This window comes from Alligator mississippiensis, chromosome 8, assembly GCF_030867095.1.
Source record: "Alligator mississippiensis isolate rAllMis1 chromosome 8, rAllMis1, whole genome shotgun sequence".
In the NCBI taxonomy this organism is placed as follows: Eukaryota; Metazoa; Chordata; order Crocodylia; family Alligatoridae; genus Alligator; species Alligator mississippiensis.
In genome coordinates, this window is record NC_081831.1 from 6,174,385 (window position 1) to 6,308,590 (window position 134,206).

A 134,206-nucleotide genomic window follows, 5' to 3' on the forward strand; every position below is an offset into this window, starting at 1 on the left:
GAATCCTGACTACAAGACTTTGCTGCTTCAGCTATGGTGATTTATGTCTCCAGAGCCTCCTACTTCAGTTACATCCCTGCCACATGCACAAATGAAAGCTGGATAGAAACCAGCTACAGAGTTGCTAAACATTTTCCAGCAGGACATTTTCAGCTGGTGGTCTCTTTTTATAGCTCAACAATCCAAGGCCGGACACAGCCATGGGCAAACCGGGCGGCCGCCCAGGGCCCAGACAGAAATGGGGCCCCAAAATGGTAATTTTATAATTATTATTACCATAATCTCTGGCGAAGAGGGGCCCGATACGAAAAGTTCTCCTGGGGCCACCAGGGGTCTAGGTACGGTGCTGCAACAGTCATTTTGATAGTGTGATCATTGCTTTGCACACATGGCCAGTCTACATTTATTGCGTGATTCACCCATTTCTTGTGTAAGAATCACTTTGCACACGCGGCTGGTCTACATTTATTATGCAATTCACTTGTTTCTTGCATGAGAATCACCTTGCAGGCGTGTCCAGTCTACATTTATCGCACAATTCCCCTGTTTCTTGAGTGAGGATCACCTTGCAGGCGTGGCCGGTCTACATTTATTGCACAATCCCCCCATTTCTTGTGTGAGGATCACTTTGCAGGTGTGGCCGGTCTACATTTATTCCACGATCCCCCCATTTCTTGCGTGAGGATCACTTTGCAGGCATGGCCAGTCTACACTTATCACACGATTCCCCCCATTTCTTGCGTGAGGATCACTTTGCAGGCGTGGCCGGTCTACATGTATCACGCAATTTCCCCGTTTCTTGCGTGAGGATCACTTTGCAGGCGTGTCTGGTCTACATTTATCACGCGATTCCTCCATTTCTTGTGTGAGGATCACTTTGCAGGCATGGCCGGTCTACATTTATTGCGTGATTCCCCCGTTTCTTGCGCGAGGATCACTTTGCCGGCATGGCCGGTTTACATTTATTGCGCTATTCAACCATGAATCACAGAATATAGGTAACGTGTAGCCGGCAACCCCAGAGACAGCCCTGCCACAACCAGGATGCTGGTGGCTGCCACCTTGACCCCATCTCCTCAGCAGACGAAGCCATTTTTCAGTGGGGGGGATTCAAGCCGCCCTCCGGCCTGAAGGGGGATCCTGGGATCACCACAGGATCCTGTGGGGCGGCGCACTGCCCTCGCCTCATTGACGTGCCCCTCCCACCCACAGGGGGCGCTGCCCCCGCCAACGCCTGGCGCGCCTCTCACCACTGCGCGTGCGCGGGGCCTTCCCCTCTGGGCCAGGACGGCGGCTGGGCTGCACGTGACGGCCCAACTCTCGCGAGAGGCGGCGGGTGTCCAACATGGCTGCGCTGTGTGAGGCGTTCACGCTCTGCGGCCTGGTGGCCGGGCCTGGGCAGGGAGTCCTGGGGCTGGAGCCCGCGCCGGGGGCCGACCAGGTGCTGCTCACGGACCGCGGCAGGACGGCCACGCTCTACAAGGTAGCGGCCCGGCGGCGTGTGCCACGGGGGAGGCCCCGTCCCCGCCGCCCCGTGCGTGTGTGCGGCCTCGTGTGTGCCGTGAAGGGTCGCTGCGGGCCTCCTTGCGTGTGCAAGCCGCGGGAGCAAGGAGCTGTGACCCGCCCCGCGGTCTGCCCTTCTGTGCGAGGCGTCGCACACGAGCCCCTGACTTTAACCGCTTTCAAACGTTAAGTTGGGGGGGGGCAAAAAGTCTGAATTTTACCTGAGCAGACAAGATGCTTTGGGGTCAGCCCGATATCTTTTATGAAACCACCTCAGATTTTCTCAACCAATCTGCCCGTGTCCATAGGCCCACACAGCGACACCCTCCATATCCCTGAATTCATATCCTTGGGACTCTTTATTTTTCAAATATAAAAACACTTAATTTCATCTTGACCGGAGGATCGTGGAAAAGTTCAACAAGCAGTCCTGTCCTCCCGCTCTGTTTCGCTCGTCGGGGCGTGGGCTGCCTCCTCCTCAGTACGACGGGCCTGGCTCTCCCGTGGGATCGTCTGGTTGCTGCGGTTGTGGGTGGCCCCCGCTGTAAGAGTCTGTGTTGACTAGGACGGTTTGTGCCGCAAGTCCCCAGATCGGAGAAGCATACGGATGTACGACGCCGCATCATTTAAACCAGGAGTGGACAGCTATTTCGGGCGGAGGGCCGCTGACTGAGTTTTGGCCAGCCATGACAGGCAGCCCAGGGGCAGATAAATTATTAATTTCCTAATTATTTTGGGGGCCCCGTGGGCCGGATAGAGTGGCCTGGCAGGCCACATTTTGCCCACCCCGATTTAAACAGTAACAAAATCTAAATCTGGATGACTATTTGAACATCGCAGGCCAACTGGTCAAATACCATAAAAAAGCTGAGGGAAAACATCTCAGAAATGTTAGTAATAGTTTCTTGCATAGCTGATGGCTGTTTTGGGCGAGATATGTCCTAATTGAGTGGTTCCCAACCTTTTTAGATGGCGAGCTGCGGACCAGCAGACTGCAGACTGGAAGTGACCGGTGTACTGCGGACCGGCAGCCAACCCTGTTTTATACTCGCAACCCTGTTTTATATTCGGGATGCGAAAGAGTTGGCTTCCGGTCCATGGTATGCCAGTCACGTCTGGATTCCTGGTCCGGCAGCCAAACCTTCGTGGCCCAGGGGTAGGGAATCTCTACCCTAATTCAAGGAGTGATGGCAGCCAAACTGCAGAGTAATAATGACCATAATACAAATAAATTAAACGTCTATGGGGGTAGATAAGGGACAGAAACTAATACTGCAACACCCAACTTCAAAAAGGGAGACTTCATTAAATAAGGTTAATTAAAAATGCTCTTGGGTTATAATGGACATTACTAAAACACACAAAAAATAACCTTCAAATTTATGGAGTCTCTTACTGTGTGTGGACTGCCAAGAAGGGAACTTGCAGCTATGCAAGTAATACAAAAAGTAAACCACTGTGGCTAACTAGTAACATTGGGAAGCTGATTTGAGCCCCAGAAAGTCCTTTAAAATCTGGAAAGATCTGATCCTAGATCATATCCTGTCTGATTGGACACTTAAATTATCAAAAACCTCCAGACTTCTTATAGTCATGACAGAATTTGTAAAAGATGTTAAAGGTCATGTGCCAAGGCCTGTGGTTCTTTCCTTCATGTTCAGGACCAGTATAACTGTTAACAAAGAGGGAAGATTAATCCATGCCTGTCAGCTGCAATGTTTTTAACACCTTCTGAAACACCTTGTACAGGTCATTGTCTAACACCATGCACTAGCTTTGATCCAGTATGTCAGTTCCTATGTTATCACTTGAATAGGGAGTTAATGCTATTTTGATTAACTTATGTAATATTTTCCCTTCTTTGAAGGTATATTTGTATCATATGTGAAAGCTGAAAAGTTACTTTTAGCATAGCTAAAATAATTATTTTGACTCTTCTAGGTTTCAGATCAAAAAGCACTTGGTTGCTGGTCAGTCAAACAAGGTCAAATGATCACATGTCCAGTTGTCTGTAACTTTGAAACTGGGGAATTTGTTGCTGTTCAAGACGATAAGGTGAGATTTATATTTCTTAGTGTTTAATGCTATAAAGTCTTCTGAATGAATTGCAAATAAGAAGGAAATTAGTCTTTAGTTGTGATTTATCTGTTAATTTGCACAGCTGGAAATGCCTCTTATTCTTTAACATCAATGCAGCTTCTCATGTCAAAGGGGCCATCCAAATCCTGGAACATGTCCAGGATTCCTCTAGGATTTGGATCACCTCCCCTCATTGTATCATTGCACCTACAGTGGATAAGAGGGTTCATGTAGTCTTGGGATTGGACATGACTTTTAGCTCATACATTTTGGTTGGAAGAATCAATAAAATAATAAATGTTGACATTTGGAAATGTCCTGATTTACATTAATATACCATGTAAATGATTGGAATAATTCCTAACTTCACATATCCTGTTTTCAGCCCTCTTTTTCTGTTCTTTCATGTTTTAAAATTTTTACTGAGAAAATATCTGGTACCATATATACTTCTAGTCAAGGATTCTGTCTTTTGAACACTTCCTCGTGCCAGTGTAGTACATTTAATAACTGGAGTGTCTCCTGTCTTTTTCTTTCTGTCAACGTTCTCCTTGACCCCATCCCCTCCCACATCCTGTCATTACTATTTTTTTTCTGTTTCCTCCCTTTCAGTCTGTATTTATCTGACTACTGCTATCCATCTGGAATGCTAATAAGCCTTCTATTCTCAAAAATCTTCCCCTCCTTCCTTTCAAACTCAAGCTTACTGAGGCTGTTCTTTATTCCTGACACCTGAACTCTTTTTTGTCTGGATCTTCTCGGTTCCCCACCTATACAAACCCTGTAAAAGTGAACTCTTAGATCACTCTTTATGAATTCTGGAATACTTGATTGATTTCTAACTAATTAGTATTTCAGCGGCCTGGGTGGTCTATATGGAATGAGATATTGTTTATTTGTGCTTTTTAAGGTTTTACGAATATGGAAGGATGAAGATGTTAACTTGGATAAAGCATTTAAAGCAACAGTAAGTTTTTTTTTAATTGATTAATATTCATTTTAAAATTAGAATTTTGCATTTTGGGTGAAGAAGATGTTAGCTTTCTTTGTTTGCAGTCTTAATTTGTTTTAAAAGTTTAAGAAATTTCTCTTGAAAGTATCTTTATGTCTAGATGTAAAGATTTTTCTTGCAAATTCTAAAGATTTCAGCAAATGTTTAGACTTAAAATGATTAGCATGATTAATAATGATCTTTTGAAACAAAATTGAATTTATAGATACAGCATTTTTAAGTCACTTGGTGAATTAAACTTAAGTATATGTTTTGACACTGCTGCTGTGAATAAGTAGTAGGCAACTCACCTGATAGGATTTCTCTTTAGAAAAAAACTTTTTGCAGTTGGGGATATTGCTGTAGCGAGGTCTGGTTGGCTGTGCTGCTGAGTACAACTGCTTGTTCTAAATCGTAACTTATCTGATGTGATTTAGAAGTATGATAGTGAATCATCGGGGATCCTGGCTTTCTCTGTTTAAAAATTGCAAATTCTCTGATAAAGAGTCTTCAATTCTCTTGATTAAAAGCCACAAAATCCATGTTTTTCCATGATTAACATGAAACACCACCATATATATATTTTATTGATATATTTAGAGTTTTAAAACAGCTTGGAAGCCTATCAGTGCCTCAATCATTTATAATAAAATAAATTCTAAATACCTGTATATTTTGATGTTTGATTTTGTTTTTTTTAATCATGGAAAATCAGAGCTCCTCCTGCCCCCTTCACTCACCAGGATGCGGGTCCAGCTGTGGCTGTCCCCAGTGCTTTGTGGTACTGAGCAACCCTGATATGCCAGTGCCCTGCCCCTGCTGTTGTCCCTCACTCACAAGCCACAGCACCGCCCCCCCCCCCCCCCCCCCCCCCCCGGGGCCTGCTGGTGCTTCTCACTTTCAACCTGCAGCCCCCTGTTCCCCTAGCCCTGCTGGAGGGGGCCCCCAGCTGCCACCATCCTGACTGGGCTGAAGCATGGTGGCTCCAATTTGTGTGGGCAGCAGCAGGGTAAGTCCAGCCCCAGTGTGGACTGGAGGGAGGAGGAGTCCCAGGGCTTCTGTACTGCACCAGTCAGCCTGGCCAGGCCCCCTCTCCCTGCAGTGTCTCCCAGTTGCCCCACCCCTGTGAGTATGGGCACCGGCCCTGATACTGCCAGCCCAGGCATGCAGCTCCCCACTGCCCCCGAAGTGCCCCCCCCCCTTCCACCACTGGAGGGGCACCTTCCCCCTTGCCCTCCATGTCCTGCTGTAGCCCCAGCACCTAAAAATACCTTCTGCCAGTGCCAGCTGGCACTCCCCCAACACTCAGCCCCCTCCATACCCCCCTGCCACACAGGTTCAGATGTGCTGCGCTGCCCCCCCCCCTCCTCCCCTGACAGTCCCCAAGCCCTGGCCATCCAACCCCTGCGTCCCATAGACTTATCTGCATGCAGCTGCTGGGGCTGCTCCCACTATGCTGCTTGGCTGTATTTTGGCCTCATGCATGTGTGTGCGCACACGCATATGGTGCCCTCTGCCTCCAGTTACTCTCCCGCCACTCCCCTCAGGCCCAAGCAACTACTTGTAGGCTGGAAGACTGCCAGCCTGCAAGGGGAAACATGCAGTTTCCTGTGGTTTTCACCTTTAAAGAGGAAAATCTGTGTTTTTTTCCTTTAAAGGAGAAAACCCACCTTTTTCTGCAGCAAGCAGAAAACCCGGATCCCTGATGATGATCAAGTGGAACAGAGGCTTTTCTAGCATTTGACTCAGCAGTGAGAGCCGTGAAGGGACAGGAAAGTAACTTACAGTACTCTTCAGTGTTTCAGAAAACTGGCACTTACTGGGACTCTGCAATAAGGAATCTTGTAGTTTTCTTATTTTTCGCTTTACTGGGTAGTGTAGAGCTGTAAGAGAGGATATAAATTAATTTAATGCAGGACATTTGGTGGGGCACTGAATTGGAGGGCACAGAATAAACACATAAAAGGAATGCTTTTCTTCTTTAGCTGTCAGCTGATGTATATAGAATACATTCACTTCCCCATGTGGAGCCATTGGTGCTGTTCAGAGGTGGCGCTGTTCGAACCTTAGATGCGCTTTTAGCAGCACCGCAACAGGGAATTGAAAACATTATTTCGGATGAAGTCATTAGGTAAGTGACACAAATTTGGAGGGCTACCTGCACAATCCGATAAATTGATCATACAGTAGAACCCAGGTAATTTGTATCTGGGTAATATGCAGCCCACTTAGTTCGCAGGAGTTTGCTAAACTAAGGAGAAGCTGCTTAGCTCTTTTCTGTGGCTTTTATCACAAATTTTTCACTTAACTGGAGTGCCTCAGCAGATCTCACACAGTTCTTTGCTGTGGCTGTGTACATCTCAGGCTAGATTATAAATCCTCATATTCTCAGAGACATCAGGAACAAAACCCTGAAAAGAATTCGGGTCCTACTAGATTTGAAATGAGTTGTCTGTTTTTTCTTTGTCCTAGAGTGTCTTATGCAGTAATATTCCTCATAAGGCTGTATCATTAAAGACAAGGATATGTATAAAAAGATTCTAGCAAAATTAGGTAACAGCTTAGGTTGAAGATAGTGTATTAGAGGCTTTGTATCTACTGGTAGTACATCCAAAGAGTTAGTGTTACCTTAACTGTTTTAAGTTGTTTGTCTACTGAGGAATATTTGTTCTATTTGGAGCAAAAGATAATTGTACGGCTTTCTCTTTTTAGGTGGAGTGAAGCATTTGTGGATGCTCAACAGCCTGTCTTAATTTTTACTACTGAGAAAGTGAGTTTTATGTTAAACTTGTTACAGCAGCAAATCCTGTGAAATAGTCATGGAGTTTAAATCAGAACTTAAACTCTTTCTTCACCTCTCTTGCTTTATTTCCTAAATAACTACTTTTATTTTAAATACGATAGTATCTCTGTCATAGCTATTTCGTTGAGCTTCTGAGTGGTCCTCTGGTAATAATGGAGGTTTAATTGAAGAATCTGTAAAACATAATACGAACAGTAATTCTAACAGCTTCTTAAACTTTGTGTACACCGCCGCAATTTTAAAACTCTTGTTTTCTTGTTGATTTTTTTTTCTAAGTTACTTCAGCTCAGTCTTTACTCCATTTGCCAAAATGAGAATTTATTTTTTTCCTCCTCCAGGATAGGGATTATTTTGTATATGTGCAGAAGTTTAACCCAAATACCCTACACAAGTATAAGATTGAACAAGAAGAATCGTTCTGTCCGTTGAGTTTTACAGCATGCCTAAAAAACAATCTTGTCACTCTTCTTTGTTTGTGTAAGTCTTATTTTATAATGGGATATAAAAGTATAATAGCTTAATCAGTTGAAGCATGCACATTGACACATTTGTGTTGTTTATGAATTGCTGTTTAATATTGTAGCTCTTGTATTAAACTCCAGAATGTAGAGGCATTAATTCAAGCTACCATGAGTTCTCATGCTTTGAGGGCTGGGATGATTTAATCCTGATCATAGTATGTGTTGCACCATAAAATGTCCTTAACACAGGGGTGTCAAACTCACCTGAGCCAGATTCCGACTGTGGGGCTTTTTCTGGGAAACATCCGCAGCAGCAGGTCCAATGGCAGAGGTGGGAGACCTGGAAGGCATAGCCCTCGCTTGCCCTCCTGCTACCAGTTGCCATGCTTGGAGTCCCTGAATTCTGTGGGAGGCTCTACCCCCCAGTTCTGGTAGCCTGGTGGGCTGGTTGGGAGGGTTCCACGGGCTGAATGCATTCCATAGGCCACGTCTTTGATGCCCTTACATAAGGAATGCATTTCATTTGAAATGTCAGAAGTCAATTTAGCTTTTTATTTGTAGATTTTGATTATGTTGTTTAGCTACAGTTTTGGAAAAACTCAAGGGCACTGTTTGGGCACAATTGTTAACTTAATGTAGTGTTACTCTTCTCTTCCAACAGATTCCAATGGGTGTGTGTATAAAGTTTTGATGTCTCTGCAACAAAATGTCCCAGAGAGAGAGCAAGTTCTGTCCAAGTCTCTCCTACTCAAACTTGTAGTATCAGGCAGTGTTCTAAAAGGAACTTCATTTACTATTCTTGATAAAGATCATGTTGCAGTCCTAGGATGTTTGGATTCACCGCCTAATGTTGCTAAAGGTGATTTGAAATTAAATTGTTTTATTAAGATCTGAGGGAGAACTCATGTTAAGCATATTGATCAGTGGGTGTAATCTCCATCCTTGGATGTTTTTTAAGAGAAGGTTAGACAAACACTTGACTAAGATGGCTGTCTTGAGCAGGGGGCTAGACTAGATGACCTCTTGAGGTTGATTCAGTCCTGTTTTTGTATAATTATAAGCAGGAAAACGTTGGTTTGGGGTTGTAGTTTGTAACAAGTCAGGAATGCTTCAGCTTTTGTCAACATCTTGATTATATGGTGAGTTCTATGCATGTTGTATATCAGGCGAAACAGTAGTGCTGTGTTGGTTACTGCTGTAAGTATTGTGGAACTACACAAATTAGTGCCTTGTAGTCCAGGGGCCAACCCTTCAGGATGTGTAACAAATGGACAGACAAACAAGAATGAAGTTTACTCTTGCTATTGAATTTCATTTTTAAAACTATACTGGTAGATGCCCTCCACATTCCATAATGCAGAGAACAAAGGTGGAAAAGTTGCAGTTGTACTGCAGACAGACCTGGGTGAAATATTTGGTTCCTCTCACCTTAAAAATTAATGTCTGAAATTTGTTTTCCATTCCAAGTTGGTATGAAAAGTCAAACTTGATCTCTTCCATGGGACTGAAATTTTGAAACACTTAAAAACACTGAAACGCAAGGAATTGGGAACACTTTTGCCATTTCAGAAACAAATCATTCTAAGCTGGTGAGCAAGGAAGACAGAGTGGTTTATCCTGGGTTAGGTGGCTTGCCAAATGGCCAGCTAATAGGCAACCTGCCTGTTTTCCATCTCGTCAGTCCAGTTAAGGTTCCACCAAAAAGTACTATTTCTAGCAGCTCTTAAGTTAAGGTTTTGTTAAGAAAACAACCTTCTTTTCATCTGTCAACATGTTTTCTGTTATTTATAAAGATTGGCTGCATTTATCTAACTTGTTTATACACATTCTGGAATGCAGCATTTTGTTTCCAGAAGCTTGTTTGTAAGTAAAAACAGCAAAGCAAAAATTCATATTTCTGCCATTTTGAACTAACCATGTCTCTCCACCCTCTCTCCTCTCTCTTTTTGTAGAATGGTTAACTATATGGAATACAAAGTTTCAGACATTGCAGACTTCAAAAGAACTGCCAGAGGGGACCACTGGACAAGTAAGCACTAACTTGTTTGATGCATGGAGCTATAGGTTTCAATCTAAGAAATTGGCTTTTTCATGTATGCTGGAAAAAATGTATGTGGACAACAGCTGGGCTTTTGTGCAGTGAAGCTTCTGAAGGGCTGGCTAACAGAAGTGGGTGGCAGATCTTTTAAATAATACATTGATTTAAAAAAAAAACATAAGTTGTGAAAGTCCGTGGTGGGAAGTGCAGTCTATCAAAAATTATAACTCAATTGAATTGCCTGCTAAATGCTATGGAAACTAGTTGAAGTTATAGTAGAGGGCAATGGCTGATGAAAAATGGAACTCCATATCAGTTTTTAAAATCCATTTATAAGATTGATTTGTTGGTGCAGAAATCAAAATGGGCTTCTATGTCTACGAGCAGATAAAGCAGTGTGCTTAATATTTTGTAGCTGTGGTGTTACGGGGAGAAATTTTTTTTAACACATGGAAAGGTGCTAGCTGTAGTAGTATACAAGTGTGAAACTTCGTCACTGGCAGCTGCTGTTGGAAAGCTCAAGGATATTCAAACCACAGGTAAGTTTCATTATAAATATTGGTTTAGCATATGCTTTCAGTTAGTACATAAGTCTTGTCTACATTTATGCTGAAAATGACACACAGAGTTCTCTAGCTTAAAAATAAGCAAGTAAATAATTGGGACCATCCAATAATTGGTTTTGAAATGGTTTGAAAAGTAGCATAACTCTCTCCTGTTCCTTTGTAAAAATGTTCCTGAGTATATACTTCCTTCATGTCATGGGCAGAAAATGTAGTATTGGTGCACTGAAACTAGTATCTTTATAGGCCTAGGTATTGGGTGTGTTCTGTCTGAAACTTTGCTTATCGGTTTTCTTTTTTAGGCTTGACAATTTTCGGTATAGAGAGTTCTCAGTATAGCTTCCTCTGGAAAATAGGGCATTGTGGAGGCAACTTGTTTTCATTGCTATTTTCTACATTTGGCAAATGCTGTTGAAAGTAACGTAGGATTAATTAAGTACGTGAAAGTCTAGAAAGACTAGAGCAACTTGTGTGCCTTTGTCCTTCACCTTTGTCTAATGCAGCCTTTGTAGTGAGCAAACTCTGGGAAGAAAATATTTAATGATCTTAAATAGACTTTTATTGTAATGGTGAAATAAGTGCGATTGGAATTAAATTTTTATTCTAAGAAATTACTCAGTATTAAAGAACTATTAGAAAAAATCTAACAGAAATAGGACTGATAGGATTATTGTTAGTTTCTATTTTTGAGGGCTCTTTTTTGTAACTTACAGAAGCTTAATTTTGCATTTGCGTAGATAGGAGAACCATGTCTTCATTTGTAAATTGGAACATGCTCCAAGAAGAAGAGCTGGCTTCTCTACAACCACAGCAGTCTGTACCTGCTAAAACTGAAACCAGGAGGACTGTAAGTTTGTCTTAGAGTTATTTTTCTCTCAGTGTTGGTGCTTTAATGTTATGGATGAGAAGTGAATATGACTTCAGGATTGGCTGTGATGGCTAATAAGTGTTTCCAAATCTGGTATCTGAGATTTTTTTGAATCTCAGAGGGTGAATTTAATGCCTGAAAGAAATAAATAATACATTCATGCCATCCTAGTCACCTTGATGAAAATTTAAAATATTTTGTCTGCTTTGGCCCTGGGGAGAGCAACTTTTGTTTTTTCCTTTAATTTCAGTTAAGATCAAGGAGGAGTGCTGCTACTAAAGTTCAGTTAGGCACCCTAACAGCTGAACAGCTTTTATTGGATATAAAGGTAGGCATATTTTAAATATCCTTCCTTGGTGAATATTTTATCTTATTAGAATCTGTCAAAATGTAACCCAAATGGCAAATCCAGTTTTGTCATCTTATGTTCTCTTATCCCTCATCTTTTTTATATACAAATAAAGTAGAACTAGGCTTGTTGGAGAATTAAACTATTTACTGTATAAACAGTGGTGCTCAACCTTTTGGCCCTTTGGGCCAAGTGAGTGGTATGGGGCTGGTCTGTGAGCCGGATGAGGTCCGTGCCCCCAGATCCAGACCACAGTGCCTTCTCCCTGACCCTTTGTGCCACAATTGGGATCCTGTGAGCCTGTGCTGCCTCCACCCAGTTCTAGTTACTGGGATCAGGGCCCCACAACTCCACACCACCCAGACCTGTGGAGAGCCTCATGGGCTGGATGGTGAGGTGCCAGGGTCTGAATCTGACCTACAAGCTGGGGGGTTGAACACTTCCTGTTATATAATTATACAAGGATCATTCAATGCTAAATGTGCATAATACTACTTTTATTTAACATTCCCACTACCAGGTATGTATTCTCACCACTAGGCTGCAGTGTGTGACACCATATGCATATGACTTCTAAGAGTGCAATTTTTTCAGTAGTAGTTTGTTGTTTTCATTGTTGTAACCAGGCTAGAAGTAAGGTGGTGGTGGTGATCTTATTAGTTCGAATTCTGAAATACCACATCTCTCATTCTAACGAGTAACAACATGGTAGTCGTCAACCTTCTAGCTCTGTCACTTCTGAACTGGGTAGTATTGCTCCTTTCCAGGACTCTTCCGAAAATGTTATTGAAGAGGAATTGAGGCACTTCTTGACAAATGCACAAATGGCAGATTTCCAGGCTATGATTGGGCACATAATAACAAATCTTCTGAATAGATGTAAAACCGAGCCTACGTTTTACCCTCAGAATTGCCTGGTACAGCTGATCCAGACACAAGGGCTCTCGTACAGGTGATACACTTCTCTTTTTAAACATGCATCAAACATGGGTTTAACTGTTCAAAAATTCATTTTCAAAAATGGGAGTGTAAACTCCCAAACCATTTAGGTGTTTTAGAAAATTTTACCTTTGAATCTTGAATCTCTGGATTCATTTTATCAAAGAAAGCGATGGCAATTAAAAAAAAACAAAACAATTTTCCCCCAGAAGAACTGGCAGGATTTTCATAATATCTCAGTAATTTATGTATGTCCTAATATGGGCATTAACTTTTTATTGTCTTGCAGCTTATGTCCAGACTTGATGGCAGTAGCTTTGGAGAAAACAGATGTGCATTTATTGCAACTTTGTCTGCAGCAATTCCCTGACATTCCCGAATCAGTTACTTGTGCCTGTTTGAAGGCATTTTTAAGGTAAGTAGGAAGCAGACTATTGTTTTCTTTCTGGTTAACAAAGTGCTTGGGTATGAAGAGTGCATTTCTAAGATGCACTTCAGAGTCCTGAAGGTATGTTCTGTTGGGTCAGAAGTCAGACACTATTTCAAGAACCTCCAGAAACTAGAGATTGACTGATTCCATAGTTCTTTTAGAATGTCCTTTATCAGAAGACTACACTGAAGACCTGAATTATCATCATACGCGTAGTTTGTTTGATTGTCTGCCAAAGGGGGAGTGTCACAATCGGGATTACTATTGGTACTATTAAAGGGGACCTCTCTGATAGGTTTTAGGATGAGACTTGATCAGTTTTGCCTATAAACAGAGTTCTGTGTATCACACCACTATCTGTCACCTTTACAAAAAGTGTTGAACTAGTGAATTTCTGTCTTTAACATTACATTTCATAGATAACATTGTTAGAGCAGGCAAGAATGACTAGTGGAAGTCTATGCTGTATAATATGCACCGCATAATGCAAGGATCCATACGAGCTCATTTAAAACTAGAGTGAGCATCAGAAGCAGTCTAGCCACAGTGGTGTGGAGCTCTACTTGTGCTAATTTTACTCTTTGTTATGTTAGCTACCGTATCTCTACGCTATATCACATTCTGCAGTATATACGTACCTTCAGTAGCAGTTCTAAAAGTTGCCCAACTACCTCAGCATCCATCTTCAGTTGGGTTTTTCCAGATTGCTTTAAATAATTTATTCTCCATAAAGCATTTAGTTGTCTTAGGTTCTCCACATGGTAAAACCACTGTAAGAGGAACAAACCTGGAAATATATTTTTCTGAAGCATGACCCATACTGTCTTGCTAACGAGGGTAAAGAGAGGACTTTCCTGTCCCTGGACTCTTTAATGGCTTGTTGTATAAATTTTACTAGGGATATATACCTGTCTTGTATAGCTTCAGCTTGCTCTGGTGAGTTTATAGGACAAACTAAGCATATTTTAAGTTGATTTATTTTAGTGTCCAAAATATTGCTCCAGTTTTAACTGAGTTGGTCTGAATTAACAACTTAAATGGATTCAAGTGAAAACTAGCCCTTAGTAACTTCTTAACTACTATTTATTAAAAGATGTAGTCCTAGAAGGTGAAATGTTAAGTCTAACTGTGCAATAAGTCTGTTTATTACAGGAATTCTACAAATGGTTTAGATTACCAAAACTTACTGCATGGAGAATCTCATCTAAAATGAACTAACTCCATGTAAAATATTCAAAAATATTGGTAATATTAGCAGCTAGTTGTTTAGAAAATTTGGAATATACTAAATTTTGGAAAAATTATACCTGTTTTTACAAATAAACTATTGTAGAATCAGATAAACTGGTGGTACTCCTGAATGTAAAAAATATACAAATATTAAGCATTTAATATTTTGTCTGAAATTCTTTCCTCCCTGTAGCATTAGTGATGACAGCCTTGAAGGAACAAATGTGAATTTAGATTCTGTAATCTGTTACATCGATATTGCTGACAATGATAAAGTGGAAAAACAAACAGGAACTGTGCAGAATGGTTTCAATTCTGAAATGCTGGAAGATGACATCTCTGATATTCAGTTAACACAGAAACCCCATATGATAGATTCCAATGATTCATGCCCTGTTGGACCACAAAAAGCAGCACTCCTGTATCCTTTGTAAATATGCATTTTTAATATTAAATGAATTGGTATTTGCTATGGGCATTGCTCCAGAGTCTGTTTCACCTGTTGTAACCATTAAAACTTTCTTGGTTGAAATACATTGGACTTAACTACTTTGGGTGCCTGTACACAAGTGCGGAGGCTGCTCCAACACACTGTAATTACAGCAGGTCGGAGCAGACGCAATTAATCAAGTCTGCTGGAGAGTGGTAATTGCCATGCTCCAGCAGCTTCCCACCTCTCGTGTATCAGCATCCACTTGCTTCAAAATGGCGGCAAGGGTGCTTTATCTGAAGCTCAATCGAATAACCTTTAGGTAAAGTGCCCCTGCTGCCATTTTGAAGCGTAGGGATGCTGATACATGAGATGCTCTAGGGTGCTTTAATTAGAGTGGCTCTCAGAGGCACTCTAAAGTGCCCCCCCCAGCTGTAGAGCACACGTATAGATGCCCTTTATGACCAGTTAGTAAATAGATACGCTTCATATTCATGCTGAAATAATATTTAGAAAAAAATAAGCCACTTTTCTTTGAATGTGTTGTACTAGTAAAAAATTGGTCTGAATGTTAGTTTTACTGCTAGAGTATTTAACATTTTTTTTGGCTAGCAAAGGGTTACATAACTACTTCCATGGTAGAAAAGAATTCAGAGTAAACCACAGAACTTGGTCCCTGAGACATAAGTGTATATATCATGATGAAAGTGCAAGTACCAGAAAGAAGACCATTTGGAAACCAAAACAAGTACTTCTCTGTAAAATCCAAGAAAACTACTTCATGGTTTTTTTAAAGCTGTATTAACTATGGTACAAGTAAGTGGTCCTTTTCTCTGAAGTTGTTTCCTTAATAATCTTACGCAGAAATGCCATTCTTCGTTCAGCATACAGCGAAACATTTCTGTTGCCTCATCTGAAAGATCTTTCAGCTCAGCAAGTTATGGTAAGCATGTTATACTTGTTAGAACTAATTAGTGTAGGACTTTTGCTAAGAATCAAAAAATCTACCATATTCTTTGATATTTTACAGTTAGGGTGGCCAAAATCTGGAACCAACTTCCCAGGAAAGTGGTCCTCGCCCCTACCTTGGGCAAATTCAAGAGGAGTTTGGACGATCACCTGGCTGGGGTCTTGTGAACCCAGCATTCATCCCTGCCTGTGGCAGGGGGTCAGGCTAGATGATCTGTTCAGGTCTGTCCTGACAGTAGCTACTATGAAACTATGGATTCTAAGTCATATGGACTTTGTTTTGAATAATTGGTTTAAGAGGTCCAGTAAAACTTAATGCTACATAGGGTATGGGAACTTTAAAGTTTAAGTGAATTTTCACAGAAAGCAGGTGCTTTTGTTTTTCTTGAATATAATTCCTAGAGTAACTCGCTTCATAATCTATCTTCAGAACTTGTAGCTATTGCTTAAGATAAAACCTATTATCTGTACTGTAATGTAGAGTGATCATATGTCCCCTTTTAGCTGGGACAGTCCTGGATTTCAGAGGCTGGTCCCGACTGTCTTTTGGGAATTATAATGGGCATCCCGGAAACACAGGGGTGCAGGACACAGTCCGGCCAGGAGTCAGAGCGGCACAGATCGCCTTGCAGGCACAGACAGGCACCGTTGCCTGCCCAGCATGCAGCCCCACCCCCTACCAGCTTGTGGGAACGTGGGGGGCAGTATCCAGATTTCCATATGAGCAGACTATTTTAATAGCAGTGTCTCTAAATCACTATTTTGCCCCCTTTCCTGAGTTTCTTTCTCGCAATAATAAGGGACAAATTTTAAATAATTGTGAAATCATTCATTGGTTGAAGGTAGTTAATGGCATGCCTATTACCAGAAGCAGTTAACTTTATGTGGAATTTATTTATTAGAATAAACAAATACTTTCACTTATCCTGTGTACTTGTGTATGTTCTGATGCCCAGATTCTTAAATTGGACCAGTTCCTTTACACTGGTTTTCCTTTTCTTTTGATGGGGGTGGGAGCAGGGATAGAATCCTATGGACAGAATACTCTTGGTCTGATTCTGGTTGTCCCTGAAATTAATGTGTTTGTCATTGACATCAGTAGTAGCAATAGTGGGCCCTGTTTTGAAATTTAAGATGGATTTGGGTATTCCTTAAATGACAGGAATGTGGATCCATCAGTGCAGTGCTTGGTGCTAAATCTCTTAGAATGTGCTTGAAATGCATGATTTCATGGACAGTTGAAAACATTCTAATACCTAAAACGAATTAATTGTTCAGAAAATAATAGCTATAAATCTGTTTAAACTGCTTAAAAATTAGACATTTAACTGTTTTTCTTTTTTTAGCTCTTTCTCCAGTATCTGCGGTACTTGTATGAGAAATGTAGTGAAAAAGTTAGTATGGATCTTCCTGGTGTTCTTTGTCCAACCATAAACCAGGTGAGATATTAGCATTAAGGATTACTCTAAATATAACTCAGCTATTATAAAATTATGACATTTATCAGCTAGAAACTGATCTGTACTTCCCACAATGCTGTACAGACTTGATTACATGTTAATGGAAGGATGTCTTTGCAAAGTTGCATGAAAGACATTTTTCATGATATGCAAGCAAAAGGGCTTTTCTACAGACTGAATCTCAGTATATGTGTTTCACTTGAATCTTTCAGTGTAATGTGTTAAGCTGAAGTCCTTGTGCCTGATTTACGTACTTTAAAATACATGTGTGAAGATGCTGACTTGTCGCATTTGTTTTTCAGATAATGGACTGGATGTGCCTATTACTAGATGCCCATTTTACAGTTGTGGTGATGCTGCCAGAGGCAAAAGGATTGCTTTCTAACCTCCATAAGTTTGTTAGGGCCCAAGTAAGTTATACTTACGTTAATAGGGATTTAGTACCATAGAATTGGATTGTAAATATAAATAATAATAAACATTGTAAAATAATGATCATAAAACATTACTTTGAAAGCAAAATATTATTACCTAAAATCAAAAGACTACTGTCTTCCATTCTCTACAGCCACAGGAATAACTGTCTTGTAGTGGTCCTGTGTTTAGTTAAAATCATTCAGACTGAAGGTGCACCCAACCATTGTGAATTGCTGGCATTATTTTCATGTATGAAAAGAATTATTGTGTAAGCTTTATCACATAAATATTTTCAATTTCCTTTTTAGGTACGATTTTACTCCGAACTCAACAAGATTGAAGGAAGTTTGCAAGAGCTACAAAGAATAAAGCACCAAAAAGACATTGACTTGTATTCTATAGAAGTGCTAGAACTTGTTTGAACTTTATACACATTACTCATAAACTTATATTTTATGAATCTCCCTGTTCTTATAAGGATTTATTTTCTCCATATTGGGGAGGGATGTGAGAAGCTGAGCCTTTCTGTGAATGGTGCTCTAGCTACACGTGGTGATGGATGCAAGTTTGAAGCCTGTGTTTTAAAGAAATCATCTTTCCACTAGAAATTATGTTGGAGAGTTACTAACCTAAGCCACAACAACCATATGAGGAAAATATGTTCACAGTAATATTCACAAATGTGGTTTTTAGCAAACATATGTTGGTAAAATTACTTCATAAATATGGTCTTGGTGGACAGTTCAGTATATGAGAAATGACAATATTAAACCATACAAGAATTCATCAGCTATATTTATAAAGTGGGGAATGTTTAGATTAGTGTATAAACTTTTTTTAACACCTTATGCTTTGTTTCCCAATCTGGATCTTGCTGGCAATCTGACTGTACAGGTTGCAAAACATGATACATATGGAGTAAAGAACCGATTTCTCATCACTCTTAGATTCTGTTCTTTTTTCCAAAAGACAAACATGAGGTTATTAAGTGTCATCAGGTTCTTAGCAATCAGGACTCGTGGTAGAGGTGATAGACCAACTAGACCACTCTAGACCAAGTAGATTTTTGCAAAAAAAATTCTTTAATTGCAAGCTTTCAGGCACAAACACCCTTCATTAGGCATAGGAGAAAAGATTGTAAAAGTTATCCGGGTAGAAATCGGGTTTTTACTCTTTTATGAGGTTGGATCCTGAAAAGAGTGCTTTTCTTTCCCGATAGATGAGAATAGTGCGGTCATGCCGAACAAAGACTTTATTATGCTGCTTTCTTCATTTTTTAAAATACATTTTAGTGTCTGATTTTTTTTTTTTTAGGAGGTTTTCATAGCTCCACCATTTTCTCCAAATAAAATAGGGAGGAATCTTATTTCCCTTTTCCTTGTCCTAGAGCAAATCTTAAAATTACTGAGATAACTAACTCTGTCCTACTACCAGCAGAGGCAAGGATTACACTGTAAGTTCAGGGTCATCTTGGTTCTCTGTACATGTAATAAGAGCTAAAGCCTTTGATCAGATATTTCATCAACTCCTCTTTCCCACTCAGCTGGGAATTGTGGACATACCAAGCTTATTGCAATCTGCATTGTTCCCCCCTCCCCCCTTCCTATTTTTTTTAAATTGTGCTTTCTTTGCTTTGGAGCCTGCAAACCTACCTCTGAGAAGGCAGTGTGAGGCAGGATGGTCCAAAGGAGAATAGGCCATTGAACTGTTGACTCATTGACCTAGGTGCTGTTTTATCTGCCCTGACATAAGTTTTGATTCCTTTCTTGTACCACGTCAAGTGCATGTATAGCAAGAGGGCATATTCAAGAAAATCTTAGGAGAAGCCAGTTGAGAGTCCAGGGAGAAAGGTAGATGGAAACTGCTCTTAAAACTTGGCCATTTAGGAGGTATGCCATAAGTAGCCTTGGAGAGAGGCTTCAGCTGTTTGACTGATAACCAAATGTGAGAGAGTTTCTTTTACCAAGGGGTTCCTTAGTACCTGTAGGGTTAGACTTGCAACCAAATGAACAATGATGCATATCTTACTCTAAACAGGTCTCCACCCTCTTAGGTAAAGCTAGAACCTAGACAGTCTTCTGACTTGGGGATCTTAAGTATTTACTTAGATCTTAAGAAAAGAATAACCACTTAACCACAGCCCAGTAGTCTACAGTCTAGTGTACATATATTTGTCGCTGAAATGTCAAAGGGCTAGATTATAAACATGCTGGACTTTGCTGGTACAGTTTTGAATCCTTTTTAGGATTAACCATATGTGATTGTGATCTCTCTCTCATGATCATGAGAATATTTTCATAAAAGGCTCTATAGTATGATATAACTTAATGAATCTTTTTGTGGTACTGAATATGATTTATTCTCAAAGGGTCAGCATAATTGCACATGACCAGCCTTCCTTGTTCCTGGAAAATCATACAAAGAAAATTTCTCTCTCTGTTTTTACATCAATGCTTTGGGTTTTGTATAGTTAGAGTGGCATTTGGTATATATGGGACACTTTCTACACTATACCCTTGCTTTAAATTTTAACTCTGATGGTTCACTGTCTAAAATAAAGAATGTCTGGTCACCCTTTCTGTTAAGGATAAATTTATAAATGGTCAATACATGATAAAGTGCTATTTTATATATAAATACACATACTTAAGTGGAAGGTGTTCAGATTTTCATACAAACTTCTATTGAATTTTAACAGTTGCTGAAGAAAACACTTCTAGATTAAGACTTCTAGTATAACAGGACTAAAAATCTTCACTTTAGCAAAAGCTGACATGAGCTAGTTGAAAATGGAACAAGGAAATTCCTCTGTTCTCTCTTGAGGTCCAATGCAAACCTGTAGTGAAGCTGGATGGGAAAAGTCTTATTATTTCAGACATCATTCTATTCCACATTGCAACTGGACACACGTTAGGACAGAGCTTTGAAACTGCAAAAAAACAGATTTGCTTTCTTCACTAGCCAATAGGGCAAGCATTTCTCCTCCATCTCCTAGGAAGATGTCCTGGGATCAAGGCCTGTTCTTGATTCAGAGTAGGAATTTGAACCTCTGTTTCCTACAGGGTTAGGGCACTCACCTGCTACTTGGCTAGTTTAGGGCTGAAAAGCCAAACCATAATGCATTACCTTGAAGCTTCAGAGTTGGAATCTTTCAGAAAATAGTGCAACAGTTAACTCCTTCCTTTTCAAAAAGAAATGTGGTCAATATTTCCATAATTCTAAAAAATGTACCTTAATCTCCTATGGGAGGTGTCCACCTTTGTAAAGCAATGCTATTGCTGAAATAGATTGTGTAATTAATAATGCTTGTAATAATGGAAAAAATATCCTTTCAGTCTAGGTCAAAATTGAATGGTAATTCTATTAAGAATTGGTCCCAAGAGAAAAGTGTAAATTTGTATAGTTTTATTTGTAGATATGTTTATTCCTATTTAAACTGTTCTTATATTGGACCTTTTTTAACAGCAAATTTTAAGTTGTCTGTCCTTGTTAGGGGCTTAAAGTATCCCTTGACTATGTCCATGCTCTGCTGAAATGTCTGATCTCTTTCACTTTTTTTTAATGCACTGTGAGCAGTGTTCCATTGTTAGAGCGGCTTAAAGCAATAAATCTTATGAAGCAGTACGTATTACACTTGTTTTCTTTATCTTAATGTTGTCCAAAATATTAGCCAAGATGTTAGTATTTATATCGATAATAAAATCTCAGTTAAAGTTCCATGGGTCTCACACTTTGTCTACTGCATCCAAAGTAAAAGCATACTTGAGTATGCTTGTTTAAATATGTGCAACAGAAACGATATTTAAATGACATTTGCATACATAAGTTAAAAGCCAACATATGCATGAAAGTTATGATATAATTTGGAAAGAAGCTTTGGCAGGACAACAAGGAAATGCGTAATTTAAGTATACTAGGAACTCCCTTCTCCAGTGGGCGTACAGCTTAGTCCAAGACTTGTTTTCCCACTACATTTTAAACCAGGGCCCCTAAAAATGTAGAAAATTAATATTTATTTGCCCCGGGTGCCTGTCATGCGGTCCTCGATGGCTTGCCAAAACTCAGTAAGCAGCTCTCCGCCCGAAATAATTGCCCGACCCCGGTTTAAACAAATTGCCAGGTAAGATTATCACCCCAGGAGGAGAAAATTCAGAAGAATCTGATGTTGGCTGAATAATAGGTCTTGATGTTAACAATTGTTAAAGTGAAGGGGGAAGTTAGGAGCAGCTAAGTGTTGATAATAGCTGGAATTGTTTGTAGACACTTGCATAACATTTTTGAGCTTTTCTTCATAACCATAAGAGAATTTTCTGATGCCATAGATTATGATGTAATCCATGCAATTCCAGCAGCAAGGGTTCCCAATATAGCCCTCGGGTGGTTGCTTTAATATAGCCCCAGTATAAGCCTATCCTATTCACTACTCTCTCTCCCTTTCTGCTTTTATCAAACCAGAAAGGAAAAATGAACATCCAGCCCAACAAACTTGTTTTGCATTAAATAATTTTCATGCTTGGTACAACAGAATTCTTTTACTAAGCAAAACAAATGTTCTTCAGCAAATCTCTGTGCTGAGAGGAAGGCCATATAACTTTGAATATGTTCTGTTTGCTAGGTGAGAATACCGCTCATCCTGGTATCTATATTTTCTTTGATAATTAGTTATTTCTAGCAAGATGCTCCAAAGTGAGGAAGTTAGGTGTAATGTGCCATAATCTCTCTGCAGTTCTAGCACGAGCAACAGAACAGAAAATAGTTTGTATCAAAGGTTCAGGCACACTTGCTTTTCTGACTTCAGTTCACCCAGTTTTTATGCCCCCTCATTTTGCTTTGCATTTCAGGTTTGACCTGGGAACAAATTTAAGACAAATCAGCTGGTTTTAGCCTCAAAACCGTAAAGGGCCCTGTTTATACTAAATGTTTGCAAGCCTAATACTGACTTTGGAGGCTATTGTTAAACACAAAGTGGATAAGTTTTGGTTCCAGGGTCTTTAATAAATAACCACTGTATTATTTTATCAAACACTAATTCTATTTGAGCAAAAGTCTAGGGTTTTTTTCCTACCTCTTAAGAAAGAACATGGAGAAAGATCAGTGGCATATGCAAGATTGAAACTCATGTCTTGGCTCCTAGTTGTATGCACACACCTCTGAAGTAGACTACATGCTTTTCTCATAGTTGAGTGCACATGCAGGCGCACACAGGACAAAAGCAGATGAGTTTGGAAGGAGTTCTAGAAGATACAGATTGCAAATGGGATGTAACATTTTGCTTGCTGCTATGGCGGTAGCTGAGTTGTACTGTGCTTAACATGGCTCTGCATGCACCCCTGGGTGCCTGCAAAGAGTACAAATTAATCTAAAAGATGAAAGAAGAAAAAAAATGGATATGGGAGTCTTTCATTTCTACACAGGACAACTTTTACAATCTTTTCTCCAATGCCGATGAAGGGTGTTTGTGCCTGAAAGCCTGCAAGTAAATAATTTTTTTGCAAAAATCTTATTGGTTTAATAAAAGATCATCTCTACTACCAGTCCTCATTGGATACAGGAGTGCGACTTGAGTGCCCTCATTGAAGAGCTGCTGCATGCTTGGTGCTGTGCAGATTTCTCTCCCTAACTACTCTCGGATTTAGCAACATTAAAAAGGCACATTTTAAAAAGAGATTAAAAGACGAGCAAAAATAAGAATGGGAGGCTAGCTAAGCACTGCTGATATATCTGTAACAACTGTGGAGCAAGGATAGATGCCCAGGCTGTGCAGTAACTGCATGGAGGTGTTCAGCCTGTCCAGAAGGAGAGTGGCCTAGCTTTGATGCTACAACTGGATGTTGGACTTTAATAAATTGTTCAGCCCCCCCCAGAAGGAGAGTGACCTAGGTCTGCTTGATGCTACATCTGGCTGTTGCACTTTAATGAAGTGTTGTTCACTCTGTCCAGAAGGAGAGAGTGGCCTAGGTCTGCTTGATGCTGCAGCTGGATGTTGCACTTTAATGAATTGCTGTTCAACCTGTTCAAAAGAGGAGAGTGACCTAGGTCTGATGCTGCAGCTGGACACTGCACTGTAATGGGGAGGTGTTCAGCCTGTCACAAGGAGAGTGACCGAGGTCCGATGCTACAGCTGGATGTTGGACTTTAATAAATTGTTCAGCTTGTCCAAAAGTAGAGAGTGACCTAGGTCTGATACTACAGCTGGATGTTGCACTTTAATAAAGTGTTTAGCCTGTCCAAAAGGAGTGGCCTAGGTCCGTCTGATGCTGCAGCTGGATCTTCCACTTAAAAGTGCTGTTCAACCTGTCCAAAAGGAGAGTGACCTGGGTCTGATGCAACAGCTGGATGTTGCATTTTAATAAAGTGCTGCTCAGCCTGTCCAAAAGGAGAGTGATCTAGGTCTGACACTGCCACTGGATGTTGCACTTAAAATGCTGTTCAACCTGTCCAAAAGGAGAGTGGCCTAGGTCTGATGCTGCAGCTGGATGTTGGAGTTTAATAAATTGAGTGACCTGGGTCTGATGCTACAGCTGGATGTTGCATTTTAATAAAGCGGTGCTCAGCCTGTCCAGAGGGAAAGTGGCCTAGGTCTGTCTGATGCTACAGCTGGATGTTGCATTTTAATAAAGCAGTGCTCAGCCTATCCAGAGGGAAAGTGGCCTAGGTCTGTCTGATGCTACAGCTGGATGTTGCATTTTAATAAAGCGGTGCTCAGCCTGTCCAGAGGGAAAGTGGCCTAGGTCTGTCTGATGCTACAGCTGGATGTTGCACTTTAATGAATTGCTGTTCAACCTGTTCAAAAGAGGAGAGTGACCTAGGTCTGATGCTGCAGCTGGACACTGCACTGTAATGGGGAGGTGTTCAGCCTGTCCAGGAGAGTGGCCCAGTCTGATGCTGCAGCTGGATGTTGGAGTTTAATAAATGGAGTGACCTGGGTCTGATGCAACAGCTGGATGTTGCATTTTAATAAAGTGCTGCTCAGCCTGTCCAAAGGGAGCGTGGCCTAGGTCTGTGTGATGCTACAGCTGGATAAAGTGCTGTTCAACCTTTCCAAAAGGAGCGTGGCCTAGGTCTGATGCTGCAGCTGGATGTTGCATTTTAATAAAGTGGTGCTCGCCCGTCCAGAAGGAGCGTGGCCTAGGTCTGTGTGACGCTACAGCTGGATGTTGCACTTGAAGGAAGTGCTGTTCAACCTGTTCAAAAGGGGAGAGCGGCCTAGGTCTGCTGCTGTAGCTGGACAGTGCCCTGCAATGGGGAGGTGTGCAGCGTGCCCAGAAGGGGAGAGTGGCCCGGTCTGATGCTGCAGCTGGATGTTGCACTTTAATAAAGTGTCCAGAAGGAGAGAGTGGCCCAGGTCTGCCGGATGCTGCAGCTGGATGTCGCCCTTCAATGACCCGGCGCCGCTCGCAGCAGCAGCAGAGACCCCCTCGCCCCCCCGCGCGCGCGGGGCAGCCGCCCCTTCCCCGCTGCCCCAGGGCCCAGGTGAGCGCGGGGGGCGGCGCTGTGTCCGGGCCCGCGCGGCGGCGGCGCCCCCTGGCGGCGCGGGGCGGGGCGGGCGGGCGGCGGCGGTCACGTGGGGCGCTCGGGGCCTGCTGCCGCCCAGTCAGAGCGGAGCGAGCCGAGGCAGAGACGAAGGAACAAGATGGCGGCCGGCGGCGATCCGGAGCGGGGCGCCGGCGATTCGGATTGAGCCCGTGCGGCCCGCGCCGCCCGGCGGCCGCCGCTCTCCCCGGCCCGCAGCCCTCGCGGGGGTGGGGGCCACTGCCCCGCGCCCGCCCGCCGGGGCGCCCGCCGCCCCGCCCCGCCCTTGCCTCGCCTTCCCTTCCCCCCTCGGCCAGCGCCCAGCGATGCGGGGCCGGCGCGGCAGGCCGCCCAAGCAGCAGCAGGCTCAGGCGAGCTCCCCGGCTCCGGCCGGCCCCATCGGCGGGCTGCGCTCGCGGCAGCGCGGCAGCAGCCGGGGCCGGTGGGCGGCCGCGGCCCAGGCGGAGGCGGCGGCGGCGGCGCCCAGGCCGAGGGGGGCGGCCCAGGCCTCTCCGTGCCCCCGCGGGGGCAGCAAGAGGAAGGCGGGCGGCGGCGCAGGCGGCGGCGGCCCCCCGAGCCGGGGCAGGGGCAGGGCGGCGGCGCAGGCGGCGGCGGGAGGAGGAGGAGGAGGCGGCGGCGGAGGAGGCCGGGCTGCCTCGTCCCGCAGGAGCGCCAGCAAAGTGGTGTACGATGACCACGAGAGCGAGGAGGAGGAGGAGGAGAGCGCGGGGTCCGAGGAGGACGAGGAGGAGGGCGACCCCGAGGAGCACCCGGGGTCCGAGGACGACGGCGACGAGGAGGAGATCATGGAGGAGGACGAGGACGAGGACGACGACGACTCCGACTACCCTGAGGAGATGGAGGACGAGGACGATGCCAGCTACTGCACCGAGAGCAGCTTCAGGAGCCACAGCACCTACAGCAGCACCCCAGGTAGCGGGGACGGGGACGAGGGAGGGTCCCGCTCCTCGCCGCCCGCCGGGGGGGGGGAGACATGCAAATCGCGGGGGCTGGAGGCAGGGCACAGGTGCGGGCGGAGCATCCTCTCCCGGCTCCGGCCCCTTCGCTCCCCTCCATCCCCTGCCCAAGTATTGTCCAAGATGGAGGTTGCCTCGCCGCACTTTGGGGAGGGGGCCCCTGCGCGAAACTCGCCCCCTAACTTCCCCAGGTGAGGCCGCCGCAAAGCCGGGACCAGGCTTGTAAAAGCGCGGCGTGTTTGTGGGAGCCTCTTCCACTACTTGGACATGACAATGCTTTCATTAAAAAAATTAGGGTTTTTTTTTTTTTATAACCCTCAGAGCTTTTTTTGGGTGCTTGGAGTTGCTACTGCTTTCATTTAAAACATGAGGGTTTTGTTTTGTTTTTTTACCCCTGCTGCGGACCTCGATAAGACCCTCGCGTGCTTGAAACTTGAACTCTCGCTCGATTGGGTTTTGTCAGTTGAGGGGGTTTCGGTTCGCAGCTCTAGCTCGCAGCACTTGGGTTCAGCGCCGATCCAGCTGTGCGTTTTAGTGAGCCGGTTGGGACACGGGCAGCAGAAACGGGTACGGTAGCATTCGACCAATTTGCCAGCGAGGTGTAGTGGGGAGATTGGCCGCTTCTGTGAATGTATGACACCGTATACGCTTTGTGGAGCGTTTGGGGAAGGAGGCACAGGTTACTAAAACGCACTGTTTGTTTTAATTCCTGGTGGGTTTAGTGGGTGCAGGCAACAGATGCCATCACGTGGCTTCACTAAACTTATAAAAAAAAAAAACACCACCAATCAATTTTTATTTTTAATTCTGTGTAGTTTTGTACGAATTATGGTTTTGCTTTTTGGTGTGTTTTTTTTTTATTGTGAATTGGGTAAAAAATGTGATCACAAAGGGTTTATAGTCTGTTGCAGGAAGCATTGTAGTTCACCTGTTGCAGGAATAGTACTGTGATCAGTTTGATTTCCTTCCCGTAGTTCTTGCTTTAAAGAGGAACTGGCGTCAAGTTAGATGCCACTACCGCTGTAAGCTGCTCTTTTCTTTAGTTATGGTAGGTAATAGGGAGAAACCAATCTCTTCTCTTTGGTCTAGGGAAGTATTTTTGCCCTGACTTCACTGGCTAGGGTTAGGGGAAAAAACCGCATGGACCTAAGAAAATATGAAGTTTAGGGATTGGGATGGGGAGAAGTGCTTGAGTTAGGTGGGTTAGGTGTTTTGACAAAGGACAAGTATTTATTCAAGTTACGTTGGTGGCATTTAAGTGCCTATGTTAAATTAGTATGTTTGATAAAAACTCCTATAAATATGTTTTTATTTAATCATGTTAAAATTTCAGTTACCATGTTAACCTTTAGTAATCTGAAATTTTTACAGCCTGAGCAGCCCTTTATAACAGAGTGGCCAAGCAGTGGCAAGAACTTCTGTCTGTCTTGTAACTTGTCTGCTATTAGTTCAGCTGCATGCTGGAAGGCTTTTTGTTAAGTTACTTTAACAGTTGTTTCTTTCTTTTTTCTTTAAAAAAAAAAAAATTAAAAAAAAAATCGTTACCTTCAGAAAAGAGGCAAGTGAAGAAAATGTCTTTTGCAAATGACACTACAAATTTTCAGCTTGGTTAGCTACAAGTGTGTCCAGTTCCTGCTAAACAGATACCTACCTGTGTCACAAGCAGTACTGCTTCGAGATGGCAGATTGGTTTTATCCAAATCCTGAAAATAATTTTGGTGTGGCATGTGAGCCATCTCCACCTTGTAGGTTGGGTTTCCTATTTGCAGTTGAAGCACTTTGCCAGAATAGTGGTGAGAAAAATGAGTGTTGCTAACCTGTGCCTTGCAGACCAAGTGTGTAGAACAAACCCTTCTCACTAGCCAAATCTGGATACTTAAAATCACATCCCACTTATGTGGCTGTTAGAACACTTGCTACGCAAATTATTGTCTCTGTAGGAAATTAAAAAAACCCCCAATAACTCAGAAATATCAATTTAGTTTTGATGTAAAGCTTGACAATTAGTAGATTCATTTACTGTAGGAACAACTGCTATGGTGTTATTTGCTCCTAAGCAACTATCCATCTTCTGCTGAGGGGCCTGCATATGAATCGGATGATAGAGGGTCTTCCTGTAGTTCAGCATATCTGCTCCAGTTCTTACACGTTCCTTATCCAAGTATGCTTTTATTGTGACTCTGACCTCCTGTCTTTTGGCAATCAGAATTAGAGGTACACATCCAGGTGTTCCGTATCACACACACAACATTGTTGTGCCACCTCTCCACTGTAATTTTTTGCTTGAGATGTAAATGTACATATTAAATTATTTAAATACATCATATAATGTTAAACTATGCTCTTAAACAGGCCCTCTGGAAAAATCAGTTTTGTCATTCCCTCCATCTCTTACTGGGGTAACTCCTCCTCCTCTGCAAGGAACTCCCTCCCTTCCCCCCCCCCCCCTTTTCCCCTTCTCCACCCAACCCAACCCTGGGAAAATATTTGCTGCTTGAAGGTCTTCAGATCTGGGTTTTGGCTACCTATATGAAAAGAGATGTCAGTATGGCTCACAAATGTTTGCATAGCAGTGGAGTTGCATAGTCAAAGGACTTGCGTGTATACACATTTTTATTAAGTTTCTGACTAAGGTTCAGCCATTGTGAAAATACATGTAACTATAGGCCATTATCTGCTTCTGAAACCAGTCCAGTTACCAGAGACTTTTTAGCAGCAGAGTAAATTGAGTCTACTGGAGAGGCATTGCATCTTACTGTTTTTACTATCTAATGTACTTTTATATAGCCAGAAAATTAATTAAAGCAAAGCATTTAGGTGTGATTTTTAAGGTGTATAAACTACATGTGGTGTTTAGTGACATCCTAACTGGTCCCATACTTATGGGTAAGGCTTCCTGGAAATTTTGAGGGAATGTTTTTCATTGGCAGGAAAATTCTTGGTTGAAGTGGAACGTTTCTGAGAAATGTGCCAATTTCAGTGATGTTTCAAAATGGAAAGAAAACTCCCCAAACTCTACTTCTAAAATATAAACAAGATGCGTTTCTTTGACAGAGCTTAGTCGTACTTGCAAAAGGTAAAATGCCTCCTAGGAAAGGAAAGGCCAGGGAGGGCAGCTGTCTCTAAGGAGCTCCTAGGCTTCCAGAGCAGCGTGTAATTAAACTGGGAGTGAACCCTTATGTTGAGGGTGTTTGTGTACAGGCCCTAGATGTGGAAGAAAATCCAAATCCAGTTTTATTTTGGTACGTTGATTAACCCGACTGATGTATATAAGAGTTGTATGAAATATATTGTGAGATCTGCAGCCCAGTACAAGCACTCTCTTCCTATTAGATCTTAACAGAAAACCTCTTTACTTCTGAAGTCTGAGGTCCAGGTTTTGCTGCAGCAGTTCAGTGTATTTCAGGGTTCGCTTCAGTATCTGAAACAGGCCAGGGAACATCCATGTTTTTCCCTGTACTCTATCAGGTACTTCCTCCACCTTGCTAAAAGTGATCGCACGCAACTCTGAACAGTCTAGGCAAATAAGTGACAAAGGATTAGAATCCAGCCGGGCTAGCAAATGTATGAAATGATTGTTCTTATTTGCAATGAAAAATAAGGTGGCCGAGAGAAACCAGAATGAATTGTGAGCTTTTTGTTGCTGAAAGTGTCTTGCCTTGTCTCACGATCACATTTGGTGTGACACTACAGATGCAGTTCTCTCTCTTTAAAAACGAAGGGAACAGCTGGGTTCCTCCATGCAAGTTCCCCAGCAGGGCTTTGCATCTTCCTTCCCACCTGGCCACCATCATCTAGATGTGTTAATTTTCCAGACCTCCTGCAAAGGTGATTTGTTTTCCAGTATGTCTGTAGTAACAGAATATGGAATATAAGTTAAAAGGACAGTTTTGACTGTCAGGTAATTAATATAAAGATGTCAGTAGTTCTTATGTCATGGTTATCATTTTATAGTGAATTATTATGTATCCAGTTAAGTATTTTACTAAAGAGGGGCTGGATCTCATTTGTGGAGTTTGGTATTTTTGCTAATGAGTAGGATGCCCTGGCTTTTATAAATGCCACACCATTTTACTGCTTAAGATATATTTATTTATATTCTCATTTTTTAAATATTATTTTAGAAAATCACAAATGACATTTTATCATCTTGATGTCTGACTTTTCTTGTGATTTGTCAAGCTGGTTTTGAGGGAAATTGGGATTAAATTAAAAATCCACAAAACATCATTTTTAATTATCGACTACTTGTGGTAGATATCTCTGGAAAAAGTAAATTTATAAAAATGATTTGCTTTTTAATAAAGGTGGTATTAGTTTGTAAATTCAACTTGTGTATTGCTGTTCAGCTGTTCCTCTAGGGTTTTAAAATTGGTAGTTCTCGGTCTCCAACACTTCACTTTTATTGGAAGAGGAAAACAAGCTTTTTTGTTTTTCAACTCTGAAAAAGCTTGTCATTGAATTGAAATGGCTGGAAAAATTAAATGAAGAAATTATTTTCTTTGTGACTGCAGAAGTGGGGTTTGTTGTGATGTATTAAGCTGGCTTAATACATCCACAAAATCTGGTTTTAGGTGCTTATTCAGAGACTTCCACTAGCTCAGTGGGCTGACTTCCTTTAAAGAATCATCAGCCAATATGTGTTCCCCGAATGCTCCTTTCTAATGTAATTATTTTAGTAGATATAGGCCTTGGCACAGATTATTGAAATCTTCATAAAAGCTTTTTTAATAGCCTTATTGAAATAACTATCATATTAAAAACAATTATTTATTTTTTAATCCACTTTAGTAAGCTCTAACATCCAAGGCTTTAGAACAAATTTTGAAGAAAAGAATTTAAAAAACATTGAAGAAAATGAAAGTGGGATAAAATGAAATGTGAATTTAGCAAAGGTAGATCAGATTAACCCAGTATCTTTGGTGAAATACCTTTTTTTTTTAAAAAAAAAAATAAGGTAGATCTCATGTATGTAGTGTTCAGTAAAAGATTTGATACGGTGTCACGTGGGATATTTAGTTAAGCTAAAGGAAGTGGTAATCGGCTAAAAATATGTAAGGGAGGTAAGGAGCTGGCTATGGGGTAGATGACAGTAGCTAGTGGTGAAAGGGGAGGTATCAGGCTGGTAGTAGGGTTCCCAGGATCATTCTGTGGAGGAACGTTAAAAGTGTCACTGACCTTATCCCAAAAGGTAGATGCATGCTTATGAAGCTGGCGGAGGATACACAGTTAGGATGTACTGTTGGAGAACCAGGATATGGAACAGCGAAACTGGCATAACAGAAATGGAGTACAGTTAAATAGTGTGAAGTAGAAAGTCGTGCGTTTTAGAAGCTAATAAGAGTTTTTGCTAAAACTGGGAATTCATCCATTGGAAACAGCAGAAGTGGAGAAGAAACCTGGGTATGTAATGATTGGAGACAGGTAATTTAACTGTATTAGTCTGAAGGAAGGGTAGATATGCACCTTATAGACCAGGGGCAGGCAAAATCCAGGCCACAAGCCGAATCCAGGCCACCAGACACTTTCATCTGGCCCGCGGCACCCACCAACGAATTGTACCCCCCCAGCCCTTCCGCACATGAGGGTGGGAGCAAGGCACCCAGGCATGCATACCCTGTTGCACCTCGCTCCCATCATCATGACTGGGGGCAGATCTGCAGCCGGGCAGGAGTGGAGAGCATGGGGCAGGGGCTGGTGGCAGCGTGGAGTTTGGGTGGGCGGCATACGGGTGGGAGGAAGGGCAGGGACTCCCCCACACTCCCCCCATGGCACACAGCCTTCACTGGGCTGCCAGCGGGCCCCATACTCACACAGCACAGGAGGGATGCCCCATGCTGGAGCTGGCTGCCACCTCAGCTGACTCCAGTGTGTTGCGCTTCCCTCCTGTGCCCCGCAAGTGTGGGGGCCCGCCGGCGAGAGGCAGTCTGGGGGGGCTCTGCTCCTTGTCACGGTGTGCAGCGCTGCCCCGCCAAGCACCAGTGCCTCCATCTGCTGCTGCCCCATGTGGGGGTCCACATACCTCCCTACCCTCCCTCACCTCACAAGCACCACACACCCAGACCCTGTCCCCATAACCCCCCAACATGCCCTATGCCCCCCATACACAGCCACACCTTCACAAACCACACACATACACCCCTGTACCCCACCACACACACACTATACAAGACTAAGAATTTATGTTTGAGTTATCATGCAGTCACCTCTATATACACTGCAAACACAAATCGTGACATATTTTTTGTAATAAAATTAAAATACGTTACAGTAGTTGTTTGACTATAGTGTATGATTTGGTTTTCTTCTGGCTTTAAGATGACAGCCCCCTCCCCCAAAAGGAGTATTTGGGGGGGGGGGGGGGGGGGAGAAGGACACCGGGAGAGGGACTTCTGGTGGCAAAGGGTGGGGGAAGGGGACTTCTGCTCCCAAGATGGCAATCAGGGTGGGGCAACTATCAAGGGGCAGGGCTACCCATGTGGCCCTCAACAGCTCACCAAACCTCATTAAGTGGCTCTCCACCTGAAATAATTGCCTGCCCCTGTTATAAATCAACTAAATAAGATAGAGAGCACAAGGGGAGGGGGGAGAGGGGCAAATTGCTGAACAAGAAAATATCCACAAACTGGATTGTGTTAAGTAGAGTTTAAACTGGGACCACAGATTCTTATCCCGTTACTTGGACTGGTTTTTGTGACCCTTTCTTCCTATGGATTATTAGCTTGTGTGCTTCTCCAATCACTGTCTCCCTTCCCACAGTCTCCTTCCTCTGCCTCTTCTTTTCCCACCTCTTGCACTCGGATCACTCAGTCCAGTGTATACACTGTTCTAGGCTATCCTTTCACAGCATCTGATAAAGTGAACTCGAGTTGTGAAAGCTTGTGCTCTATCTTAGTTTATAAGGTACATATCTACCCTGCCTTCTATATTATGAATGATCACAGGGTCATGATGATGTAGCTATGAAAAAGGTGTGATTGTAGGATTGTATCAATCAAGATATTACTAGTAGGAACAGAGGAGGATTAATGCCTTTGTACAAGGCAGAGGAGAGAGTTCATTTGGGAATTTATCTAATTCCAGTTCCCCATTTTTAAGAAATATGAATTCCAGCTGGAGCAGGTGCAAGGGAATAACTAGTAGAATGATCAGCAGAATGAAGAGCCTGTTTTGGAGACGCTAAAGAGTTTGGCTTGCTTAGTCTAGCAGAACAAAGGCTGTGGGCTATAATGTGTTGCTTTCTGCAAATATGTTGGGAGAAGAACACTGGGGAGGGAAAAGAATTTTTTAAGCTAAAGAGCCATGGTGGTGCAAGTACAAATGGTTATGAAGTGATCATAAAGAAATAGAGGATGGAAATCGAGAGGTTTCTAACCATCTGAGGAGCGAAGTTCTTAAAACAGCTTCCTAGTAAGAAAAAAACAAACTGCTTTTAAAATGGAGTTTGAGAATTTCATAGTGGGAACAACATGACGTGGTGGTTTGTAGTAGCAGGGAACTGTGCACAGGAAGCCAGAGTTCCACTCCACTCTAGCCCTCGGTTTCTGAGTTTGATCTCTATTCTAGTCATGTTGGACAAGCATCTACATTAGAAAATTTATAGTCAGACTTGGTAGTAATGGACAGTCTTGATGGTGATCTCACACAAATGCTGAAGATTAGATGATGATGGTTGCAGCTTTTTTCTTAGTGCCTATTTTGAAGGGTTGCATGCAGCATTCCCTCTAAGCTCTGTGGCTGCACAGGTGCACCTGGAAGCGCGGCATGAACGCACCTGCGTGGCCACACAGCTTAGAGGGAATGCTGGTTGCATGTATTTTAACTATATATTCAAAAAAGAAGGGGTATAAACCATGTAGGCAAGCTTTCAGTGGTGGGCTTTAGATGCACAAAAGTGGGCGTTACATGCCCCTTGAGATATGAGGAGTTTGGGTTTGGAATTTGGTTTTGGGTCCATCTCTGCTATCACTCTTTAATAGTCTTCCTCTTTTCATAGGAAGAGATGGCACATGAAGATTCATTTATTGTCATTTGAAATGAAGCTCCTCCCCCCTGCAACCAGCTAAATTACTAGAATTTTATCCTCACAAAACATTTGGTTCCAGCTTTAAGTAGACTTCTGCAACTTATTTATGAGTCGTAATAATAATGCAAAACAATTCTTTATTCTCGAGTCCGCCTGTAGGTGTAGTCTTATATACTTGTGCTTTTTTTTTTCTTTACCGTTGGTCTTTATGGTTCTCTTTAATTATTCCCTCTACGAGGAGATGTGCAGACCTTCTGTGCTAAGGAAACAGAGTAGGACTAGGAAGTAGCAGCTTTGATAAGTTCTTGTTAGTGTTCTTAACTGTTATACCAGACAAGCAGTCCTTCAGGAAATGAAGCTCTCATATAATTGGGGAAAGGAATAATTGTGAATTTCTCTTGAGGTCTCATTTTTAAAGGGAAAATGATAATGGTCAACTTAGGTTATTCTTACATACACCTATTTTTCACATTTCCTTTCACTAGGGAAAACATCTGCATCTTTTAGCTGCTTAAAGGTAGTTTGTAAGGAAGTGCTTGTCACTTTCTAATCTAAAATTGAGTGACACAAAACAGCTGAACAGTGCTGAGTTTTGCAGAGCTCAGACCTTTCAAATTGGAAAAAACTGCAGTTTAGTAGGTTCATATGATACTTCTGTAATTGTTACTATTTAAATCCTGGGTACAATGGAAACTGCACAGTTTAATTGACTGCTATTGCCATAATCTCTCTTAACCAGAGAACGGAAAAGGATGAGGAGTGAATAGAAAAGGCTACTTTATCAGGTAACCTTTCTGGTATATTAGCAGGTTGCTATTTAAGCATAGTGTCCCCAAGGGGTAATCTGTACGGTATACTCAGGGTAGAGATACCTGAGCTTTGAGAATGAGCTAGCTTTAGTAATGGAATCAGTCTGGTTGCAGCAGCATGGAGGTAAGCATGTGATGACTTAGGTTCCTTCTTCCAGCACCACTGAAGCTCTGAAATGTTTCGGCTTTTTCCTCATTTTTCTCTTCAGCTGCCCAAGATACTAACTCTGCTGTTGAAAAAATATCATGATCTAATTATTCCAGGTTAAAAACTGTGAAGACAGTGAACTTGACTTTAATATCAAAATAGGGGCTATAACTCCTTGGCTAATTTCATGTGTAATTAAAAGCATACACTCTTAATTTAAATTAAGCTGTCACTTAACTTTGAGCACTGCAGACTTTAGGAAGGTTTTACCAAGAAGTGCATGCATCCTTTTCTAGAGTGTAGATTATAAATTACTTCTGGGAAGTTTGTCGTTCTTTTTCCTGACTGACTTCTTGAGATCTCAGTTCTGTGCTAAATGCACCAGCCAGACTAGTTGTCATCTCAGTCTCATGCGCATGCATGCTGTGGCAGAGGGTGCAGTACCGACTATATGTTGGTACAGGTACTCCTCACTTAGAGTCGTCCTGGTTAACGTTGTTTTGTTATTATGCCACTGATCTATTAGAGCAGTGGTTTGCAAATTTTTTTTTTCACAGACCTCTTGAAAATTGCCGAGGATCTCGGAAGACCCCTTAATCTCTGTCATCAGAAAAAATAAATCGAGTGCAGGGCCAAGTACAGATATTCTCAATTGTTCTGCAACCTTTCAGCAGACCACCTGAATGGAGCTCGCGGACCACAGTTTGAGTCTGAGCACCTCTGTATTAGAGAATATACTTGTTTAAAGTTGCTCAGTGCTCGGTTATACCGTTGTTTGGCTGCTGCCTGCTAGTAGGTAACTATTGTGATGTAATTGGATTTGCTTAGCATTGTTTCGCTTAGTTGCATTTTTCAAGAACTTGTGACGTTAAGTGAGGAGTAGCTGTAATTGGCAAATGAGTCTGAAAGCATACTTAAATACCATGCAGCTAAGGTGTTCATGTAAGGCATGGGTGTTGCCTGTCCTGAAATGTTCTGTACCAGTGGTGCTCAACCTTTTGACCCCATGGCCTAGAGGAGTGTCAGGCCCTGTAGCCTGGCACTAACCCCTCCCTGTCCCATGTGCCGGGGTCGGGCCTGAAGAGTCTGAGGCCTGGCACTACCCTGGTCCAGGACCTGCACACACTGAAATCTGTTGTGCAGGGGCTGGGGCTTTCCATGGGTCCAGAAATTTGGCAGTGGAGGAGTGGTACCACCAGACCCTTGGGGAGCCCTGTAGACCAGATGACATGGTGCCATGGGGTGGGCAGGCGGGCTGAGGGTTGAGCACCCCTATTTTATACCATTGGATGCTTTTCTTGTCTGGTTTTGGAAGCTACCCTACATCAGTATGGTTAAGTTGAGATGATGCTGATGTCTTTAGGAATATCAGTACAATGTGAGATTTACATTGGTATGAGTTGAAGTGGAACTCATAGTAGTGTTAGGGGAGCTTGGTATATGTGGCTGTAAACAGATCAATTATAAAATGAAGTGTTACGATACAGGAAGTTCAGTCAGAGCAGCAGAACAGTATATGTCTAACATTACCTAATGCAACAGATTTTTGCTCAGTGTTGAGCTCCCTAGATTTACTGCTTTTTGGTTCTTCCTGTTTTTTGCCAAAGCAAACTAGAGACAGACCAACAGATATCAGCAGATACCTGACTGCTATTGGCCAATTAATTGAAAACTGTCCTGGATTTGTCAGTAGTACATTTACTTTGGACAGTTGTTTCAGATATTATCAGGAAAGACACTTTAACTTCTGAAGATCATTGGAGACCATAGGGTCATTAAGTAAATGAAGCATTTCAGTAGATGATAGGTGATGGAAATGTAGGAATGTAACTTTAAGGGTTGTATCATTTAATACACTGACATGGAGTATTTACTTATGGTACATGTGGTGCAAGGTTTGAAGTCTTAGCATGCCATTTGCCTTGGCCCAACAACTGTAACAGCATTCTTCTCAAGAGGAAGTATTAAGGACATTTTGAATCCCCTCTTCTTTTTCTGGAAGTACTGGAGAAGGAAAAGGTGAGGGCTGTTCCATTTTTAAGAGTCTTTTGATTGGTGTGAGCTGGATATCCCATTTTGTCTCTTGGGCAGTTGATGCAGAACAGTAGAGAAGGTATGTACGCCTTCCGTTTCTCCTGCTAGAACAGTAGTAGTTACCTTGGTTTCTGTGGCAAGTCTGAAGCTTCCAAGGCAGCAAATGCTAAAGTATGGGAGGAGGTAGGTGATCCCTTCACTACTCTTCAGTCCATCCATTCATGTCCTTTGTTTGTTCACCCCTGAACTGGCTGAAACAGAATAGAGACTTCATGTTTTGAGATTCTGATGATTCTTGATAAAGATGGAAGGTGATCTAGATCTCTCTCTCTCATAAAGCTTCTTACTCATCTCCTACAGCACACTTTTATGGTAGAACAAGGAAGTAATTTTGCTCAGGATTCTGAGAATAAAAGGTATGCTTATTTGTAGATCTTAGTTTGTGGTGGAAGGGCCCCTTGAAAAATATCAGTCACTGCAAACCATGCACATCTAGTAGGGCTGTTTATCAGGCTGTTCTGATTGTAAGGAATTATAGTGAAGCTTCAGGACAATAAGATAGATTGAAAAGATGCATGCTTTTGCCATTGCTTAAGTTTTTGTATTAAAATGACATTCAAGTTCAAGCATAAGCAATTCTGAATCCCAGCACTAGAATTGAGGGGTGTATTATTATTTTTTTTGTTGTACTAGCACTTTGTCTGTGACTGTAAAATTTGTGTGTTCTGGTGCATGCACCATGATTATACATTTTTCCACTGACTTACGCAGCTGTTTCCTGAAAGAATGCTACTGTGCCCTTTCATTTACTACAGGGTTACATCTCTAGCATAACTTAACTTGGAAATTTATGTTTATACACTGCTTAATCTCAATCCATTACCTCTGTAATGGAAACATCTGGTGTTTCATTTTTTTTTATAGCATTTGAGTGTCTAATTCAAAAATTCTTGTGTAAGATTTTCACTTTAACAAATGTTAATACATTTACTTCATTATAATCTCATTTCATTTCATTGCTACTTTAAAACTGAGAGCAGCATACCTTCTATAACAGTGAATTTTTGTCTAATTTCCTCTTTACAAACTGATGTGATACTTGATTTTACTTTTCCTGTAATAGAACCGTCTTGCATATACATCTTTTGCAGATCAAGAAACACCTTAGAAATAGGTTTTCTTTCCTTAGTTTTACTTTTTCTTTTAGTATCACATTAAAGTTTAGGTGGCTCTTTCTAACTCATCAGATCAGGCCTTGTGGCTTTTCAGTTACGTCTGCATTAAACTCCAGTGTTGATAGCTGCTTGCTTTAATAAGGAAAGTGCATTCAAATACAGTGGCCATCATTTGGCCTTGTGAAACTGAACAGGTATCACTCAGGATGTAAACTGACTTGCCAGATCTTGTTGGTGCTAACACATAAGAAAAGAGCCCATCTTGACTTTCAGATGTTGAAGTTAGTCTTTGCAGAGTTGATAAGAGAAAGAAGTGTCTTGTAAGCTGAGTGTATATTTCATCTGGGATTCGGTAACAGAAACGCTGAATCTCCATAATGACACTTTTACTCACTTTTAAGGGTAGAATTATGTTGTGTGAGAGCTGTTGTATAAACTCTAGCTTTTCCCATGAGGTTTACAATGATAAAACTTTATGTTCACAGTTTTATATGGCCCTGTATTTTAGGGTCAGCAAATGTCATTTGGAAAAGGCATCAAATCTATAGATAGATGCATTTGAAATTATTCTTACGCGTAATTTCACTTCCTAATTTTCTGTTTGATTTTCTCTGTAAAAAGAAAACAAACCAAAAAAACCCTTTTCTTACAAACTTCAGCTCCACAAAATGTTGACATGTGTTAGTTTAGTTATTGACCAAAATGTTGGCATGACTGAGATCGGTGGTAAGGAAAAGAGATTTCTGAAATAAGTTTTCATTTTGATCTTTGGTTTTAAATTAAGGCTCAGTTTTAATAACATTTTTAATTCAGTAAAAAATAGACAGTTAACAGTTCTGGTGAGTGCGTTTGAGTGTTCAGACTAATTTAAAACAATTGCATATAGCTGGATTCTTTTTAGTTAAGCTAGCTTGTGTTTAACACAAGGTTCTTAAAAAAAAAAAAATAGGCTTTTTATTTTCATATAAAGCATCATAAAACTTCCCTTAAAGCCTTCTCTGTATGACAACTCAAGCAGTGGAGATATGGAAAAAACCTTACAAAAGTTGAACTGATTATGCCCTGTGTTCTCCTAAATATTTAATGTGACCTTTTTGGGGCAGATGCGTGAAAGAAGATCTACAATGTGTGTCTAGAGGAGAACTCTAATTAGAAAGCTAGTTATTCCATAATTCCCACCTCTTGTGGGGAGTACTCTAACTTGCCTTTTATTGAAATTTTGTTTTTCTGTAAATTTTGAAAGCTCAGCCCCTTCTGAAAGCACAAGGGAGAGAGCACCTCTTCCTTTCTCTGCTCCAGAGTTTTCTGAAATGTAGGTGGGTTTTTGTGAATTTGTGCTTTGCTTGGCTTGTCACTTTGTGGAAACCTTCTAGATAGTAACTTTCAGCTGTGGCTCTGCTGCTGCTGTATTTTACAAGCAGCCACAGAATGAAATGGAAACCTTGGTCAGTTCTGCTGTTGGCTTATATCTCTGTTGCTACTGAAAATTTAAATGAAAATCCTGTTAACTTCATTCTTGAGTGATTCTAGAAATAACAATTGTTACTATAGGTCCAGACTCAGGAGGGTCATATCAGTGCATATTTGCAATAATTTCTTTATCATCATAAGGACTGGAAACTTTTTTTTTTTTTTAAAAAGGAAGAAAGAAAGAGAGAAAAAAAAAACCCTAAGTACTTGAGAAATAATGGCAAATGTATGAATCGGGCCACGGACTTTCCTACGCACCAGGGGTCTGCAATTTATTTGCAGTGTGGGGCTGCTTTAACATAGCTAAGATTAAGAATTAAGCTTCACGTGTGAAATTTTAAATACAGCTTTGGAAAAGAATACATTAGGCTGAATAAAAATGAAAGATTGCGTGGGTGTTTTGGCTAAGGATGGCATTATATCTCTGTATTCATGTTCTGTAGTTGTTGTTTTTTGGGGGGGAGAGGTTCTGAGTTGCTTGTATTGAATTATTTGAGCTTGAATTCTTCAAATCTAAGTTCTACATATTTTAAAAAGTAGACATCAAAGTTACTTTGCACATGATAATTTCTAAATGTAATTTTTATTTGTATTTAGACTTTGAATTAATCTTGTGACCTAGAGTCTAGATGTTACCATTTTATTTAATGTTTTTAAAATTCTAGGTAGGATTAATATCCTGCAATACTTGAAGATGCACTGTATTTAGTTGAATATAGCTCCGGATAAAACATGAAATTTTAATTTTTAGTTGTTCTGGGGGAAGGTTTTTGACATGTGAAGCAAGTTGGTAGTAGGCATGCTATAGTATACTGGCTGTGACGAGGAAAACTTACTGTTGCTTTTACTTACAGGCAGAAGACGACAGAGAGTGCATCGTCCTCGTTCTCCAATATTGGAAGAAAAAGATGTTCCATCTCTCGAGTTTCCTAAATCCTCAGAGGACTTAATGGTGCCTAATGAACATATAATGAATGTTATTGCCATCTATGAGGTACTACGGAACTTTGGCACTGTTTTACGACTGTCTCCTTTTCGTTTTGAGGACTTCTGTGCTGCTCTGGTAAGTCAAGAGCAATGCACACTTATGGCAGAGATGCATATAGTGCTTTTAAAAGCAGTTTTACGTGAAGAAGACACTTCAAATACTACCTTTGGACCTGCTGACCTCAAAGATAGCGTTAATTCCACTTTGTATTTCATAGATGGAATGACGTGGCCAGAGGTTCTGCGGGTATATTGTGAGAGTGACAAGGAATACCATCATGTTCTTCCTTATCAAGAGACAGAGGACTATCCTTATGGACCAGTAGAGAATAAAATCAAAGTTCTGCAGTTCTTAGTGGATCAGTTTCTTACAACAAACATTGCACGTGAGGAGCTAATGTCAGAAGGAGTTATCCAGTATGATGATCATTGTAGGGTTTGTCACAAACTGGGGGACTTGCTTTGCTGTGAAACTTGCTCAGCTGTGTACCATTTAGAGTGTGTGAAACCACCTCTTGAGGAGGTACCAGAGGACGAATGGCAGTGTGAGGTCTGTGTAGCACATAAGGTGCCTGGAGTAACTGACTGTGTTGCTGAAATCCAAAAAAATAAACCATACATTCGACATGAACCCATTGGATATGACAGACACCGACGAAAATACTGGTTCCTGAACCGAAGAATTATTATGTAAGTAAATCCAATCTTTCAGCATGTTCTAAATAACAGTAGGTTCACATGTAGCTTAAAATGTATTTTCCTGCCAGTATTGTTGCCATCATACAGGTAATTCTTTCATTAATACAAGACCTACAATTGCTGTCAACTTCTGTAAGTAGGTTTCTAAAATCTGTAATCCATCTGTATAGTTTCTCTAGAATAATTATTTCAAGACTACTATTTAAAAAGGAAAAAATGCAGTACCTGCAGCTGAGTCCTAATGTGCAGCACAAAGCTACCATGAAAGGACACAAGTTCAGGGAAGGGAATGGCATTTCCATATAGGAAAATACTCTGTCTTTGAGCTTCTGTAAAGTTGATTAGAAATAATAAGAGACGACTTGAAAAACCTATGAAAAATAACATGACAGCATCTTTCTTAAACATTTGGAACTTCCTGATAATTTATCTTGGTCTAGTCTAGTTGCTTTATAACAGCATAGCAACCTAGATTTAGGAACATTCCCTAATGCAGGGGTAGGCAACTCTGGGCACAGATGCCAGAGTGTGGCAGTCAAAGGCATTTTGTTTGGTGCACATGCGTGGGGCAGATGACGGGGAAGGGGCCAGGGCTGCACTGCCACAACAAGGATTGGGCACCTCGTGGCTCCCCCACCATTTGGTCCTGGCATGCCAACATTTTACAGGTTGAGGTTGCAGGTGTTTTTGGCACTCTCCCCAAAAATGTTGCTGATCCCTGCCCTAATAGATGGTTTAGCTTGTGTCTATTGTTACTATGTTGGTAGGTTGCAGAGTTAAAAGAGACTGCTAGTAGAAACCTGTGAAGATCACTCGCCGTTTCTCTTGGCCGAGAGTGCAGTGATGAAGATCATGTAATTATGGAAAATAATCTCGAGGGGTTTAAAGGGGAAATGAATGAAAACACATGCATTTAAGCAGTCTACCTATTTAATAGGATGTCCTGCACAATGCCTTAGTGTTGGTTGGTTTGGAGACCCTAATATAGTAAAGATGGTTAATGACAATCTTCTACCTTGCATCCTGGGAGCCCAGAGTACCCTGTTTTCTTTTCTTTTCCTATCTGAAAACTTAAGTTTGGAATTGTAAGCAAGTATTTCTCTACTAATAGAAAGTAAGTAGTAGGATCCTGGGACCTGTTGGAGTTCTAATGTAGTAGTTGTGATAATGGAAGAAAAACACAAATGTGTTAAAGAAAGTTTAGAGAAATTATGAAATATTGGAAAAATAAAACAGCAGTGAGTTGTATTACCTTCTCAAACCATACTTTTCAGCATTTTATCACATAGAAAATTATTCATGAAAGGATACATTAACCAATCTGTTTTACAAAACTGATAAAAATGCATATTAAACTATTAGTCAGACCCTCCAGGAGAGAGATTCGCACAGGGATCACCCCTATGGCTGACTTGCAGGGTACAAGCCGCCAAATGTCCAGGGAACTCATTTGTAGCCTTCAGAATACAGTCTTTTTTCCTGAGTCCTTAATACATAATAATTCTTGACGTATCGACTGTTCTTGAGATTAAATCTACCAACGTTATCATTTTACATTTTAAAAATGTATTACTTTGCTCCTTAACAATTGTGAAATAATAGTTATGTTTCAGTTGTTGCTATAAATTTTTCTACATCATAATTGTGGCAATAGCTGCAGTTGGTCTCCTGCATCTTTCAAAAGATGAACTGCAGCCTTTAATGCCTTGTTAAAATTTCTCAACATAATGGGACACTCAGCCTGATCTTGTCAACATCTTTGTTATGTGTGTAACCCTGATCAGCTGGGGCTGCCTTCTGTTTCTAACAAGGTGCATTGCTTGATTTGTCAGGCTTTGAGCCAAAGCTGTTCCCTTGGCTCTTGAATATGGGAATTTTCCACTAGTAATGGATTATTTTCTAAACTCTGCTCTTGGGGTTAAAAAGGTAGAAGGGACTGTCATACAAAGAACAGTATTACATTTATTCATTTAAATGGACAAAATTCTTAAATCCGGATTTGCTAGTGACGAAAGGTATCTATGTTTTTTAAGGATTTCTTAACGTTTTCCCTTTTTCTCAAAATTTGACATCACAATTCCTATGGAAGCATGAAATCATAAATTCAGGAACCTTAATTTTACTACAGGATTAAAGAAACTGGTGGAGTTTCTACTTTCCGTCTTGCACTTCTGTAGTTCAGCATAATTCATACCCCTGGATCAGAGTTCCTAGATGCCATATTCCAATAATGTCAACTCTTCTACTTAACCCAGATTAAATTTAGTCTTTTCCTCAAGGGCAAAGTACCTAATCTTTTTTTCCCGGTGGTAAAGTTATCTGTTTTCAATAAAGCAAGCCTGCATATTGGGGGAAAAAAAGACGTGCGCTTTTGTTGTCTGAAATTCGGGAGTTGGTCCATCTGTTTTTTCTCCACTTTTCAGACTTCTTCCTTCCCTTGGAGAAAGGGGTTGAGGTGGAAGAATCTGTGACAAATGTTAAAAAGAACTTGTATCCAAAGTAACTTTTCCAGTGAATGTGAGTTTTTTGTTCACCTTTCTGTCCAAGTTTATGCTGTATTAGCATAAACTTTTATACATTGAACTCATTTAAATACTTCTGTATGCATTTATTTCTAAATCTCATACAAGAAGTTCTCCCAGTTTTTCTGAATGCACAGCTATATAATTAAAGTTAGTATTTTGATATACTAAGTAAAAACTGTTGTTGAAATAGCCAAGTTTCAATCTGAACATGTGCAAGGAAGAGATTCTCTAGTTTTCATTGCAAGAGTTCATTGGTGCACACTGTCTTGATGTACTGGATCTGCTGATCCAAGAGCAAGCTTAAGCTTTCTTGGATAATTAAAAAATAAGTTAAAGTGTACTCATTAAGAGTATCAAAAGTGCTATTTAGCATAAAGCATGAAGGAAATTGTCTTACAGGAGAGATAATGAGTCTTACAGCTCTTTGCCTGCCTGCTGGAAGGGATACTGTTAGCAGTTAAAGAGGCAACAAGAGCAGTAGATTTAGAAATGAAGAATTTAAAAGGCTAGAGAGAGATAAGGAGGCAACTCTTAAACTTTGAAAATAAGAATCACGAGAACTAACTGACATTCACTTATCAACTGAGAGGATAAGCTGTTCTGCCAGTCTTTGGAGGGGAATTGAAAAAATAAAATGGGTTACAGTTGTCTTAGTTAATCCCCTTTTATTTTTTTTCTTTGAGTAAATACACTTTTTTTCCAGTTGCATAATTATTTTCCTGCAACGTTTTTGTAGTAATGTCTTACTGTGGAGGCGCCTTGACAGCGTTAGATTACTTTCCCCATCAACAAATAGAGGCCAGTGTGTAAGATATGAACTACCATGGGAGGATGGCAGCCAAACATTAAACGTGTTTACCTCACTGCACACAACACAGATTGGTGATGTAGACATTCCTTGTATTACTTAAATGTTCTCTGTAGAGCAAAGACATTTTGCTTCAGTAATATTAAAGTATTTGTCCTGGCAGGAGGTGGGGGTCTGACCCATGGCTGGCTGGGCTGACCAGGCACAATTTGCACCTGGCAGTCACTATCTACAAGTATGTTTGATCACACTTAATGACTCCACCCTAAGATAGTGGTGTAACTGACAGTTAATTAAAATTGAGTTGATTTACTATGCCCTAGTATCGGTGCACATGTAGACGGTTATGCTTTTCTGCAGAGCTAATTAGTCAGCTCAGTAAAGTGCACATGTAGATGCACCCAGTTTGCATGAATGTGACATTTTCCAAAGTACCTTGACAAGCATTAGTCTCTGTTGATTTTTAAAAACCAAAGTATAATGTCAAAAAGGATGACTCCATCATTTTTAATACAGTAACTCTATCAACTGTATTTGTGCTAACGCACACTTGTAGCTTTCCTTACTACATTTTACTTGGCTGTAGTTTAGGTCTTGGAATTTTCCGTTGGAGAAGCTGCTTAACCAGAGTCTCCGAAAAAGAAGAAGAAATGAGAGACAAAATTGTTAGGATTCACTGAGAACTGCAAGTCTAGTTCCAGATAATTTTGCAGCCTCTAAATCCCTCTGTCAAACATAGTTATTATCATTAAACATTAGAGGGATACTGTTTTTTCTTTTAATAAACACAGATTGGAACATTGATGACATGAGCCAGGAAATGTCATGCATGGAAGTCAAACCCCCCCCGAACTGTCAGTCACTCTATAATTCAGCTTCATTCACTTATAAAATAGACCAGGAGCAGCAGAAATATACATATTTAGTGAAGTACAACTTCTTAAAATGAAAGCACAAGACTAGTATGGAGTAGAAACACCACGTGGTTTCTGGACAGCCGTGTGGTTGCAGCCAGCATAAATGAGGGGGAATTCTTGATCTGCATAGCTGAAAGTAAAATAGTACAGCTCTTTCATCAATGGTTATTTTATGAACAGACTGACATTGAAGAAATCCTCAACAAGCCCCACTTGTGTTTTTTTTAAACTGGCACTTGCTATTGCTTTCTTTCATTGTGCCATTGTGTTTTCCTAATTGGGCATGCACTGTTCTTTTATCTCATTTGTGGGGTTTCGGACGTTCCATACTTGAAAAGAATCAAAAATATGTGATTCCTCCTGTGACTTTCCCTATTTAGCCAGTTGTCAGTGGACTGGTGGCATGTTTTTGGTACCCCAGCCACGTTTGAAACAGGCAGAAGTTCCTCTGGACTGTTTTTGTAAATCTAGACTCAAACTTCCAGGCAGGAGCTTGACATCCTCTTGCATTCCTACGACGTGGACAAACATGAATTTGGACCATGCCGGTGTCATGCAGATATGTACCCCTGTCCCAAGCACTTCAAAATGGCTATAAGAACATGTTGCAGTGGTGCTCTGTAGCCAAGGGACTGGAGAACATTAATTCCTTGCCTCTCAGCCTCTCATTTCTGGAGGTTTCCAGGGACAGCCACATTCATAGGACATTGCTTGTTGATTGTCCTTCCTGCTCCCCTTTTCTCCTCCTCTCCCCCACCTTTGGTGGGTGGGGAACAGAGCCCTGGGTTGCTGGAGGACTGAGCAAGCTCCTGTTGTGCTGTGCTAGAGGGTACAGACTTAAGGAAGTTCTGCTTCGCACACAAATATCTGCACCGTGGCCCTGCACTCCACCACCAGTTCTGATAGAGGCAGCCTTAGGGCGGGAAATTAAGGAATCCAGGAAGATTCCTCTTGACTTGGTACGTTCTGCTTCAGTTGCTGGTAGTGTTGAGGTTCCAACAGATCGGAGGCCTCAGCTCCATATATTTGTAAACCCTCCCCCCCCCAACACACACACACACACACACACACGCTACCAGCAGATCATTTGGAAAATGTTGGAGCGATTTGTTTGCTAAAGCAGTTTCAGGCTTAACAGCAACCCACATTCATCTTCTCTTGCTAGCTTTACTGTGCAAGGTTCCTCTTGGCTTCAAGACACAGTGACCAGGTCAGAGTTGAAAAAAAGATACCTACATGTTTTCACTCATTGCTAGAGCAGGCTACTTTTGCCCCAGATGTACCTGAAATAGGCAGCAGTTTTAGACCCGATTCCTGTGTCAGTTTGAGTTTATCCCTTTATACCCGTCCCATACCCGTCCTGGTCACACTGGACAGTAGTGACTTACCAAGTGCATTCATCTGGGTTTAAACAATTTGTATGACTGATAAAGATCTCTCCCCCTCTGTTAACAGAAAGTCCAGACCTCTGTCTGTCTTGCATGGGAACAGGTTTCCAGAAAACCTGGATGGAGGTGGACTGTTCTCAGTGGTGGCAAATGACAGAACCAAGGAGCAGCAGTCTCAAGTTACAGCAAGGGAAGTTTAGGTTAAATATTAGGAAGAATTTTCTCACTAGGAGGGTAGTAAAACACTGGAACAGGTTACCCAGAGATGTGGTGGACTCTCCATCCTTGGAGGTTTTCAAGACCTTGCTAGACAAAGCTTCGGCTGAGATGATCTAGTTGGGCTGGTCCTGCTTTGAGCAGGGGGTTGGATTAGCTGTGACCTCCTGAGGTCCCTTCCCACCATAACTTTCTATGATTAAAACCCAGTTAATGAGGCAGGGGGATTCAAAACCCTTATTCTTTGCACCTTAAGGTCTCGTAGCCTTCAGGATTGCAACAAATAGCTGACAGTATCATATAAATTGGCAAAATTTATCTTCTCAGAAGTCATTGTTCAAACAGCCAAGAAGTTCTTCAGCTTCAATTTCATGATAGAAAAAATTAACAGGAAGATTTTTACCAAGTGTTGCATCTGTGTAAGCTGAATCTGGTTATGGTTATGATACAGGAGGGCACCACAGTGTAATCCGTACTTCATCCATCTTGAGGAGGGTGTTCTTCATATTTCAGATGACTTGAGCCACAAATTCTGCCTGCACTTCTGAGTCAGAACGGATCACTACTGATCTGATCTCTCTTTTGTAGCTAGTGTTTACGTAATGAAGGCCTTTCCTATAGTCAGAGAATGTGCCACATCCAGATTTCCTATTACCATCTGTTCAAACCTGTCATACTGAGCAGCTGCTGTTCATATCTGTAGAATTATCCAGGTGTTGGTAGTCAAGTATCAGAAGAGCTGCGTAATTAAATATCAAGCTTGTTTTCCTGCAATCTCCTTTTTTTGGACAAATGCCAATTTCATCTTGTATCCGAAGGGGAATTCCTTTGATCAAAGGATGGATTTGTGGTCATTTTTTTTGTGTTGTAGACCAGTAGGGGATGGCTGGTGCTGTTAACTGGAGCTATGGGGCAGGAGAGCTTTGTCTGCTCCTTCACCAGGTATCTCAATGTTCAGATTTGGGACAAAGGAAGCCCAACACAAAGGCAGGGGTCTGTTTTGCTTCCTTCAGTGTCAAACCATGCATGAGTTCAATGGGGTGCTGAGGAGCAACCCTAGAATTGAAGGGGAAATGAACACTTGTTTGTTCACAATAGAGTAGCAGGTAAGATTAGGAATAAGCTGCCTCTTCCTGGTGAGGCTTAGTTATAGGCTGTTATTTGACATCAGCTCCTTAGATGCAGCCCACTTCCTGTAAACTATCCTACTGAGCAGTTCCAACATAAATTGGATCTTAGCCATCTTAGCACCAGTGGCCTGTTAGAATCATTGAATCATAGGAAATTAGGGTGCCTGTTCATGAGCAGGTAATTATCACGCTCCAACAGCCTCTAGCACCTCGTGCATCAGCATCCCCACACTTCAAAATGGTGTTAGAGGTGCTTTAGATAAAACCTGTTCTTTGAGCTTTAGAGAAAGCGGCGGCCCCAACACCATTTTGAAGTATGGGCATGCTGATACACGAGGTGCTTTAATTAGAGGCACGTCAGAAGATCATCTAGTCCAGCCCCCTGCTCGAAGCAGGACCATCCCCAGCTAGATCATCCCAGCCAAAGCTTTGTCAAGCAGGGTCCTCAACCTCCAAGAATGGAGAGTCCGCCACCTCTCTGGGTAACTGTTCCAGTGCTTTACTACCCTTCTAGCGAGAGAGTGTTTCCTCATATCGAACTTAACTTCCCTTGCTGCAGCTGGAGCCCGTTGCTCCTTGTTGTGTCCCCTGCCACCACTGAGACCAGTTCAGCTCCACTGTTCTTTGACTAACCAGTGATTAAGTGACCCACCCTAACAAACCAGGTCCACAAAGATAAATGCAGAATTGAATCATTAACATACTAAAGTTCCAGCAGTCCATACTTCTTTGAAAACCTTAATATTCTCTGGGAGAGTTTGGACCAGGCCAAACCCCTTGGGAAAAGGGAGACTGCCAAATGTTATGCTCTGGAAATGTGTGAAACTCTTGAGAATAGCTCTTATTCAACTCATCTATGTCATCTTATGGGCAGCCAGATCAAAAACAACTGACAGATCTAAATAAAATTTGCACAAATATCTGGTAATAACCAGCTCTGTATCCAGGGAAGCAGAAAGCTAAAAACCCTCTAGTGTACCCAGTATCACCTTTTGGTTCCAGAAGTATAATCCATACCTTGCTTCGAATGCTTTAGTACTTCTTTTTTTAATCAGTGTTGGAAATGTTGCTATCATCCATCATCATGCTTTTAAGCTAGTGGTGCTCAGCTGTTTGGTGCAGCAGGCCAGATGAGTGGTGTGGGGCCAGTCAGTTAGTCAGATTGGGCCCCATCCTACCTCCCTCAACCCCATGCCATCAGATCGGGGCCATACGCTGCCTCTGCATTGATCTAGGATATTGTCCAGCCCATAGGGCTCTCCACCAGCCTGGCAGTAAGGAAATGACAGTTGCCACCACTGCTACCTTCCTGCCAAAGTTTTGGACCCTTGGCAAACCCTGTAGGCTGAATGACACAGCTCTACAGGCTGGGGGTTGAGCATGTGTACTCTAACCCATTTGTTTTAGGGGATATTTTAGCATCTTTTTTTGCTCTACCAACTGGAATAGGCCTTATTGTCATATTAGTGTCTGAGGAAAACCTGCTCTTGTGAAACCCACTTCTGTCTGACTTTTGCTTCTCTTTCTTTTCCACCCTTTTGCTGTTTCACAAAGATAGGGAAAGTAGGCTTTCTCTTATCCTTGTTACTTCCTGCCTTGTGCAAATCTTAATTCCATCAGATTAATAGTGGAGAGGGAAATCAGTCCCCCCAGTCATTGTTTCAGGCTGTTTGCTGATTTGGGTAGACATTGCTACATCAGGTTACATTTGATAGATTTTCTCTGCAAACCATGAAAGCAGGAAACCTAGTGAAAGCTAAGGGTTTACACAAGATGCATCCTGTAGGCAGCACCTGGTCTCTGGGGTGCATGTTGTAGGTGTATCGAAGCTTACAGACTTCAGAGCTCTCCCTGTACAAGTCAGGAGTCCTCCTGTAGTTGTACTGCTTGTTTGCAGGAGGCCTTTGCCTGTTAGAGTTGTTTCTTCCACAATTCATCTCTCTCAATTCTTCCAAATGGGATTTATGCTTTTCTCACCCATAGATGGTATTTTTCAGTGTGTTGATACCACAAAAACTAACTCCATGTGATTTTAGTGAATAAATACAGAACTGAAAGCCAAATTGAGAACAAACTGTGCATATTTTACCCCATAAATCGATGTCAAGGTTTTGCTTATTAAAAGCTCTTTGAGTCAGAAGAATTGGCTACCTCATTTACCAGGGCCTTCATCCAAAAGGACAGGGGCATGCCAGATTGTTGGATGCTCGTTGGATACACGAATTCTTTTGGGGAAAGAATGTCATTTGACAAATCAGAAAATTTGAGATAGTCTTACAGATCCACAGGGCTAGGTACTGGGCTAGTAAAGTTGTGTTAATTTTGGCTCGTGTTTTATTACAATGATCAAAACAAAAGCTGGTCTGGCTGAGACTATCCAGCTCTCGTGGTTTTCAAAGGAAGTTATTCCAACTTCTTTTTCTTTGCTCTTTTCTTTTGTTCTTTTCAGACATGAGGGTAATGTATCTAAAATGATTTGTTTTCTCCCGCTGCTTAAATAAACTGCTCTTATTTTTCATGTCTAAGTAGAAAGCTTGCTAAACCTGCAGTCTCTGCTTGTATAGGTGTGCATTTCTAGACATTGTTATGCTTCATAGATTCATAGCTGTAGGGTCAGAAGGGACCTGAGCAGATCATCAAGTCCAACCCCCTGCCCTGGGCAGGAATGAATACTGGGCTTATATGACCCCTGGTAAGTTTAAGCTCGTATGACCCCAAATAGGTAGCTGTCAAGCCTCCTTTTAAAGACCCTTAAGGTAGGAGCCAGCACTACTTCCCTTGGAAGTTGGTTCCAGATCCTAGCTGCCCTGACTGGGAAGTAGTGCTTCCTGATGTCTAGCCTGAACCTACTCTCGATCAACTTGTGGCAGTTATTCCTTGTTGCTCTGGGAGGTGCTCGGGGGAACGGGGTCTCACCCATTCCCCTCTGGTCCCCCCTAGTAAGTTTATAGACAGCCACTAGATCCCCTCTCAGCCTTCTCTTGTGAAAGCTGAACAGGTTCAGGTCCCATAGCCTCTCTTCGTAGGGTCTGCCCTGCTGCCCCCTGATCACGCAAGTGGCCCTCCTCTGGACCCTCTCCATGCTGCCTCATCCCTCCTGAAGTGCGGTGTCCAGAACTGGATGCAGTACTCCCAACTGCAGCCTGACCAGTGTCGCATAGAGGGGGAGGATCACCTCCTAGGACCTGCTCATGATGCATCTGTGGATACCTGACAAGGTGCGGTTAGCCTTGCTGACTGGGTCCTCACATTGGTGGCTCATGTTCATTTTAGAATCGATACTGACTCCAAGATCTCTTTCTGCTACTGTGCTTTCAAGAAGGGAGTTCCCCAGCCTGTGGGTCTGCTGCTGGTTCTTACTGCCCAAGTGCAGCACCCTGCACCTTGTCAGTATTGAATCCCATCCTATTCACATTCACCCACCCCTGTAACCTGTCCAGGTCCAGTTGAATCCTGTCCCTCCCTTCTAGCACACCCACCTCACCCCAAATCTTGGTGTCATAAGCGAATGTGAACAAGGTGCTTTTCATCCCCTCATCCAAGTCGCTAGTAAAGAAATTGAATAGTATGGCCTGAGGACCGAGCCCTGGGGAACTCCACTGCGCACATCCCTCCAGGTGGAATAATCTTCAGTAATACTGTACTGAAAATTAGTAGCCGTGCTGTGTCTGTTTTCTCAAATTCTATCACTTTTGGAAATCTAATCTTTAAAATCTACCAGTAGATCCTCTGAGTCATTCCTGTCAGTTCAGGAGGCTGAAGGAGGTAGCAGATATTCCTGCTCTTCTAACTAGTTTCTGGCACATGGGCCTCCCTTATGGCTATAAGCAGGGTCCTCCTGGCATTGCCAGCCTGTTGATTGCCAGGACCTCTCAATCGGCCGTAGTTTTCAAAGTAATTCTTAACCTCACTAATGGCAGACAAGGTTCTTTGGGTAAATGCGATATCATTTCTTAGACCAAGTTGGTCTAAGAAATGATATCGCATTTACCCAAAGAACTTTGTCTGCTTATGTCCTTAGACCAACGTGGCTACAACCTGCACCCCTGCAACACTTCTCGTCATGAACCCTTTCTCCAAAGGAAATGCTACGTATGCCTGTAGAATCTCTGTAAAGGTAGTGGGTGGCATGCAGGGGGACAAAACGCACAGATATTCCAGCCCTGTTATTTTGTTATTTCACATACATGATCCGAACAGCGGAGGGGTTAGAACAGTGGCTTTCAACCTTTTGAGGCACCTTTCCGTAACTTTCTAAATTAAGCAGCACCGTCTGTGGATGCCGGTAGCTGCTCCTTTTCCCTGTGCAAGGGAGATGTACCTTCAGAGGAGCACACTTCGGAGTCCCATTGCTCCCCAATTGAAAAGCACTTGCTTAGAGTTTGAGTGCATCTAAAAAGTGACTCCTAGGCCACCCCCATCAACTCTTACCCCTTTGTGATTTAGCACCTTTTTATTTTCATATGGTTCCTGGTTTTGTTGAGGTCTTAGTCCATAACACAGCAGACTTCTTAGATTGATATTGAGCACCTTAGATGGATATTCGTTCCTGGAATGGAAAGAAAAAATTAGCATTTAAGCTGTTATTTCATACCTTGGTGTGACATTTTTAAAGGAACCTTGCTACAGCATGGTGGGAAGAAGTGAGATGGGGAGGAGGGAAGGAAGCCAGCCTTTGAAGGCATTTATATTAAATAAGTACATGGTCCACACAGCAGCAGATGACTAGCTGGGTGGCATTGTGGGTCAGGTAGATAAAGAGAAATCTGCTAGATGAAGGTTCCTGTGTGCTTTATAGCTAAAGCAGGAGCTCAGCATGGCAAACAAACCTGCCTGTTGATAAATAGTTATGCCATTAAAAGATGGTCTTATCAACAATTATACACTTAACAAATGATGTTAGTAAGCAATAACCTGACTGTCTAGACCCTACACCAGCTCTGCCATCCCTTCCCACTCTTATCATTGCAGCAGGCTGTCTGCCAAGGAAATCCAACAAAAGAGCAATAAAGAAATACAATGCAGCAAGCATGTGTTCATTTCCCCTTCCTCTTATTCTTCTGCCAGTCTTTTCTTTCCATTCTGTACCCCATTCTAACTTTCTCTTTCCTTGCTATGTAAATACTGTATCTTCCCCCATGTACTTTTTTTTTTCCATTTCCACTCCTCTGTGCTCCCAGTCTCTTTATTTTAACTACTTCAGATCCTATCATGAGCAGATCCATTTTCTTGGTTTAGATGAAATATGGCTTAAACTAGAAAAACACAGTTGAGGCTAAGCATTGGATTACTCCACAGAGATGACCAAAAGCAAAGGGCTGACAACATAAACACTTTTTTTTTGAATGAGTACCTCTGACATGTGGTACATGTGAACAGCCTGCAATTTTTTCTTAAATAAGCAACTTCTTGGAAACCTCTCAAAATAAACTAAAATATGTTAAGCTATTACTCTCAAATGATAGAAGAAAGATAAGAGGAGTAAATTGGTTAACCAGACTCTCAGTTGTTTTTTGCAAGTCCTTTCTAATGGCAAGTTTGCAAAATGCCAGGTTTTTTGTCAAGATCAAAAACACATTTTGAAATAACATTTAGAAAAGCATTAGTTTAATAGTAAAGTAATATTGAAGCAACTTCCAGTCCCCTCATAATTATACAGCTTAAACGAAATTTGGATTTCTGTTCCAAATATATTTGAATTTGCTGACCATCTGGCTCACTTTTATATTCCCAATATAGAATGTGCCCTTGAATATAGATGATCATCAATCACTGCAAGGATTCTGTATTCCTGAATTAATGAAGCTGGGTTACCCGCTTTCTTGTGAAAAGCCCACAGGGAGGGGGAGTTGGTGAGAAAAATCCAGCAAGTTTACCATTATGGATTTGGTTTGGTTGAAAGTTTGCTGGGCAGCCTTAGGTGGAGAGGAGAAAACCGTTGGACTGCCACAGCCTCCAGATCCTCGAGAGCTAAGTGGAGCTTGCTTCTCCATTATTCTTGCGCTCTTGTGTACAAGTGTACACTATACGTATGGTAATACAGAATGTCTTGTGGTTATGGTGTCCCCCATCCTCACATTTCCTGACGCTGGTATATCAAATTATATTGAACAAAATAATGCATCCTGTCTAGGAGAGCTGGATGGAGCAGGGCATTTAACATTGTGATAATTTGCGAATAAATTGAACAAATCCTGTATCCAACCTAAATGAATCAAATATGAGGAAATTATTTCTGGGAAAGTGGTCGTGGCAGTGCAGCTTTTTGAGGAGGGGGGGACACACAAGGTTGAGAGGAAACGGACATTTGGAGGTGAAAAGAGTCACTTGTGTGCTGAACTTGGGTAGCCCAAAGTAAACTACAAGTGTTAACAATTCCTCCTTATTTAGGTTTTCTTACTTAATATTTTCTTCAAAAAGTGTGGGATGGGATAAGTGGTCTCTTTTTTTCTGCATGTATCTAAAATCTTTTTTTAAAATTGTTATTGCAGAGAGGAAGATTCGGACAATGAGAAGGACAAGAGAATCTGGTACTATAGCACAAAGGTCCAGCTAGCAGAGTTAATTGAATGCCTAGATAAAGATTACTGGGAAGCTGACCTTTGCAAAACTCTGGAAGACATGCGTGAGGAAGTTCATCGGCATATGGATATTACAGAAGACCTTACTAACAAAGCACGGGGTAACAACAAATCTTTCCTGGCTGCAGCAAATGGTAAGAATATCCCCTCTGCCCTCAGCGAGAATGAATGTTAAAAGTTGTCATATGATTTGACTTTAAAATAGTGATCTGTTTCCGGTTTATAAGAAGTATGAGATGCATTATGCAAACATGGGCTTCCTGCTTGGTAAAGGTTGCATGTCCGTTGCCTTTGATATAGTGTGACATTTAGGCATTTAAGACAGAAATACATTGGATAAAAGGCAGTGTCTATTACCAAAAATTAAGTGGAGACAAGCCACTTCTTATTATTGGTAATGGCCTAAAATGTAACTGTCCTTTTATGTTAACTCTGAAAGTGATATTTTATAGAGGAGAAAGAAATGGAATTGACTGCAAATAATATCTGAATTGCCTACAAAACTTGTTTAATTTTAGTTACATTAAACTTCTGTTTGCATACTGTGATATATCCATATGTATACAGTGGTCTTCCTAATTAGCAGGAATCCTGGTTTTCTCTGATTTAAAAAAAAAAATCCTCACTTTTTTTGGTTAAAAAAAAAAAAAAAGTAACCCCAAATCCACATTTTCCAGGATTTAAATGAAACACCACTAATATATAGATAGTGTTGTTTCATTTTAATTGTGAAAAAATGTGGATTTGTGTAACTTGTTTGTAACCGAAAATTGAGGATTTTTTTACATCAGAGAAAACAAGGATCCCTGCTAATTACCAGGAAATAGGACAGTTTTTCCCATCAACCATTAATAAGGATAAATATGACAGTCAGTGTAAGTTAACAATGTTGTTCAGCTTTGACATTTTTAATAGTACTTCACTTCTCTGTAGTTCTTTTTTGGTTAAAATTTCAAGTCTGAGCCTATTATTGCAGTTGCCCAGTGCCATCAGTGTTCTTCTTGGCTGCTGAGCTGTAAATTAATGTTACTTGTCAGAATTTCTAACCAGCAGTTCGATATAAAGCAAATATTAAGTGTTACTGGATAAACTAATGTCTTAAGTGTAATTAAATAAAGTTGCTGCTAGTATTAAATGAAAAAAATATGCTTTATGTGTATGTTAAGAATGTGGATTAAGAGTAGAAATATGCACAATACATTTTTGTTCTGATAAGAGAGACCTAATTCTGTAAGTCAGTGCGACTTGTCATTTGGTATAATCTGACTTTTTTGGATTGTTTTAATGAAATACAACATTTAGGGAACTTCTAAGCAGAGAAAACAAGTAGGGGAAACTCACCCCAAAAAAGACGTCTTGATTTGTATAGAAGCTATGTCTGGATCCTGCTTTGCACATGTGGCCTGGTGAAGCTCATGATTTGTGTACTTAGTGTGTAGATTCCCCTTTCAGGTCACCTTGGTGAAGGAATTAATTCTACGTGCATTTTTTTTCCTTTTAAACCTTTTATTCTTTCTAAGAGACAAAATACATCAAAGTCGCTTCAGCCAAATTGAATGTTAGGGTTTTAACTGAGTGTTTCAAACTATATATGTTGATGTAAGGAGTTTCATTAGCTGTAGCATCTGATTGCTAACGTTTTGAAGTCTAGAAAAATGTCATTGTATGTTGTAAGCAAAGCAGCTGCAAACAATGATCTGGGAATATGAGATGACAAAAATAAAAAAATGCGTACTTCACAATTCATATAAAATCATTGATACTTTGCTGGAAGCCAAGGTGGGATTGGAGTTAGAATGAGAGGACATGTGGAAAAGGTCTTGGCTGGATGAGAATGTCGACAAATGAAGGGCATCTTTGAGCGCCCTTCAGTGATAGCCGGGCTGTCTGACTCCCTGTGCCATGGCCCTAGGCTTACTCTCCTCTCTCCCTGCTGTGCTGCACCGCACTGTCCTGCCCCTGGAGGGGGGCAGCCAGCAAAAGCCAGAGGAGGGAGGGGAGAGCCCAGACAGCTCCAAGTTTATAATCAGTCAATATTTCAGCGGCAGAGAGCTCAGAGAACTTCGTGACGGCTGGCTGAGAAGCAAGAATTGCATTTTGTGTGAACTTTGACACTTTCCAAATTTTTATTCTTCATGTAAATGAAATGAAAAGGTGTTCATAAAAGACACTGAGAGAAACCTTCCTTGTGGTTTTTTGGGAGTGGGGGTAGAAATGAACACATTGCTGATTCACCATAACTGGATTCTCTAGCTAAAAGCACTTGGTCAAAAATTTCTATGCCAGCTCAATTTATTTATATTAGCAGTGTAAGTAATGTAAAAATAGCCTGAAGAGGCCTCTTTGGAGGTAAATCTGATTCTGTAAATACTTCTCTCCGCTTTACACTCAAATTAAAACAATGAGTTAAATTATCGGAGAGAGATTTGTTTTCTATTCTAGCCAGCAGTCCAAAAACTCTGGTCTATTTCCAAATTGCATGAAGATTATTCAGTAATTTTTCTGAAAATTCTTGTGAACACTAATTTTACCTCTGCCAAAAAAAGAATTTTTAATACTAGTGCAGCTCCCCACACCACAAAAATGAATTAAATTAAATTAATTCGTCTTGGAACAAAAGGGCTGAGTCAGCTCCTTTAACATCGGAACTTTGTTTCCACTGATGTCTGCATCAGACATCAAGCTTAAAATAACCAAGGATTAAAATGGAAGTGGTTTTGGGTGTGTTTTTGTGCACAATACTTCATTCTAAGACATCAAGAAGGAAGGCTTTCAAAATGGCTGTGGTTTGAAAACAGAAAAATAAGGTGGAAAGCTAGATTTTAGTGTGCTTTTATTTCCAAGTGCCTAGCTTTTGTCCTTTAAAATGAAGATGACTTTCATGTTTCATGACTTATCATTTTAAACTTATGGGTTTTGTAAAGGGTCTTTTGATACTTGTTGTCTGCATTTCAATTTTTATTACTCTAGATGAAATTTTGGATGCTCTGAGAATTAAAAGAGGAGAAATAGTGGAAGATAAAAATTCAGTAACTGATGAAACAGAGAAGGCCAAAAATGAGGTTGAAAACAGTGGCCAAACAGATCTGGAAAAAAACAAGGAGGAATCTGCAGACCAACTACAGGACAAAACGGAGGAAACGTCACCTGAACAAGATTCAGAAAAAGGAAAAGCAGAAGGTAAAGAATCCAGCATTGGTTTAGCAATTACATTTTTCCTTTAAGAAAAGCAACATTTTATATGAATTTGTTATATTAATGTTAAAAAAAAAAAATCCTTCTAAGAACACTTACCAGGATTTTTTTTAATTACTTCTAAAGAGACTGCTAATTTGCGGCTTAATTATTAGCTTTTCCTCACTGTACTTGTTCACTTTTCAGAGAATTAATAAATACTACATTTCTTTACTGCTGTTTTACAAAATAAGCCTGTTTTAGCTCTGAGATGTCTGCATTTAAGTTCTGGAGCCCATATCCACCAGTATCAGAAGACTGACTTCTAATGCTACTTTTAATTAGAATTAGTAGGTTTTGGCCTGTTTGCCTTCCTTCATCCCGAGAGACTGCTATCATTACAGCGGAGATGAACTAGCTATATTTTGACGCGACATGCTTTTTAGCATGAGTAAAGCCATATGATATTCTAAGCCAGTCTTTAGAATACTGTTACATTTTTGTTGTGCATTTTACTATAGAGCCAACAGTCGTTGGGGATAAAAGTATCTCTGTGACATCAAGCACTGATGGCAACACCACAAATCCTGCAGGAGAGACTAGTTCCTCTGAAGGGAAGAACACAATGGGGTGTCAGTCAGAAACCTCTGATAGCAACAATGTGGCAGAGAAGAAGGTGGCATCAGAGCTCCCCCAGGATCTCTCAGGTACAGAGGGCACAATAGCAATGCCTCTGTAATTTGGGGAATCTTAATATTCCTTAAATTCTGGTTTGTCAACTAAAACCATTTACAGTGTATGTTCACTCATGCTGTTTGCTTGCAGTGCCATCCTTTACTGCTACGTTGTCATCTAACATTTCAAGGTTAATTTCCTTGCAATTAGTGCAGGATATAGAGCCCCTTCCTATCATTAGCATTTGCTTCCACATCTTCCAACAATTGTTACGGCTGAGCTTCTTTGTATTCCTGTTTTCTGCATATTCTCTTCTAACATTTTTTTTCTTCACATTGCAAACCATAGTGGTGTTTAACATCCAACAAAACCGTATTTCAAGTTCTTGTTTGCTAATGGCTGTTAAATAACTAAACCTGTTGTGTACTGTATAAACTACTAACAAGTGAGAAATCGGTGCTTGCATTCATTCAAATGGGTTTATTAGATTGCCTGGAGAAAATTCTTGGGTGACCCCCAAAATCCATAAAATACAACTTGATAACTTTTATATAGGATAGCTCTCATAGCTTTATATTTTAAGCTTTGCTTTATTCAATGACTTTTAAAGCAATAGCATATTCCAACTTTAATTTTAGAATGCACATTTGGTACATGGAATACATACCTATATTTTAAAGTGTTAAATATGTTGTAGATTTGGTCATATAACCATATTAGCATCAAAGAAATGTATTTAAATTAGCTTAAATGTAAAATTGCAGAAGTTGCATTTTTCACTTGTCAGTATTACAGATAGACTACCGTACCTTTAATAAAAAGCAGACCCAGTATCCTGAACTTGAATGTTGTTCTCAAAACTTTGTAACTGGGAAATAATTGCATTGTGCTTCAAAAGCAAAATGTCTTTGATGCACACTATAATGCTTTCAGGTTGGTTATTTAATTTATTGTGTGATTTACTATATTAAGGTCTTCTGGCCTAAATTACCATATTCTCCTCCAGTTTTACTTGTTTATTTTAGCAGGTTGTTTCCTAGTTGTATTAGCAGTTTTACATGCATCCCCAGCAGGGGAAAATATGCTTATTCTTGGGACAAAATCATGAAATTTAAGGTTTTTAGACCAACCATTTACAAGTCACCTATTGAATGCATTTTAACTTGAAAAGGAAATAAAGAATATTACAGAAAGTGATGGGGAAAGTGCAAAGGTGTTTAGAATGACTCTGAAATATTTCTGCATTTACCTAGTTGTTTAAACAACTATTTTTTATATAGATGTGTCACTTTTGGAATATGGGTTTCTCATTATTCTACTTAAGCAGGTGCCTCCAGCTCTCCCCTCATACTTTACTAGCTGACAGACATGCTTCAGGGCTCTTCATTCAAGAGGGAAGGGCCTTGCTGAGCATATACAAGGCGGGCAATCATTCCCATGTACGAGGAACTGGGGCTGCCGTGCCAACCATATTCCTTCTGGTTGAATACCACTTTGGACCTTGGTTTCTCATTTGGGTGTACGTTGGGGGCCTCTTCTTTCTCTTCCCCCAAACACCAGGTGGTCACAGCTGCCATTAACTCTGAATTTCTGCCATTAACTGTCAGAAAATACCATTAACAATTGTTAAGGATAATGCATAGCAGGAGTCTCTCTCATGCTCGTACCTAAATGCCTTGGCTGTGTAGAATTTGTATGAATGCCCTAAAGCAAACTTTCTTTCAGTGTATATATGGATGGGCATTTTTATGTTGAAAATCTTTAGTTTATCCTGTCAGAATATATATTAATTGTCTTAGCATTTAATTCTAGACGATGAAGACCTGGCTGAGCAGTGGTAGCTAATTTAGATATGGTGAATTTAAAATGTGGCTTGAGAGATTTACTTTTATGAGGAGCTGCCAGCTTAAAAAATAAAAACATATTTATTTGCATTACTAATAGTAGCTCTGTTTATTAAAATTGAAGTGAAAAATATCAGTTTTCTATTGATGTTTTTTATTCCTCATTATGGATAATGCAAACAAACTAGTCATTTTTTTCACTTCCATGCACTGGCACAGCACTAATTTTTATTATTTGGTTATGTTATTCATGTTACTGTAATGGCTGGAAGCCCTAATCTTGAACTGGAAATCCGTTGTGCTAGTAAGCACTGTACAACATGTGTCCAGTTCTAGTTTCAGACCCTGCGATCTAAATAGAAGACAGAAGGTGACAGATGGATGTACATTGAGAGAATAAAACAATATTGGTCAGCATCATTAGCAGCTTAGCTGTATTTTTGTGTTTTAAGGATGGATTTGAAATTTAATGGGATAATTTTGTGGTTTTTTAGAGTGGTCCTCCCAAACTTAAAGGGCAGCATAAGAGGTAGCCCCAAGGTGGTGTTTGAAAATCTGACATACGGGCAGTAGATGTTGGTATCATAAGGTCCATGTGATATGGGAGCTGACTTCAATTCTGGATGAAAAATGATAAAGAGAGGCTTTGAAAGTGAAAATAAGCAGCTGCTGTGCAACTCGGTTGAAGAAGGAGAGCCAGTGGAGGGATGCATAGAGAGGGGTGAGGGTCCAAGTGATAAGCTAGGAATGCTCTGCTCTGTATGGCAGCATTCTGTATATGTGTGTGCAAGTAGAGCAAGATTGCATTTGTGACCATCAGAACAAGGATGTGGTGGTAAAAGGCCTCAACAGTAGTTTAGTTGTCTGGATAGATGGGAAGTACTGTGTTTTAGACATGTAAGATAGATTCTCAAGAAGAATAGAGACATAGCTGGGACGTGAGGATATAGAGGATTGAGTTTAAGGGGATGGCTAGACATCCAGTTAAGAGATGTTGATGATACAGGCTGAGATCTTAGTTGGGAAAGATGGATAGCTCTGGACTGCTATCCTGGTGATTGTAGTTGAATTTGTTTGTGGATGAGACAATCAGGAACTAAGGGGAAGAGGAACAAGAAGGGAACCACTAAAGATGCTGTCTATCGGACCTCTGCAGAAAGCTGGGAGGCTAAAAAAGGGTCTTTTGAAGGAATAGGTAGAAAGGTAAAAGGGAACCAAGAAAGGTGAATATCACAGAAGCCAAGGGAGGGAAGGATTTCAAGAGTTTCTTTTGGGGCGGGACTAAATGCTTCAGTGGAGGGATGTTCAAGTGCACGTTTTAAAACAGGCGCGTGCGCTATATTTCTGCCCTTTTTTTTATTAAACTTCCTTTTAAGGCCACAGTTTACTTAAGTGTGTCTGTTTAATCTGTGGAAATTTTAAAAAATGCTTTCTCCTTTAAAGGATGCGGTGCTTTGGATAGAAGACCCATTTTACAGGTATTTCTCTCCAGTCCAGCAAAGAGAAGTAGTTTCAGTAGCTCATCCAACTTTTTTGAGAATTATGTGTAAAAAAGAGGGGGAGAGAGAAGCTTGCCTGGATGTAGAAAAAAGAATCTAAAAATCAAGTTTTTCTTTTTTAGAGGAAACTGGTGAGATGATTCCCAGCACCAGTGCTAGTGCATCCACTGTGCCCCTGCAGTCAAACTTTGAAAACAGCAACAGCAGTGACCTGAACTCCATGCAGATGTCTGAAGATGCTGAAAATGGTGAAAGAGGATCACAGACCTCAGAGGAGACAGGTAAAATAATAACTTTGCTAGTCTTGTTGTGACTTTTATTCTTAAATTTCATAATTCTCTTATGTTAATCAGCAGACTTCCATATTCACAGTCTCATTTTTTGCTTCTTTGTTTAAAAACTTCTTTGTGTGGGTGGCGCAGCAGAGAAATCGAATGGTGAAAGAAGTGATTCTCCAGGGACAGGGAAAGGTACCCCTGGTTCAACGCGAATGGTCACCAGACTACGAAATCCGGATAGTAAACTGAGCCAGATGAAAAACCAGCAGGTCGCTGCTGCAGCACATGAAGCAAATAAGTTATTTAAAGAAGGCCGAGAGGTTTGTATTTGTGTTAAGGATTTCTAAAACACAGGATTATGCTGTTTATGTGAATGTTCCTCTCTGAGCAAAATTGGGGACTACTGGCATTGGAAGATGTAAGTGTACCTGAGAGATTCAGGGGTGCTGGTATTATCACATCAAAGGTTGCCTTCCCCATCTCACTTTCTGTATCTTCCTCTTTCACTTTGCTGGTAACTTCTGAATTACTGATGGGTACAACAGTAAAAGAATAGAGGAGAGCCCCTTCCCTTCATTTAGGAGCTCAGGACAGTGGTGGAATGGGTTGTTGTACGTGTCTAGACTGCCTACATGCATTTTTGTCCCAGGTTTTGATCAAGTGTGTTGAAATTTCCTTGCTACAGTTCTTAATTTATTACTGAAGGTTGTATTTATCACATGGGTGGATAGGCTAATTTTTTAATCTAATACTCCCAAAGGCAATCTGTAATCATATTTGTGGTTCACTGGAGATAAATAATGTACCAACACATCTTAAGGAGTTGTTCATTATAAATAGGAATGAAATAAAATTATTTAAATAGGTGAATTCATTTTTAAAAAAATGTTTACTTAATTAGGTTCTGGTGGTCAGCACCCAAGGAGAAGTCTCTCGGCTGAATACCAAGAAAGAAGTTGTTGTGATGAAAGGAAACCTCAACAATTATTTCAAGTTGGGGCAAGAGGGGAAGTACCGTGTGTATCACAATCAGTATGCCACCAATTCGTTCGCATTGAACAAACACCAGCATAGAGAAGACCATGACAAGAGACGGCACCTCTCACATAAGTTTTGTCTGACTCCTGCTGGAGAGTTCAAATGGAATGGCTCTGTACATGGGTCCAAGGTTCTTACCATATCCACTTTGAGGCTAACTATCATTCAGCTCGAGAACAACATCCCTGCATCATTCCTTCATCCCAACTGGGCTTCCCACAGGTAAAGAAATATTAAATATTTCAGCTTGCATAGTTTTATGTAAGAACATTACTTTGTCATATCTCTTGCATAAACAAAGAAGAAATTTGCTTGCATGTATTATGAATGAATGACTAAAATTACTAGTCTTTTTATAAAGACATCAGCATGTAGCTTGCTCAGTCTAATTTAAGAACCTGTTGACATACTGCGCACAAGCATTAACCCAGTATATTTTGTATTCTTTCAACTGTAGGTCTAACTGGATTAAGGCTGTCCAAATGTGTAGCAAACCTAGAGAATTTGCACTGGCTCTGGCAATACTGGAGTGTGCAATTAAGCCAGTTGTCATGCTGCCAATCTGGCGGGAGTCCTTGGGGCACACTAGGTAAGAGAATCCTTATGAATTCAGCGTCTGTACTCTGTTCTGCATCCACTAGATTTCCTAAAACGATGAGAATCATGACTGCTTATACACATGCCCCTTAAAAATGAAAAGTTCTCTTCTAACACCTGACACTGAAATTCTCTATGGACATTTATGCCTAGTTGAATTATTTTGTTTCAGGAAAGGCCTTTTCTTCAGCCAGGTTACCTAAGCCCCAGCCTCAAAGTGACATGAATGGGAAGTCCAAGAAAGCAACAGTGAAGAGAGATGGTTCTCATCTTGTCATAGGAGTGGGAATAACGTTCCTAATACTGAATACTATTTCAATCAATTGCATTTGCAGTGGTTTAAATACTCACCAAAATGATGTTGTGATAATGAAATGTAGATGGTTAGGTCATTCCTTAACCCAATTTTTTATTGCTAGTTTTTCCCCTCAATTGAAATATTAACATTTATTCAAAAGGGCAATGCAGTATACTACCTATTTAATATTTCCCAAATTTCATGTATTAGATTACACAGAATGACAGCACTTGAGAGAGAGGAAAAGGAAAAGGTGAAAAAAAAGGAGAGAAAACAGGAGGAGGAAGAAACAATGCAGCAAGCTACTTGGGTGAAATATACCTTCCCTATCAAACATCAGGTACATTTCTGTTTAGCAGTTTATCTCGAGGAGTAATGAAAAGCTTTATTTCTGCTTATTTGTCCTTTTTACAATTGAATTTCAGACATAAGATGTTAATAACCAAATGTCTCCCTTTGTGGCATGTGCCTTGCTCCCTTTAATCTCATTGAGAGCCTGTCCAGATACTTAAAGACAGAATTTGGCCTTAAATTTTTGGCATTATTTCTGGACCTCAACTTGAGGTGGAGCAAGTTGACACTTTCATTTATGATACACAATGCAACCCTTTTAATATCTAGGTGAATACAATGTTATTCTTTGAAAAGAGAAATCTTCTTGAGTTTTAGTGAAAAGAAATGTGAAATGAAAAAGATTACAATAGTAATCTATTTATGTTCTCTCTTAATTGCAATTTATCATGGAATTGGGTTGCTTGCTTCTGCTTATCAGTCTTTCAGGTGAAGGCAGTACTTGTTTTTTATGTTGGACAGACTGACTACTATAGATAGCAACAGACATTTATGGACGAACAGACATAAAGACTCAGTTTTTTTTCAAAATAAGAAAACCGAGTCTGCATAGTTTTGTTTCTTTTAGGTAACACACCTTAAAGGGTACCCTATATGAGGTAAAAGCTACCATTATATAGCTGTTTCCTTCCGCTTTTAAGAAGTATCCATCTAGCAGTGTTGGTACATAAACAATTTTTGTAAATACCTCAGTTATAAAACTGTTGTCTGGAAATTAAAATCAGTTGAGATTTCTTTTGTTTCAATTTTGAAAACGCAAAAAAAATTCTTCTAACTCAGTCTCTTGTCTTCTCGTCAAAGAAAACCTGAGAGAACAGCTAAGCTTTACAATATCACCTAAAAAAGACAGTAAATTTGGACCTTTATCAATTAAATTTGATGAAAAAAACCTAACCTGAAACTGCCAGGTGGCTAAATCAAGGTGCAGTAATCTGGAGTTCCTTGAATATTCAAGAACATAAGCAAGGGAGCGGGAGGGTCTCATAAGTTACATTGACCAACAAATTTAAATCATTGATGTGTGCGTTTAAATCTTATTTCAAGACATTTTGCTTTTCTTCCTGACATCACATATACATGAAAAAGCTGTGTAAGTGCAAAGTAGCCTGTGATCTGGCAGTGCTTCCTCCTCTTTAAGCCCGGTTCCTTTACAGGTTTTGGTAAACTACTTACTTTTAAAAAGGATTAATGTTTGTAACATGTTTAACAGGTTTGGAAACAAAAAGGAGAAGAATATAGAGTAACAGGCTATGGTGGTTGGAGCTGGATTAGTAAAACACACGTCCATAGATTTGTGCCTAAATTACCCGGAAATACTAATATCAATTACAGAAAATTACTACCAAGTAAGTGTGAATTTTATTTGTTTTGAATTAATAGTGTACTATCTGAATTAACTGCCTATTCAGGTAACTTTATCAAAATTGTCCTAGCTGTGTAGGCTTTATTCTAAATAAACTCCCAGGTAAGGTACATTTTTAGGATTTGATTTTACTCTTTCTTTAAATAACCTATTTTCAGTGTCCTGGAATTTAAATTGGCTCAGTTTATCAGATAAGGACAGTTTATAGAATATACTTGATTATGGAAAGCACAGCTTAAACTACAGCTTGCAGTCATTAGGGGAAACCATTCTCTGCAGGAGACTTGAGAAAAATGCTCTTATGCAGTTAGTTGCCCCCAAATTTAAGTTTTACTTGGTTCTGTTGATTAGTCGTCTGAAGTTTTATTTAGAATAACAGTTTTCTTGGGAATCTTGAGATTCCTCCTATATCTTAGGAAATTGTGGGTGAATTTACAGAGACTAAATTATCTTTGGGAGTTCGTAGGGTGGACTTGCTGAACCCACAAAAAAATACAGGTTCTCTGCTGTGCTTAACTGTAGACAGACAATGAACGCTGCCTTTTTGAGTTTTACGTACCTAATTGCTGTGGTAATTTACTGTTGTCTCAGCAATTTGAATGATAGCCACTGTGATTTCAAGCACAGAGTATCAGTCAATTGGATAATATCCATTTGGGAATTAAAACATGTAGACCCAAAGTTACAGGAAGTAACTAATGAATTTTTGGAGCCCAATCCAAATAACCTGTAGGAAGCCTGGTTTACAGAAGGTAGGTGCTTAGTGCTTTTGAGAATTGGTTCCTTTTTATAAAGGGTTCTGAATCGGTTCCCTAAGTTGCTAGTTATTCTTTAAAATGCGTATCTGAGAGCCTGTCTCTGCTCCCATAGGGCAACTTCTCTGCTTCTTTCCCTCCTACTTCCTTCAGCGGGAGCAAGAGTTGACTTCACAGCACATGTGTTTTTATGTACTGTTTTAATTTCTTACTGAATGTATTGTTCAATTGATGGATTCTGTTTTAGCATTTTAACCATAACACTATGGTTAATTTGGTAGAAAGGAGAGCATAAAGGTAAAATACTCCATGCTTGTAAAATCCAAGAAGAAAATTATAACATCGCAACAAAATATGCTTGACTCTGAGCAAGCAGAAATATTTAAAACTTTCTCATTAATTTGTTATAGCGAAGAATGATGATGTCACCACTGAAAATCGGTGTGAACTGGATAAAAGAAAAAGTACAACAAAAGTAAAAATAGAGACTGATTCTTTGAAAGGCAGAATAAAAGATTCTCAGAATCGACAAGCAAAGGACCAAACAGAAATAAAAACTTCTGACATTTTTGGGAAAGTCCAACCAAAGGAAGAAAATAAACTGAATGAAGAAAAAGTGAAACTTGATATCAATTCTGAAAACTTAGATCATGCGAAAGACAAAGGTAATATAAATATAGACACTTTTCACATCTGAAAATAGTTCAGCCTTTATATGTGCCACATAAGCTATCCATATATAAAATACAATGTAAAAACGCAAGAAATCTTCCGACCATTCTTTCTAACTTTGAGTTTGGCTGTGGCAAAGATGTTTGTAAATTATGTGGTAATCATTTAATAATAGGCAGTCACTTGGGTAGTTTTAATTACTGTCTTTTGTACAACCTGGGTTTTTGCAACAGTGTGACTTGTGAAATCTTGATGTTTCTGATTATGCCTTAACACTTAATGTAAAAATGTATGTAGGTGTTGTGATATTGTTTCATTACCAATTGGTTTTACTGATTCAGATATATTTATTGTTCACAGTGGAAAAAGACGTTGAGTGTGAAAATGATAAAATCATCAAAGAAGAACCCATGGAAGTGGATGACATAAAACTTGAATCACCTACAAAAAATGAGGATGGTCATTCTAAAGTAGATATAATCAATGTCAGCCAGGGCTTTCATTTAAGGACTTGCTACAAAAGGAAAGTAAAATCATCAAAATTAGATGGACTGCTTGAAAGAAGAGTAAAACAGTTTACACTGGAAGAAAAACAGCGCCTAGAAAGAATAAAGCTGGAGGCTAGTGCTAAATCTATAGGCAATGTATCTTTAAGTCCACAAAAAAACATAGATGAGCCACAAACAAGTAAATTAAAAGAAGGAAGTCAGATTGACATCTCTCTCCAAGATGGAGCTCATGTTTCAGGTAAGAGCCAAACTGAAGATTCATTTCAGGACTGCTTGCCAACCAGCAGTGTCCCTTGTACCAATGAGCCAGATCAGCCGTCTTTACCTTGCTTGAATAGACTCTCAAAAATAGAAAATGTAGCCTCTGATCACTGCTCTGAGACTCAGAGTTCAGTTCAGAGTGACACTAAAGAAAGTCGTCCTGAACCTATGGCTGCTGATAAAAGTCAACGACAAGAAATTCTTAAAGAGAGAATGACTGAGAATCCCCCCACGGATGACTTAAAACAAACAGATACTGAAGAAAAGAACAATTGCGGTATCTCGGAAAACAATGAAAAAACCTCAGAACAAAAACTACCTAATACAAGAGTGTCTCAGACTGTATGTGAAAACTCCTTACTGGCCACTGAAAGTGGCTGTGAAGGAGATGATGCTTTGCCCATCGCTGAAAAAGTGCAGCCAGAAGAAAATTCTGAAAAACAAGTCTGTGATCCAGAAAACAACTGCGCCTTGAAAAGCTGTTCTGAATCGGCATCCCTTCACAAAGATGAGGGAAAAAATATTACTCCAAAAAACACTGAAAGTAAGTCTGAAAACAGGGTCCTGTTTAATCGGAACCAAGTCAGTAAAAGTTTAGAACCATTAAAAACTGTGCTAACTTCAGAAGAAACACTTGAAAGTCAGACTCCGGAGCATATGGATGGAACAAATGTTAGTGATGACTTGGTGAACTCTAAACTTACTGAAGCCAATGGTGAAAAGCAAAGTCAGGAACAGAAACTAGAGGCAAGTACCATAAACAAATGTCTTGATCAGATGAATCTAAAAGGTATTACTGATAAAAAGAATAATAGGAATGGAGAAACAGAGACTCTAGTAGAAAAAGATAAATCAGCAGCATTTCAGATTAATGGCAAAGACAATGAGATTAAAGTATTGTCAAATGATGAATGTTTAATGAAAGATTCCTGTGATATTGAACCAAAAGTCAATAATATTAGTAAATCCATTCCTGAACACGAAATAAAACCACTGACTCTTAAAGATTCCTCTGTGAAGCCTTTCATGAATGGTGATATCACTGTGCAAGACACAAATGAAAAAAACAGCTTGGACACTAGATCATGTTCACAGAGTTCAATGGAGGTAGGTGACGAATCTCCAGGGAATCTTCTTCCAGATAAAGTGTCCAAATGTGTGCAAAATACTGGCGAAAAGCAGCATTCTCCTGAAAGAGTGGGCTTTGACGGTGCTTCCATACCAGCACAGCTTTTCTGTAAAGAAAACAACGTGGGCAATGAGGCAGAATGCATGGAAACCGAAACTCCTGAGGATAAAAATATTGCTCCCTCACCTGTAACTTCTTGCGAAGAATCTAGCTTGAGTAGTGACTTCACCGATCAGAATGGCCTGCAGCAGACGTATAACAAAGTTGACAACGTCAATGGCGACAATAAAATAAAAACTGTTATTACAGAGGTAACCACCACCACAACATCAACTGTTTCCACGGAATCCAAAACTGTGTTGAAAGTAGCAGAGCTGTCACCTTTCAAAGATGATAAGCAAACTGTGGTGTCATCCACAGAAAATTGTGCCATTTCCACTGTAACAACCACAACCACTGTCACTAAGCTAACCTCGCCAACCCCTGACAGCAACATTGACGTCATCTCCGTTCAGGAGCGTAGTAAAACGGTGGTTACAACAACTGTCACTGATTCTTTGACTACGCCAGAAGGCACGCTAGTGACTTCCATGACTGTTAGCAAGGAATATTCCACAAGAGACAAAGTGAAGCTGATGAAATTTTCAAAACCCAAAAAGGCTCGTTCTGGAACTGCCTTACCATCTTACAGAAAATTTGTTACCAAAAGCAGTAAAAAGAGCATATTTGTTTTACCCAACGATGACTTAAAAAAGTTGGCCAGGAAAGGAGGTATCAGGGAGGTTCCCTATTTCAACTACAATGCAAAACCTGCTGTGGATATCTGGCCATATCCATCCCCAAGACCAACTTTTGGTATCACTTGGAGGTACGTATCTGTAGCTTTTTAAAGAAACTTGATGTGGGCTGAAGTTGCTCACACAAAGCATTTTTTGTTTTGTATTGTGTTTTTACTGGCTTTTATATTGAAACAGGGTGTTTTTTCCACTGAAAAGGCGCATGGAGCTCTGCATAGCTATGGCTTCCTACTCTAAGCGTCCTCTGCTGCCTGGTGTTCTGGCAGTAGACATCAGCCACGTGGCAGCAGACATTCACCATCACTGGCAGGCCACGAGAGCATGTGCCTAGCAGCATGTCTCTTGTAGCTTTATCCACGTCCACTACAGCCTATATTGCCAGAGTACAAAGTGAACTCTATGAGGGCACCAGTTGCTGAATGGGCTGAGGTTGACTAGCTGTTGTGTCCCCACGCTCCTTCCACTACCTGCTGGGTGGTGGCAGGACCCTGACTCTGCTCCGAGATGGAGTAACGGTCAGCAGTGGAGGATTGTGCTGCTGCAAAACAGCTTTGTGTGTGCCTGCACTCCAAAGTTTGGCCAGCAGAACTGGGCTTAGCAGGTAGAGTAGAGACGATTTATTTCTCAGTCGGGTAAATTAGCCTTCCCACAGCTTTGTGCTGTCATGGCTAAACTGTGCCCAGCAACCAAATTAGTTTATCTTTTCTCAGCAAAATGTGCAGTATAGACATACCCTTAGTTATTTTTTGTTGCTGTGTGCATAAATGCTGCACCTCCAGTTTGGATAGATCCAAACAAGATTTTAAGAAGCGTTGCAGCCTAGCCAGGTTTACTGTAACACAATCATTGTTTGGGCATGTCTGCAGAAAGTAGGAGGTGGGGCAGGGGAAGTAGAAGTAGAAGTAATTGCAACTGATTCTGTTTAAAGACAAGTGGAAGTGGAGCCTTGGCTTTATCAATACTCAGTGAACATCTGGAATAATTTAACAGTTTGAACAAAATAGTTTTGACTGAAGCCCTGCCTACTTTGCTTAAACATGGTCATGGCTCACCTGCATTTGTATAAATTTTCTTTTGGGTCTATATGCTTCTGTTTTGTGGAGAAAGATTGATATGAACATAATAAGGTTCCTTGTTTAGGTGGTGGCCTTGTCTGTACTAGATGTGATGCTTAATACAATAGCAGCTAAACTATGCTGGCAATGCCATCAGTTGAAAGTGCAACAGTGGGAAATGGTAAGGAAAAAGTTCAGCATACCTAGTTTCTGTGAAGGTTAAAATGTATGTTTATGGCTTGTAGAAGTGTAAGAGGTAATCTAATGCAATATAGCTATGACCATACTTAAGCAAGTGTTCTTCATTGGGGTGAATTAGCTTGGGTATCTTTCCCCCCCCTCGAACTTTGTAATCTTCCTGAAATTTGAGAGTGCTATATTTTTTTTTTTTTTGTAGTACAAGAAAATAAAATCTTTTGTATAGTTGGATCTAAATGAGTCCAAATGGTATATTGTGAATCTTGCTGCTTAAACATAATTTTTCATGTTTTTTCCAGATGACCACACTAGACTTAAGGCTGGGGTGCCCAACCTTTTTTGACTTGGGGCTAGAAGGATGGTACTCTTGAGAGTCCATGGGCCAGATCCAGCCCTGATCTGGCTGTGTGGCAGGGTGGGGAGTGAGACATGGGTGTGACCTGGCCCTGATCCAGCAATGTGGCAGGGAAGACGGCATGGCCTGACCCCAATCTGCCTGCATAGCGGTTGAAGGGAACCTGGCCTAGCCCTGATGGGCCTGGAAATTTGGCAGCGGGCAGGAGACGGCAGCATTTCTTGGCACCGCTCCCCCATCATTAAATATCCTGACCTGTGGGGAGCCCCTTAGACCAGGTGCCATGGCTCCATGAGCTGCATTTGGCCCATGGGCCAGAGGTTGAGCACCCCTGTCTTAAAGGGATGGTCATTCTCCCACTCAAATAGGCAAAAAACATTTCCATTGCAGGATCAGTCCTTTAGTCAGAAAATCCTAGTTACTTCTCAGCATGAAAACCATCTACTGTTGTAAAACCTTTAAGTATTAAGAACAGGCTTTGACATTTTATTGGAATCAAAATTATTTTGCATATGTTATACATCATTATTGTTCCTCTAGAGAGGTGAATTACAAAGTCCATTTCTGTGCCTGGAAGGGATTTACATGCTCCTGCAGAAAAACTGTTGCAGTTCATGGACCTGCAGAAATGCAGCTAACTTCTCAGCTACCTTTATGAGAGGTTTCTAATGCATGTTCCTCAGTAACCTTCAGGTAAACTCCTTCCAGCTGTAGAAGTTACTGTTAATAGCCATTTTTGAATAAATCTAAATCTGGATCCTTCCCAAGCTGTCAGGTGTTGCTTAGGATTCTGCCACACTTGTCCATCCTGTGCTGCTCTTTACCTCTCCTCTCCATTTAAGTCCTGTAAGTTTTCATTCTTAGAAATGTTTCAAAGCATGGCACTTTTAGTCAGTCCCTTTCCCACTCTGCTTCAGCTTCCCAGTCATTTTGACAAAATCCTGTCCGCATCAGTAATGTTTGATCAGTCCCAATCTTTTCCGAAGCTGATCATCCTAAGACAAGGTATGTCTGCGCACATATACCCTTTACCAACTTGAGAAGGGAGGCTGCACGTGGTTTTTCTCTTTTTTTTTTTTTCTGTCGCATACAGGAATTAACTTGCAGAAACTTTTTATAAGCAGTAGGTCTTCTGCAGTGCCATTAACAGGTGACAGTGCTTCGCTGCATCCGCTTTCAAAACAGGTCATATGCATTCTTCTTCAACTTACTTTAATCTTGGTTCAAGTAATGTTAAGTGTTTAGTGTTTCTCCATTTGGAGCGTTTAAATGCAAGTCTACTACAGAAATCCTAGAGATGGTCCTATTTTGTTTACTGATGAAAAAGTGGAAAGCTTTATTTTGAGTTTTCCTAATCTTGACCTGGTAGGATATCTAATACAAATACTTCTATTTGGTTACACTTCAGAACGTTAAAACTTGCATTTCTTCCACATGCCTTTTGCCAGGTGATGGGAATGTGAGGATTCAAGATGTGAACAATGCCACAAAAGTTAAGGGTGCTTGATACAGAAGTTTGTCTTATTGTGTGGTAAAGTATGTGTGGGCTTTCCAGATACATAGCCTCGATTTACCTGTTGAATTCAGTAAACAGCTTCCTGAAGGTCAAAAGTAGTATGCAGACAAAACAGTTTTGCAGGCACTGAATGAATTACAAATGCCCATTTGAGAAGGTAAAATGGAGAAAACTGCAGAGACTGGTTTGGGTAAAAATTCAAGTTTTGCATTTTCATTTTACAACATAACTAATATCCTGTGATTTGTTGTTTTTTTTTCTTTGTGGCTTGTTCTAGATACCGACTTCAAACTGTAAAATCTTTGGCTGGAGTGAGCCTTATGTTGAGGTTACTGTGGGCCAGCTTACGGTGGGATGATATGGCTGCCAAAGCTCCACCTGGCGGAGGAACTACACGTACAGGTAGATTTGCGTTCAGTTTTTGGCTTGCTTAGTTACAGTTCACCTTGCTGGACTCAGAATGCCAGTGGTATCTTCAGTTATCTTTAATGTGCTGAAAATTAAACCAAATAGCAACCGGGGTACACCAGTTGTTGTTTGACCAACTTGGCTTGAACTGATTTACCAAACAATCTTATTTCCTGTTTAGGTTATTGTGAAAATCTAACCGAGACTTGCTTCTAAATTCATAGTTTATAATTACCATCTTCACTCCAGAAAAAAGTTTCCTCTGCCCTGGGCAAAATCCTGGCTGCATGGGAAGTCAGCAGTACCTTGATTTTTGCCCCTCTTTTTGATGATAGTATTGCATTACAGGGGTGGAGCCAAGTCATCTTCTACATTCAAGATTGGTCTGTGTTGGAATCATCATTGATCTGTTTTGATAATGGCACCTCCAGTCTTTGGCTGACTCAGATCTGGTTTTTGGTTAGCGAGAGTCGATTGCAACACCGAGAGGCTAACGTTAGCTGCCTAGTCCTTATTTGCTTAGTCTAAAGGAATTGCGATGATCCTTGATTTGTTTTTTGTGCCTCTCATTTTCAAATCACTGCATTTTTTTTTTTTTGTCCTTGTCTGAATTCTATGCATACAAGTCAGGAGTTGTGTGCTCATATGCCTTGATATCATTTCAAGGAAAAATCATAGAATCATAGGAAGCAAGGGTTGGAAGGGACCTCAGGTCAGCTAGTTCAGCCCCCTGCTCAAAGCAAGATCATCCCAGCCAAAATCCAGATGCAAAAACCAACGCTTGCGTGTACAGACACTTAAAACAGCAGTGTCACAAGTAATTGTTTTAGGGTTGCCTGCAATTCATGGCAGATAAAATTTATTTTTTCTACTACTTCCTTTATGTTTCTGTTTCTGATAGATTCTGTTTGTCGTTTTTATTACTAATAATGATTTTGGCACTAAATTATTGTAGAAACATCTGAAACCGAAATTACAACTACAGAAATAATTAAGCGGAGAGATGTTGGTCCATATGGAATTCGTTCAGAGTACTGTATCAGAAAAATAATTTGCCCTATTGGTGTACCAGAAGCTCCAAAAGGTATGTTTGTAAATCTTTGCTTACTATATTTTTTTCAGAAACAGCCACAGTCTGTTGTCTTAATCCAGGCCATCAAAAGGAAGGCTAGGATTCCACAGCTTGGTATGAAGTGTTCACTCTGTCTGATTGTGCTGAAACAAATTAATCTAGATTTTTGTTAAATTTGCTATTGAAAGGTAAAAGATCTTTGATTTTCAAAGACGTAATTACCAAATGAATGATGTTGTGTATAAGTAAGTCTTTATTATAAGCAGGACATACTAACTTTATTAAAAAGCATAACAACTTTGAACTCCACTCCATATCTAATCCACCATATGATATAAGGTATTTAACTTTGAATCAAGGATGGAAAAAACAACATGCAAGCGTACTTCTGTCTATACATCTATAGTCCTTGAATTTTTCAATAGCTGTATGTTTTCATTCAACACAAAACAAACATGCCCATTCAGATCTTTATCACTGTAGACATAAGCATAGTTTTATCTTGATTCTGTAAAATGTAATAGTATTGCGGAGTCCTCTTTTCTGTTAGTTTAAAATAGCTCCTAGACTTTTCTTGCTTATTATAGATGCCCTGTCTTCAGTGATATTTCAGAGAACTTCGCTAAATAGTTAAGGATAGGTTTTTCAAAAGTTTTCAGTTGCCTGGAATCAGTGGAAGTTCTGCCGCTTAGAATCTCTTACCCTAATTAGCTTGTTTGTAAGAACCTGCAACTTTTTTTAAAAAGGCAATACATCCTAACTTTTCATTTGCACTTTATTTCATGGTTGAGCTTAACATGTGGGGGTTTTTGCCTTCTTTTCCTAAAGAAACTCCAACACCTCAGAGGAAGGGCCTTCGATCAAGTGCACTAAGGCCAAAGAGGCCAGAAACACCAAAGCAAACAGGCCCTGTTATAATTGAAACTTGGGTAGCAGAGGAAGAATTGGAATTATGGGAAATCAGGGCATTTGCTGAAAGGTAAACTAAAAGGAATGAAGGATTGCGATTTGTGTGCAATATGAATTATGAGATGAATGTTTCAGCAGGATTGCATTAGCTTCTAAAAAGTGTTTTGTTTCTTGGTAGCTGTCTTGCACTTACTATTTTCTGTGTCCTTTTGTAAAAACTCAAAGTTGCAAAAGCAAAGTACTTCTGGTGGCAGAAATCAAAGCATTATGTAGGTTGATAGATTTGCCTGAATCAGTTTTATGTTAATGTAGCATGTAACAACTAGGCAAACTGCCTCTGACTGATTTAGGAAGTAGAAAATGTTGCGTGCCAAGAGAACCACATTAGTAACTGAAACTGTAAACCTGTTCTATCATTCTGTGGTTTGAATGCGGTGTGTGAATGTCCACTGAACAAAGTGCCAAAGTATATGACCATGAAAGGATCATGTGGAAGAAGACTTAACAGCACCTAGATTCTATTAGAATGTATCCTGCTTTTTACTGTTGGTGAATGGTGATTGCTGTAGCTTCAAAATCCTGATAGACCCAATCTCTATTAATAGTTCCTTTGCAAGGTGTTCTAGTCATTCACTTCAGAATATTTCAAAGAGTTCACCCTAATTAGTCAACCTGGCTAAAATGAAAGCCCATAGGAGTTTTATTTTGTGTGCGTGCAATAGTAATTTTTTCTCTTTGCGTATCTCCTGGCAGGGTGGAGAAAGAAAAGGCACAGGCAGTTGAACAGCAGGCTAAGGTTAGTGAACAGAAGAAGGCCGAGGAATTCAAGGCCCAAATGGAGGCTCAGCTAAAACAACAACGGTTGGCTGCCCAGCAGGTGGGGGAGCCATTAGTAATCCCACCTGTCAACAAGTTTGCATTGTTAGTCTACATGCATTCAAATATAGGGAATCATGTGTCCCTATTTCATAGAGTTTTTCAAGTATAATTATTATTGTTTTCTGGTCTCCATGTGAACTCAACCTTCTGAAAAGACCTCACTGTCATTAAACCTTAACACTAGCTACGTTTAGTACATTCAGTATTCTTATGTAACCCTCTGCATCATAACTTGTTTATTATTGCCTTCCTATTTGCTATACCAGATTTAGGTAATCTCCAAAAAGATGTTTTCCTTCCCTTCTGAAAGAAGGGTATGAAATAGTAGCTGCCAGGAGAGACCTGTCTGATGGAAAATAACCATAGCTCACAACTGACTATAATGGATTTGACTTTATCCCCATGATAAAATGGAGCAAAAGCTGGGAGTTTTTGTGGAGGCTTAAGTTTAATTTACTGATTACAAAACTTAGAATTCCAGCATCTGGTCAAACGTTCATATTTTGCTCCCTTAATATATTAGAGAGAACTGTCCAACTCTTCTAGGTTCATTTTTCCTTTTTGTCTTCCCTACCCACAGTGCACTTCTCATTGTTAGTGTTTAATATCATAGTTACACTTTTTAAAATACTCTAAGCACAAAACAGAATACCAATCATTAGTCAATCTGTAATCATCTGTTACTTTGTTTTCTAATAGTCTGTGCCGTTGGTGTTTTTCAGTTGTAGGTAACAAGAAAAAGAAAAAATGCTGGAATGTGGACAGTTTTACTCATTTTTGGTGCAGTGTTGTCAAGATTCAAATAGCTAAATGCTTAGCATGAAAAATCTCTGCAAAATGTTGAGAAAGTGTCAGAGTGTAGTTGGCGTTATTTAGCTAATTATCTCTCTCAAATAAAAAGCAGTGAGAACTGTCACAGGGACAGAAGGCCTACCGCTTGTTAAGGTTGTTGAACCTGGTGGGCTAGAAATTGGCTTGCAATCAGAAGAACATTTTAGATCTTGGTATTTTGATTAAGCTTCATCAAGATAAATTAGAATTGTAATTTCTTGGCTTTCTTATATTTTGCTGCCACTGGCAAGATACAGCTGCCATTAAAATTAAACTTGGGGATGCCAGTAGTAATTAAAAATTGAGTCTTGTAGTAGTAGGTTCGCATCTCTCTCTGATTGATGCACATGCATGTGTCCATTATGAAAGTAGGCATTTCAAAGACTAGATTTTATTGTGTTGAGAACTCTTTTTTACCTTTTAGATGTTTCAGATTACTCATCTGAGAATACTGAATTTAATTTTATTTTAAATAAACATGCTGGATTGTGTTGTAAAAATGCTACAAAGGTAATATTTTGTGCTGTTATAACACAATGGAAATCATTGATCTACAAACAGGGAAGTACTTGGGCAAATTCATGACTACATTTGTACATTAGTAATAGTAGTTTGCTAGCAATCTAATATTTTCTACTTCAATAACCTCTAATTTAATTTCTAGAAACTTCTAGCCAGCCTTATGTTTAAGTAGGAAAAAAAAGCTTCTCTTTTTTACTTTTCTTGCAGAATATGCTAATTTTAAATGTACTTTCATTGAGTTTTTCTTTGAACTTCTGTAGAAACGACTGGAGCAACAAAAGCAATTGCCCACCGGAGGTGCAGCCACTACAGTCACTACAGCTAGCAGCACTGCAACCACTGTCTCCACTCCGCAGAAGGTTATGGTAGGCCCATTAACAGGCCCAGTTCCCACTGGAACCAAAGTTGTACTTACTACTAAAGTGGGTTCTCCAGCTACAGTAACATTCCAGCAGAGCAAAAACTTCCATCAGACTTTTGCTACTTGGGTTAAGCAAGGCCAGTCTTCATCAGGTAAATTACTTGCTTTTCTTTTGTTCAGAGACTGCTCATACTCTGAATGGCTAGAAAGTTTTTGTTTGTTTGCTTGTTTCTGACCTGTGCCAATTTTAGCATTAACTTATAATGAAGAGTTCTCTGTATGAATTCACTATTATAGTGAACCTTTAAAAAAATATGGAAGTAAAATGACGTGGCATATTCAGAAGTGGCTGTATAATAATTAATTAGCTTTTTCTTTAAGAAATAATCATATTCACTACTAAAAATTATTACTTGATTTGAAACTTAACTGTTTCGTGTACTTTAATAGCTACCAGCACTCCTGCCACATCAGCCACAACCATTGCCAGCACAGGACAGACGTTCCAGATCTCAGGCAGTCCAGTAACTATGGCAGGCAAAGTGATAACAAAGCTTCCACTTCCTGCAAATAGCAAGATTGTTGCTGTCAATGTGCCATCAACTCAAGGAGGTAGGGGAAGAAAATAGACTTGGCATGCATCTTCCAACTTGCTAAATTGATATGGCATTGACATTCTTTTTGATGTAAAATAAAACATACTTTTCTGAATTAAATGGGGGGATAAGTTTCCGGAGTGTTTCCTTTGCTCTCCCTCAAAATGATCAGAGTTGTTTTTTTAGGGACAAAAGCATAGGGTTCTTCCTATAAATTCTATTTAGAAGCTCTTATTTTTTTATTTATTTATTTATTTATTTATTTTTAAAGAACCTAAATCAGAAGGTCTTTTTAAGAACCTAATTCTAAACCAAACATCAAAAAAGCATTCATCAAAATTTTGCAAAACAGTTGTAACAGCATTGTTGTAACTAGCTATTTAATAACGAATTGTTGTGAGGGTCCTGGGTATGACTGTAAACTGCATCCAACTGGAAGGCCTGGTGGCAACGTGGTGGGGCTATCGTGGCAGGGAGCTCCTGTAAAATACTACAGTTTTGCAACCTCCAGAGTAAGGTGAGTATAGGGTGCCTCACCCCCAGCCCCTACTGCCTTGTTGGGTACTCCTTGGTTGGAGAAAGGCTGGGGACATCACCCTGACAGAAATGCTTCCTCACTGAGGCATTAGACCGTCAGCAGCAGTCCTCATCTGTTACTCTCTGGCAGAAGCTACAACCATTGAGGCACTGAATATCTGGATTCAATCTGGCCTTTGGATTCTTTGATAGTGATCTAAAGGAGGGATGGTAGGTCTTGGGCAGCCTCCACTCCTTCATACTGTTGCCTAGGTGTATGCATCAAAGGTCTTGGTGACTAGACCTCTTAGGCATACACCATGATCCAGAGGACTGACAGTTGCCTACTAATGCTTGTAAATAGTTGTACCTCAAAAACCTGCTGTTCTCAGTTTTAGTGATGGGCTCAGTAGTGTTGGTTCCTTTTTATTTTGAAATGATAGGTTTCATATCCCTTATTAAACATACCTGAGCCTCTGTCCATTTTGCTTCATCTATGAAGAAACTGCTAGCTTTGAGCAGATCTTTCTCATGAGCATAGAGTGCTCTTACCCATGATCTGCAATTCAAACAGACAGAGAACTGGTCCTATAGGCTATTTATATGCAGGAAAGACTAGAATAATGCCTAATATTTGTGTTAGAACAACATTTGTGGCACCATATTGTGAAGTAGCCTCTTCGTAAAGGTCAGTGTTGGAGGGTCATGCCTCTGAAATAGTCTTTCTTCAAATGTTTAAAGTACTTGTCAGTGCCCTGACAAGATAAAGGGATTTGTATTTCCCGAAAGTGGTGAAGCTTCTTCCTTGTAGAACATGACATTTTTGCCAAGAGATTTGTGGGCCTATCTGTCAAGGTGTGTTCTAAAAACTTGGAGGTTTACTGAACTTCAGCATTAGCATATTATTGTGACCGACAGCTCTTGTATTAATGGATTCTTACTTTTTCTTTTATTAGGTATGGTTCAAGTTCAGCAAAAGGTGTTGGGTATCATTCCATCAACTACAGGTGCAAATCAGCAAACATTTACTTCATTCCAGCCAAGGACAGCAACTGTAACTATTCGGCCAAACACTACAGGGACTGTAGGAACAACAACAACTTCACAAGTAATGTCTTTCTGTTTCTTACAAGGGCTATTGTATGAATACATTGCATCTTATGAGAGTATATCTGCAAACAAAATTATCTTCTATATATTTTTAATCTAAGGGAGGAATATATCAGTTTCTCTCTTGAGAAATATTTCTCATTTTTTGTATGATCATAGACGTTTATGGCATTGAAGATTTCTGGGCTGCGTATTGGAAACTAAACTGGATTGGGTAAAAGCTGTGATAGTTATTCAACATATTGCAGGTCTGATAGAATATTGGGATATTAAAATAAGCTTTTAATAAGGTAAATGAACTCTTAATTTTTTTTCATATAAACATTTAAATTGTATACACCAGTGGTGTGAAACTTGCCTTGTGCCCTGGGCCAAATCCAAACCATGGGGCTCCTTGTGAGCCAGATCCAGCCCAGGGCACACAGTGGCAGGTCCAGCTCTGGCATGGGGGACACAGCACAGCTTCAGCTCCTACTCCCAGCTCAGCTCTGGCACAGAGCACACAGCAGTGGGACCAGCAGCCAAGGAGCTGGCACCATGGCAGAGGTAATGAGCGAAGCAGCTGGAGAACAGCTGACATTGTATCAGCCTTCACTTGCCTCGCACCATGTCCACTGGAGCCCAAGAGTCCCAGATTCTCAGCAGAGCGTGTCTCCCAACTTCCAGTGACTCGCCAGTAGTCCAGCGAGCTGGCCAGAATGGCTCTACAGGCTGTATGTTTGACACCCTGATGTGCACAATACGTGTTTGATGCAGCCTGAAAATGGCACAATTTTTTTACACTATGGTAATAACTAACCCTGGGACATGGTGGAATCTGTATCGCCTTAAATCTTAAAATCAAGATGGGATCTCTTTCCAAAAGAGACACTTTATCTGTAATAGAGGTTACAAGTTTAATGTAGAAACAGTGGAGTCATGTTTTCTGACCTATGCTATGCTTGGTCAGACCAGACTGTCAAACTGGTGCCTTCTGGTCTTGATATCTATTCATCTGACTCCTGGATTCAGTGTCCCCTTGCTGGTTGCTGATCTAAAGAGGAGGCTTAACTTGTATTCAGGTTTCACCAATCTGCCAGCCTTTTTCAAAAACAACACTAACACATCTGGAAGGAGCTCTTTGTTAGGGATTTTTTATTTGCTTTTTAAAACTTCAGGCTGGTCTGTGCAGTAAGACCTCATGGGAAATAGTTTTAATGGGGAAACTTTGACACACAACTTCAGAGCATAGAGTCCTGTTAGGAAGAGAGTGATTATGGCAGAGTTTTTTGGTGAGCTTTAAGGCACGCAAGAAGTAAATGGTTAAACCTACCTTTTTATTCTTACGCTTCTCATTATTTTTTTAATGGCAAGCTTTTTTAAACACCTGTGTAAATGTTCTCCATTTGCTGCCTCTAGGTAATGCCAGGGACACCGCTCCGTCCTGGTATGACAGTAATAAGGGCACCACTTCAGCAGTCAACATTAGGGAAGACCATCATTCGAACACCACTAGTGGTGCAGCAAGGTATTCTTCCAGCCAGTAGGTTAATTTTAATATTAAAACTTCCAGTGTGTGAAACCCATGGTTTGTTCCTCCATAAACATTTTCTGTCATTCACCCCAATTCCAAATTTCTCTCTATTCAGAACTTGGTATTTGGCAGGTACTGTTTAGACAGGGATGTTTTTTAAACAGCTTGAGATCGGTTATTAATTTAATTGGTGTTACTGAGTGAAATTCTTGTTTAATAGCTCAAATCTTTCATCTGAGAGGATACAAAGAATGGGGTTTCAGAGTCTGATTTTATTAAAATACTCCATGTTTAAAATTGAGTAGTTTAAAATACAAAATTATGAAGGCCATTTGTATAAGAAGGTTTGACTTAATTACCCCTTGAAAAAACATCACATCAAACATTTTTCAGATTCATATTTTTTAGTCAATGTCACAGGAAAGCGAGTTATGGTAGATGTTCCCTTGCAAACTGGAGTGCCTGCTTGGCGTGTTTCATACCACACTATTACAAGAAGTTGAAGTTTAGTGTGCTATAATGAAAAAAACAAAACATGTTGGAACATAAATATTTTTAACATCACATATTTGCTCTTGCAGGTCAGACTCAACAGGTTGTGACTCAGATAATCAGAGGTCAGCCTGTCTCAACTGCAGTATCTAGTACCAGCACAGCTGCTTCCAGTTCTGGACAAAAGACAGTAACAGCTCCTGGAACACCTCCACAGCCAATACAGCCCCAGACCTCAACTCCCCAAACCCCTCGTCCCCAACAGGGGCAAGTGAAACTTACCATGGCCCAGCTTACACAGCTAACGCAAGGACAGGTAAACCATTTTTTACAGCTTCCAAATAAAAGGTAACACTATTGGCATTTCTTTATGCTTTTCGTGGTACAGTGTGCTTCTATTAGAAGTCAGTGCTCTAATAAGCCATTAACTAAACATCGGGTTTCTTTTCAGTTGAAGAAAATCCATGTAAGCACACCATCCAGTTTGTAGTAAAGATCTTGAGAGAGTGTCTGGTATCCAAGGACTATTTAAAGCAGTAGAATTCTCCAATGCTGACAGTCTGGTTATAAACAAGCCTCAAATCTTATTGTTTGCTAGTATCTGACAGGCAGCTAAGACTTTTTTTTAAGTGAAGAATTATCTTCTGCACTGATGGTTGGGACTTCTAAGACTGATTTTTGGGTCGGGGGGTAGTTAATAAGATGCCCAAAGTTGCATTCAACTGTGGCTCTTCTGTTTAAGGTTTTAGCCAGACTTGATGGACAGAAATTTAACTGTCATTGACACTGATCTAGTTCAGTATTCAGCTGAAAATAGATATAACTGATATGAACCTCTAAGGCATGAAACATTGCTCCTTTATGGGCAATTCAAGTGATTTCCTGACTTGAAATTCTGCCACTGGAATGCTAGGATGTTGTAGTCAGCGCTTTGTTATGCAATATGGAACTCGGGCATCAGAGGTGTGATTTGTGACGTTGTTATTCCAGTGTCAGGAGAGCTTAGGTCTCCCAGCTCACAGGCGTATCCCACTGGGGCATTAATAACTTTTTTTTTCCCCCCCTAGGGTGGCAGTCAAGGGTTGACTGTGGTAATTCAGGGACAGGGACAAACTACTGGTCAGTTACAGCTGATCCCTCAGGGAATGACTGTAATACCGGGTCCAGGGCAACAGCTAATGCAAGCAGCTATGCCAAACGGTACAATTCAAAGGTTTCTTTTCACCCCGCTACCAGCAGCAGCTACTACAGCCAGCACTACTACTACAACAGTTTCCACTTCAACATCAGGTAGGATTTTTTGGGTTCAACAAAAAGCACTGGTTTTAAGTCAGTGTCATTTTACATAGTTGGCAGCTAATGTCTTTTATTAAGTTAATTTAAAGATCATTTAGTAGGCTGAGAAATCATATGCTAAAGCTTTGGATGAAGCAGTGTAACTCTATTAAGCCATTAGGAGGAAAACTGCTTTGTCAGCTGCAGAAAACCTAACATTTCAAATTAACGTGGCTTACAGACATGTCCCTTGGAATGAACAGAATACTTTCTTTATCTTTCATAGCTACAGGGGAACAGAAACAAGCCTCGCAAGCTCAGGCACAACCAACACCAGTCCTGCCTCCAATTCAGCCCCAGTCTCAGAATCAACTGCAGACCCAGCTGCAGGCACAGACACAGTGTGTTCAGCCTCCAGCCCAGCCACAGACTGCTCAGGCCGGAGTTCAGCCTGAAGTTCAGACACAGCCTGAATCTCAGAGTCCAACATCCATCCAGTCTCCAGACACATCAGAAGCACAGCCTGTCATGACACAGTCAGCTAAATCACCAGTCACCGTTCATTCTCCTACACAGACCCAGGTTCCAGGGCAGTCTCAGCTTCAAGTCCAGAGTCAGCCGCAGACGATCATTCAAGCTCAGCCCCAGCTCCAGGCTCTGCAGCAAGCCCCAGTACAGACTACAGCCCAACAGCCTATTCAGATGCAGCCCCATACTTCTGTACAGATTCAAGCTCAGCTGCAACAACAACCCCAATCCCAGGTTCAGACTTCAGTCCAAACCCTTCCAACTACACAAAGTTTAAGCCAAGTTACTGTACAGTCTCCATCTCGCCCCCAGCTGCAGATTCAGCAGCCTCCAACCAAGGTTATTACTGTACCTCAGCTTCAGCAACAAGTCCAGGTTCTTTCTCAACTTCAGTCTCATGTTGTGGCTCAGATACAGGCCCAGCAGGGCAGTGTTCCCCAGCAAATCAAGCTTCAGCTACCTATTCAGATTCAGCAGACAAGCCCTGTACAGGCTCACCAAATTCAGAATGTGGTAACGGTTCAAGCAGCTAGTGTTCAAGAGCAGCTGCAGAGGGTTCAGCAGCTCAGGGAGCAACAGCAGAAGAAAAAGCAGATAGAAATAAAACGTGAACACACCCTTCAAGCTTCTAATCAAAGTGACATTATCCAGAAACAGGTAAAGTTCTCCAAAATAAAGGAATGCCTTAAATGAAGTAACCTCATGCCGTTAATCAGGTTGATAAGTTGTGAACTGAATTGTCTCTGATTTTTCTCCCTTTCTAAATGATACTGCAAAATAATTGGTTTTTACCATTGTAATGTTCCTAAGCTAGTTCAGCCCATTAAGAGAAATCTGCAGTGCTTACAGCTTTTTAGCACTTTGTCTTAATTTATTGTAATTGATTATTGGGAACATATATTCTCAGTGTTAGTCCAGAGAGGTAGTTAGCTGTGTTAGTCTGAAGTCGCACAGAAGGCAGACCAGGATGGTACTGAAGACTAGCACGTTCAGAAGCATAAGCTGCTGCCTACAAAAGCTTTATGCCTCTCTGAACAAGTTAGTTTCTAAGGTGTCATCCAGCCCCAGTGTTAGTCCAGAGGAGACAGGTTGTATATGCAAGGGCAAATGCTTGGTGGGCTTGTACAGTAATTTTGTTGACAGCTGAGGAAAGAGCACTAGAAGAGGTGTATTGGGTGTAATACAAAAGAAAGACAAAAAACCAAGAAAAAATGTGGAGTCTTTTGTATACAAGATCTTGTGATCAGAACTAACTTCAGTTAATTAACTCCTGTTTTAAAATATTATTAAAGCCATTAGAGCCATGGTTTTCAGCCTGTAGTCCACAGAGCCCTGAGAGTCTGCAAACTGTCTAAGGGGTCTGCAGAAGATGACTATGATCAATCAGAAGTATGTGATTACCCACCCTTACAGTTCAAGGGGGTCGGTACCTCCATTTGAAACTTCGAAAGGGGTCTTCACCTCTGTTCAAAGTTTTTTAGGTATCCGCAAATGAAAAAAAGGTTGAAAAGCACTAGTTTAGAGCCTAATTGTATTTTTAAATTCCAAGAAAAAGTTGTGAAAGCAAGCATTCCACTGCCACGTGACTAAAGTCCTATGGTACAGCAAAGAGCAGCAGACTAAAAGTAAAGCTGACTGAACTTTCATTGTCCAGAAATAGTAAAATTAAATTGAATTTCCCAGTTGTAATTTAAAACCCCCAAGTAGTGTAAATATGGGACTTACAAAGTTAAACAAGTAAGTAAAGTGTACCATTTTTTCCCCGAGTGCTGTCAGCAGCACTGGCTTAAGTTTTCAAGTTTTGTTTTGGATTTTGTGTTGTCCTCAAGGTGGTGATGAAACACAATGCTGTGATAGAGCACTTGAAGCAGAAAAAGACTCTGACCCCTGCTGAACGAGAGGAAAATCAGAGGTAGGCACACAATGCATTGTTAGCTATGGAGCCTTTTTTTCTGTTGAGCAAAATTTAGAAAAGCCTGCTTATGAGATTTTTTCATTTGAGATTTCAAATGACATATAAATAGTTGTTGACAAATCCACAATTTAGAAATAACGTTCCTAATAAATGAGCATTTGCACTCTACTGTAGTCAAATTTACGTTGATTTGTTTCCACTTATTAATTCAAAATAAATAACTAGCTTTGAGGGATCTCAAAAGGGAAATGGAAAGATTGTTCTATTATAGCGATGCCTGTTTCATTTTTGTTTGGGGTCTCCTTTGTTATGGTTTCTTAATTTCATTCCTTTTTTTTTGACAGCACCTTGTCTTCTGTTTTAATATTTTACCTCCCAGTCAGCAGACTGAAGTAGCGAGAAATGAAGATATTGTTATTCCATAGACTGGTGGGGATTTCATGCCTACACCTGGCAAACGCATATTTGGAGCATTCATGTCACTTGTTCTCCCATGGCCATTTTGACTTTTTTTACCCATCTAGCTAGTTCACTAAATAATCACAGCCAGTCATTTTGTGAATAGAGCTACCAAAGGGAACTACTACAAAGTCTTCCTTGGTCTTCACATCAGGGCACAGAAATAGCACTATGCAACTTAATTGCCCATTCATCTAGTATAACGAATGAAGTGACTAGTCAGTGACAGACTCACAAACTAAAGGCTGAAATTTGTCGGAGTTTATTTTTGGAAATATCCTAATTTGTGCTTAAAAAGACGAGCAACCTCTGTTCCTGGGAATGCCATCTTTCCTTCCTCCTCTCCCCAAAAAGCATAGTTTGTAGCAGTGCTTCTCTACCTACTACAAAACAGACCAGGCTATATAGCAATAGGATAGCAAAGAAGAGCAGAACAGATGAAGCATAAGGTATGAGGGGTTGCTCCTGAGGAAACCACTGGGAGTTATTGATCTGTATAGATAGAGAAGAATGGTCTGCTGCAACTTTCTTGGGTCAAAACAGCAAAGTTCAATTATCTGCAAAACAAAGAGCCTGTTTTGCACCATCCTGAGAGGTTTCAGGATTGGTTTTCATCCTGTAGGAGAATGCAAAACCTCTTTTCGAATGTTTTATGAGAAGTAGAATCTGTTTTCTGATTAAAACATGATTTTTTTTTTATTCAGGAAGAATTTTTTTGGGCCCAGGATTCACTGGTCACTTCTGATAGGATGGGAGGAAACTCTCACTCTTCTTTGAATGGGACAGAACAGGGACTTCGACCTGGGTATCCCATATCCCAAACTGAATGTCCCATGGGTATAGATTCATAGATGCTAGGGTCAAGTCCGACCCCTTGCCCTGGTTTGCCAGTTCTTTAACCATCATATGGCATATTTGGAGCCATATTAACCAGAGCCATGTCCGTCTGTCTTTGTCTAAACAGATAAAATGCTCCTGTGAGATGTTAGTCCAACAAATTCTGTTAGTGTAACCAAATCTATCTTTTAACTACCATTTTTAAGATGTAATAGTAGACCCTGTGATTTGTGTCGACTGTAATAATGAAATATTATTACTTTTGTAAGAGGCAACAAGGCTGCATGGCACAGTGTTCTGTTTTTTCCTCCTTTCCCAGAATGATAGTGTGTAACCAAGTGATGAAGTATATTTTGGATAAGATAGATAAAGAAGAAAAACAGGCAGCAAAGAAACGGAAGCGAGAAGAGAGTGTAGAGCAGAAGCGTAGCAAACAGAATGCTACCAAGCTCTCGGCTCTGCTTTTCAAACACAAAGAACAGCTGAAAGCTGAAATACTGAAAAAAAGAGCACTTCTGGACAAAGACCTACAAATTGAAGTGCAGGTAAGAGCAGCTCCTCCCAATGACCAGAGGGGTTTTTTTTGTTTTGGGGGAAATATTTCCATAATTATTTACCAGCTTATTTGTTGAGGTTTTGTGGAATTGGTTTCCCCACACACAGATCGGTGCAGATGTATCTTTTCCTTTTATGCCTCTGATGTTTATCTCACTGTTTCTTGCTGTTTCCTGAAATAGTTTTGGCATATTAGTCAGTGTGCCAAAACTTTCAATCTTGTGTCTCGTTGAACAAGATCAACTTGTAAGATGTATGTGTGGGGTGAGGGAGGAATAGAATTTCCTCTTGTACCTTCACCTCCCTCCAGAGGAAATAGGTTCCATTTCACTCCATTCCCATTTGAGTTCTATACAAATAGGGTGATATCTCTGCAGGAAGGGAAAGATCTGGATTAGAGGTGTTCTTTGTAGGTCCCCGCAAATTCTAGGGCTTGCTGTGTTTTGTTCCTTTTGTACTCGCTCTCTCTAAGGGCATCAGATCTCCAGGTGAGACACTGCAACAAAAATGTATGAAGGAATTTCAGGTAAAGGCCGCTCAGTTTTTATGAACTCTTTTCAGTCAACTCTCAGGAGAGCTTAGAAATGGTGAGCTACAAGAACTGGAACTGTGAAAGAGGGAATTTTGAACAAAGAGTTTCTTCTTCACTTAAGAGTTGAAGGAGCTGGAAAATTTGGAGTATGGTATTTATACCTGCCACCAGTGACCACGTGTCAGAGTTCTCCAATTGTTGTGGGAGTTGTCCCACTGTCTCACTAAACAGTGAAGATGCAAAAATGAGATTTCTGAGGGATGGTATTGAGTTGAAAGATTGTTACCCAGCGCTTTTCACACAAGATCCTGTGCCCTGTTCTTTCAGTGCCGTTTGACACCAGTTTAGTCTGCTGTTAAATGTCTCCGATCACCCTTTACCTGCCCAAGGAGTGACCAACACCGACTACAAACTGAAAATAGATCTCCCATATGGCCATGTACTTCTGTATTAACAGTTCTGTGCACACTATTTCAAATCCAAATGGCATAGTTTCCATTAATAGAAAACTATTAATTTTACTACTTTAATAAAATACCCGAAACCTCTGTGATAATTCTTTTAATTTTGAAGGCTGCCTCCACCCTATGGTTCTGCTTTTCTTTATCTGGTCTATTTATTAACCAGTTGCACTCTGCCTTCTCAACAGTCTTTTACGATAGAATTAGAAAGAAGGTTACTTATCCAATGATTACTGATAGACTCCTCTCTTTAACGTTGTGTTAATCTTGGATTTTGCACTTTAAGTTACGTAAGTGGTTTTTCCTCTTTTGAATGTAGCAGGATTTGAGGCTGGGTTCTGACCCTGTTATGAAATATTCTCACAAGGTGTCCTTTTTCTTTGCATTATTTAATCTGCTTTAGGAAGAGCTAAAGAAGGACCTGACGAAAATTAAGAAAGAAAAAGAAAAAGCACAGGCAGCTGCTGCTGCAGCGGCGGCGGCGGCGGCGGCTGCAGCTGCTGCTGCCGCAGCGGCGGCACCCCCGCCCCCACCTCCACCCCCACCCCCACCTCCACCTCCACCACCACAGCACACAACCAGCATCACATCCCCAACCACACCCCCCATGCCACTATCTTCCCAGAAGAGAAAACGAGAGGAGGAGAAAGAGTCTTCGGCTTCCAAGTCCAAGAAAAAAAAAATGATCTCTACTACCTCAAAGGAAACCAAGAAGGACACAAAGCTTTACTGCATCTGTAAAACGCCTTATGATGATTCTAAGTGAGTAGTGAAGGCTGCGTACTTGCATTTTGCATTGTTGGTCCAGCTTTAGTATTTAGTTCTTAGTCTGAGGTAGTTATTAGAAATGGTAGTAGAAAAAAATCAGGTGCTGTTGCAATGAGCATGCAGGTACTGAAGAATAAGCAGTCTGTGGATTACGCCCACAATTACCAATCTCTTAACTCTTGTGATTTATATTTTTCCTTGTTTGCATGTTTCCATTGTATGACCTTTCTGTCTCACATGCACATACTCTTTTATTTCACTCTGTTCTTTCTTTTGCCATTCTGCCTCTGCCTTGGAAGCGAATAAGTATGCCCTTGTGTTCCTTTTTAATGAGTAGGTGGTTGGTGTTCTTTAGAGAGATTTGGTACTGTCACCTTGGAAATAAGATTTTTCTGTAATTCACTGGCTAACACAGCTATTGGACTGCAGTTCATTTTGGACAGTGTTTCATGCTGAAATACCATTTTTATTTTTTAACACTATACCCTTGACTCCTGTTGAGTATAAAACGTAAATCAAACTAAAAATGTAAGTCAAACTAAAAAAATGCCATATTACCCAATATGGGGATGGAAGCATTTGACAAAATGAAAACTGCAGTTCCCCATAAAATTCTGGTTGTGGAAAGGAAAAGTCATGCCCTAATGGAAAGGGAGCGCTTCATAACTTTAAGTTTGTGAAGAAGTTAGTAAATGATGGACTTCATAGCTCATTCAATTGGAATTGGATGTTAAGCATTTCACCTCTAGTTTATTGGCTGTAATCCTGCTCAAGTCAGCAGCGAGCCGAGCTGCTTTTGTCTGAGCTGCATGACGGCAAATGTAAACTTAGTTTGGTCTTGGTGGATGTGTGTCCACTTAACAAAAATGACTTAATTGTAAAAGGACTAATTGGCGTCGTTAGTAGTTTCAGTGGCAGTGCCAAGAATTAAAAGTCATGGAGACTGAACTATACTTTAACCCAATTAGTGCTTTTTCCAGGTCAAAGTTGAGTTTACTTGTATACCTTTCATATTGACATAGCTCCCATCATTATGGCATTGTGTCAGTGTGGGGAAGTTTTAAACTGTAGCCTTATGCTGCAGTTGGTTCGGAGCGAGAACTGTAGCTTCGTATCTGCCACTGATCCATCTCCCTCAATGGGAAAAGTGCTGTATTAGACTTCATTGCTCCGTAAACTTAGCAGGATACCCTGTTCTCATTTAGCAATGGCAAAGTGAGCACAAGCCACGTCCGTTTCCTTACTTGGTAAAGCACTGGAAACCTCTTCCAGGAAAATAATGTGAATTCACCAAATTGCATGATTGCATGGACTTGGTCCGTTACCCATTCAAGGCAGCTGGAATCTCTCCATTGACTTCAGTGGGTATTGAATTGAGCCCATAAAAAATATGTGATGACAAAGTGCATCCTCACAGTCTAAAAGGAGGAGACCTTTACTTGAGTAACAGAAGGAAGATTTTACACACGTGCAGTGTGAACAGTCTAGAAACTGCTGTAGCAATATGATTCAGTCTTGCTGCTTTACTTAGAAATATAATGATTTAAAATTTATATATAGGATGACTACAGTGCTGAGCTGAAATGTATTTTAACTTATTCACTATTAGGCTGGCAAAGAGCTTATTTGAAAAAAATGACTTTGCTTGGTGTCTTAATAAATGAAATGGGCTTCAGATACCTCCTTTTGTGCTGGTATCGTCTGCATTTCAGATGAGAGAAATACAGCTCAAATTCATTCTTGAAACTTGAGCTGCTCCTGAGAGAGAACCTGTAAGATGAGAAAAGGTACTTCATAAATTTGTTGGAATGCACTGAACTCAGCGAGATCTTCTTAGCTTGTGTATTTTTAGGAGTTTGCTGCAGGTCTTTCACATGTAGTTCTTCAGTAATGACACTGAATTCTGTTAAGGATTTGCTCATATCTTCTGGATGTGGAGCGGGTCAGTCAGGGTATCCTTCTAAAGTTTATATTTGTAATTTCCCACTTGCCGATTAAAAACATTGCGTGAAGGTGGCCCTGTAGCCTAGAGGCAAGGCAAAACATCCATATTTTAGATCTGATTTTGCTACCAGACCTGCGGGAGCTGTCACACTGGGGGGCATGGTGCTCTTGTTCCATGAAGTTTCAGAAGAAAGCAGCAGAAAGAAGCATTGTGCCAGACTGAGCTGTTCTAAAGGAAGTGTCAGGAAGGGAAATGCAGCTGGTCCTGTGCAGAATGATTGTTCGTTAGATTTTTGGATGCGACTGACTGGATAAAGGAAGAAGGGAAGAAATAAGTTGTCAAGGAAATTTTGGAGTGACCCATGGGTAGGGAAGCATTTATTAAACTCAGCAGTGCGGTCTAGATGAGGCTTGTTGCAATGGGAAGTCTTGGTGCACGTTCCAAGACGTTGTTTGGAGATGTTTGTTTCATGGATCATATAATGCAGGCCATCCTAGCGTATAGCCAGTTTATTTGCCTCATAACTGTCCAGTGCCTGATGTAGATTAGGGGAAAGTAGCATCAAAAGTTAGTACATAGAAGGTAACATGTGACAAAAGGTTTATTAATTCTTTAGAAGCCTGAGAATCTGCATCAGTTTGCATTTGGCTAGGCAGAAAGAGGGAGTGAGGAGCCTAACATTTTTTGTCCCCCATGGTTGATTGTGCTAGTCCTAGGTACATTTTGGGATATCCATACACAAAGTGCTGTCAAACATCCTTGCATAATATCCTACGAGTTTCTTACACCATTCTGTGCAAGGTCCATTCACATGATTCTGTATGGGATTTTTGTTTTTGTACCTTCCCCAGCTCCCCTTCACTTCGTGTCATACCATATCTGGTTCTGTCACGTAGTTTTGTCTGAGAACAGGCATTTATTCTCCAAAGAATAGTCTGCATCCCAATTCGTTATAATTCTGAGAAGCTGAATCTCTGTTTTTGGGCTCCCGCACAGAAATTAAAGAATGATGACATCCATTGTCCTCGCACAATTTTCCTTCACATCATGTTATACCAATATGTATTCTACACATGGCTGGTATGCATGTTCCTTGTAGTATACTTGTAACTTCTAGTTAATGTTTGCGCTTTGCTTTGTTTTTTTTTAAATTAACTAAGACCTACATTTTCAAATCTTAAGAAACTGCCTTGAAGATGAAGTGGCTTCTGAGCTGCTGTTTTGAAAATGTAAATCTTTTTCTTTGGCCTTGTCTTTTTGTGCCTTTTACAGTTTTTTCACATATATGCTCATACAAGAGAGATGTTTTCAGTCCAATTTTTTTCAAAGTCCAGTACATATCAATTGACCTGTGTTTTATTACACTGTCCTTTGAAATTGGCCCAACTGACTTTATCGACAGTATAGCCGCAGCAACAGATGCAAGTTTTGCAAGGATAGAATGGCAGGAGACAGAGAAACCAAGTCAGGAAACTGCAGAAGCAGGCAGTATGCAAGTGCATCAGAAACAGGAATGCAGGGAAAAGTGCCATGCCATTTGAAATGACAATTACATTGTCATTTTCATTGTGAATACTTTTAGGTTCTATATTGGCTGTGATCTTTGTACTAACTGGTTTCATGGAGAATGTGTTGGCATCACAGAAAAGGAGGCTAAGAAAATGGATGTGTACATCTGTAATGATTGTAAACGGGCACAAGAGGGCAGCAGTGAGGAATTGTACTGTATCTGCAGAACACCTTATGATGAGTCACAGTGAGTTCTGATAAGAACCTCTTATTTAATATTTAGGTAGCAAACTGCACTGACGTTGGTTACTTTTCCTTGCAAAGAGAAAAAAAAAATATTCTGCATATATTGTATCCCGTAGTATTACAAATTCCTTTTCAATATTTCTTTTTTTCCCCCAAATATTGCTTTACAGTGACTATATTGGGTATGTAGGAAAAGTGAAGTTTTTAATGTGTGTTTAATTTTTAAAAGGGAGGTAGAAAGATTTAACACAAAATTTGAGTGCATAGTTGGGACTCTCAGTGCTTGAAATTATAGTATCTTGTGTGATTTTTAGGTTAGAAAAATTATTTTGAGCATGGGGTATATGGGTTGTACCTACTTTTATGGCTTCGTGTTACCAGAATACCCCTGCTATAGTCATCTACAAGATCTTGGCTTCCATCTGAAAAATGTTTGTCAGAGGGTTGAAACGGGAGCCCAAGAAAGTAGTTCTGTTTACATACCTGAAATGTTTCTGGAATCGCTTGTTGTGTGAAACATCTGGCATCACACTGATACTTTGATCTTTAAATCTGATAAGGGACGTTTGAGACGTTGATTTCTTGAAATTACTTCTCTAATTTTACACTACAGATAATTGTGAAATAAAATTGTAAAGTAATTCAGGATTTAATTTTATTTGTAAATGCTAAGTCTGCATGACTGAATTGTCATGTTTACAACAAAAATGGCATGTTAAGTACAGCTTCTTATCATGCAAAGCACCTGGTACAAAATATTGTGAACCTGAGTTTTTTAAATGAAAAGGATAATATCACTAATATTTTCCTTTCGGATCTTGCAGATTTTACATTGGCTGTGACCGATGTCAGAACTGGTATCACGGGCGCTGTGTCGGTATTTTGCAAAGTGAGGCAGATCTCATTGATGAGTATGTCTGTCCTCAGTGTCAGTCTACAGAAGATGCCATGACCGTACTCAGTCCACTGACTGATAAAGATTACGAAGGATTAAAAAGAGTACTACGTTCTTTACAGGTGAGGAAAAAGCATATACTGGGAGAGGAGCATACTTGGCATGCTCTAGGTAGAGTAGAAATTTATGTAAAAGGTCTTTGTTTAAGACTGATATTTGATCTCCTGTAGCTTCTAAACGTCTTAAGGATAAGTAATGAGCTGCTTTTTCTGTATGAAACAGCACCCTGAAATACCTTAAATGCTATTGTGTGTTAATGCTAACTGGAAGAAAGCCACTGCCTCCAAGTTAGGGATGGACTTGGAACAGGGTTTGGTTTGGTTTGGTTTTGAATGAAAGAGCATAACTACTGAGTTGGAAGTACAGGAAGCTGACAGTCAGACTACGAAGAGCAGATCAGTAGCCTTTTGGGGTAGTTAGTGGAAGGTGTCAACAGAAATAGCAAAAGTAGTATTCTAATTATGTAATTTGACTTGCAAATCAAAAGTTGGATAGGCATTAATGAATTTGCTGGACTGAATTTTTAAGCAGTAAAAGACTTATCATTAGATTCTTCTTTAATACAAGATCACCTCTGAAGATTGATCCCTTCGTGCAGGTGATTGCATGCTGGCAAGAAAAATGAAACACCTCACGATGTGTTATAGTGTTCTTGTTGGTTTAAATGCCATCCCAAAGCCTGCCTTTGCAGACATTAAAAAATTAGCAGCAGAATAATGCAGTAAGTAACACGCAGCAAAGTAATCTTGGTTTGCCATTGCATGGATGTTTTTGGTGACAAATTTTAGAATACAAGTGAAAACTTGCAGGTGGAAAAACAATAATGATCCAGTTTTAAAAGTATGCAGCACCCTCAGCTTTTACAGAATTCAATGCCGGCTTCCTCACTAGTTTAAGCTAGCGCCCTGTACTGTTCAGTTGTATCGTATCATAAGGCAAACTACCCGTTACACCAAATTGTACATTTATAAAATAAAAATGACTCTTTGCTTGGGGACTAGACCAAGTTCAGCAAATTGTGCTACAGTCATTCCCAAAACTAGCATGAATGAAAACGAGGTAATAATTTGTAACACGTTTGTAATTCTTTTCTTTCTTGATAGGCTCACAAGATGGCATGGCCATTCCTAGAACCAGTGGATCCCAATGATGCACCAGATTATTATGGTGTTATCAAAGAACCTATGGGTAAGGTGCTTCTAAAATATAGCAAGATGTGCTAGGTGGTGACAAGCCAGTAATGTGAATTCAAAATATACCCATATAGATTGTCTTCATCCAGAGATTCCCTTGTGCTTTTGAAATGCAACCTCATTATGGAGATTGGTAAACCTGAGACAAATGTATGTGGCTTACCTATTAGCACATAAAAAGTAATCTGGCAGAGCCAAAATACAGCTAAATTCCCACTTCTTAAGCCTATCCTTCCTACTACATGCAGCAAAGCCCAATTTTCTTTATTTCTGTAGTTACTTTCAAACAGGGTCAGTTGGACCACTATAGCCTTTTTGCTCTTTGTCCACACTCAGTACTTCCCAGAGAGAGAGATACATACTCATGATGATTAAGAAAGAAGCTTATTTTAGTAAGGTGATAATATATGTGTGACTTAAGTAAGACAAGAATGAAGGGTTTAAAAGCAGTCTTCATTTGATTTGATAATCAACTGCAGAAACTTTGATTATTCTTAAAGCTATGAAGAAAAGAGAGATTTTTGTCTGGAGACAAAGGTTGCAGTGGTCTCGTGTTTTTGCAGTGGTCCGATCAAATCTTTCTGGCTAAGCAGGATTGGATAGACTTGGATACAAGGCATTGAAGGAGAATCCCACCTGCTTCAAGAAATGTTGTTGCTCACTGTTTCTTCCCTCCTTTTAAACTATAATGCCTCTTCATAGGTAGGGATCATTGTGTCACTGGAGCTGCTGTCTTTTGGGGGTATGGAGAGCCAGGACACTGTTCTTGCCACAACATTTGGAAAGCTAATTGTTGTGTCCTGGCAAAAATAGAGTTTTTACCTGAATTTTCTTGAATTTCCTAGCCTTGGTATTTAGTAGTGTTACTGTAAAACTGCTGTTAGAGATGACAGCAATTGTCGATTAAAAATTGGTTCCTTTTTGAATTTGTAAAGTGATTTGGATGTCCATTGGGATCAGGGATGATTTATACTCGTACTGTTGTTATCCTGGTGCCTCATTAATCTAAGAATAATTTTTAAAATAACTTGCTAAAGAGTTAGTTTAAATTAACAGAAAAGAGCTTGTTGCATAGTCGAAACCATCATTTTAATTTCTCTTGTGGGTAAACAGTGCTAGGAAACGCCAAGTGATATCATTATGACCAATTATATAATAATGAGGTTACACTGAGAGTTTTGACTGCAAGGAAGGCTACGTGTTATGGATGAGAACAGTTGTTATCAGTGTTAACAAATGTTTTAAGAACATAGGCCTGGGAGGACTCTTTGGGCCAGTCACAGTTTTGACATTGGTAGGATAAGACAAAAACGCTTCAGAGGAATTCTGCTAAGGGAGGTAATATTATTTTTTTCTTCAGCCAAAGTTGTGCTGCTAATTTACATGGTTTCAATTTTAATTCACTTTTTCTTCTCCCTGTTTTTAATTAGTACCTGCATAAAGCAAGCCTGCTAATACTTAGTTTATCTGTCCCTGCTATTTTATTTAGTCTGCCCTTGTCAGTGGGAGATGGGAGCTCTTGGCATTTCAGATTCAGGTCCTTCAAGTCTGCTTTTTTTGTGATCATTAGCAGCTGATGATCTCTGTCTGGTCCTACTGCTTGTTTTTCATTTGAATTCCCAATCCATTTAAATTGGAAGTCAAGTTTTATGCACTGATTAGCTAGAATATTTAAAGGGTTGGGGAGGGGGGGGAGGCAAAATACAGGATATAGAATCCCCACATGCTCTTCTTGCATTTTATGTGTTCAGTGTTTTCCTAAAATGTAACTAGCTCCTCAAGAGGTTTAAAAAATTTGAATTGCTGTAACTAGATTGGGTCCATTACACATGGCGTGTAGAGTCCTGTGAGATGGGAACAAGCATATAGTTTGAAGGAGACTCCTCAGCTCACACCATGTTGTAAGGAGCAAGCCAGTTGTCCTTTCACTCCCAACATTTTGTCACTGTGAACTTTGTCAGGGGGACAGAAGAGCTCTTATTTAAAATATCTGTTTCTTTTTGAAGACCTTGCTACCATGGAAGAGAGAATACTGAAGCGTTACTACAAAAAGGTGACAGAGTTTGTGGCGGATATGACCAAAATTTTTGATAACTGTCGTTACTACAATCCAAGTGACTCCCCTTTCTACCAGTGTGCAGAGGTTCTTGAATCATTCTTTGTACAGAAGCTAAAAGGTTTCAAGGCAAGCAGGTAAGCAGAAGAGTTTCCAGTTCATTGTCACTGTTGTGCTATTGCTTAAAATCTTACTGCCATAAATGTATCCTTATGCACACATCTAACAATCTGGCACGCTCCGTATGCTTGTTAATATAGTTACGTTGTGAAAGGCAAGAATCTACTCAGTAAATTCCAGCTGTTGATTTTTGTCTAATTTAAGGACTTAAACCTGCTTCCATTAAAGTTACTTTGTAATACTTGTAGACCTGAATCACACACCATCAAATATGGACAGTGTCATAACTGCAAAAAAAATTAGCAGCAACATAGCTAACACTTTTTCAGTTATTACTTCCAAAAAGCAAATCAACAGGATCAGCTCCTTATCTGATTCTAGGTTTTAATGATGCATGTTTTAAGTTAGTTGTGTTCTGCTCCATGCCATGTTCTTTCCACTCATTAAAAAAGATGGTCTCTATTCCAGCTAGTATCCAGGCTGAGAGAGAGTCTAACGTGTGCCAAAATAAACAAGTTTATTACTTAGCTAACATCCCACCTTTTCTTTGTTAGTATTATTTCCGATGAAATCTATTCACCCCCATTTCAGGGAAGCTGTGGCAAATTGAAATAACTCAGAATTGCGAATGCTAGTTAAAAAAACCCAAACAAACCCTTAACTTTAAGTTACCTGTCTTCAGGAAAAGACTGCTTCAAGTTATTTTGTCCAAAACCAGGTTTCTAAATCATACTGTCTGCCCAGTGTGCATGCTACTGACTGTTTTTCAGAATTAAGAACCATACGGCCTTGAGCAGAGTACCATGTACATACATGTGAGCTGTAGTGCGATAGTTATGTTATATTTGGGCAGTTAGCAGGGCCGTTAAGGTTCAGGCTAGCATACTCCTTAACGTTTGTACAATAATGCACATATCCCCTGCATCATTGCAGCTCTGCATCACAGCAGTAAACCACCTGTAACTTAATTACAAGTATGGCTATAATACAAATCAGCTTTAATCAGAATGTGACTTGTGTACAGGCAATAGATTTTTGTCACTTTTACCATTGAAACTGAATCATGGGAGGCTTTTATCCAAGCCAGTTAAACAATTAATTGCAACTAAAAATTGCACTTTTCCATACTTGTAGAAGTTTCCCAGTCTTTCAGATGGGACAGATGTAAGGTCCTGGGGGAGGTAGGGCTACTTGTAGCAATCAAGCATTGTTCCTTCTGATTTCATTTTGTGACATCTGCGTTTGTGGTGGTCACTTGCTCATGCTTGTGTCGTCTTGTTATAATTTGTTTATCCAGCATTCCCTGCTAATTGCATTGCTGCATCTTATTTGTTGCGCTTCTTTGTTTACACCATCCATATTCTTTCTTTTCTTGCAGATTGTGATATCTTTAGTCTGAACTTTTTAACTGGAATCAGAACTGGATGTTGGGTCACTTTCTTTTATTGTGTAGTACCATGACATTTAACTGCCCTAAAAATACAAAAAAAACCCAGATCACTTGTCCAAATATTAATTAGTACTTTAAAATGGAAACTGTCATTTGTCAGCAGCCATGTTGGTAGACAAAAATGTATTAAAAAGAGTATATTGCTTCTTTTGAATACTGTATTGAGAATAATGTCATAACGTTAATCTTAAAAACCATGTATTTTCAATGAATTATTTGCAGTCGCTAGTTAATAAAACTGTGAACTTTAGAGAAGAGACCTGCAGCACTCTGATCAGCAGAAATGTGGTTTTAATTTTACTGTTCAGTTTTGGTTTTGTTTTTTGGGGTTTTTTTTTTTTACATATGAACACTAATTCAAAGACTTCCACATAGGTTTACATCAGCTACATTTTATTAGAAGTGATTGCGCCCTTATGAATTGTCCTTATGCCTTCCCGATGAAATTGTCTTTATTCCTTCTCGATGAGAGACTGCTATTTTGTGAACTGAACTAGGAAAATATATTCCTGGCATTTTTCATAGTCCAGTTGAAGCATCTTCTTTTGTAAACAATGGACTCCTTTTGTATTCGAGGTCAGAGATGCTTGTTTTAAAAGTGCTCGCCTGCAAATGATGAATCGGAAACAACATGGCTGCAGTCCCCCGATAGTAATTGACCTATGGCATCCTCTAACAAGTGTGTTCTCCCAAACAAAGGGTGCTTAATTATTCACTCTTTTGTGTATTCTGCAGGTCTCATAACAACAAACTGCAGTCTACAGCTTCTTAGAGTTCAGCGTGTTAATGTAACACACAGAGCAAGAATCTGGTTGTCTGAAAATTTTTAATTAAGAAGCCAGATGTTTTTAGTCAGGTTATCCTGACGAGACTTGATGTAAACTGCCTTTTTATTGGTCACAACAGTCAAATTATATTCTTGGCTTATTTTGTCCAAAGGACAAAGGAATAAAAATCAGCAGCACCACTTTCTTGTCAAGATCAAATTGTTGTACTATTGTGGCAGAAGCAGGAAAACTGTCTTTTGTTGAAGGAGAGAGAAAGCAAGCAAGCAAGAAAAAGATACAGTAAATGGAGTCAAATTTAACTCCATGGAAATGCCACGTCTGTTCTTCAGTGAAGAAGCTGGTTTAAAGTCCACACAGAAAACTTTGACTGTATTTATTTATTGTTGCAAAAAAGACGCTTTTTTATTGCTGCCCTCATTTGTCAGCTAATTATTTTTTCTTATAAAATCCAGCCCCGGTTACATGTAATCCATTCTGTATCTTAACATGATTCCTGTAGGTAAAAGTACAAGACCTCTAGATGTCTTTTCTTTCTATGAAAGGAGCTGCTATGTACACATGTGCACACAGACAACTGGGAATCAACAATGAGTTTATCATTCATGGTAGATAAAAACAATTAAGCTTGCATAAAAGTTGGGCTAAGTGGTCATGGACTACAGACTGTTGCCTTGAATATAACAGTACAATTTGTCATTTACTCTGCACCAGACTGAAATGAGTAAAATCTATTTGAAGGTATCTTGTTTGTAAACATTTGTCAGATTCTAATTTTTTTCTTTTGTATTAAAATTCAAAATATGGATGTATATGAAACAAAATAAATGGAGATAATTGTTCTCCCCACAGATGTAGGTGTCTTTTGAATGTGCGCTAATATGTTTGTGATGTTTGGGGGGGGTCCTGTTCTAATATGTAAGTATCCCGAGTAGTAAGGGAGGGAAAGGTAAGATGAGTGGAAAGGGAAATGTGACTTTATTTTTGCTACAACAGTAGCATTTATTTCTTTGTATTCTTAAGCAACTGCTGCCCCTTTTAAAAAAAAAAAATTAATCTACAATGGTGCCATAATTGTGTATCAGATACTAAAGGAAGTAACATGAGACATTTCATTGTTGACTCCTGAATTAAAGTAGTGAGCAAAGTATCATCCAGGGATGAAGAAGTACTAAGTATTTGTAATTATATCTCTGAAGGGCATTGTAAGTGGTTTTGTCTCTTCCTATACAAGGAAAGCCAGTGTGAGGGATAAATGGAAGCCAACAGAGTGAGATGTGATTTGCACCTCTCTCTCGACTCTCTCTCTCACCCCCATTGCACGTTACTTATGTAACTGACCTTTTCTTATTAACCGTTTCCAATAAATCATCCAAGATTTCTGCAGCTCTACAACCATTTTTCTAGATTTTGCACTAATTCATGATTGCTTTGTCTGACAGTGACCTGCGATTTACCTAATTATGGAGAAGCTTCCCTTGGGTTTAACCTCACCCTGCTATGCAAGACCCTTTCCTGTTAATTTCTTAGAAGTAAGACACTGCTACTGACCACAGTTCTCTTACAATTACAGGCTCAGGTGTACAGGTTCTTCTGGGTTAATTTTATCTAATAAACCCCAAATGTTTTTGTACATACAATGTTGTCATTTAACCGATATGTGAAAACTTAAGACAATTAATTGTTCAGTGTGAAAACAAAACCCGTTCAATGCTTCTTGAAATTACAAGTAGTTGCATTTAGATTATGTTGTCCTTTGATTTTTTTTTTAAATGCTACATATTGTATGCATTGTTGTTTAATGGGAGAAGGAGAATTCTCAAGTTTACGTTTTGAAAATTCTTGACATCTCATCACAGCTTCACAGTGTTTCTGTATTATTTATTCATATATAAATATGACATTTAAAACTTTTCTAACTGTAGGCAATACTATGTTTTTAACAAATTGTGGCAAAATGAAGAGTACTTTTTTGTACCTAATACAACATTTCATCCTAGACAAATAAAGTAATGTGTTTGACATCAGATTTGGTGGACTTCCTGATGAAATGCTGGTTGATGATGTATCATATGTAGCTCTTGACATTGCCAGATTGTAAATAACTGCCTGGAAGTCATTTTTTTTTTTTTTTTTTGACAAGGGAAATGTTAAACTCGTGTGTAAACTTTCATGTTGTTGAAATCTCTGTTCCATTTTTCTATTGCTGTGTAATACATGGAGACATTTTCTGGTTTTATCCTCTGTAAGGTTTTTATGGTCTTAAGTGATATTTCTGAAAAAATACATTGATATCGTCTGCAGGAAGAATACCGTTCCTGTAAATATACTGAAAAAAACGTCCTTACTATTCAGTTTTTGAGGGAGCTCGAATATGAGCTTGGGGTGTATTGTGTCGCTCCAGTGACCACCTTCCTTTTAATGTCTCTTTGTATTATAACAATGTAAATTTCGGAGTTTCCGTTATGTTTTAACGTGGGTTTTGGGGGACCTGAACTAACCTCATTTCACATAATGTTCTTCATGATTTTGTCGTCCAAGCTCCCCAGACTGACTTGAACGGGGTGCAGTTGTTCCTTAATTTAAATTTAATTCAAAATCTTCTAATCCCCATGAATTGTCGTCTTATGATGTATTCGTAGCAGGTTTGGGTAAACCTCTGGAGAGAGTGTAAAGTTTTATGTACTCTGCATTTCACTTGATTGGCTGCAAAATATTCATGTTTGTCCTGCTGATGGGGAAAAAAAATCACTGGAATTGACTTAGAAATGTTTCTTCTGAGGTAAGAGACTGTACAGCTGCTTGTTTGGAAATGTCTTTGGGTGAATCAGTACTAAAGGGACACTGTCATTTACTTATTTTTTAAACTTTTTGATCTTCATTGTTTGTAATGAACCAGCATAGAAGCTTGAAAATAAATGTCCCTACCAGATTTGTCCTTCTTGTTGGCTAAACTGTCCTCTCTCTAGTAGTGCGTGTGGCTACTCTCGCGTACTTCTGTCTGTGCACAAGCATCATTGCTAGTAGACTATTGATGTTACTGTTGACATGTCATTTGAAGCCTTGTTCAAATTGCAGCATTGGCCATCGGCCACTGGTGCTCATTGGAATTTGTCTTGCTGTGGGGTGGTGGGGGTTTTCCCCTGAAGGGCACGTAGAATCGGAGGGACATTTCCTGAAGCGTTAGCAATTTCCAAACCTTGACAGTGTCCCTTTAATGAAGATGGAACGGATTTGTAACCTGTTACATGCACCTCATCCACCATCCCAGCTCCCACAAACAATAAGCTAACAAAACTGTAAACTGTTTTTAATAATGAAATCATAAAAGTCTGTATTCAGCAATATTGAGCAAAACTATGAAAGAAGGTAGCTGTACTATATACTGATTTTTCTATTAGCTATGTACTTTCCTATGTGTTTAATACATTTTTCTATATGCTTATTAATCTGTCCCACACTGGCTAATGATTGCAAGACTGATAATGTGATTGAGGAGGGAATTTGCAAACCATCAGAGGAATCATTTGGATGCTTCTGGGCAGACACTAAGTAAAGAAAAAACATCTCCTTTATTTTTTTTTTTTCTTTTCACTCCTTTGACTGAAGTCCAACTTCTAATTTAGAAAACTTCCCAACACACAACCTGAGAGCAGTATCCCTCTAAATCTCTTGAGGTGAAGTTTTTTAGGTAGCATAGTCTAAGATCCTGGAAGAGCAGTCCAGATTATTATATTTAGCGCTTTTTCTTCAGTATCTGATGTCCACATTTTGTGGATTTTAATACCAATAAAAACGTGCTAAATTTGGCAAAAATTCGAAACAATGAAGAGTTAGGCTAACACCCCAGGTAATCTAATCTGTCAGCAGCACTGCTCAGCTCTTAATTAAATATGCTAACAAAATAAAAGGAAGACCAGCTCCTCTCTTCTCAGGGAGAGTAAGATGATTTTATAATGCATAAGGGGAAATAAAACATCTTGCCACTTCACCCACCTTCAGTAATAGAGTGATGTCCTTGTCCATACACAGCCAAACGTGAAAAATAAACGTATACCAATAAGAGCTGGCCTGGACTAAAATACCGAGGTTTTGTAATCCAGCTTTACCAAATAATGGTTTTAAACACGTAAAGAAATGCAGGTCACTGGTCAGATACCATCTGGGAGACCAACAACTAAGTGACGGAGGAATTGCTGTCCCTCCCCCCCCCCCAAACTCCCCAGATGTCTGCTTCAAATCTCCACTTTCACTCTTGGGAGGGATGTGGTCATGGTTGCTTTGGAAAAATTGACAACATTGGTGATCACCGATCAGCACTTGGAAGTCCATTTAAAAATAGGCAACAAAACAACTTGAGATGTGTATGTAGCCCATGCCCCACTGCTTTGAGTTGCCACCAGGAATTATCTTTCTGCCCAAGTAAAAACCCCTCATTACAGTTCTCTTGGGAAATTTCAGTGCTCCAGGCCACGCTCCATGCTAACTTTTCTGTCACGTAGCAAGTGCATCGTCATAAAAGCAATAAGGTGCAATCACCTTTTAGGACAAATGCAAATTTCTAGTGGCTGTCAACTGAACAGAGCATTTTGGCAGGCACCTCAGTCCCATGATGAAGCTTCTCAGGTACTAGAAGCCAGATACGAAAAGCCACTTTAAGCCAGGTCTTCATCTCACTCATTAACAAATAATTCTTACTCTCTTTTATTATTATTATTATGGAAGAGGGTTGCAGGGCAGAACACAACCTCTCATGCTGGGTCCTGTTTTGCATTAAATCTGGATTGATTTAAAAAAAAAAAAAAGTTTGAAGTAGTTTGGCTTAAGTCCAGGGAAAGAAATAAAACTACCAGTTTCACCTGGATTTGTGTGTCTGTCCTTAACCCCACTCAGTCCTGATCTGGGTTGGTGATCGTTTCCTCTTATGTTGACAGAAATTTCTTTTCTTAAATGTTTCAGGCAGTTACCAATCTTCTCTTAAATGGTAACGATATTTAGCGTGTTGCACTTGGCAGCTTGCTTGGAGATTTTACTGGCTGAACGGTTTGGAGTGAGAAATAGCCCATCTTCAAAATACGACTTTTAGACACCACTGATAAGTCCAAACAAGTATTTGCTGCTGTATTTAAATAGGAGTTACTCTTCCGCACTGTTAGTTATCAAGAGAGAGGTAAGGCTGGAAGGCACCTCAAGAGATCATGCAGTCGGGCCAAAGATTGAAGCTGTGACCTCGATGTTGTTAGCGCCACACTCTGACCAACAGCTCTGTGCTGGATTTAAAAATCTTTTAAAATAACTGCGGTGGCCCTCTACCTAAGTTGTTGCATTAAAACAAAGAAAAGCAAGCAGTAATCTAGAGTGCCTCTTCCCTCTGAATTAATTTTTTGAGGTTTGTGCTATACTAGAATTTATTTAAATTAGCATATTCTGGTTGTTTTAGTTAATTTTAGAGCTTTTAGTAATATTTAATACTAAGATCCCTATTAAGTGTTTAAATACCGAAATTTTTTATTCGGGCTACATTAGCGATACTAAAAGTATCAGGCTCAACGAAGAGCTAATTCCAAATATAACTTCACTGTTTTGCAGGTGCGTGTGTTTTATTTTTCTTACAGACAACTGACACGTACATAATTCTGGGGCTAAGCTTATCAGGCATGACAATTGCAGGTGCAAATGTGCGGTTAATTTTCCTACCTGGACACTGTCATTTATACAGTTAACTTATTTATAGTCGTGCATATCATTCCAGTTGGCCATTTGTGCATGGGATAGGTTTGCATCCAGTTAACACGCTCATACACTGAAACAGGGTGTGCCATTTAATAGATACTTTGCATGTCTCTAAAGTACATGAAAATACAGACCTTCATGTTTGGAAAAATGGCATGAGATTTTCATAGTTCTCTGGTTATTTTGGAGGACAGTACTATGTAATTCAAGGAAACTAAAGTGCTAGGAACAACTGCACCTACGTTGTCAGAATTATTGGAATTAGCCCGACAGAAAACTTGATATTCTGCTTTAAAACAAACATCTGTTTATTTGTGCTGTGCAAACTTTGAGATACAGGTGATCATACAACACGTTAAAACTAAAGGGTACGAGTGCTCCTTTTGTTAATGGCCTATTTGCACAGAAAAGTGTTAAATATTCAAAGCAGTGTATTTAAGTAAGAGAAAATTTCTCATCTCAGGTAAATTGATGAACAGCCAGAGTCAATCCACTCGTAATGTATTCAAGAGTACTGACAGCAGGATTCAGCCCTAAAACTTTACAGGGAGTGTTTTTCCAGACTTTGCAATTTAAATCCTCAATGTGGAGTAAATTAATCCACTAGTCTGGGAACATATTGAAGAGCACCCCCTAACACATGAATGTTGTCCACATGACCTAGGTCTGATTTCTGTACTATTTTGCACAATCTACTGCCAGCTATGTAGAACTAAAACTTTAGGAAGGAACAGCATTTTATATAGCGCGTACTGCACCAAACGCACATCAGGGCCAGGGCTGGGTGAGCCGTTAGCACTCTAGCTAGGGCCGGTTTTGTTGGGTAGCTCAAGCCCCAGAAAGGCAGCACAGCATCCTCATCTACACTTGGTGCGAGTCCCTTGAACTCTGCGGTCCCTCTTTCTGTTGAACCTTTTCACGTAACTGCTGCTGCTCCCGAGTAGTCCATCTCCTGGCCGCAGGCGCCCTCTCAGGAACTGCTGCAAGGTAGCAGGTAGCTGCCGCCTCTTGTGGTAGATCTGACCCATCACAATGTATCTGCTTCCTGCAAAATAACAAACCGTTCACTTTGGGGTCACAAATTTACTGAGAAGAGCATTTCCCCTAAAGTGGAACCAGGCTTGCCACGAGCTTGGACAGGGCTCAGAACAACGGTGTCCTGACTCCTGGTGATTGCTGGCCTACACAGACTGTATAGCTGTATTGAAAAGGAAAGTCAGGGGGAAATCCTGCTATCATTTGGATGATTGCACCCATTCAAATTTTCTTTTCAACTAAATTGATGTATAATCCCTCCCTAACAGCGAAGTTCAACCAATCACTCTTCCAGGATATGGGTTAAAACTGGAATCAGTTGTGCAAACTTTCTTTCCTCCCCCTGTATAAAGCAAGGGTCAGGCCTGGTTGCTTATGAAGCCTCCACTCAGCAAATATTCTAGGGGATGTTTCAGAGGGGCCTGAACGCCTTTGCTGCCCGTTACCTGAGCCTGCATTGCAGATACAGAGGAACCAGAAAAGAAAATAGGAAACACTTTACGTGTGTCCTTAAACTAACACGTTCCTTCTGTCCAAGATGTCTTCTGCCCCTTAGATTTGCTGCTTTTGGCCTGGGTAAACTAAAATCCCAAACCACCCAAAGGAGAGCTGGTCTGAATGTAGCTGGAGTTCTTTACCAAGTTTAAAGTCTGGACAGGGTTTACTGCAGTGCGAGGTGTCCACCACCAGAATGTGAACTCGGAAGAAGAAGCCGTCAGGGGTGATATAGAGGCGACTCATCTTGTATAATCCATCGCTGTTTACCAGCAGGGTAACCAGGCGGACTCCACTCCCCAGTCTTTCCACATTATAAACTATTCCGTTTACCGCTGTACGAAGGACAGAGAGAGGAACACAAATCAATCGGTACGCTTGCAAGAGGCAGCAGTCTTTACCTACTTCACAGGAGGAAGGCACGTCGAAGCCTATACAATACATCAAAGGTAAGCCCTATACATTAAATGTTTTATAATAAAGGTTGGGAGAGGGGGGCAGTAACACGGGGGAGATCTCACCCGAGAGAAGACTTAGACTGAGTTGTGGTGGCAGAGCTCCACTTTGAGAGGTCTCTTACTCCATGTCCTTATGCTCCGAAGCCAGCTACACAGAGCTGCAGTACGTCATTTCTGAGCAAGAGTGACATGGCCGGTGCTGAGTTAAACAAGGGCTGGAAACCCCCCACGGGCCCTCTAGACAGAGGAAAAAGACCCATGGAGCAGTAAGGTGAGAAACCTGCACCAGCTACTGCCTTGAGGCTTGAGAACAGCTCTTTGATGCAGCTATCTGACCCTTCATCTAGAGATGCAAATTGATGGAGAGAAACGCTCCGGCTGTGATCTCTGCCGTGGAACCTCGGCCACGCTGTGGCTTGGATTAATGTTTATTCAGGCCAGGTTAGGAGGGAGATGGCATTTTTTCCCCCATTTTCTTTAAGACACGTACGAGGTTTGCTAATAGTTGAACGGATGAAATTCACCCCCAGGCAGAAAGTCCCAGCACAACGCAGGTCAGCTGCGTCTGTCCTGAATTTTGCTCTAAAATGTGAGTAGGAGGAAATGTACATGTGTAGATAATGCTTCCTAATTTCCACACTCGGTGAACAGATGCCTCATAGCATTCCTACGTTCTGGGAAAAGAAACACCTGTTAATTTTTACTGGTCGTATATTTTGCTGATCCGTTGTCAAATACTGGGTGTACCCCAGTAAAATGTACCCCCATGTGAGCTGTCGGGAACACGGGGACATATTGATCAGCAGTGCCGATGATTGCTTCATTAGAAAGCAAGAAGCGTAATGTGCAGTGTGTATTACTAGGGGTACTCCGCACGTCCACATCTAACATCCAGGCACCCAACAAAGCAATGCAAGTGTATGCGTTTTTAGATGCCCTGAATAGAGAGAAAAGGCTAGTATCTACTTTGGTAATGAAGGACTGGTCTATTTAAAACCTCTTGCATTCAAACCACTGGGGCAATAATCTCAAGAATTACATTTCTTTCCCCCCCTCTCCCTGAAAGTGTGATGCCATGTCCTGAGCACCTAATGAAACGCAACCTCCACAGGCACTGAAGTTAAAGGGAGTCCTATATGCAGAGAGACTATGTAAGCCTCATCTTTGACATGATCTTGTGACACTTTATGGCAAAACTCATTACGGAGGAGTCACCATAAAGGCAATCAAATAACACTGCTCGGAGTTAATGCTGCAGCCTTCTCAGCATCTGTCCCTATGATTCTCGGTTTTCTACGTAACCACAATTGGAAACATCCCCTCCCACTGCAGTGGTGGGCTGTGGTTAGAGACTTGGAGGACTTTTGGTGGAAAAGAGCATGAGAGAGGTTGTTTGTACTGGGTATTTCCACAAGCACCTGTCATTAATGCTTTTAATAATATACATAATAAACCCCAGAAGGCTTTTAAAAACAAGGTGATGTCTGTCGGTGCCTTAGGACCAAGGACGCTAGGAAGGAAATGCTCTTACCAAATTCGCTGGCACAATAAGCCTCTGCTTCATCCGGCTCCTTCCTGCACCCCGACAGACACGCCTTCTCCTTATCGGCATCTGAAACGAGAACGCGAGATGCATGCCGGCGCTCCTGATGCAAAGCAAGCGACCCGATTCCTTTGAGCGCTTGCGACGTCCCCTCCGACGGGGCCGTGCCTTACCTTTCTGGAGCACGTTGAAGTGGTACAGCAGGCTGGCCGACTGGCGGTTGGTGACCCAGGACGGGGGGTCGATCTTTCTCGCAGGGTCGCTCTGTTTGTAGGGGTTGATCTTGCCGGGTCGGTTGGAGTGATGCAGCGTGTTAGGATCGTCCGTCCCTGTGTCTTGGAGAGGGTGCGTCTCGGCGATGGCTCTGTCCGTCCGATGGGATGGTGCTGCGTGGTAAAAGCGTGCCGACGCGCTGTTACCAGCCCCGGCCCAGAGCCTGTCGCTGTGCATTCGGTTTGCCTGGCTGAAGTCGAAGGAGGCGGGAGAAAGCCCCGCGAGGTGAGTCTCGGGAGCCAGGGTCCTGCCACGTCGGCTGAGCTCTTTCCTCAGCCCTGTATTGTTTTCTACTGAGAATTTGGCCCTTTTCTTTTTCTCCGAGTTGGCCAAGAGGATGTCGGCAACCTTTGGCCACTGGCAGTTGCCTGGAGACAGCAGCCGATGCTCCGTGTGATTCTCTCGGGCGATGCTGCTGCCTCTGGACGGGAGCGTCACTTGGCCGGCCGTGGCACCCGCTGCCCTATATGCATCTTTGCTGAGCCCCTGAATGGCTTTTCCACCGTAGGGCATGGGTCCTGCATGCAAATATAGAGGAGTGGCAGCGCGAGAAAGACGTTTTGTTACAAGCTCTTTGGGGCAGAGACCTTTTGACTATAGGTTTGGCTGGCACAATGGCAGCCTCAGCCCTAACTCGGGCTTCATTATCCCTACCTACAGGAGAGGTGATTTGGTATGGGGAGCAAAGCAGAGACCTCACATTTCACTGGCCTCATGCACAGAAGGAGCGGGTTGTGATTCTGGAGAAGGGGAGGGGGGCGGTTCTGATTTAGCTTGTGGTTTCCCAAAGGCAGCAACGTTGGAGAGAGCTGTGATCCAACCGAGCAAGAGATCTTTCCAAACCAGCTGAGCCAGAACCACGGGAGAGGATGGAGGAAAACTTCCCAGCTCCTTTGTGGGGCAGGAGCCTTGTCGGTGGGCGCAAGGAAGGCCTAGCCGCCCGTCAGTGAAACGCTGGCAATCTGCATGTGGCCATTGTTACAAATTACAGCTACGATTTACAAACAACCTCCTCTGCGGAAGGAGCCCTCGATCTCCAGGGAACAGCCGGGGAGCAAGGTTCATGCTCCCGCTTGGCCTGATTGTTCCCAAGTCCACGACAACAGAAGTATTTGATTTTTTTTTCCCATCCCACGGATGCCTTATTGACAATGTCCTCTGTACTTCGCGGTGCCTGTAGGCTTTGAGCGCCGCTGGAGAGATCTTTATCTAGGGTTTTGGATCTCAGACTAGTGCACCACGGAGCTGCCTGGGAGCTCAAAAAGCCAGTCTAGGAGGCAAGGCCTTGCTGCTACGAAATGGTCCCTTGCCATCTCGTCTGTTGGCAGTAAGGTTGAGGGGACGGGCTGAGAGAGAGACCTGCTCTTTGCAGGTCTATGAAATGATTGATTATTACTCTGAAATGATCCCCTTAATAGTCTACTGCGTTTTGGTTCAGCTAGGATGAGAGCAGAGCGTGGGCCAGCCGGGCAGCTCTCCAGACCTCGTGCCGCATCTTCGCCTTTTGAATCCCACAAAGCAAATTCCTTTTCCATTTAGATGGAGGGGAAAGGGGGTTCCCCCTGCAGTTTCTTTTGCCTTAGCAGTTGTGATGGGTCTTCTTCCTATTCAAGCCTTCCCTGAATTGGATTTAGTCTGCCAGCGGAGGGAGAGTATCTACAAACAGTTCACCCACACACATGCTGTCCGGGTGTTCACTGTTTGTGATTAACAGTGTGTAGGAGGCTGATCCTGACTTGTTATGTGAAAAGAGAGATTTGACATACACAGATGAATAAAGGCCTGGTTTATCTCCAGTTCCTGGCTCTCAAGTGTTGACCTCCCCATTACTTTCTCTGTGCTCTCACCAGCTGTTGTCATGGGAAAAATTTCCTGATATTTGGGCTGAACGCATCTGAAGTCAACAAATATCCATGAAGGACGGGGTGGAGGGAAAGTCCGAGCTAAAGGAAGCAACAGGCTAGGGTGCAATAGAGCGGCCTGGCCGGGAGCCAGCGAGCCTGACCGAGGGGCTTCGAACACACCTGCCATCTGCGAGGTTCGCCCCGGGGTTCATTTTTACATGGTGACAAAACTCCCATTTGCTGTGACCCGGTTCTCCGATCCCTTCTGCACTGGTGCCCCCACCCCCCAAACGATCCCATGAGACTGGGGAAGCAGGGCTTCTCCAGATCTATCCGTTCAGTGGGGAGAGATGTCCCTTTTCCCTCAGTGCCCAGGGAGAGATGTGCTCACACGTCTATTTGGTCCCAGCTAGGAGCTCCGAGCACCCCACAGACGTGAAGCCTACAGAAGATGGAAGGGAGGTGAAAGCCGTGCGCAGAAAGCCACATGCACTAGTCACTACACAACTCCTGACCTGGCTACCTTGGGATTCAGGGCCAGCTGGATGTCTGCCTCTTGCAGGTGCTCTCGGTCCTACCGGGCACTCGCCTGCCTCTGATATAGCAAGCATCTCCACTTGCTTTCCTGTCTAATGAACGCACCAGACTTGTTCCTTTCCTGGGCTTGGATGCGATCCCTGCTGCAGCTTGCTGAAAGGCTGCAGCTGGAGAGGGCTGCCAGGGCAAGGATCTGGAATAATGTGTCCAGCCTTTGTGGGAAAGATCTAGCTTCTGCTCTCGCTTCCCTGCTGCAAACAACAAATCTGCCCGTTCCTGCCTCTGAATGGTCATGAACTTACCTGTCACAGAGCTGGAAGATGATCCCATGACAAAGCAGAGGAGCCAAAATGCCTTGGCTGTCATTCTGAAGGAAACTTTTTCCAGACTCCGAATGAACTGGAGTCTTTTATGCCCTTCCCCCTGGTTCATGCTAATGAGAGGCAGCCTTAGGGGAAACAGGAATCACTCACTGGACAGACCACTGGAGCAAGACCAAGCTGCAGCAGCCCCAGCTAGCCTCCCTCTGCCACCGCCTAGGAGGAGCATGTGCCGAGCCCCCCACGAGGGCCAAGCTCACCTGAACATCCACGGGGCGCATCCATGCCTGCCAGACAAGCGCAGCATCCCCAAACTCCCGCTCTGGATACAGGTTTCTAGCCATTAGCCTTGGGGACTTGTTTTCCTGCAGGAGAAAACAGGGCAGAACAAATAAAGCCATTCTTGGGAGCGGTACAAGGACCGGCACAGAAATGCAGCGTGCAGAAGGCAGGGTGGGCCGGGGCACCAGAACAGGGCATGGGTACACGGTGGCTATCGTGGGTGCACAGTTTTCAAGGCTGGCTAGCGTTCTTGTGATGCCTTCAAACCTTCTTTTCAAGGAGACTTTTTGCAATGTTGTTTTTCATCCTGAGAAATATAGCCATCGTTTCTTCTCAAGAGAAGAGTCTGCTGCTCCCTCGGGTAGTTTCAATTTCTTTTTTCAATTTTTCAACCCGGGCTCAGGAATATGAATACACATGCAAACCCCAATGGCTTTGGCTCAGTGGGTATAACTCCACTCGCTGAGATTAATTTAATCCCATAGGTTTATTCTTGTTTTGGGTTGGCTCTTCTGTTTTCATGCCGTTGTTTTCAAAAAATCTGCTTGGTGAGGTTGCTTCCTCCCACTATTTGATGGCGGATGGCAGGAGGATGAATCAGTTAATTAATTGATGCCTGCACGGCGCACTGAATGCAAAGCATTGTAAAATGCCAGGTGTGATAGGGAAGATCCCGTGGGCTGGGTGCCAAAACACATCTTTCCAGCCAGAGGAAGACAAACCATGTGGAGCCCTCCATCAAAAAGCCAGGCGCAGCACTGGGGCTGGCCCTTTGTTTCAGGCTAAGTGGCTTAGTGAGGATGATCGCTGTTCCAATTAATCAATGCATGTGGTCGCTCCGGTGCTCCTGCCACATGGCTCTGTAGCGAGGCACTGCTCAAGCCCAAGCACATGTGGGAGGGTGCTGCGGTCTTAGGGCTGGGTTTTGCCCTCAGTGGGAAATCTTGAAATAAAACAAAGTTTTCAGACATCTCTTTGTGGCTCATTGCTATGGCCAACATGGAAATGTTCTTCCTTTTAAATGAGTTGTATATCACGGATATCGCTCGTGTTTGAATGATTGTATCTGTGAAATTAAGGATTTCAACAGAATCTCCCTGGATGCAAAGTGTCTTGTTTTTTTAAAGCAGCTGAGCATGGTTTTTTGGGTGTGTTTTTTTATTATCACCATATTTAAGTTGTTTAAACTTCTCTACTAGTAAAGAAATGATCTGGCTTAGAGTCCAAAAGCGCGAGAGAAGAAAGCGCGAGAGAAGAAAGCGCAGGCTAGGTTGCATAGACGGCTGGAGGGAGGGTAGGGTGCGGTGCTGTGAATTATAACAAAGTTTCTTTTTTGTACGTGATTTATATCCGAGTCTCAGCGGATTGTATGTGGGGTCCTTAAAGAAAACTGTATACAGTCATAACCCCCGGCTGTGTAACACCCCAGCCCATGCTCCTATGTAGCCGCGTTGGGATGTTTCCCCGCAATTTCACTCCCTTTGGGGTATCCGTCGTAATGGCGGAGGAATGGTGGTACCTTTGTGCTGAGCAACAGGCCTACAAAAAGACGCTGCGTTTGTCCTGGGATAACCATTTTTATACCGGCACAAAGTACAATCGTTCACGTGCCCGTGTCTTGTCCTGGCATAATTCCTTTAAAAAAAACCATGAATCGTTATCTTCGGTGACTCAATGGCAGAAACGCAGCGGTGTGTCCGGCTGCTCCCTGACCCTGGCTCGACGCGCCTCGCGTGCGCGTACCAGTGCCTCCCGGTCCCGCTGGCGAGCGAACACTTGTGCAGCGTGCCCGGGGACAGATGTGGCACCTGCTCCCAGCCCGGCTGGATGATGACAATGTCTTTCCCATCTAGTAAAGCCTGACTAGCAGTAGCAAAAGCCCTGGGAGAGGACCGGGGGGAGACGTTTAAAGGGACTAAAGCCCTGATAAGCGGGGTTGTTCCCTGCTCCCACCAGAGCAACAAGCCCCCCCTGCACCGCCGTAGTTTGCACATCGCTGCCCATTGTTCAGCCCTCGGCAGCTCCCAGGCCCTTCCCCCGGGGCCAAGGGCGGCCCAGGCGCGGTTAAAAGCGTCTGCCGGCAAGGAGGAGGCCGCCGGGCCGCCGCAAAAACGTGTTTGCGGTACGACCCAGATGGGACTCGAACCCACAATCCCCAGCTCCGGAGGCTGATGCCTTATCCATTAGGCCACTGGGTCACCCGGCGAGAGCGGCGCGCGGCGCGTTCTAAGGGCCCCGCCCGCGCGCTCGCCCCGCCCCCGCCCCGGCCGCTCTCGCCACGAGGCCGCGCCCCGGAGTGGGCGGGGCCTAGCCTCCCTGCTCTGCGCTGCCGGCCGCGCGGGCGCGGGCGCGGGGCCGTGCACGGCGCTGCGCATGGGGCCGGGGTCTGAGTTTCCCCTGGAGGCTGCAGTGCGTCCGTTTGGGGCGAAATGCAAGCTGGGTGATGTCCTTCCAGGAAATGGGCTGTGGACAAGCAGGTGGGACCAGCTTCAGCCTCAACCACCTGCACTCTGCCCCTTGTCTGCCACCGGCTCTTCGGTGCTGCTGCCTGCACAGGAATGAGGAGTTGAAGAAACAAACCGCCTGCTCTGGCCTGAGATCAAGTGATCCCAACTGCGCGAGCCCCTCTGGAGGACTTGGGGACGGCACCGCCTCCCTGGGACGCGACTCCAGACTGCAAATAGCAATTCTTCCTTATGTCCAGCCCGAAACCAGCTCTGGCAGTCTAGGGCCGTTGCTCCTTGTCGTCCCCTGCAGACAGGTGGCTTTGTCTGCTTCCCTCTCGGCTACCCAGCCTCACATCACCCCTTTTTATTTTAAGACTTTTAAGAACTTTAAGAATCAGAACAAACTTTATTTTAAGGCTCAGAATAAACTACGTACAAAATAAGCCCCGTCTCAGAGTGAATAAATCAAGCCTTCTGACCCTTTCCTATTGTCTTTGCTTGCAGTGTCATTTCCCAGGGGCTTCTGGTCATCCACCTGTAAGCGACCCTGGGTTTTGGATCTGCACGGTCAAAACGCTCTAATTTAATCGATGCCTGTCGTTCTGGGTGAGATCTGGACAGCTGGGTTGTATTGCACAGGCTCCTGCTTGCTTGACTCCAGCCAGCTGTGTTGGGAAAAGTGTGCTCTGGATTCTGATCTTTTTTTGTTAATTCATAGAGACACGGGTTGTAGGGGCTGGAAGGGACCTTGGAAGATCATCGGGTCCAGCCCCCTGCACTAGGCAGGAAAGACAAGTGGGGTCACTGGCAACATGGAAGGGGTGCACGTGGGTGCACGTGCACCCCCTGGAAGTGCCAGCTGCAGAACCCGAAGTGCATTCCTGTTTCACCGCTGGCTCGGCAATTGGCCGCTGGGAGACCTCCGTCCCCCATTGGCAATCTGGTGCCCCCCAGACTCAGGAGGCACCAGTCACCCATGGTCAAGTGACCCCAGCAAGGCGACTGTCCAGTCTCCTCTTGAAGATGTCCAGCCTTTCCTCGTATGGCTTGCTGTGCCAGTCTCCGATCACACGAGTGGCTCTTCTCTGGACTCTCTCAAGCTTTGCCACGTCCTTGTTGAAGTGCAGTGCCCAGACCGGACGTGGTATCCAGCTGCGGTCTCACCAGTGCCAAGTAGAGCAGGGAAATCACATCTTTGGTTTTGCTGGAGATGCATGGGAAGCACTGAGGCTTTGCAGTGGAGAAGGCAGGTGCTGATTGTCTTGCAGCGTGTGAGACTCCTCTTCCAGGAGCTCTGCCAGGTGGCTGACAGCGTCGTTGTTGCTCAGTAACAATCCGGTTTCGATTGAGCTTTTGGAAAGCAGGGTGCCGCGTAACATCTCAGTGCCGCTGGCTTTCTTGGTCCTCGTCCCGCAGGGCCCAGAAAGGTTTCGCATATAAGGACTGCTGGGGTTGGTGTATTCTGCAGGTGCGATCAGGCAGCCCTGATGTTATTAGTGGTTTGGGATCCTGCGGATTAACAAGTGTTGTTGCTCCATCTCTGGGCCCGGCAGCGAGTATTTTTGTTGTCGTGCAGCGGTCGGGAGCCACCGTTCGGGTCTCATCCTCACTTCATCTACTCGAAATGGCCTCAGTCAGATCTGGAGGGGGGCCACACCACCCAGCCAGGAGTGGAAGCTGGTGCAGGACGCGGCAGCCTTCATGGGCCTGAATAATCCCTGCTCGTCACGGGCAGCGCTGTTCCCGTAGCTCAGCGCCCTAAAAGGCCGCTCAAGTCTTTGACATACAAAAAACTAGAACTCTTAGATCCAAAATGATCCCTTTCATTAGACCAAGTGGAAAATGGCAAGAAAATTGTCCTTGCACACTTTGGCTGCATGAGCTTCTTCCCTGCTTTCTGCTCGCTCTAAACCCGAGCTGTGTACAGTTGGGGGTGGACCCATGGGGGAAGACTACACCTCCCAGCATGCCTTGCTCCCCCTCCCCCTCCCCCTCCCCCGCGGGCAGAGTGAAGCACGGGCGAGGCCTGCCGGGAGTCGTAGTCTCCTTGACCCTCTGTCCCGCACTGCACGCCGGGAGATGCAGTCCTCGGGGGTTGTGACGCGACCGAGGGAGAGGGTCTCGCGAGAGCTCCGCTTGCCTCGCGAGGCGAGCTGGTTTTTTCAAACCGGCCAATGAGGAGGCTGCTGTGGCTCGAACGGACCAATAGCGGAGCGGGGCAGCGGGAAATTTAAATCCCGCCGGGGGCGGGGCCGCGGCGGAGGGGCGGGGTCGGCGGCAACGTGCTCGGCGGGTCAGTGCGGCGGCGGCCAGCGCGCGGAGCGGAGGTGTGCTGAGGTGCGGTGCGGGCCGGGGCCGGGGCCGGGGCCGGGGCCGGGGCCGGGGCCGGGGCCGGGGCCGGGGCCGGGGGGAGCGGGGGGATCCTGCGGCTCTCCCTTGTTCTCACCCCCGGCTTCCTTCCAGGTCTGCCTCTTGCATCCGTGCTGCCTGCGACGCCCCGACCGGCCCAGATGTCCGCCAACGAGAACGCCGCCGCGGCCGCGGCCCGGCTGAACCGCTTCAAGAACAAGGGCAAGGACACGACGGTGAGCGCCGGCCCGGCCTGGAGGCGTCGCTGGGTTTCGGGGTCTTTTTTTTGTCGTCGTTGTTGTTTTTTAATGTTTTGTTTTTTTTAAAGCGCCGCTTTGCACTTTAAAAATTAAAAAAAAACCAAAAAACGTGACAATTTCCTTTTCCTCTCAGGAAATGCGGCGGCGGCGTATCGAAGTCAACGTGGAGCTGAGGAAAGCCAAGAAAGACGACCAGATGCTTAAAAGGAGAAACGTCAGCACTTTACCGGACGACGCCACTTCTCCTCTGCAGGAAAACAGGGGCAATCAGGTACCGGCAGTGGCGTCGTAGGCGTCGGGGCTGGAAGGGACCTGGGGAGACGGGCGAGTCCGGCCCCCGCCCCAGGGGCAGGAAGTCAGCCAGGGTCACGGGGTCCCAGCAAGATGAGGGTCCAAAAGTGTTCCTCTGATTGCAAGAGGTTACGGCTTATTGCAGACTAGGGCTGGTTTCCCCCTTGGCGCTGAAAGTCCCGCGTGTACAGCGACTCCTTGCTGAACGCGGTCGCGTTCTTGATAAACGCGACGGTCGATCCGATTACGCTGGCAGCCAAACGATGGTATAACCGAGCGACTTTGAACGAGCGTGTTTTCTAATAGATCGTCAGCGTAGTAACGAGACTGCGTCAACCGGGGCGAGGTTAAGTGAGGCGTACCTGTACTCGGGAAGAGCACGCACCAACTGCAGGGCCATCCTCAGCCTGCCGAAGGGTTTTTAAACCCGAAAGCTTCCTAAAAAAGATGTTTTCCAACTATTTAAGTTGGTCAAATAAAGGATATCGGATTCGCCCAAAGAGCCTTGAGTACCTGTACAGCACCGTACTTACACCTGGTGCCTTACGCTTGGTGATGTCAAAAGCACAACGCCATAGATCCTTGCCAAAGCAGAGAGAAACTTCTTATGAAGTTTCTGCTTCTCCTAACGTAGTTCTTAAACCTGTTTCTGTCCCATGGACAGGTCTGTGCACACTGGTCTGTTGAAGAAATAGTCAAAGGAATTAGCAGTAACAACATAGAACTGCAGTTGCAGGCTACTCAGGCCGCAAGGTAAGCGACTTGGTGTAAGTGTCATTTGGTGACTGGGGATAAGGAACAGGGTTTAACTCCGCAGAGCACAAGCACCAAACATAAAGCTGAGATTTTGGCAGGCTAATATTGGGCAAATGTTGCTAATAGTAAATAAATAATGCTGTGTTATCTGGCCTCAGGTAAGTAAATGAGTTCTCTGGGCTATGGTCAGTATTCAAGGGACTGAGCGTAAATGGAATTACACAAGCGCTGGTGCTCTCTGACTGTTTAGAGGTGTCCTCTGAGCATGAGACTTCACCTGGCACTTGAGCTGTACTTTTCCTTCTGTCTCATGGTGTTAAGGGTGATGTGGATGTTGGAAGTGTCAGATTTTTTTATCCTCGGCTCTATAGAGGTGGCGGGTATTGCGATTTATTTGTAAGGCTGGAATATGAGATGCTAGTACTGAGGAGCATTCCCTCAGCTTAATGTATGAAAGTGGAGGTGAAAGAGGGAGGCTTTCACCCTAGAGTGTTGGTTCCAAATACAGCATAATAGTTGAAGTTTGAAAAGTCCTGCACAATGAGGTAGGAGGATGATTACCTGAGATGGTAGTGCAGCTTCTGGCAGTTATTGCCATTTACTTCAAGCAGTTCCAAGTGCATTATTACTTTTCCACAACCAAGTAGCTTGGCTTAATTTCAGATTTTGGTTTTTTTTTTAACAAACAGTTTCAATACAAAGCTGGATCTGTCAAAAGCAGTCTTTAAACCACTTAATGTAGTGTTCAGCTAGTCTTTATTGAACTTCTTTGGATGTTTGCCACTGTTGGAAGAATATCTTTTTAAAGTAAAACTTGGGTCTTCTGCTGACTAAATTGGAATCTACTGTTCAGGTTGTAGTAGACCAAAAAAATTAACTCCCTGTGTTTGTTTCTGTCTTAGGAAACTGCTGTCCAGAGAGAAACAGCCCCCCATAGACAACATAATTCGGGCTGGCTTGATCCCCAAGTTTGTCTCCTTTTTAGGGAGAGCAGACTGTAGCCCTATTCAGTTTGAATCTGCTTGGGCACTTACTAACATTGCTTCTGGCACGTCGGAGCAAACAAAGGCTGTGGTAGATGGTGGAGCCATACCAGCTTTTATCTCCCTGTTGGCTTCTCCTCATACTCACATCAGTGAACAGGCTGTGTGGGCTTTAGGAAACATAGCAGGTATGTCAGTGTGCTGCACTTACATCATTTTCAGGCCAATTAATTTATGAGGGAAAGTCACTGGGGGCCAGAGTTTCAAAATTGTTCATGTCTTCCCTGCCTAATATGGAGAACTCTTCCAAAAATCTGAACCTGGGTGTCTAGCAAAAGAAGCCTGGAACACAAACCTGGAGCGGGTCAGCTACAGCTGCTTGTCTTGCTTTGGCTAGCAGTTGTATCTACTATGACTTCAAGCAAGACTTGGTAATCTATAGGGTGTTGCTATTTGACAGGACTCTTCTATCTTAGTGCTGTCTGATCTTTAAAGTCTTCTGAGGAAATTCTGCTTAATCCTGAAACTGAAATCTGTGAGAGAGGGGGGCCTTTTGGGAGGAGATAACATATTACTTTGTGAATGCTAGGTCATCAAAGGAGCACACTAGCAAACCACGTCACACTAGTGTCTGAATTCTAGACTTAGTGGAACTTTGTATTTTATACTTGAATCCCAGCAAAACATCTGTCTTCAAATAAAATTGTTGCTGCAAAGTTGTCCTAATGCTACAACAACTGCTTTGTGTACTTAAGAGGAGGAATTTGTGCTATAATTAACACATTTCAGCCAGCATCTCTCACTTTATATCGAATGACAAACTAAAGATTTCAGCTGCTAAAAGTCAAATTAAAATAGCATTCTAAAAGTAACTAAACTGGTGCTTTGTTTATTATTGAAGAAATAGTAAGAGGTGGATATCAAGTATGTTTTAAAGTTTTCCATTAACTCTTACTATTTGTCTACTTGTTGAAATCCCCTCTAGATCAAATCACTGACTGTTTCAAGTTCAGTGCTGTACTGCCTGGTAAAATGCAGTTTTATAAAGGAATGTGTTATATTTGTGTGTAGACTGTAAACTCTGTTGCTTGACACTTGCTGTTATTCACATGAATATCTCTTCTGGCTTCCAGGTGATGGTTCTGCCTACAGGGACTTAGTTATTAAATATGGTGCAATTGACCCACTGCTGGCTCTTCTTGCTGTTCCTGATCTCTCTTCTCTAGCAGTAAGTATGCATCATGAATTAAGTCATCGCTGTATCAGTTCATTGCCTCAGATCACTAAACCTGTCTGAAGAAGAAGCTAAGTAAAAACTGTGTGCTGCTTCTTCAGTCAGGATACCTGCGCAATGCTACCTGGACCATTTCAAACCTGTGCCGTAATAAGAATCCTGCACCACCCATAGAAGCTGTTGAGCAGATTCTTCCCACTTTAGTTCATCTACTGCACCACAACGACCATGAGGTTTTGGCTGACACGTGCTGGGCGGTCTCCTACCTTACAGATGGTTCTAATGATAGAATTGAAGTAGTAGTGAAAACTGGACTCGTGCCACAACTTGTGAAGCTCCTGGGATGTGCTGAACTGCCAATAGTGGTAAGATCATAGCAAGTAGAAATACCTTGAGCCCATAATTCTTTGGCTGTTGAGTGATTTAAAGGATAAAACAATGAACAGAAGTAGCTACAAAACAACAGTGAGCTACTTCAGGGAGTTGAAAGAATGTCTGTAAAATATGGGTGACCTCTACAGAGACAGGAGTTCAAGAACTACTGGAAGGTCTTCCTCTGAAGTACAGAGGAACTTTGCATGAGAACTTCACTCATCTATCTCTGTAACGTTTATGGTAATGTTCTCTGCAATTGGCAGTTGCAAACAAGTAGTTTGCTAAATGTCAGTGTAGTCCAATTGACCTGTGAGTCTTAAAGTGCGGAATGTTATATCATCATCCATGCTTTCAAATTTGGTCACTTGTTTCAATTACGTAATCGGAACAGGCTGTCAGTGATGGTACTCGCTAAAGCCCATTAGAATGCCTGGCCTACCAGGGCCCGTAATTGATAATGAAACCTAGTAAAGGAGCAAGGAATCCCAAAACTAGTATTAGTGCCATTAGAGCCTGGGTTCTAAGTGTCCAACTTCACGTTCACTCCTTCCTCTAGCACTTGTCCAAAGCCCCATCATAGACATTGGCCTCAGCATCCTTTAGGTATTACTACTAACAGTTATAAATAGTACGATGTAACTTAATGCTTTTTTTTAAATAGACTCCTTCATTAAGAGCCATAGGAAACATTGTCACGGGCACTGATGAGCAAACACAGCTTGTTATTGATTCGGGAGCACTAGCTGTCTTCCCAAGCCTGCTCAGTCACCACAAAAACAACATTCAGAAAGAAGCAGCGTGGACCATGTCCAACATCACTGCTGGACGTCAGGACCAGATCCAGCAAGTTATAGATCATGGACTTGTTCCATTTCTTATTGGAGTGCTGAGAAAGGTAAAATCTAACTTCCCTTACATAATTAGAATCTTAAATTGAGGTTGAAGAGCCATCTCTGGCTGATGTTGACATCTTATATGTAAAGATGACAGCTGTTAACTAGAGTTGTGCAAAGCTTTGGGTGCTGATTCAATTCGGAGGAGATTTGGCCCGATTTTTTTTCAGTGGCCAAATCTCCAAATCCGGATAGATTCAGGGGGCCAAATTGAAAAAGTCTGAATAGCTTTGACTCGGGCAATCCCCAGCAGCTGCAGCAGGAAGCTGGAGCCAGACTTGGAACTGGCAAGTAGGAGGTGGGGAACCTCGACCCCTACCTGCGTCAGCTCCTGGCCCTTTACAAAAAAGCCCCAACTCACCAGGTGCTGCTGGGCGGGGGGTAGGGGGTAATCCTTGCTGCCCCACACTGCATGGGGGCCTCTGCACGAGCCCCCTCCCTGCCATGGCTCTGGCCCTTTAAGAAAAAAAAACAAGGAAAAACCCCAAGATTCACCACTCTAGCAGCAGCCTTTGGGCTTTGGGGGACTCATGCAGAGCACCCCACATGGTGGGGGGGTAGTGGGGATCACTGCCCACTGGGCAGGAACAGCGAGTCCAGGGGGTTTCATCTTTTTTTACTTAAAGGGCTGGAACTAAGGCGGGGGCTCATGACAGAGCCCCCCCATGCAGCATGGGGCAGTGGGGGGGGGGCAGTAGGGGTCACCTGTAGGGGGGCCTGGTAGTACCAGGTGAGTTGGGGGGCCAAGTGCTGGAAGCTAGGGCAGGCGGAGCTGTCATTGCCAAGCTGGAAGAGCGGGCAGGGGATGGGCCTGCATGATTTGGAGATTTGGCAGCAGCCAAATCTCCAAATCGGATTCGGCTAAATTAATTTGAGACTGTGATTCAAATTACCAAATCGAATAACTGTTCCCTGAATTCGCCAAATCTGAAGCGAATACTAGCTGCTTCTCATAGGCCTACTGTTAACAGCTTAAGGTACTTTAGTCAGTCAGAACTCTTGCATGTAGAGCGAAGGGTATATTTTACTCAAATGTTTGCCATCTTTGTTGTGATCTTAATCTGTAAACCTTCAGCATAGCTCATTTCGTACCGTCTAAAATATCACTGGGACTCGGGACTCTTGCCACATTGGTCTTGGGAGCACAAGCACTAATAACTACATATCCTACTCTTTCTTTTTTTGAAACAGGGGGATTTCAAGTCACAAAAAGAAGCGGTGTGGGCTGTAACCAACTACACAAGTGGTGGAACAATTGACCAGATCATATATCTTGTTCAGGCTGGTGCTCTAGAACCGTTATTGAATCTCTTGTCAGCTAAGGACAGCAAAACTGTACTAGTTATTCTGGATGCTGTTTCTAATATTTTCTCGGTAAGTAGACCAAGGATAATCCACTGTGGTTTATTGTATAACAATTTAACAGTTATTCCAGTAATCGGTGACTGGGTTTAGTCAGAGAAGTCTACTGCACGCATTTCCTAGCACATTTTGTTCTGTTCATTTCAGTCATCAGTGCTATCTACAGAGTTATGGTATAGTAGTTTGTCTCGAGTTTATTAGGAACCAGGCTACAGTTCTTGGCTACTAAACTTTTTGTTTTCACTGTCTAAAAAGCTGCATGCTCCAAGCAGGAAGAAATCATACCTGATAGACAGCCAGTTTGCTGTAGTAACCAAGTGTGCTATCTCTAGCACAGCGTACCTGCGGCAGTATTGTTACTAGACCTTAACGAGTGATTCTCTGCAGGCTGCTGAGAAAATTGGTGAGACTGAAAAACTCTGTCTCATGATTGAGGAATGTGGAGGTCTAGACAGAATTGAAGCTCTCCAGTCTCATGAAAATGAACAGGTGTACAAGGCCTCCTCAAGCCTGATTGAGAAGTACTTCTCAGCAGAGGTGAGAAACTGAAAGAGCATTAAATAAGTTTTGTTTTGTTTTGTTTTTGGGTTTTTTGTTTTGTTTCTGGTTCCTTTTTTTAGCTCCTCGTCACATAATAATTAAACCTTTTTAAAGTATTTGTTTGTTTCATACATCTTTTCTTCTCTTGTAGGAAGAGGAAGACCAAAATGTTGTGCCAGACTCTACTGCTGACGGCTACACCTTCCAGATTCAGGGCAGTGCTCCTGACACTTTCAACTTCTAGATTTTGTGTGTACTGCAGCTAACCTCATCTGAGTACCTCTTCTCCTTGTTTTAATGTCTTCACTAATCTTTTTTTACTGTCTTTTTCTACGTGACTTGTAATGTAGCACTTTGTACAATTGAAGCATACTTGAACAGTTCAAAAGTGTACATACTACATGAATCTTACTGTAAATTTCAATCTTTCTTGAAGTATGCCTGTAAATACTCTTAATTCTAGTCTCCTACTTATTAATGTGATTTCAGTATATAGGTCTTGGCTAATATTCCAAATAGCCTTGAGGCCATAAGAGTTAGATGCAGGCATTGGTTTTAATTTTTTTTGTGGTGTCATATCCATGTGGGTGCAGAGAATTTGGGAAAAGAGTATAAATTGGTGCAACTTTCTCTTTTACCATGCACCAAGTAGCCTGTCATGGTGAAGTCATCAATAGTGTGAACAAGCTTTTAAAGAGAATCTGTGTTCAAAGGTCAATAAAGTGGTATAGGAACACAACTTGGACTGTGTAAAGTACCTCTTTTTTTTTTTTCCCCCCTTAACAGAAAATGTGGCAAACTTAATGTGCAAAAGGGGGTAAGAATAAGTAGTCTTGGTAAGCACCCTCTTCCTCCTAAGCTCAGGGTAGAAGAATGGGTTCTTAATCTACTTTACTGAAATTTGTTGCAGTATGCCAGTTCTCAGCCAGGGTGCTGGAGATTATTAAGCAGATAAGATAAGCAAATAAGCCGGCTCAGGCTTATCCCTGCCTGGGGAGAGAAAAATCCTCCAGCCCGAATTCAGGAAGGTAATATGTAGAAACGAGTCTGGCTTTTTTTTGTTTCTTACATTTGGTGTCATTCAATTCACAAGACCTCGACTGAGGGGGGGCTTGAGTCTAATGAAGTGGGGGGGGGGGGGGGGTATCCAAAAAAGGTTGCGAACCAATGGAGTATATACAAGGGGTCTAAGTGGTGGGAACTCAACAACTACCTGAAGTTGGAGCGCTTACAGTTCAACGCTTGGCTATATCATGTATTGACTGTCAAGGACTTAGAACATTGCTGCATAAAATGGAGTTTAACAAAGTTCCTTTTTGTTTGGTGCTGTTGGGGTGTTTATACATGTACTGCAGGAGTAGGAGGGCGCTTTAATTAGTGTGGCTCTGAGAGCTGGAGTGTCTTGTGTATCAGGATCCCTGCACTTAACGAATGGTGTTGGGGCACTTTAACTAGTTTTGAAGCATGGGGACACTGATACACGAGACGTTGGAGTGTGGTAATTAACACAGTCCAACAGACTTGATTAATCAGGCCTGCTCCAACGCACTGTAATTACAGAGTAGTGTTGGACCAGCCTTGCTGCTCATGTATGAGGGCCCTTACTGTTCTAAGCTTGGCTATTCCACCTGTGACTGCCAAGGACTTAGTTGACTTAATGTTGCTGCATAAAATGGAGTTTAACAAAGTTTGGTGCTGTTGCCACTTGTCTTGTTTCACCTCTAGACAACCTCAGACATACTTGCAAAGGGTCAGATTCTAGAGTATGGGCAAATGCTCCAAGTGCAGCCAACTTAAGGTTGGGGTGATTGCAGAGCATCTGATGCATAGTAGCTGTCTCTATTCTTTGTTCAAGGCTTAGCTTTCTCTTTCCGAAGGACAAGAGTGAGTAAATAAGTATGTTGCATTAGCTGCTCCCTGATAGGCCCTTGTTGCAATCTGATCACTTTTCTCCATACTGGAGAAATGTGACCCCCATGGCTGCCATTCTTTCAGCATCCTTAGTGGTGAGCCTTCAAATTTGTTATCAAGCCTCTACTGTGAGTGCATGGGAAAGGAAAACAATGCTGTACATACAGCGCTGCTTCTTTGATGGTTGACATGGTTGACTAAATCGGAGTCTTGTTTTGGTGAATAGAAAAAAATGTACAGTTAAGCCTGGAAAATTCCTTGTTACACATGCATATAGACTGCATTGAAATTGTCGTGATGCAGGAGTGACCTGGAGGTTAGCAGTTTGAGTAACTTTTTTTTGTCACAAGTAGCTTGGCTAGCACAGTAGGCTTTCTATGCCTGAAAAAGGGTGATTGCACCCAAAAGCTTGCAACAGGTTTTTTGTTTGTTTTTTTTCCAACTACTCAGTTGGTCTAATAAAAGATATTATATCCACCCAAAAAACCTTGCCTACAGTAGACTAAAGTATTCATGGACGTTTAGTCTTTTATTTAGTCTTCTGTACTATTGAAAGTGTCATTTGAACATAATGCAACATATCCAGTTTCTTGTTGACTTAAGACCTAAAACCCCAAGTTTGGACAGGGGGAGGAGGAGTTGAATTCATAATAAATTATCTGCTTCTGGTGATGGAACTACAAAAGCATCATGCATGCAAGCAAAGTTAAATTTCTTTGTCTGCATCTGGAAAGTCACCTGACTTCACTGACTATAAGATATCTCTGCAGGAAGTGAACATAATACAAATAGGAGGAACATTTTAATGGTATGTGCAATTTTATTTTGGTCTATACTTCCAGATAAGGGCATGTTGAATAATGGGGCTTTCACGTAGCTTTGCAACTGGTTTGAACTTTTTACAGAAAAAACCTTGCTGTAGGTATGATGGAATGCTAGAGGCTTCTAACAGACATCAGCTGTTCAGGAAATACTCTAAATTACTGCTTGCTCTGGAGAATATGAGCAAGGCCAGCAACGTGGAATGTGTTACTCTTGGTTTGAAAATGTAACTTAAGAATTTAGTGCTGACTCCAATTCAGAGCTGTTCTCCCTGTTATCTTTCTCCCACTGCACCTTCTTTTACTGTTAAAATGATCCACCTCTTTTACTGTTGAAATGAAAGCAGTTCTAAAACCCAGTATATCTAAATTGCCTTTCTCTTCAGCTTTCTGGGTTCCAGCACTTTAAACTAAGGGATGAAAGGGGTAAGTCGGGTTTTCAGAGAGTAACTTTATAATGCTAAACCTGAATTGAGTGTGATAATGTTTTAGTGACCTACTTCTCATGTAGATGTACATTGACACTTAACCACATACTGTGTGTCCGTCTCTCAGCCACAAATAGTTGACTTTATTTGTAAACTGAATCAGTATGTGCTCATTTGGTCTCAAGCTGGTGTGCAGGACTTGCTCACATTGGCTCTGTAATCTTTCCTGCTTCACCACCTGTTACTGCTGTATCCACTAGGAGTTGCACATTCCTGTTAAAGATGACCTGGTGGAATTGTTGAGACTTGATGTAATGAAGAGCAGGTGGACTTAAACCTAGCTTATAGACAGGGACCTACCTAATTTGTGACAGCTGCCTCCACATTGCATGGTCCTGGCGTGGTGTTGTGTGCCACTTTCACTGCTGAGTCCAGTGTCCCATCCTGTCCCCACCACCCATGCCTCTGGCTGAGGGGCCCCAGAAGTCCCATCTTTCCTTGGAGATACAGATGGTTATCCGTCAGTCTCCAGGGAGGGGTGGGATTTTCACAGCCCTTTGGCCAGAGCTGTAAGGGGCCTTCCCACCACGCACGGCTGCAAAAATCTCACCCACTGTGTTCCAGGACACCAGGACTTCCCACCTCTGTTCACAGCTCCTCCCTGCCGCCCCCAGCTTGCTGGCCATCTTCCCACTTTTTTGTGGTTCCTGCATTTTTTTCACGGAGGACATACCAAATTTGTGGGTTTTTTTCACAATGTGAATGTTGTAGGTTCCTAATTATAGCAACTGTTTGAACTTGGCATTTGTATTTAGTAACACTTGGCCAATAAAATCTTGATTGTTCCATTATTGAAAAGCCCTAATAAAGGTAAGATAATGGCATACAATTCAGATTTTAGTTTTCAATCTCCTCACCTCTCCTTTTATTCAGAAAGCTGGATGTCTTTTATCCTTAAAAGTTTTTAGAAGGGCAAACTTCTGAATCTATGCATTGAGTGCAAGTGGTTCTGATGTTACAGTGCTGTATTGTGGTGTTTTAAGACTTCATAAGCCAGCTAGGCATGGGGCTAGTTCATGTTTGAATGTGTGTGTTATCAGACAGTATTGATAGTTCAGTAGGTGGCACTTTTGCTTCCACTTGCCTGGCATAGGGGTGCAGGCCATTGTATACTTGTAGGGAAATTTAATGCATGATCTGCAAAAAAATGGTTTGTAATCTCTTTAGGGATAGAGGGGGTGTTAGCACAGGTTTCATTTAGCCTAGTTCACATCACTGTACAAATTTCCCCCATCCTGCAGCCCATACCACCATAAATTCATTTTTAAATATTTGGCTTGCTGTTTTAAGGACGCCCTGAAAATGGTGGGGCCAGAGGTACTTGATATCCTTACTATAAGGACCTTTGAAGTTCTCAACATGAACAATGCTCTCGAGATGCACAAAGGATTTATACCTTCCTGCTTTATGTTTGTGAAAGATATTGGTACTTAAAGTATGCCCAGGCAGTATGGTCTCATCGGTGTTGTATCTGATGTTCTAGAATACTTACATAACTATTAGGCAATTCAGATTGCCCCACTGAAGTCTAAACGGTTGAGTTCAGATTCTCTGCCTCTCAGTTTACTATTGTCCCCACCCTGGTTCAAAACAGAGGGAGGGTGGAACAGCTCCTGCCTGTTTCCAAACCTTCCACTTCTTCCTAAATTCTTTAAAAAAAGACTTTAGCCGCCAAAACCCTCAAATGTTTCTTGCTTGGGGTTAATCTTATAGTTTAAGCCTCCATTACTATCATTTAGGGGGAGGGTTTGTTTAAATTATGAAACGGAGCATACTGAAAATCTGGTGATGCTTTATTAAAGTACTTATGAATGTTAGTTTAAAAAATACTTCTGGCTTCTGAGGACAATATCCTCTAATGTTACTTTCTGCCATATGTTTTCGGTTTCATCTGTGTTGTAGGATTTGGGGCCATGTTCGTGGTCATGAAGTGTTCCACTAGAGGGTGCTATCATCAATCCAAACATCTTTTCATTCACTTTTTAACAGGTTGATGGCTCTTGTAGGGCGGTCAGGCAAGCATGTTACCCTCTTTCTCTAAATACATTAGGGAGACTGAGGGAGAACCTCTTGAGGGATCCATATCGGGTCTAGTTTAATAAAAATAACAAGAATTCTTTGATACATTTAATTAATTGACGCAACAAAATAATGTTCTTTTTTTAAGTGTAATATTGCCTATTTTACTTAACATCCAGGGGAAATATCCTCTGCTCTTTGCAGTAATTGCATGGGAACAGACTTGCATTTAAACTTTTAATGCTGTTTGCTTAGTGTTTATATAAAGCAAAGAGTATCTGGGATATCTGCTGAATGGTATTGACTTGCATCTACTTTTACTTTTATTTTCGTGTAGCAGAAATATTCAACACATCTAGCCCATGGTACGACACTGCAAATTTTGCTCAGGTTGTTTGTTTGTGGCGCCACAATTTAATTAGTAGAAGAATAAAATCTTTTTATATTCAAGAATAAAGTGTGTTGCAGAATCCCTGCCCTGTCCACTTTGTGATTCACCTTGAGAAGCCTTGCTTTTCAGAAGCACGTGTCTGGACAAGTGGGGATCTGCAGAGGCGATGCATTTTGGGTGAGTAACTTCCCTAGAAGGAGAATATCCAGATATTCCACTTCTGAGGTTGGGGTCACAAACGCCTATTAAGATCTTTCACAAGCATAAAGCAGGAAGGTATAAATCCTTTGTGCATCTCAAGAGCCATTGTTCATGTTGAGAACTTCAAAGGTCCTTATAGTAAGGATATCAAGCACCTCTGGCCTCACCATTTTCAGGGCGTCCTTAAAACAGCAAGCCAAATATTTAAAACTTAATTTATGGTGGTGTGGGCTGCAGGACGGGGGAAATCTGTACAGTGATGTGAACTAGGCTAAATGAATGTGTCAAGATGGTCACTGAAGCCATGCTTTCCCCCCTCACCAAATTGGGAGTCGTCTCCTCATTCTGTTGGGCTGGCTGCTTTTGGAGATGCAGGATACCAGCTAACTGATTGCTGGTATGATTCAATCTGGTAGTACCAATATACAAAAAAGCAGTACTCTTATGGCAGATGGGCTTGCATGTAGATGCTGGCACTTTCCCCTTCTGTAGAGAGAAGGGAAGGTTTGAGTCTGAAGTCTCAGCTGAAGTTTCTCCACTTCTAAAATTGGGGCTAGGAGAATGCCAGCTTAATAGTTACAGTTTGCACCAACTGTTCCTTGGCTTGCTTGCTTCCTAGGCCAGTTGGGTCTGTAAAAAGTGCAAAGCATTTTAGTTCTGTTCTGTTCAGTAACGTGTTCTTTCAGTAAAGACCCCATCCATTGGGCCAGAGTGAAGGAACTCCTTTCAATCATCACCTAAAAAGGGATTCTAACTAGGTGTAATGGGATGAAAGAAAACATAAGGAAAATCTATTCCAGAACGTCAGAAAAAACTTATTGGCAGTCAGGTGCGTTAGCCTGTGAAATACTCTTCCAAATGACATGGTGACAGCACCTTCCTATAGGATGTTTAAATTAGACTGAACAACAAGAAACAGCTCGGCACAGACTGGTGAAGGGATTACAAATGAGCAGCTGGTCCCTTCTGTCTCGGTGTTCTGAATATCCCCAGACGGGCACACTGAGACGCAAGAAGGTTATCTGTACTTAATCCTGGGCAAAGCTAGGCATTGAACCCCTAAGTCCTAATTTCCATTCCCTTCCTTTAACCAATAAACCTAATCATCTCATCATGGAAGGTAGATGTGGTAAGCCTTTTTACATCATCCCTTTGCCCAGGATAGGACTGGACCAGGATGCATGACATTTGTGATCCAAGGGGAAGCTGTGGCCTAACGATCTGAACGCAAGATTGAGCGTCAAGAAAATGCTTGCTGTTTGGGGAAAAGTGCTTACTGTCTTTACTTTATCTTACTCAAGGTAAAAGTAAAATATAAAGATCAATCCTGGCTCTTGAAATTTAATTTTGAGAGGAATATATTGACTCACTTAAATCTAACCTGACTCGCATTAAACTTTTTATGCAGGGGTTGGGCACCTAAAAGTAACTTGCTGTGAAGGAGAGGAATTGGAAAATGAGGCTCAGGCTGGGTAGGTATTAAGGCTGATGTCGAAGGGTATTAATTAAGCACCTAGCTTCTACTATGTTCATCTCTGAGCTGAGTACCTAACTCCCGTAAAAATCCAGCCAAAGCATATCTAGAAGAAAAGCACTTGAACTGTTGAGATGTGAATCTGTCCACAATGGGACAGCTTGCTTTCCTTTCCATCGATCCATGCATGGCATGGCATGGCACCAACCCCAGAGTGGGGCAGAGTATAAGTACACAGATGGCTAGAAGGGGTTCATGTTCTGCATGTTTCCATAGCAGTTAATGTGGAGGACGGGCCACTACATTCCAGTCCAGTTTCTGACTGCAGAGCGCTGTCCGTCTCAGAATGACTCCAGGCAATGGGTGCTTTTCCACAGAAGCGAGGACGGTTCATGGAAGAGTGGTGGCCTCCTTCCAGGTTGGAGCTCACCCGCTGCCCAGAGAGAAAGGAGTTTGGGATTGAAAGGGATGAGAGGAGGAGAACAATTCTAAAACGGTGGAGAAAAGGAGTATTGGTTTCCTAAAGTTGATCTTGCATAGCCAAATTTAAAAAGTACTAATTGCATAAGATGGCAGGCCAAATCCACAAGTGATATATGCATTACACGTCTGGAAGAGAGTCTTCACTGATGGGATTGAGACCCTAAAGGTCAAATCCTGACTCGATTGAAAAGCACTGGGAGTCTTGTTGGCTTCAGCAAGGGTAACTTCACTACAAGGGTCAGGAAAAAGTGTTAAGGTGCTCAGTTTTTATGTTGCACCTTCCTAAATGTGCTCTATAGCATTACCTTTTAATGCTTTATGACCAGTATCTGAATATGACTTTTATTTTTTAAATAGATTACTAAAGTGATGGAAGAGATCCTCATGCGGTCTCTATGATGGAGTCTCAGTATACCTCAAACATTCTGTATTGTATAACAGGTCATGTACAGGTTCAAAACAGTGTAAGAGTTGCAATCCTGTGGGGATGCAGCTATGTTTTATGGGCACATGGAAGAGTCAATGTACTGGTGGTATCAGAAAATCTTGAATCCTGTCCAAGCTACTTTTCCATCATCCAAATCACTTTAATTTTTACCCACTATGTAAAACAGATGTAAAAATAGCTCTTTCATCAGTGGATGGCCACATAGATCTGGGCTGTAGAGGCTCCATTCCATTCAAAGCAATCCTATGAAATCATTCTCAGAGTGTTGCTGTTAATCAGAAGCAGCAAATTTAATGTTACATCCCTATGCCTTCCCACCCCTTCCCCCCCACTGCTCCCCCGTCCCAATCCAGAGCAGGAAACAACACTTGGCCAGAACTCAACGGTCTGACTCTTTTGGATAGACTCTCTAGGAATGGGGAGGGACTTGAATTCCCTCCATGTGTCATTTCCTTCCCCCTAATAGCTAGAAAAATAACATTGTTGCAGTCTCTAGAACTTACAAAAGGAGAGAACAAAAAAAAAATCCACTTGCATTCCTTTCAGAAGGGCTGGGTTACACAATTTGATTCAGAAGGTGCAGATCTGTCTCCCATGTAGAAAAAGTATAAAGGATTCTTCCTAAGGGTGAAGCTGTTCTCCCTTCTGTACTTCTAGAAAATATCCCTGGATTGGGACCAGGGTTGGACTAGAGAGGAAGGGAATCAGGTGTGTGAGATCTGAATAGTTGGGGGAGAGGACAGGGGTGGGAAACAGCCACGACATTTAAGGCAGGAAGGAATCGAGTATTTGGTGAGTGTCTGGTGAAAACAATTGTTCATGGCAAATAAAACATCTTGAAAATGAGAGTTAAGAAACACCAAGTGGATCATTCAGTCTATCCCCTGCAGCCAAGGCATATTGTTCCCCATGGTGCCTTCTATGCTTTGTCCAGACTGGTTTTAAAATATTTTCTGTCGGGTATAACCAATAGCACATGCCTGCAGTTTAAATTGCATTGGGAGAGCCAGCTTTTCTCTGCTACAAAGCACTGTAGATTTGCAATGGTCAGTCTAAGTGAAGTGTTCCTTAGTAACAAACAACAAAATACACATTTTAACCCCAGGAATAAGCATTAGAAACGACCTTACTTGTAGCTAGAAATTAGTTCCCTTTACTGAACATGGCTTAGATGTGAACAACTACATAATACCTTTCTAGTAAAGTTTTGTAGCAGCGAATTGTGAAAGGCACTTTTACAGAATAAACGAGACCACTTGCTCCAAAGCCATGTGATCTGATCCTGAAGTCCTGATCCCACGGGGCTCTGACTGCAAGATCAAGGCCTGCATTTTGTCTGAAGGTGCTGGGATTAATAAATAAATAGGCTTCTTTGCATTTCAGTTCCATTTCTCAGTGGGCTACCCATAGTATCGAGGTAGGATCAGAGGTATATGGGATGAAATGTGTAGCTTCTGCTTCAGACTCCATTTAACACTTTAACTGGTCTCTTGCCATTAAATGTCTGTGGGTCTTCTGCCTGACTTGCAATCCCCATTGTAGATTCAGTCTTAAATTACAAGTGTAATTTAACTGCAGTAGGCTAGACATCACTGTTTTTGCTACATACTTAGTAGTGAGACTATAGAAGCACATCCAGCATTACAGAATAACAGGTAATTGAGCAGGTCTCTTCTAAATCACTTCCACATTTGGATGGTTGGATGATGCTGTTTAATGTCAAGTACAATAAGATGTTATCTGCTTATATAGATTCTTGGATAAGTTAATGGATCATATGGTATTATAAAATGCTGCTGATTTGGGAGAAAGTGAAAGGGAAACTGCATCTTTTTATAATCGATTCCATTGTGCTTTATTGCATCG

The 134,206-nt window shown here is 41.6% G+C and overlaps 4 protein-coding genes and 1 non-coding gene across 15 annotated transcripts; 3 read left to right on the top strand and 2 right to left on the bottom strand.

The window, feature by feature from the left end:
* Positions 1-1,297: 1,297 nt before the first annotated feature.
* NOL11 (nucleolar protein 11) lies at positions 1,298-21,247 on the top strand. Its single transcript, XM_006257942.4, has 18 exons — positions 1,298-1,483; positions 3,445-3,558; positions 4,493-4,549; positions 6,559-6,704; positions 7,286-7,343; positions 7,715-7,853; positions 8,499-8,696; positions 9,790-9,866; positions 10,291-10,414; positions 11,176-11,285; positions 11,557-11,634; positions 12,423-12,607; positions 12,884-13,009; positions 14,448-14,675; positions 15,549-15,627; positions 17,000-17,092; positions 17,416-17,523; positions 17,839-21,247. The coding sequence occupies exons 1-18, from the start codon at positions 1,346-1,348 to the stop codon at positions 17,950-17,952; spliced, it is 2,172 nt and encodes a 723-aa protein (XP_006258004.1). The 5' UTR covers positions 1,298-1,345; the 3' UTR covers positions 17,953-21,247.
* A 3,908-nt stretch (positions 21,248-25,155) lies between these two features.
* On the top strand, positions 25,156-100,945 carry BPTF (bromodomain PHD finger transcription factor). 10 transcript variants are annotated; one of them, XM_059732047.1, is made up of 32 exons: positions 25,156-25,975; positions 40,536-41,358; positions 54,843-55,066; positions 57,903-58,112; positions 58,628-58,813; positions 62,247-62,405; positions 62,547-62,722; positions 63,304-63,662; positions 63,898-64,029; positions 64,546-64,675; positions 65,897-66,032; positions 67,215-67,469; positions 67,837-70,243; positions 73,574-73,698; positions 74,660-74,788; positions 75,605-75,755; positions 76,439-76,562; positions 78,178-78,430; positions 78,729-78,890; positions 80,347-80,498; positions 81,899-82,022; positions 82,595-82,821; positions 83,573-83,795; positions 84,067-84,965; positions 86,138-86,220; positions 87,839-88,064; positions 89,471-89,829; positions 93,363-93,536; positions 94,360-94,552; positions 95,594-95,678; positions 97,690-97,876; positions 99,238-100,945. In XM_059732047.1, exons 1-32 carry the CDS (start codon positions 25,369-25,371, stop codon positions 99,242-99,244), a joined length of 9,687 nt encoding a protein of 3,228 aa, XP_059588030.1. In that variant the 5' UTR covers positions 25,156-25,368; the 3' UTR covers positions 99,245-100,945. The 10 variants fall into 10 exon arrangements, with proteins under 10 accessions (XP_059588030.1, XP_059588027.1, XP_059588029.1 ...); XM_059732044.1 differs by having other exon boundaries at positions 100,045-100,945; XM_059732046.1 differs by having other exon boundaries at positions 81,899-82,007; positions 100,045-100,945.
* A 5,166-nt stretch (positions 100,946-106,111) lies between these two features.
* C8H17orf58 (chromosome 8 C17orf58 homolog) lies at positions 106,112-112,969 on the bottom strand. 2 transcript variants are annotated; one of them, XM_059732053.1, is made up of 5 exons: positions 112,593-112,969; positions 109,532-110,149; positions 109,347-109,427; positions 107,501-107,692; positions 106,112-106,872 (listed from the first exon to the last, which is right to left on the bottom strand). In XM_059732053.1, exons 1-5 carry the CDS (start codon positions 112,615-112,617, stop codon positions 106,685-106,687), a joined length of 1,104 nt encoding a protein of 367 aa, XP_059588036.1. In that variant the 5' UTR covers positions 112,618-112,969; the 3' UTR covers positions 106,112-106,684. The 2 variants fall into 2 exon arrangements, with proteins under 2 accessions (XP_059588036.1, XP_006271272.2); XM_006271210.4 differs by lacking the exon at positions 112,593-112,969 and adding an exon at positions 112,315-112,442.
* A 1,770-nt stretch (positions 112,970-114,739) lies between these two features.
* TRNAR-CCG (transfer RNA arginine (anticodon CCG)) lies at positions 114,740-114,812 on the bottom strand. Its single transcript has one exon. It is a non-coding gene; the product is annotated as a tRNA-Arg (tRNA).
* Positions 114,813-117,314: 2,502 nt separating this feature from the next.
* KPNA2 (karyopherin subunit alpha 2) lies at positions 117,315-124,843 on the top strand. Its single transcript, XM_014601806.3, has 11 exons — positions 117,315-117,398; positions 117,525-117,646; positions 117,804-117,941; positions 118,626-118,714; positions 119,620-119,888; positions 120,834-120,928; positions 121,036-121,299; positions 121,971-122,204; positions 123,394-123,576; positions 123,952-124,101; positions 124,256-124,843. The coding sequence occupies exons 2-11, from the start codon at positions 117,572-117,574 to the stop codon at positions 124,346-124,348; spliced, it is 1,590 nt and encodes a 529-aa protein (XP_014457292.1). The 5' UTR covers positions 117,315-117,398; positions 117,525-117,571; the 3' UTR covers positions 124,349-124,843.
* Positions 124,844-134,206: the final 9,363 nt, after the last annotated feature.

Bases quoted from the DNA above. Each gene is read 5' to 3' on its own strand.
- BPTF (XM_059732044.1), top strand. From the start codon at position 25,369: ATGCGGGGCCGGCGCGGCAGGCCGCCCAAGCAGCAGCAGGCTCAGGCG. The intron at 41,359-54,842 runs GTAAGTAAATCC...TTGTTATTGCAG, and splicing joins CTGAACCGAAGAATTATTAT to AGAGGAAGATTCGGACAATG. The intron at 62,723-63,303 runs GTTTGTATTTGT...TTACTTAATTAG, and splicing joins TATTTAAAGAAGGCCGAGAG to GTTCTGGTGGTCAGCACCCA.
- C8H17orf58 (XM_006271210.4), bottom strand. From the start codon at position 112,378: ATGACAGCCAAGGCATTTTGGCTCCTCTGCTTTGTCATGGGATCATCT. The intron at 110,150-112,314 runs GTAAGTTCATGA...ATTTGCATGCAG, and splicing joins ATCTTCCAGCTCTGTGACAG to GACCCATGCCCTACGGTGGA. The intron at 107,693-109,346 runs GTAAGAGCATTT...TCCTTCGTACAG, and splicing joins TTATTGTGCCAGCGAATTTG to CGGTAAACGGAATAGTTTAT.
- NOL11 (XM_006257942.4), top strand. From the start codon at position 1,346: ATGGCTGCGCTGTGTGAGGCGTTCACGCTCTGCGGCCTGGTGGCCGGG. The intron at 10,415-11,175 runs GTAAGTTTCATT...GCATTTGCGTAG, and splicing joins CAAGGATATTCAAACCACAG to ATAGGAGAACCATGTCTTCA. The intron at 11,286-11,556 runs GTAAGTTTGTCT...CTTTAATTTCAG, and splicing joins AAACTGAAACCAGGAGGACT to TTAAGATCAAGGAGGAGTGC.
- KPNA2 (XM_014601806.3), top strand. From the start codon at position 117,572: ATGTCCGCCAACGAGAACGCCGCCGCGGCCGCGGCCCGGCTGAACCGC. The intron at 118,715-119,619 runs GTAAGCGACTTG...TTTCTGTCTTAG, and splicing joins CAGGCTACTCAGGCCGCAAG to GAAACTGCTGTCCAGAGAGA. The intron at 120,929-121,035 runs GTAAGTATGCAT...CTGCTTCTTCAG, and splicing joins CTGATCTCTCTTCTCTAGCA to TCAGGATACCTGCGCAATGC.